Source organism: Eptatretus burgeri, chromosome 15, assembly GCF_056783735.1.
Source record: "Eptatretus burgeri isolate ZD-2024b chromosome 15, Ebu_testis_v1, whole genome shotgun sequence".
In the NCBI taxonomy this organism is placed as follows: Eukaryota; Metazoa; Chordata; class Myxini; order Myxiniformes; family Myxinidae; genus Eptatretus; species Eptatretus burgeri.
The window spans coordinates 15,026,134-15,170,312 of NC_140975.1; the positions used below are offsets into that span (position 1 = coordinate 15,026,134).

The 144,179-nt window shown below is 45.4% G+C and overlaps 6 protein-coding genes across 16 annotated transcripts in view; 5 read left to right on the forward strand and 1 right to left on the reverse strand.

Moving 5' to 3' along the window:
- Positions 1-14,930: 14,930 nt before the first annotated feature.
- RSL24D1 (ribosomal L24 domain containing 1) lies at positions 14,931-28,681 on the forward strand. The gene is made up of 6 exons (XM_085855944.1): positions 14,931-15,090; positions 26,357-26,470; positions 26,635-26,707; positions 26,955-27,018; positions 27,200-27,285; positions 28,179-28,681. The coding sequence occupies exons 1-6, from the start codon at positions 15,010-15,012 to the stop codon at positions 28,247-28,249; spliced, it is 489 nt and encodes a 162-aa protein (XP_085712070.1). The 5' UTR covers positions 14,931-15,009; the 3' UTR covers positions 28,250-28,681.
- A 4,189-nt stretch (positions 28,682-32,870) lies between these two features.
- On the forward strand, positions 32,871-49,319 carry POMP (proteasome maturation protein). The gene is made up of 5 exons (XM_085858579.1): positions 32,871-33,026; positions 36,418-36,515; positions 43,047-43,209; positions 43,421-43,514; positions 49,153-49,319. Exons 1-5 carry the CDS (start codon positions 33,024-33,026, stop codon positions 49,218-49,220), a joined length of 426 nt encoding a protein of 141 aa, XP_085714705.1. The 5' UTR covers positions 32,871-33,023; the 3' UTR covers positions 49,221-49,319.
- Positions 49,320-52,251: 2,932 nt separating this feature from the next.
- On the forward strand, positions 52,252-86,715 carry LOC147011601 (protocadherin-1-like). 3 transcript variants are annotated; one of them, XM_085858026.1, is made up of 8 exons: positions 52,252-52,491; positions 56,521-56,760; positions 56,889-57,028; positions 61,456-61,614; positions 62,730-63,067; positions 67,132-69,169; positions 83,053-83,194; positions 85,034-86,715. In XM_085858026.1, the coding sequence occupies exons 2-8, from the start codon at positions 56,556-56,558 to the stop codon at positions 85,594-85,596; spliced, it is 3,585 nt and encodes a 1,194-aa protein (XP_085714152.1). In that variant the 5' UTR covers positions 52,252-52,491; positions 56,521-56,555; the 3' UTR covers positions 85,597-86,715. The 3 variants fall into 3 exon arrangements, with proteins under 3 accessions (XP_085714152.1, XP_085714154.1, XP_085714153.1); XM_085858028.1 differs by having other exon boundaries at positions 83,053-83,092; XM_085858027.1 differs by lacking the exon at positions 52,252-52,491 and adding an exon at positions 53,301-53,490.
- Positions 86,716-105,782: 19,067 nt separating this feature from the next.
- On the forward strand, positions 105,783-118,070 carry TYW2 (tRNA wybutosine-synthesizing protein 2). The gene is made up of 7 exons (XM_085857297.1): positions 105,783-106,113; positions 106,310-106,454; positions 113,937-114,174; positions 114,722-114,872; positions 114,978-115,087; positions 116,200-116,357; positions 117,738-118,070. Exons 1-7 carry the CDS (start codon positions 105,935-105,937, stop codon positions 118,068-118,070), a joined length of 1,314 nt encoding a protein of 437 aa, XP_085713423.1. The 5' UTR covers positions 105,783-105,934.
- Positions 118,071-118,145: 75 nt separating this feature from the next.
- Positions 118,146-130,472, reverse strand: LOC147011603 (storkhead-box protein 2-like). Of its 4 annotated transcripts, XR_015051741.1 has the most exons (5): positions 129,720-130,229; positions 129,511-129,612; positions 121,811-121,936; positions 119,050-120,698; positions 118,146-118,297 (listed from the first exon to the last, which is right to left on the reverse strand). XR_015051741.1 is itself a non-coding variant. In XM_085857299.1 (4 exons), the coding sequence occupies exons 2-4, from the start codon at positions 129,551-129,553 to the stop codon at positions 119,773-119,775; spliced, it is 1,095 nt and encodes a 364-aa protein (XP_085713425.1). In that variant the 5' UTR covers positions 129,554-129,612; positions 130,254-130,472; the 3' UTR covers positions 118,146-119,772. The 4 variants fall into 4 exon arrangements, 3 of the variants coding, with proteins under 3 accessions (XP_085713425.1, XP_085713426.1, XP_085713424.1); XM_085857299.1 differs by lacking the exon at positions 129,720-130,229 and adding an exon at positions 130,254-130,472 and having other exon boundaries at positions 118,146-120,698; XM_085857300.1 differs by having other exon boundaries at positions 118,146-120,698; positions 129,789-130,229.
- Positions 130,473-130,925: 453 nt separating this feature from the next.
- SPTLC1 (serine palmitoyltransferase long chain base subunit 1) overlaps positions 130,926-144,179 on the forward strand; it is a 37,478-nt gene continuing 24,224 nt past the window's right edge. For 2 of the 6 annotated variants that reach the window (XM_085857291.1, XM_085857293.1), the window contains exons 1-3: positions 130,926-131,263; positions 132,889-132,999; positions 133,174-133,265. In XM_085857291.1, the coding sequence (XP_085713417.1) occupies positions 131,210-131,263; positions 132,889-132,999; positions 133,174-133,265 (257 nt within the window). In that variant the 5' untranslated portion in view covers positions 130,926-131,209. The remainder of the gene's footprint in view (positions 131,264-132,888; positions 133,000-133,173; positions 133,266-144,179) is intronic. The other 4 variants (XM_085857295.1, XM_085857292.1, XM_085857294.1 and 1 more) reach the window with 4 other exon arrangements.

The following is a 144,179-nucleotide window of genomic DNA, read 5'->3' on the forward strand; positions in this document are numbered from 1 at the left end:
AATGATAATTAAACATTCAACTTAGTTAGTTTTTACACATTTTGTTAAAATTTGAGATCATTTGAGCGAGAATTAGCTTTGTTATTAGACTACGAAATGATGTCATTATTTTAGGGACACCCTGTATATATATATATATGTATGTATATATATATATATATATATATATATATATATATATATATATATATATATATATATATATATATATATATATATATATAAATATTTTTCGGATTTTTTCAAAAATTTTAAAGTCCCGTTGTTAGGCAACGGTGGCGTCCATAGCAATGGCGCTCAAAATCATACAACTAGATCCTGGTATGAACCTACCAGTCAAGTTTCATCAAAATCGGTCGACTCCTCTGGTCTTCAGAGCTGTCCATTACATACATACAGACAGACGGAAAACCTGAGAACAACGGTAGTCTAGCAACCAACCAACATTTAAAAAAAAGTTGTTTTGAATGGTTGTAAATGGTTTTGTTTTTGTTTTTGTTTTTGTTTTTTGTTTTTGGGGGGGGGGGGGGTTTGCACTATTTATTTCTCGTTTCAAACCGAAAGTTTGTTCCATTTCATAACTTTGACAGTTGACAAATAAATGCAAATTTTTCACATTTTCTGGACAAGATTTGTATGCTATCACAAAATTTGTAGTCTTAAAAGAATGAGCAAACTCCAGCAAGAGGTCCATAATATGGAATAAAATCTCGATGTAACAAGTAACAAGTAACAAGTTACACTGTGAGTCAGTTTTGATATTTTATTGCCTTTATTTGCATAACACATAAACACAAATAAATTCCCAATTTTTTTGCCACTTTACAATACACTTTCAGTGCAGTACTCGGACTCAGAATGCCAAGGACTCGGACTCGGGACTGCTGGATTTGGACTCACACCTCAGGACTCGGAAGACTTGGACTCGACGACAACACTGCTCCCCCGGATATGCTTCCCAGACATCAACCATACTTGGGGTATTCTTCAGTGACATGCAAAATTTGGTTGGATTTGGTTCAGTAGTTTTTGAAGCATATATAAATACTGCATACAAATTCACTTTTATGGTATAGATTATGTCTGCAAGTTTCACACACCCCAGTCTCTGCTTGCAGTCTGCAAGCATGCCCCATGAGTATCTTTTATATCCTTCCATTGCTGACACACAATCTCGGCCACTGATGTGGGGAAGCACCCAGATCAATCAAACACGAGTGACTCCACCACCACCACCACCACCCTTTCAAAAATATCCTACCATTTCTCACGAGAGCTGATAGGAAGTATAATGAGAAACTTATCGGATCTCATGAGAATTTTTTCAGCCAGGCCAACTTTATGGCCAACATTATGTGATCGTCAGAAACTCTACTGTAGCTTAAGTAATTAAACCGGAAATCATCGAGACACGGATGGGATGGGCCAAACATGCCTGCATTGTCTTGTACCGACCACTTTTGTCTCTCACCTGAGGACTTCCACATAACTAGCATTCATGTTGGCAACTAGGAAAAAGAGGAGAGCAAACAGGCTTCAGCAATCTAAGGAATTTCCTTGAGGGAATGTTTGGATGAAAAAGGGTAGAAAGCAAGTTTCAGCAAAGTTTTTAAAAAATCCCTTCAGTTTCATGATGGATGATGGCCAGTGGTGGTGTAATGAATCATTTAAAAGTCAGTGAAAGAGGGAAGATATTGACAAAGGGCAGGAAAGGAATTTGATACATGGAGGAGAAAGAATGGGGAGTGGAGAGGAATGAAGCATGATAATCGAGAGAGAGCATGAGGGAAGAATTCCAATTACAAGTGCAGAACAAATGTGTATAACGAGCAGGTAATAAAGGTAACTAGGTTCACTTTTCCGATTTTGGGAGGTTTTTTTTCTAAGCTAGAAACATCTGCTCCGTAGCCAGTGGGGGTAGCAGAGTGGGGGGGGGACATGTTACTAACCCGCGTGCGAAGCAAAATCCTGGGATAAGAAATTGGTTCATTCTGTCTGTCTGTCAATCTATGATGAAGGAATTATTTAATTAAATTGAATTTTATATTTTGGACACCATAGAACATGAACCTGCAGTTTAGCAGTACTTTGGCTCTGAATTTGGCAAATTGTACGCAATTTCATCCTGAGTTTATATGCATAGCATATCAGGTAATTGTTTTAGCCTGCCTGGAAGTAAAACAGGCTCGAATGAGCTAAGACCCTCGTCTTCCTAATGATGACGTCATAAAAACGAATATGACGTCATTGTGATGTATCAGGTTTGCGATAAATTATCTGTGCTAATGCCCTGTTCGATTCCCACAAACAGAATTCAAAAAGCTTGCCTAGTTTTGGAGATAATTTTTTAGGCGATTTCCATTAGCGGAGATATTTTGACGTCAAAACTTTTTTTTCTCGGAGGAATTTTCAAAATCGGAGATGGTTACTCTCTGTGCAGAGTATTTTTACATATATATGCCAAGTTTCAGGAAGTTTCGATGAAAACTGTAGGTTGTGAAACAAAAAAGTCCACAAGAACAACAACGCGAGTAAGACTTAGAGATCCTCCACGAGGATCTAAAAAACATTGAAAAAACAATTCCAAACAGAGAAGTTTGTTTTTAGCGACATCATAAAGGACACATACTACAGGGATGAATAACTGATTGAACGTGTTCAATCAGGTGGTGTAAGATGGTGCATCGGCGGTGGTAAACTTCCGAATTTTTGTTTTTTCTACAGCCTTGAAAACCTTAATTTACTTATAGTGGGGCAACTTAGCATAACAATTGTGCATTTCGTGAGGAAAGCACCAAATTTGGCACACTAGTAGCCTATCATATTATGAACAGGTTTGGATATTGGGCCATCTCAAAATTTTTGATGGCAGTGGAAAATGGCTGCCACAGCCATCAGCGGCTGAATTTGAGATGGTCCAATATCCAAATCTGTTCATAATATGATCGGCTACTAGTGTGCCAAATTTGGTGCTTTCCTCCCAAAATGCACAATTGTTATGCTATATTTAGCTAAGTTGCCCCACGATTACCCACATCACTGAAAGTGAATGGAGGTTCTGTTTTCACCCCTGTTGGTCTGTCTGTTTGTTTGTCTGTGAAAAGGATATCTCAAAAAGTTGGTGACAGATTTGAACAAAATTTGGTGCGGAGGTTGGGTGTGTGACGAGTAAGAATTTGTTAAATTTTGGTGAATATCCGATTGTGGATCCGATAGTTTTTAAAGTGATTCTTCACCATGAAGTGATAAGACCAAACACGACATTGGTGCCACATGTATATATCATGATATTTCAAAACATGATGGATGAGTTATGACAAAACTATATGAATGAATTGGGTAGGTAACGAGAACAAGTTGATTTGATTTTGGTTCAAGTCCAGATCCAGATCTGGCCTTATCGTTGGGATACGAATTGTGAACTGTTCAGCCTGGCGGAGGTATGCGCTCTCCCGAGTGTCGTTCAAGTTCCCTCTGTCACCTAAGGTGGACAGAAATTATGTTTTCGCTCCTGTGTGTCTGTTTGTTTGGCTGTGAGCAGGTATCTCAAAAAGTTATTAATGGGTTCGTACAAAACCTGGTGGACAGGTTGGGTGCATTGTTGGTTGTTATTTCCTGTCCATATGCGGGTTTCAGAAAGTGGAATGGAGACCTCCCACGTCTCAAAGTATCCACCTCCGTGTGTGCGTGCATATATGTGTGTGTGTGCGTGTAAATTGCTGTTCTTGACATCTATATCCAAATGCAGGTGGGTTTCAGTCAGTGGAACGGAGACCTACCAGGTCTTTCAGTATTCACTTCCGCTGTATACCAGATATCGAAATATCCAAGTGTGTGTGTGTGTGTGTGTGTGTGTGTGTGTGTGTGTGTGTGTGTGTGTGTGTGTGTGTGTGTGTGTGTGTGTGTGTGTGAGACATATGATATGTATAATCACATATGTGTATAATCATGTGTGTGTTTGTGAGTGTGATAGTGGCAGTAGGTTAACAAGTCTCCACCATTGCTGGTTCCCAAACTGCAGAAGGGAAAGGAGTATGGTTAGGCTTTGGGCTGTTAACTCATTCCTGTAAAACCTAAAAGGACACTCATTGATGTTGCGACATTGCCAGATATACCTCCGCCCACATTATTACATCACGATACAAACTTGCACCAAGTTTGATTTAAATCCCTGAAACCAGATTCAAAACATTATATAATTCTGGCTGCCAGACCATGCGTCCGATCAGGTTGAAATTTAAAACATATATTCCAGATGTGTACTAGATCATAACTGTGATGTTTCTCATCGATTGTGGAAGAAGTTGAAGATAAAAAAAATTTTTTTTTAAAGATATTCATTCAACCCAACATGGCTGCCACACCACGTGACCTATGACATTATCATAATCACAAAAACATTCTTCATGAGTCATCACATCCATGGAGAAAAAAAAACCATGCCACCCCGCTTCAATCAGACACGTGACCCAAGACGTCCTCTTTATCAAATCAAATTCAGAATGGGGGGAGGGGGGGCGATCACGTCTTTTAGGGTTTCACGTTGACCGGAAAAGGTTTTTTGACCAACAGAAATGCGAGACCATGTGACCGATGATGTTGAAATTTTCAACCAATATTCCTCATGCTGAGTCGATCATATCTATCGAATCTATCGATCTATCTAATACCTTATAAAGAGGACATTGTTACTCTATTTCTGCATTGCGCTTGGTGATTGACCATTCCAACCCGTTGATTTCAGTACTTGGTATTGGAGACATTGCACAGTTTAAGTCGCTTGCTTTCAACTAGCTCTGATAGTAGGGTTGGGCATACAACCATACTTTTTTTGAAATGAGTGTTTTTTATGGCCAAATTTCACGCTGATCACGAATCCGTTGAACTTTTTGACATATGATGATGTCTTTGATTGGTAAAATGCAAAAATTCAAAATGGCCGCCAAATTTACCCACTTTTCAGGTAAAATTTGATAATTATGGCTTACTAGGGCATGTAATATTAGGGTTGGGCACACATCGACTTTTTCTCTGTTGTCCCATTGAAAGGAGTGTTTTTTATGGCCTTTTTCACGCTGATCACGTGTGCCCGCCTATCCGAGGTCATCCGCAGAAGGTAACATAACCCTTATCTTTTAACCTTATCTCCATGCAATGCAGCAATGATGCATGTAAAATTGTGGGTAAAAATGGCAATATGTTCATGCAATAATGATATTGCCATTTACATGTGACTATTCTCTACTATGGTTAGTGAAACCCATTCATTTCAGTACTTGATTCCATATCCGTCACGACATATATATATATATATATATATATATATATATATATATATATATATATATATATATATATATATATATATATATACATGAAACCACGAAACCTTTCGATGCGAGACTTTCCAGTGATGATCCAATACTGTTGCTGCAAATATTTTATTTAACAACTAACAAATACCACCCATCGCTTCACTGATGGGAATACTAAAGGAGGGAGGAAGAAAAAGAGGGGGGAAGAGGAAGAGAGGAGTGGGGCAGAGAGAGCAGGGAGCAAGGAGGGGTGGGGGAAGGGAAGACAGTGTGAGGTGAGAGGAAGGGAAGGCAGACGTACAGTGGAGCGTTAATTACCGCTCAGACATGTCCAGAGACAAACACCACCCGGACGCATCTGGAGCTAAGATGGCTAGAGACAAACACCTCCCGGACACGTCCGGAGAGAAACCCTGCTGGTTCGCATCCGGAAACAACCACTGTCCGGATATGTCCAGAGACAGAGACAGACAGAAAGAGAGAGAGCGAGAGAGAGAGGGGGTGGGAGAGAGAGGGTGGAGAGAGAGGGGGAGAGAGAGGGGGAAGGAGAGAGGGGGAGGGGAGAGGAGAGAGGGGAGGGGGAGAGAGAGCAAGAGAGTGAGAGAGATGCTTTATGAACAACACACAAAACACACACAACACGCACACACACACACACACACACGCACGCACACACACACACACACACACACACACACACACACACACACACACACACACACACACACGCACGCACGCACGCACACACACACACACACACACACACACACACACACACACACACACACACACACCCGATATCAGCAATTTTTCGGGAATTAGTCAGGTTCCTTGTGTAATTTCGTTGGAATTTTTTGGAGACTAGCAAACCTATAGATTTTTGAGAAGTTTAAAATCTATTTAAATAAAAAAATGATGCTTCACATTTTTTCAACTTTTGGAAACGTCGTTTTGGGGTGAAAAACGCTTTTTTTGAATTCCAATTTTAAAAAATCTGAAACAATACAAAATAACCAACTGATGATGGATTATTGTTAAATGGTTAACAATGGATTTTATAAGGTGATAAAATGTTGCATTTTGACTGTCGGTTGCCAAGGAAACAGCATTTTTGGAGTGGAATTGCTATTTTTTTAATATATATTTTTTTAAATTATATTTTCCATCAGATGGCCTAAATAATTGTTAAATACAGTGACCATGACTAACTTACACATAAGTATTATGATTTTCAAGTATTGGAACAGTTGGTTGCCATGGAAACAGCCATCTGTGCAATGAAACATTGGTGTGTCTGTTGTTCAATATCAGAAGGTTTCGGCACCTTGAGTAGTAAAACGTTTGATTTTAAGTTTTTGTAGTTTGATGTATTGTAAGTGTGATCTTGTAGGGAACATAGGTGACGCCACGTCGCGACGCCATGCCATCGCCTCAGGTTACTGTTGCTGGGCGTGGCATGACTGTCTGCTCTGATGCAACTGTCTGCTCCAAGTCATCATCAATGACAACTTGTTTGAGAGCCTGCAGGAATGGGAGGCCAGCCGCTCAAAGAATGCCATGTTCAAGGCCATGATGAACTATCTCCACAGAGTAGAGGTAATTCTGCATTTTGTTGCAGCATCTCGGAATGCTAACTTAAACCTTCATCTTCAAGCCGGTGAAGAACTCAGCAAGGTATTTTTTGCCATGGACAGAATCAAGTACAAGCGGCTCCGGCCAAGGTACATATCTGACATGTATGCATTTAAGACCAGCCACCCAGAGACCTGGAGGGAGCTCGAAGCAGGCAATATTTCGGTCACCAAGAATACTATCCCATTTGTATCGATCGGAGCAGACCACGCTGTTGAACATCTGAACAGGTTGCTGAAGGTTCACTCTGGTCTGATTGGCATATCAAATAATGCAAATGCCAGACAGCGATTCTTCTTGGCTGCACCTGAACGGTCACGCCTGTCTTGCGAGTTTAAGGGACAGTTTGGTCTGAAGGAAAGTGAGATCACTGAGCACCATGGCCTGTCTCCATGTGTCGTCAAGCGTGAACACAATGCAATTGACCGAATCAAGGCTGCCATACTTAGTCATGAAAATCCATTTGAAGTTGAGGGTAACCAGCTCTTTAATGTGGTCACCCACACTTATGTGCCAGAAGAATTTGTACCACAGACACTGAACATTGATGAAACGGGACAGAATCTCTATGAAGATTTTGTTGCTAAACGGATCAATGGTGATGTCAGCCTATGGGTGCCAGTGAAGAATGAGAAGAACAGAATGTACATGTCTGGCAATACAACACTATCAATCAAGATCAGGGACAAGACAGTAGATCTAAAAGAAACCAATGATTTGTATGGTAGACTGATGGTACTCTCCAGATCCAGCAGGGACGTTGACCAGAAGGATGCAATTGGCAACTTTGAATTCACTGTGACACCGAGGGCCCTGTTTGCACCAAACGGTAGCTTACTGTCATGCACCGACAAGTCGAAGCTAATCCGCAACTTGAAGAAGTTTGCCAACAAGGAACCGTCTTTACCAGAAGATGAGCTTGATGCCACACACATGGAACCAGCACCCGCTGATGCTGTAATTGATGGCAGTACCAGCATGAAGGTCACAGTCGTGGATGGAATGCTAGTTGTCCAGAAAATGACCAAGAAACCAGCAATGGTCGTGACGGTGAAGGACCTCAGTGAATGTTTCAATGATAGGGTGATGAGTCTGACCAGAGGCTTCGACCATGTTATTCTTGTTTTTGATACATACAAGTAAAATTCCCTCAAGAGCACAACCAGAAATAAACGACGTCAAGGAAAGGCACCAGTCCAATATCAGGTCAAGGATGATACCAGTATCAAACACATCACGATGAGTCCATATCTGTCCCATGATCAAACCAAGGCTGATCTGATGGAGTACTTGGCAGAGAAAACTCTAGAATACAACCGCGATTCAACAAAGGTGGTCGTCGTTTTGGCATCCGGGCGGACGTCAAGCAACATGGGTCTCCAATTTGAGGCGAATAACCATGAGGTTATTCGGAAGGCAATAACCTGATACGGATATTCAGGTTCTTGCCATAGCAAACTATCATCTCCTGCCAAGACACACGTCTATCTCAATGGCATCTAGCATTGTCAAAATCAAGCCAATCTGGAAGGCCCTAGGTGAGGAGAGAGCCCAGGCATTGCCAGCTTTCCACGCATTCACAGGTGCCGATAATACTGGGCGGTTCGCTCGACATGGTAAGGCAAAGTGGTTCCAGTGATACTTGAAGGCCGATGACCACGTGGTAGATGCCTTTGCTATGCTCTGTAAGGATGCTGAACTGTCAGAGGACCTACACACAACTTTAGCAAGATTTGTCTGTTCAGGTTATTGTCCAAGTGGTGTCAATATTTCCAGCATCCCTGAACTTCGGTGGCATCTCTTCTGTAAGAACATGGCTGAGAATGACAAGTTACCACCAACTGTCGGTGCTCTGAGGCAGCATATGATGTGGGTACATATCCAGGCATACGTTTGGGGTCAAGCAGCAATTTCTCAGCAAACATTTCTTGATCCATTAAAGAATGGCTTCCACAAGGACACGAGTGGTCAACTCAAACCGCCAACAACAGACATTCTCCCTGCACCAAAGACAATTATCGAGATGATAAGGTGCCAGTGCAAGACAGAATGTTCATCACAGACATGTTCCTGCAGGGCCAAGAACTTAACATGCACCGATCTTTGCATGTGCAGCACTTCGTGTGAGAATGACGAGGACTCAAACATTGAACGGCATGACCACGATAGTGATGATGACGATTGCAATGATGAGTGACATCAGAGACAGTGATGCCAATTGGCTACAAACTCATATTTGACATTAAGTACATTTCACTGATCACCATATTCATGCGTTACTTGTTTCAAGATTTGAAAGCAATACATTAAATAAACGGTAATTTGACAAAATGATCGCCGTTTTCATGGTAACCATTGCTCAAAATACAGATATATGTATTCTATATTAAGAAATGTCCTCTAGTTAACAATTATGCATTGATCATCAGTTGCTTGCTTGCGATTAATTTTAAATTTTCAGAGCTGAAATGAAAAAATCGGGTTTTTACCCCAAAACGACCTATTTGACCACATTATATTCATTGAAAAAAAATGTGAAACATGGATTTTCTGTTTTGGTATTGTTTAAGCTTTCCAAAAATGTTGGAGTTAGCTACTCTCCAAAAAATTCCAACGAACGTCAAATTATGGACACAAGGAACCTGAGTAAACCGGCAGGTTGGAATCAGTGTGATTACTGACGACAGTACGTGCTGTATAGAACCAAGGAACATTGAGTAGCTTTCACCGAAAAACAGCGTTACATTGATATAGACATTTCAGGGAGAAGTTCACAAACATTATCTATCTTCTATATATTACTAAAACTCTCACCTTGTATATATTTATGGATGTATGTATGTATGTTCCCGAAATACAGCCATAACGGTACAGGATAGTGCAAAAATTTTCGGCCCACCTTACTTACCATTCGCCTGCGGTGTGCAGTATCAAGTTTCGTTCTTATTGACGAAAAATATTATTTAAAATCAATTCCCGATTCAGTCAAGCACTCTTTGGGAGAATTTGATCAATGAAAACAACCTCAGCAGTATAGTTCGCTGGAGCTATCTTTTTTTCTTCTTCTTGAAATGATTGTTTTCATCAACTGCTGTCACAACGGGAACCCAATGGGTTCACGGGTCGTCTAGTTCTTAATAAACAGCTGCGTGTGATGGGTGGAAAAAACATTGGTTCGTTAATTTAGAAAATACGTTAATCCGGCAAACGGCTCAGAAATCGGGTGTTATCAAATGTATTTTGCTATGAAACTGACAAAGGGAAACTTTTAACCTTTGTAAAGAAAATGCGATAACCAAATGCTTTTGACACAGGTGCGAGGACAAAGAAAAACCTGAAAGAACCTCCATAAGATACAGGATGAAACTTTGCCACCATGGCACCCGTAACAGGCATGGCATGTCCACACACACCCACGGAGAGTCCGTACAGATCCTAATCTACCCACATGTACCACGTCCGTATGTGCTGTATACGTACCTCTACCTTTGAGTAACTCGACTGTACATCCCGATCAGGACACGAACTGCACTGTACGGCTCGGTAAGTGGCTTTAGCACTCAAGCACACCACCGGAAAGCCTGGCTTGGCAAGCGATTATCAATTGCCATCGATACAGCAATGCACCCAGAAATACCCGTGCAATGTCCAAATTGGACAAATCAACACTTTTTTGGAGAGCCAGAACTGCTGATACTTTCATATCTGGAGCTCCTCTCAGTTATTCATGTGCGCAAATAAAATAAAGCAGTCTCCAGGTGTTTATAAGCATTGCAATGTACCCAGCGATTCATGGCTCTGGTGAACACACATTCGATGATATTGTTGTGGGCCGGGGGTCGGTGGCGAGAACGACCACTAGGTGGGGAAAGCTTGCGTTGTCTCCCACCAAACTCCCTGGAATTGCAGGCCGTCGCTCGGATAACTCCGCGAGCCGGCGGGTCATTTAACCGACCGTGGTCGCCAATATTTCAACCGCGTAGCGTAGGGTCTATTTGTCTATAACCAATTTACATAATTAACTACGCGATTTCGACTACCGGGGAAACCACGCCCTCAGCACGTCTTGCTCGAAGCGGGTCACTCTACCGACTGCGGTGGAGTTACAACTACCAACTACCAACTCCGGTTTGAGTGCAGCCGAGCGGAAACTGCCAAAGCCGTGCCGGCTGGAATGAACGGATAATTATCGGGGATAAAACCCCGCCTAAACTCAGATCCGAACCATGCTGGACCAATTCAAGAAGGGACGGAAACGAACTGGGAACATTTCTAACAAGTTTTATTTACAGTAAATGACGACACAAAGCAAGACTTAACGCAAATATGCAAGAAGTATTTTCAATGATCCAAAAACACTTATTCAGTTCTACTTAAAGACGGACCCACACACAGACACACACACAAATGAAAATAAACCCAGAGTTTTTTATTGGACCCTCGCAGCCGAGGAGAGAGACAAGCTGGGGGTCAGAGTTCAGTCGGAGAAAGGGGGTACTCTGTGCTGCAGCACCCGACAATGGTCGCTGGTTTGGTCCCCAGTCGCACATGTGGGACTTGAGGTTCGTGGCAGAGCTCGGGTGGTGAGTAGCGTGGTCCACGGAGGGGGGGGGTCAGGGTCGCTCTTTCCTTCCTCGTAGAGGGCCAGCAGAGACACGTTCGCCGCCTTGACGAGCTTCGTAACAGCAAAAACCCCTTTTGTGACAGCAAAAACCCTCCAAAACTCGACAAAAAGACCCACCAAAAACTCTAAGACCCCAAAAAGACTCTCCAAGACCCCAAAAACCCCTGCCTCAGAGAGTGCTCAGGAATTTTATGGACCTCCCTCAGCAGGAAGGGGCCTTGGTGAACACAACTCGCTGTCCGCCTTTGATTGGACAAGGTCCCACGGCATACCTTTCCAGGGCGGGGCCTTGGCCCCTGCAGGTAAACCCCAGCCACTCTCCCACGCGGGTTCATACTTGACGAGTAACAGTATCAATGTTGCAAAGGTCGTCGTGAAAGAGTTACAACATTCGCGGTAGCCGAGAAACCGGAACCGCGAGATCTTGCCTTGGCACGTCAGGGTGAGAGAAGGCAGCTGGTTCTTGGTGGATCGTGATGGGCCGAGGGTCATGCAGATGGGGTGGTTGTTAGATGGCTAGTTGGAGGGTTTGTTGGATGTAAAGATTTAATAACCTAACTAAAAGAAATCGCAACGCACGCCTTTGATTCTCCCACTAGACAAAAGGAAAGGGATATGACGACACACATACTTAACGACATAACTGACTTTTGGGACATCTGTATGTTGAATGCAAATGGTTTCCAGATCCGTAACAATATGAAAGAGGAAAGTGAAAAAATATATATCGTTAAGAAATCATTGTGGCTTGTTCTCAGTCAAAGCATGGTTCAGCAGGCCAAAAGACATGGCGGCTTCAGGCCCAGCGAGGTTACCCAGGAAACGCCTTAGGACCCCAGACAGCGAGGTGGCCGAGGATTGCCTGATGAAGGATATAATTAAATAAGGATGTTAATGATCTTCAAAAAGGCGGATTTCAATATTAATCGAACTACGGTGGATTCAGGGAGCTCCCGGAAAAGTTTTTGATGAAAAAAAGTTCATTATTTAATTTTATTTTGTAGTTTATTTCATGGGTACGTACACGTGGTGAAACTACAAACGCCAACTTACAAGGATACAAGGAAAAGACACGCAGGCGGAGGCCATTCAGTCCATCATACCTGCGTGAACACCACACTAATTTATCAACAAGATCCAAGGAGAAAATGCAATTTTTAATAAAAATTTTTTTTGTAGTTTTTGTATTTTTCTTTTTCTTCTTCTTCCCCTCAAGGAAGGGGGCATGGGCTTGGTCAAAAACACAGAACATCAACCACACAACACCACTTGACGAGACCCCCACCAACAGCACTCTGTAGACAATCACCCATCAATGCTCAAACTACCTAAAAGTCCTGCCAACATCCCCATACCCCTCTATCTCCATAACTTCCAGGTACCTATCTAGTTCTAATTTAAACTTATCGACTGTTTCTGCTGCCACTACTTTTTCAGGGAGACCATTGCATGCATTAACCACTCTCTGAGTGAAAGTCCCCTACCTTACTACCATCTTCACCTCTCCTCATCTTTACTCTCAAGCTATGGCCTCTGGTCCTATCACTGTCTACTCTATTGAATAATTCATCTGCACTTATTTTATCTGCACCTTTAATCTTCTTAAACATCTCGATCATATCTCCTTGTAACGACCTCCTTTTTAGTGTATAAAGCCCTGTCTCCTTCAGCCACTCTTCATAGCTGAGTCTAGCTCGGCCCGGAATCAATCTCGTAGCCCTACGCTGAACCCTCTCTATGGCATCGATGTCCTTCTTGGGTTGTGGTGACCAAAACTGCACAAAATATTATAGATGTTGCCCCCACCAAATTCCTGTACAATGTTAACACCACCTCTTTTGATTTATAAATGATCCCCCTCCAAATACAACCAAAAACCCTATTTGCTTTACCCACAGCTGCCTGGCCTGTGCTGCCTGCTTACCTCCCATATCTATGACCACCCCCAGATCCTTCTCCTGTGTGACACGCTCCAAAATTACCCCTTGTATCCTGTAATCTCTATTTTCATTGTTCTTCCCCATCCCCAACACCTTACACTTTCTCAGGTTAAATTCCATCTGCCAATCTTTTGCCCAATCTATACAAGTATCAATACTTTTCTGAATCTGATCACCTCCCCCTCTCCTATCCATTTTACCTCCAAGCTTTGTATCATCTTCAAATGTGGAAACCTTACTCTTCACCCCACTGTCCAAATCGTTGATGTAAATAATGAATAGTAATGATCCGAGTACTGATCCCTGAGGTACCCCGCTACTTGCATCCTCCCAGAAAGACATCCTCCCTCTCACAGCCACTCTTTGCTTCCTATCACTAAGCCAGTTTACAATCCAATTAGCTTCCTGACCAGTCACTCCACAAGACCTCACTTTGGCTAACAACATCCGATGTGGTACCCTGTCAAATGCCTTCTTAAAGTCTAGATATACTATGTCCACTGCCTTTCCCTCATCCACCCAATCAGACACTGCTTCATCAAACTCTAAAAGATTTGTTAAACAGGAACTACCTTTGGTAAACCCATGCTGACTACCTTTAATTAGTTTGTATTTATTTAAATGGTTCCTCATCTGGTCCTTAATTAATATCTCCAACACCTTCCCCACAACTGAAGTCAAACTAACAGGTCTATAGTTTCCCAATTCTTCTCTGGATGGTTTGGCTGGATGGTTACAAGTCTCTGGATGAACTTATGACGCTGGTTATCCCCCATACTCGGAGCACACCTTCATTCATCCATGGACGTAAAGCTGGCTATCCCATCTGCATGTAGGCTTCAAAAGCATCACCAAGACGTGTGTGTGTGTGTGTGTGTGTGTGTGTGTGTGTGTGTGTGTGTGTGTGTGTGTGTGTGTGTGTGTGTGTGTGTGTGTGTGTGTGTGTGTGTGTGTGAGTGTGTGTAGGAGGCTCTGCATCTCGGAGCACACCTTCATTCATCCGCAGACGTAAAGCTGGCTATCCCATCTGCATGTAGGCTTCGGACGTTATAAAGATCGAATTGCGTCATTCGATTCGATGATTCGGTCATTGTATGTGCCGGTCGATTTTACTTTGGAGGCATTAATGACCAATTCCCCGTCATTCCGTGGAAAGAGTCGAAAACGAATGAATGAAGACAAGAATGGACACCTCGCCCTCTGGTGGATCCATTGGGTCATGACAACACTTAATGACCAGCACAAGCACGAATAATACAGGTGGTAATAATAGTATTACAATAATAGTAGTGCAAGCACGACGGTAATAAATCCACAAAGTATCAATAACACGTGCGACGTCACTTCCTGCAGGAAGCCACGTGCCGCCGGACGTGCGACGTCACTTCCTTCAAGAAGCCACGTGCCGCCGGACGTACGACGTCACTTCCTGCAGGAAGCCACGTGCCGCCGGACGAGCGACGTCACTTCCTGCAGGAAGTCACGTGCCGCCGTCGCCATGCGGATCGAGAAGTGTTACTTCTGTTCGGCCCCGGTCTATCCGGGCCATGGCATGCAGTTCGTGCGCAACGACTGCAAGGTTTGTGAAAATGAACGTGTGGGTGATGTTTGTGAGTGTGTCCGGTGAGAAAAAACAGCCTTTGATCTTTCAAACTGCGAGTCCATTTGAGAACGCCTTGCTCAGCTCGGATTATGAAGGCCGCAGATCGTAACGATTCGTCACTTCGAGACTAATTAGTCATTTTTTTTTTAATCTTGTATGAAGTTTCGTTTTTCCTTTTCCGTTCCGATATCCGATGTCGCTCGTGAAGCTTCTACATTTACCATGAGAAACTGAAAAGGGACGGTGAGGGTCGTAAGTGCCATTTAACATTTAAACCGAAAGGACATTGGTACAGTCGAGGAGATGAGAACATGATATATTAATAACAGCTCCCGTGGAGTCCCGTCACCAACGTCTATTTACTCGTACTCAATAAACGTATCCTGTACAGTGGACATACCCAAACCCCAGATCCTTCACTTCGGTGTGAATAACAACCGAATCCAGATAAACAGGCAGTCCATTCACTGGTGGAAATCCAGGGGGGAGGGGGGAGGGGGAACACATGTCTCTCCACGACACTTCCACCGACCCAACTGGTCGGGAGCTTGTAGAACGAGCGCTTCCCCATTCGGCGAGCTCATAAAGTCCTCCAAGTCTTTTGTTGTGTCTGTCTGTGTCTGTGTCCGCTGTTTCTCGACAACCGCTGGTCCGATCTAATTGAAACTTGCCAGGTATATTGCTGGGAACCTGAGGATGTGCCTTTTCAAGGTTGGATATTAATTGGACAAGTGGTTCCCAAGTTATGGCCATTTATTTACCAAACCAATGACCAGACACATTGCTGTGTTGGCGTGGCCGATGGGGAAGAGATCCTCAGCCGCGTTCCCCATTACGGGTAACAATGTACGGAATTCCAGATAGTGATGACTTCGTGTATTCTAATAATTTCTCGATTTCTTATGCGCATTTATAGATAAACACAATGCTCCAATGCAGTCGTCGTTTATGAGAGCGAAGGAACGGCCTGTGTGGTTGTTTGAAAGTTTTTTTTTTTTTTGCACGTACGGGCACGTGAGAGCGAAGGAATGGCCTGTGTGTTTGTTTCTGGCACACAGTTTGAAAGTTTTTTTTTTGTACGTACGGCCACACATGCACAGCCACGCATGTACGGGCACACGAGAACGAAGGAACGGCCTCTGTGATTGTTGTTTCTGGAACACTGTTTGAAATAAAATAAATAATTTTTGCATGTACGGCCACGCACATATGGGCACGCACTAGTATAATTAGAATGGACATGCTAGTCATTTCCTATAGTGGCACATGAAATTTGCAGTGGCCATCTTGGAGTGTGCAATCGCTGTGGCCATCTTGGAGTGTGTAATCTCTGTGGCCATCTTGGAGTGTGTAATCTCTGTGGCCATCTTGGAGTATGTAATCTCTGTGGCCATCTTGGAGTGTGTAATCTGCTGTGACATCATTTATCGAGCAAGTTTTGCACTGAAGATCCGAGCTGTTTTCCATTCGAAAACATGCAATTTTTTGGGATCATGGCATCAATATAAACCTTAACTGGCGTTGTCTACCACTCTTGATATTAGATGAGTAACCCATGGAGTGTTTTTCTCATTTCACTCACCATCGTTCATGAAATACTTCCATGTGAATACTCCACTCATGGCCCATCGGATATCAACAGAGTGCTCCACAATGCTTGTCACCTCTATATTTAGATGGGAAAGCCATCAAACTGTTTATTAAATAATTATAGATCGGAGCGGCTCTGTTGGTCAGTTTCAAAATAATCGGCCCAGTAATACGGGAGAGGCAAAAATGTTCATAGACCGACACTCATCGCCACCCATTTTGTAATCACTCTTTAACCTTACAATATATTGTTACGGATCCAAGGTCAGGGTTTATCATGAGGGAGTTCCTCGGAACTTTACCCAACCTCCGGTCCTGAGGCCGCTGGCCACAGATAATTCTGCAGTCTGATGGTTTGCGAAGCAACCGTGGCCTCCGATTAGAATCATTTGTATCTTTCGCAACTTTTAAAAACAACTTTCTTGTGAAGATCCTAAATTACAACAGCAACAAGCTCATAAACGAAGCAAAAGCACAGCAGCAGCCTCTTTATGTCACAGTGTAAGTTTTGAAAGTAAATAAATAAAGTATTAATAAATCTATTATATAAGTTGAAGTACCAGTCTGTCCGTTCATCAGCGGCTAATTTCGGTGCTGCTTTTGCTTTTCTAGCCTGGGTTTGAATCCCGACCCACCTATAAACTGTCATCCCAGTGTTTTACAGAGTGGGTGATTCATCGTTGCGTGTGTCGTCCCTCCGATGGACGTCAAACTGGGAGTCCTATTTGCCGGCATTAGTTGGTGGACATTAAAGATCCCACGGTGTCCTGTGGGAAGAGTTGGCAAGCTATGGCTTGCACTCTCAGCAAATTAGATATTACTGTCCTAACCTTCATCAAACATCGTGCCTGACCAGCTAATTCGTGAAGGACTTGAGCCAAACTTCCCCTAACCAGCCCCTCAAACAAAGCATCATATGATCTTTCACCAGCTATAACTCTTCAGTCATGTAAAGACAAGGAAGTGAGAATGAGCCAAAGAGGGATTTCGCTGTACTGTTTAAAAAAATTAATGGAGAAGCTCGGGCCCCTTCAAAGGACCCCAGGGCAGCGATCCCCCCCACCCCCCTTTAACATCTTTCCCCACTCTCATCGGCCCTGTTACCACCCACCATCAGTCCCAATCAATCAAATACAATCACAGTCACACTGGCTTCCATACAATCAGTAAAGTTGACAATAATAGTCGCTCAGCCCACCTAGTTCTAAACCACCAATGTAGCAAGGCTGATTAGCCTCGCTGAATAAATCATGCAACTGCAGCTCATAACGGCTGAATATGGATCATGGAAATTACTAATAATTACTATTCTCTTGTGGAAGCAGTTAATTGCAAAACATTCTACTCCACTGCTGCAACATGACTTCCTGGAAGGCGTCGTCGTCATACACACTGCAGGATGGCTGCCAGAAATTCTGTGCTGAACACCAGCATGTCCATTCTACACACACACACACACACACACACACACACACACACACACACACACACACACACACACACACACACACACACACACACACACACACACACACACACACACACACACACACACACACACACACACACACACACACACACACACGACGCACCTCCTGACTGTTATGGTGAGTATCGCCGTGGATGATGTCTCACGCGATTGCATAATCCACAAAGAACAACCATCTGTCTGCCATTTGATGTATAAACGACAAACGTGGTCATCATTGGTAATGCTAGGTTACCACTGTCATGCGATCCGTTACGAACGCCACGATTGGCCATTCTTAGCTGATCATGGAATTTCTCTGAAAGCTGTTCCCACTATCACGATGCGCGGCACGATTGAAATCGTGCTCTCGCACAGCGTGGTGTTTGTCTTGTCTAAGATCGATCCCGATCACCACGATTAGGAAGCACAATTAGATGCGATCTGTCGCGCTTTGTTACGATGCAATACGATCTGATACGATGATCCCGATTGACAATTGATCGTGTTGATCGTACAAAAATTTTGAACCGTTCAAAAATTTTCTACGATTAACACGATTGCCACGACTGACCTCAAGATCTGATAGGATCACCACAATTAGTCCACGATTAAGACCACAATTTCAATCGTGCCGCGCATCGTGATAGTGGGAACATAGCATTATATATATATATATATATATATATATATATATATATATATATATATATATATATATATATATATATATATATATATATATATATATATATATATATATCTCGGTAAGCCATCCTGATGGGGGCAAATAAGCCCGAAATCCGGATTGCTGGCTCCGTTTGATATTTGGCTGATGATAACGACCATATAATCTTTGTCTGTTTGACAGAGTCACCGGGCCGAGGCCTCTGTGTTGGAGGCCACACTTTGGTGTGGACTGTGTCCATTGGGGATCGACGGAGTGCGCATCACACTCCACATGTTTCAATATTTCCATGCTTCGTTTAATTTTGTTGGGCTGCGACATTTCAAACTTTTAGGCACAATTGAAACGGCAATAAAAATTCATGTGAACTTGTTGAGCGAACTGTGAGCATACAGACTGGACGTGTTCAGAACAAGTTTGGTCAGGAAGAACAGAAAATGGTGTCACGTGAGCCCCCACGTGGTGTCAGTTTGTGAACCTTTACATCACTTTCATTACTTTCTTTATCACATTCCTCATCTCTGTTACGTTTACCTGAATATTTATTTGTTAAAATAAATGAAACCATCCAAAGGCACACCTTCTTTTTCAGGGTTGATGTAGGAAGTAGTGTGTACTAGGTGCGGTGGGACGCAAGAAGCACGCGGGCCGCCATCTACTCCGCTTTATTGCGCGACCAGAAGCACAGTCTTACCACCCCTAGCGGGCGAGGCATGATATACGAAAACCCAATCACGTGACACAGCACACTCCTCCCCCCGTAAAATGACCCGTCACATAACGAACGGATAATCACAACATGACCATCGGAAACCCATCAACACTCATAATCCTCCAAGTACCGCGGCCGCACCCTGACCCGCCTCGGACGGGCAGCGCCACCAGACAGTCCAGGCTCAGATGCCTCCCGGCTCGGTCGAGGTGACACCCTCGCCGGACTCGCACTTTCCGCAACACCAGCTACCCCCGACTGCTCAGCCTGCTCGACGTCCCCGGGTAGGACGGCATCAGGCGAAGACCCCCTCGGCGCCGGCCCAGCCAGTCCCGGCGATACAACGTCAGGTGCCGGCGAGACTACCGGTGGGGGCCCCGCAACGTTCGGCTCGGGGAGGTGTGGGGGGGATGATGCTGAACAGCGATCATGCATCTGGTCCACGTGCCGCTTCCACACATCCCCACCATCAGTCCGCACCATGCAATTCGCCGGCCCTAGCACCACAGAGACCACCGCCGGCACCCATTTGGAACCGTGGAAATAATCGCGTACCATCACCCGCTGCCCCACCTCAAAGCTGCGCAGCCGCGTCGGACGCGACATTGCCCCACTCCCCGACCCTCCAGGTCGCAGCAAATCCAGCCTGGACCGCAAAGCCCGTCCATAGAGACGAATGGCAGGCGAATCACCCGTGACAGGATGAACTGCGTTCCTGTAATGGAGCAAAAAGACATCGACTACCGTCTGCACAGGTGCAACACCCCCCCTGCGTAAAGCCCGCTTCAACATCTTGACAAACGACTCAGCTTGGCCATTCGTCTCAGGATGATACGGTGCGGACCTTAGATGTTGAATACCATTCTGGCGCATAAACTCATCAAATACACCCGCGATGAACTGCGGACCATTATCAGAGACCAGGATCTCCGGCAACCCTTTATTAGCAAAGATCGTCCGCAGCTTCTCTACTGTAATGTTTGCTGAAGTATGCTGCATTACTACAACCTCCGGCCATTTAGAGAATGCATCAATCACAATCAAAAACATCTTGCCATTAACCGGTCCTGCAAAATCTACATGGACCCTCTGCCAAGCTCGGTCTGGCACAGGCCAGAGACCCGAAGCTCGACGCGGGTTATCAGCATCTGTCTGGCATGTGGCGCAATGCTTAACCAACTGCTCAATGTCTTTGTCCAACCACGGCCACCACAACAGGCTACGAGCAAGACTCTTGGTCTTCACGATGCCCAGGTGACTGACATGCAGTTCTTCCAAACACCGCTGCCTGAACCTCGGTGGAATCACGGTCCTCATTCCCCACATTATGCAGCGTTGGACCAACGACAGCTCCGCTGCGCGTGACATGAAAGGTTGAAATGCCGGTGTCGAAGGCAGATCGCTCCAATTCCCCGTAGAAATCGCCTGGACGACACGGGCAAGCACCGGATCACGAGCCGACTCCACCGCAACCTGCCTGGCCGTGACCGGCCCGCTTTGGACCTGGTCCAGCGCGAACACATCGACCCGGTCGCCCAACTCAGACGCAGCTGGACCCTCCGCACACGGCAAGCGTGAGAGCCCGTCGCAGTTAGCATGCTTCTCGGTGCTTCGGAACTGAAATCATAATCGTAAGCACCCAGAAACAGACACCACCGCTGTATTCGCGCGGCTGCTACCACCGGCACCCCGCGTTCGGGTCTCAGGATGAATTGAAGCAGTTTGTGATCCGTCTGTAAAGTGAAATGCCGCCCCAGCAAATATTGATGAAACCTCCGCACACCCCAGACGAGGCTGAGAGCCTCCCGCTCAATCTGGGCATATCCACGCTCTGCTGTGGACAGGGTTCGGGATGCAAAACAAACAGGCCGCTCGGAACCATCGTCCATCCTGTGGGAGAGCACTGCCCCGATGCCATATGCAGAGCTGTCGCATGCCAATAGGAGCGGACGCGCAGGCTCGTAGTGCACGAGGACCGTATCCTCTGTGAGCAGCCGCTTGACGCGGTCGAACGACGCCTGGTGTGCAGGCCCCCAAACCCAGCGCTCGTCCTTCTTGAGCAACCGCGTCAACGGCGCAAGTTGTGAGCTGAGCCCGCGCACGAACCTTTGGTAATACTGGGCCATGCCAATGAACGAGCGCAGCTGCGTCTTGTCGCGAGGCGGTGGCATGCGCTGAATCGCCTCCACCTTCCGAGGACCTTTCAACAGCCCCTCCGGCGTGATGATGTGCCCGAGGTATTCCAAGCGCTGCTTGAAGAACGCGCACTTGTCCCTGTTTAAGCGCAGGCCGCACGCTTCTAGCTTCGTCAGCACTCGGGCAATGTTCGCCAGATGCTCGTCCGCCGTTTTTCCCGCAATGAGTACATCGTCCAGGTAGGTCTGAGCGGGCAGGCCAATGCAAACCTGATCCATAGCTTTCTGCCACAAAGCTGGGGCCGAAGCAATCCCAAAACAGAGTCGGGTATATCGATAGAGTCCTTGACACGTGTTGATTGTTAAAAGCTCGCTACTCCCGGGATCCATCGGCAGGTGAAAATATGCATCACGCAGGTCTAGCTTCGTGAAGTATCGACTCCCCGCCAATCGCGCATATATTTCATCGATTGACGGCAGTGGATATTGCTCCACGCTGAGCCCCGGGTTAACTGTGGATTTGAAGTCCCCGCACAATCGGACGTCCCCATTCCGTTTCAGCACCGTGACAACCGGGGTGGCCCAATCGGAGCATGACACCCGTTCGATCACTCCACAGGCCTCTAGCCTATCCAGTTCACCCTTGACCTTGTCCCGCAGGTTATACGGCACCGGACGCGGTTTACAAAACCGAGGAACCACCCCCTCCTTCAAGAAGTTTCGCCTCCATGCCCTTGAGTTTTCCAAGGTCGTCTCTAAACAACCCTTGATGTCTTTGAAGAATCTCCTCCAACTGATCCTCCCACTGGCTCGGCACGGGTTGCACAAGGTGAACTGCGGACCAGTCTAGCCTGATGCGGGTCATCCAATCTCAGCCGAGAAGAGACGGCCCCCTCCCCCGTACGACGTACACCCGAAGCGTGGCAACCTGGCCTTGGTACCGCACAGACACGTCTGCCATCCCGACTGGCGTTATCTTCTCGCGGGTGTACGTGAACAGCGCGAGGTTTGACCTGATAAGCTTCAAGCCGTTGAGTCTACGCGCGGTCTGTTCGCTGATGAGCGACACCGCTGCCCCCGTATCGACCTGGAACGTGATCGGCGTTTCGTTCACTTCGACTTCCACCGTCATCGGGCGCGCCGTCGTCGGGCCAACTGAACACAGGCTCAACAACGGCCGCTGGTTCTGCCCCGAGTCGCGTCGCACATCGCCGTCCACGACTTTAACGGTGGCCGGCGCCCCACGGCACACACGCGCCAAATGACCCACCTTGTGACAATTCAAACACACGATGCCTTTATACGGGCACGCACGGCGCAGGTGTCGACCTCCACATCCCAAGCATGTCCGCGGGGTCACCCCGCCGTACGCGTGGCCGCGCGGCGACGTCGACCCGCATCGCAGGTCGTGCGCGCGTTCCGGGGTGCTCGCGACCTCGCGTGGCCGGTGGTGGCTCCAACATCCCCGCGAGTCTGCTCAACCGCCATGTGTGCTTTCATTTTCTCCACAATGTCCCAAAACGCCAGCCCGTCATCCCGGGGCCTGTTCGGTGCCACTAAATCACCCAGCAGCCGATAATGCTCCGGCGAAAGCGAAGCGAGCAAGATCGACTTCTGCTTGCTCTCGTCGACCACATCGTTCGCGTGGAAATAGCATTCCAATTGCTCCGAAAACAATTTGAAGTCGTCCCCGTCGAAAACGGGCATAAGTCCGTATGCATCCCATCCTCGTCGCCAACTAGTGTGTACTAGGTGCGGTGGGACGCAAGAAGCACGCGGGCCGCCATCTACTCCGCTTTATTGCGCGACCAGAAGCACAGTCTTACCACCCCTCGCGGGCGAGGCATGATATACGAAAACCCATTCACGTGACACAGCACAGGAAGTACTGTATGTGCAAATATCATCCATGTGCTAACATCAGGTTAAATGGAATACCTGGAGCGGAGGCAGAGCTAATGGAGTGGAAAGTAAATCCAGGTGAGCCGTCTTGCTGGGTTGTGAGTTGGATTTTCTGAAATAGGGATTCGCTCACACTTAATTTAATATTAAACTGTGATTATTTTTTTCCCCCTTTAAAAGTGAAATGCAATGTAATTTAAGCTCTGACAGACCATGAAGGAAGTGTCATGGACTGGAGTATGTCCGGACCGGTTGTTGTGAAACACCGTGATGGAACACATTGGTGTATGTCTGAAGAGGTTGTCATAATGTATAAGGAGTGTAAAATGGAAACAAGCGTGTTGAGAAACAGTGTATGTGTGTGTGTGTATATATATGTGTGTGTATATATATATTGTTGTGGTTACCAAATTCGCAAACCACCATTCAGGTCCCTTAGGTGAGGTATCTCGGCAAGTATATGTGTAGTTAGGCCCAAACCCGTTGTCTAGTGGGAATACATGTCATTTATGCGAGCTGCGACTCTTCAGGATAGCCGTTTTTCTTTTACTATCTTTATTTTGGACCAACCGCCATGATTACCACCACAACCACAACATCAACCACCAACCACAACGCCGCTTCACCACAACCGCCACGACCTTCACATCACACCTCGCAGCCGTCGCATCGCCACCGTTCTTGCCCCGCTGTGGGTACCGGTGTTGGACTCGTGCAGGGCGCGCGTCGAACAGCGTGTACAAAATCACGGATTTTGTGCTTCAAAAACGGATCAAAAACGACACACGCCCACTTTTTGCCGTCCAATCGGTGAGCGAGGGGCGATTTGGCCCCGCCTCCAGGACGATCGATATATGCAAATTTGTGGATCAAAAAGCCTTCACGCCCACTTTTTCTCGGGCCAATGGGGAGCGAGGTGAAAGGTCAAAGGGAGGGGGTCAAAGGCGAAGCTACGGGGGGATAAAAGGACCGTGTTCGTCAGTCAGGAGAGTCGGTCGGGAAGTCAAGAGTGGAGAGTCGGAGAGTGGAGGGTCGGAGAGGCGGAGAGTAGGAGAGTCCAAAGAAGAGTCCAACGGGAGAGTCCAAAGAAGAGTCCAACAGGAGAGTCCAAAGAAGAGTCCAACGGGAGAGTCCAAAGAAGAGTCCAGAGTCGGAGAGTCCAGAGGCGGAGAGGCGGCAGCGGCGAAGGCAGACGATGGGGTGCTCGCGTCGGTGCCGGGAGCTGCACGCCCGAGGGAGGCCGGCAGCGCGACCTGGCCGAGGTGGAGACGCACACCAGGGATAATAAAGATCCTCTATACCCCGAGCATCAGCAACCCCCTCCTGTTTCCCCCCGCGCTGAGATAGTGCGACCAAGGGGGCCCCTTTCCCACCCCCTGCCAGACACTGTCCGCGAGGTCCGCGGGGTTGGGGCGCCATCGCCGCTCCGCGTCTCATCACCAGACGGGTAGGCGCGACCCGGTCTCGGCCTCAGGCCCGCCTCATCCTTGAAGGTATTCTTTTCCTTGGTTTTGGGTATGTGTTGTCGGCGCCGTCTGTGAAGTAGAATTGTATAAGTGTTGCCGTGTGCTCGGTAGTCGGTATTAGCTCTGCATTGTGTTTTCGCTTTTACATTTGCTTTTTGTGTAAATTGCATTGTGTCTTTTCCGTGTGCATTTGGTGGAATTGTATATGTGTGCTTCCCGTGTGCCGCGAATAAATGTGCTTTTGTGTTGAACTGTTTCCCGCTTCGCTTCGTCATTTCTCCCATTGAATCCTCATCTTGCTTCACGTAAAGGGTTGGTAGTGGGCTGAATACGCCCGATAATTAATCGAACCGTCGAGGTCGACGATAACACCGCTCGGTTATTCTGATAGTACGGAACGGGTCGCTTAAGTGGCCCGTGTCCGAAGTCGACCTGCGGCGAGGTGCGATCGCCCGGTCTACCCTCCGCGTGGGTACTTAGGTAGGTCGAATTTGGCGAGCAACCCTATCCCACGCGGGGGCTGATTGGCTCGATCGCGGTGAGACCGAAAGGTCCACCCGTGACTGGTTCCCGGCGTTAGTCCGAGAGGGTCACGACTGGATTGTCCGTCCGGTGGGCGACGTGCCGCGATTCGAGTTACGTGGCTGTCAGCACGCCGGCGGGCGCGAATCCGCAACAATATATATATATATATATATATATATATATATATATATATATATATATATATATATATATATATATATATATATATATATATATAATGTGTGTGTATGTATACGTATAAGCACATCCCTTTCTCTCAAGAACTTTTCCAAGTATCTTTCAGAAGCATGCTGACCAGTGCAAGGAACAACCCTTTTCCCGAACACAAAATACATTTTATTTCACCCCGACCTCTTCAGCATCTTCGGGTTTCCGTGTATGCACACCAAGCGTTTTGGGGGGGTTATGCCATTTTGAAAGTGCCGTATTACCAACAATCCAGGTGATCAGCGATTCATCACAAATAAGATCAATTAATCAATTGAATACAAAAGATCAATTGGCTATTAAAAGCATTTCGCCATGTTTCAAGGGAGAGCACATGATCAACTGGCCAACATGATCCATGTGATCAACTGGCAAACATGATCCATGTGATCAACTGGGATTTGCAAGTGTGAGCCACATGCCTCTGTGGGAATCACATACCAGTCAGGTGTGCAGATGGGAATTTCAAGTGGATTATCCTATTAATAATACTAAATAACCTGTCTCCTCACCCCCATACCTATTTAGATTTTCCGCTTCTGCAGATCAAAATGCCACAAAAACTTCAAGAGGAAGAGGAATCCTCGCCGCTCCCGCTGGACGAAGGCTTTCCGCAAGGCACATGCCAAAGAACTCACCGTGGTTTGTTTACCATCCAAGATGTCTCCCCCCTCCCCCACCTATTATAAAGAGGTTGAGCCTTCTTAGAAATTTTATAAAGAGAAGTTGATTAACTTCACTAAATTTTCACCAATGTAGTCATTCCCTAAACCCCCTCCTACTCCCCTCTCCCCTCCAAACTTTAGGACACCTGTTTTGAGTTTGAGAAGCGGAGAAACATTCCCATCAAATATGACCGAGCACTTTGGAAGGACACAGGTAACTGTCAAATAATAAATCTGATCCCAGCCTCCCCACCACCCCCACCCCCTTTACACTCCACTCGCTAACCCCATGCCCATTTCTCCCATTCCCCACTTTCTCACCAAGTTTCCTCGTTTACCTTGCTCGGCATGCTGTGAACCTGGCATGTGCTTTTCCGCATCGTGGTTCCTTTCATTATCGGCTACTCATTCGTTTAGAATCCTCACCTCTTTTTCTATCCCACCCTCCCTGCCACCTGCAGTTAAGGCGATGAAGCGAGTACAGGAGATTAAAGAGAAACGCCAGACACAGTTCATCAAGAACAGGTATGTTCTACAACCATTGTGTTTTTGTATGCTTGTACCATGTTGCCATTAGCTATTCTCTGATGTGATTTGCACCATGCAGCCGTCAGAGATGCCCTAATATGATTTGCAACTCGTGGTTGCAAAGGGTCTGCGCCCAAATCGACTTTGTTTGTAATTCTATGCTTTGTTTGGTTGTCAGGTTGAAGCGGGGCCGAGAGATTGATGCCGTCTCCAATCTGAAGGAGATAAAGCAGAATATCCAGCTGCTGAGGGCACCACATGCTGGTAACAGTTCGCCATCTTATCTTCCTTTTCCTGATGGGACCAATGCTGTAATTGGTCTTTTGTTTGATTTTTGTATCCCAACACAAAACCACGCACATGCCCAGGTAATCAAAAGTGTCCTTTACATCAATTTCCAAAAATTCCGTAAATGATAACAACAACCAGCAGCAACAACAAATGTTTTACGACCATTTCCCCCTTTTTTCAGTTGGTTGGTCGAATTATGGTATTCCTCCATTCCTTAGTTTTGTGCAAACCCCACCATTCCATCTCTTCCTTGACAGTTTCAATACACATCTTTTTAGGACGTCTGCTCTGTTTTCTTCCTTCCACCACGAGCTTGATTGCTTTCTTTACAGCTTGATCTTCTCACCTTCGTTGCACACAACCATACCAACTGTCTTCTCTTCCTAAATTCTTCCTCCCTAGTATTGATTTATAATCTCTTCATGGTATCTGAGCTTTGTATTCTTTCTTTCAGAGACGATCCATTCATCATTCGTATCATTCTCATCTTGTTTCCTTCCATTCTTTTTATATCTTCGATCTGCAGTACCGACCTTAAATCCCATATCACATTGTATGTCATGATCAACACGAACCTCTCCATCACAACGACGACTTTCATTATGAATCTACAGTTTGGCCCAATCGTAAGCCTGAACAATATTTAAATGAAATAAAATATTTATAATAGAATATCCAGTGGAAAAAATATATTACTCAATTATTACAGGACTATATTTACTCGTGACTCGGCCGCACAACAGTGCAGGTTAACGCCCTCTGGGTCGGTGCTGCATTAAGAGAGAACGACGATGCAAGTCAGCGTCACCTTCAAGTGCATTCTGCACCAGTGTGATCTCTGACCCTTTGCACGTGTGTCCTTTCAGTGTCTGAGAAAAAGTTGGAAGAGAAGATGGTCATTGCTGTTCCCAAGCTGGAAGCAGAAGAGATGGAGTGAAAGTGGTGCAGTTGGGGTGGATGGTGGAGAGAAGAGCGATGAGGAGAGGGAGGGAAGAAAAGGATGGGAAGTGGGTTGAGGGCCTCGTGAGGTGTTGATAAATATATACCGTGTATCATTAAAACACTTTGTTTTGGGGGGAAATCCCTTTCTTGTGATGTAATCGTACCTTTAATTATATGTGCTCTTTTCAGTTTTGTTTTACCAATAAACCCATCGTATTCAGACAATCCGGCCCCCAACAACCAGGAGGACATTAATGGAAAGGTTCAGGTGTGACATGTCCATCACCAATTAGTCTTAACAGGAACGAATGAGCATCCACCTGAGCCTTGTTGTGAATTAGAGTTCCTGATTTCCTGGTTGTGCCTGTGTCCCTGCGACATTCTCTGAACATGTTTTTAAAATTGCACTTTTCTGACTCCATTAGATCCACCCGTTCCGAAAAAATATTTTCATAAGAATGAATAGTTTTTGAATGAATTGCTGAACATTTCCGTGGCTTGCAGTTTGCAAAAATTGACTTCCTCTTCCACTCTGGTCTTTTGTATTTATTTCTTTATTTTTCTTTGTACATTATGAAAGAGGAAGGTTTTATCTCTCTGAGTTTGGTCAAAAGCAAGAAGACGTCTCTTTTTTTTCCTGAATTTTTCCTTTGGGGGGGGGGGTCATTAATTTTTACATTAGTTATTCAATAGGGTGCTGTCACATATTACACTCCAAATATGGTTGGTCCCATCTAATCTACTCAACCTTTCCTTTTTTATCTTTTCAACCTCTCTACCCTCTGTATTCTCTTCCTTTTTCTCAAATTGACTTTGAGACTCCCACACCCCTCCTCCTCCCCCCAATTCCCCAAAGCATATTTTTTTTTGTATACTGGCTTCTTATTGCAGCACAATGCCAAACTAATCCATAAAGTTGGCTCAGAAACGATGTCATAAACAGCTGTGCTAAGAACATAATCATTGTTATTTGGCCTGAATTGCAAACACGATTGCCTCGTCTCATAAAACTTTTCCCAAAAGGAATGCCTCCATCCAGAATCCCCTGTTTATCAGTTCAATATCCAGCCAATAGAGGTGTCCCTTTAAATGTGTCCATTGTTCAGTGTTTCTCTTGACTGATTATATGGGTGGGTCCCATTGGTTGGCATCAAATCTAACTCTTGCCCGACCATCCATTTGCAAATGTTGGTGACTTCACATTATTACAAGCAAGCCCATGGGCTGAAGACCACTTTTTGTTGCATTGTTTGTAGCTGTAATTTTTATTTATTTATTTTAAGAATGGGAAAAGCATGCAATGAGAGTCTATCGACGTCACTTGCCAAGAGCCAATTGTTGTGCATCTAGTCTTACAAAGCCAATCAGCAGCGTCTCGCGACTTGCTGATGAACCACACGAAGTGGAGTCTGTGTTTGCTTTGGCCATTTATTGATGTTGATAATTAAAATGTTTTTGTCCAAGTCAATTTTTTTTGACCCTGCCACTGAGTTACTTGGCAATTAATTTGGTACCATTTTCTATTCTGTGTAACCAGTGGTTTGAGGAGATGCAAAAATGGTACACAGACATTGGATCTTATTGTAGAGATAAAACACCCTCATTATGTTGGTGCTTGCCCCACTGCTCTCATCCCCACTCCTCCATGTCCCATATCTACACCCAAGTTCATTTAACTTGATAAACTGTGAGAATATACTCCATTAATGTGCTGATATAGCATAGGGTTGTTGGGCTAAATTTCCTCCTGTGTCAAAGTTCATTACAATTCTATTTAATACAAAGGACTATGCTTAAACCCGGACAGAAAAATTATGCTTACAACGGTGATTCGTCAATGTGTGCCATCCCTCAGGTGGATGTTAAACCAGATGTCCCGTCTGCCGATATTAGTTAGTGGACATTAAAGATCCCACAGTCTCCTTTGTAAAGAGTAGTTGAGTTATCGCTGGCACCCTCAACAAATTGTAAATAAGACTTGAAATAATGTAATCTGCCCCCAGAATGCTTGGCACACATGCACACAAACCCTGAGAAATAGCTATCTTTGGAGCATGTGAACTTCGATCATGCGTGTGCTGTAAGGATTGTTACCTAAAATGGCTTGATAAGCTTCTAAAAGAAGCCGAAAATACTGTCTTGCAAAAGTACCTAAGATGAGCTGGGGTGTGCCTCTGCACAATGTTGAGAGTTGGAGGGAGACACCTCATCTTGTTTGGGTAGTTCTTAGCATTGATGGGAATGTCATATCTGTGGTTGTAAATGCACAGGGTAAGTTTAAAGTCAACTTTTAAAATGAAGATATTCACTATTAATCATGATACAGGATGGTGGGAGGTAGGCTGGGATGTCTGTTATAAATATATATTTTGTTCAGTTCTGGGGCCTCAAAAGAAATAGTATGAGATTTTTGCATCTATTGCTAAAAACAGAAGTGTGTGCACGTGCCGCCGTTCACTTGTATTAACAGGAAATGGTAGGAACTCGACACTTCCTATCCATGGATATCTTTTGAATTTCCTTTATTTTCTTGAGTCTGATTTGCATCCAGGAACACGACAATTGTGGTGAACCATCTTGAAATTTCCACTCTCGTTTAAATTCTGAAAATTATGTTTAAAAGACAATTTTAATATTAGATTTCCCGCTAATAACGGCAGGTTCAAAGTGCCCTGCAAGCACAACCGAGTCACTGAAAGTGCGCAGAGCACACGCGTGAAAGGCCGCGTTTGCATTCTTACGTCATTTCAAAAGTCCTGTATTTCTGCCATAAACTCAGTCGATTGCAGGCCTGGCCAGGCAGTTCATGAAAAATTTGTGCCAAACTTTCCCCTGGCTAATCCCACATGAGCGTGGGAAATGTGACTGTTGAAGAATAATGTGAATAATTAAAATATTTTTGTTGATATCAATTATAATACGCCCGATATATATATATATATATATATATATATATATATATATATATATATATATATATATATATATATATATATATATATATATATATGTATATATATATATATATATATATATATATATATATATATATATATATATATATATATATATATATATATATATATATATATCGGGGTGTATTATGTGATACCGGTCCTCCGTCCGTCCGTTCCTATCTGCACTCTAACTCCCAAATTTTTCAACTTTCACGTTTCATATTTGGTAATACGTACAGACTGGAGACGATGTGTGGCGACATACGTTCGTCATCTAAAGTGGTTGCCATGGCAACCAGGATGTTGTAGCACAATTCTGTATATACCTTCTTGTTCGGGCGTATATTGTGCTCACTTGAGCTCTTGTTTGTAATGGTACAATCCATAACTCGCCCTTTTTAGCTCGCCTGCTCGAAGAACAGAGAGCTATAGCAATACCTCCGGCATGAGCGTGAGCGTGAAAATGGTAAAGTTTTTGGTGCAAGTTATTTCCTTTCTCATGTTTTTATCTACCACACTATTTTTTTTACTGATTGCAAATACATATATTGCTTTAAAATTATTTGGATCAGACTTCACTGCAATGCTTTATTAAAAATATTATTAGACTAGTCTTTTAAAAATGATAAATGTATAAACAGGTGAGCATTGGGTGGCTTTGGCACCAACTCTCTGGTTTTGTAATGGTACAATCCATATTTTGAATCAGGTAACGGGTAGTAACTTCACACACGTGGAATTCCAACAACCAAACACTGTGGTCGAGGCGTATGTTCCATGACTAATGAGCTTACTTGAGCGCTCAAGCCACTTGGCGAGCGCTCTACAAGCTGCTTGGTAATAGTTCCAGAAGCATCAGGTATTTTTACAATGTCCTTCCGTCCAGATTCGTGAAGCCAGTCACCACCTCGAGGAACATCCAGCGGTTTAATGGTGGTTGCACGAGGCGGTCTAGTAGTAGTTCGAACACGTGATCGTGTAAATTTTCCTTTTAAAAGGCATTACACGGCACGGCGTCCTTCCTGTCTTCGGACCAGACCGTCGATTTGAAAGATCATGTCGTCGAGGACGAGTAAAACGACCTCGAGGACCTTTATTCCCGGGGATGGTGAAACATTGTACAACCCATTCCTGTCAGAAAACGGAATTTTCCATCCAATCATCGACATATATATATATATATAAATATAACTTTGTTATAACATTCTCCACGGGAAGGAGCTCCGATGTTCAAGGTTTCGTGGTGATCGCTCAAACGGTTGAGGAGAAATCGAATAAAGGGAGAAAAGTGAGGCTGAAGAAAAACAAAAACCTGAGGGCCCCGGTTGGAGTTGCATAACGTGGTCAAACAAGACTCGTGACGTCTATTACTAGTATAACCTTGTTTTTATCTCTTTATTTACCTGGTTGCTCATTGCAGTTCCGACTATAACTCCAACCGTGGGTGATACGAACTACGTTATCTTTTGAGAGGTGTATTGACAGCATTAAGTATCGTTGTTTCGCCGTCTGTTTCCCACTGCCGTACAATAATCAATCCTTTTGGTATAAAACAAATAACGAGTTCGAGTTTACAAAGAAAAGTTACCCATTGTTTTTTATTTTTAAATAAAAATGGATTCACAGTTCTAACAAAACCTGAATTTAATCCCCCCCCCCCTTTCCTCTAACTTCCGGTTTTACTGTCCTTTGCGAAGTCACGTGACCGGCGTTCACTTTGCGCTCACTCTCGCCTTTTGCTTTCTCACCCTCTCGATTTATTCACCTCATCAATCAATCGACTCCTGTTTCCCTCACCGATCTCCCGTCGTCATGGTAAGTTTAAATTACTCAGTGAACGCTTCGCGAACAGAGATATTAATCCTCGAGTACAGTCAGTCGACCCGAACCCATTTGTCACTCTATCGTTAGTGTTACGTACAGTACTTGGATTTGGTTATGCGAAACGTTTCGTTTTAGTCCACAAAGCAATGTATTTCAAACCAAGTTTAAAATACAGGTTACAGGTTCTAGAGACGTTACACACTCTTCTTCTTCACTCTGGTTCGGACAACGACACCAGGAACTTTGATCGGAGGACATTTGGCCCGTCATGCCTACGTCACATCAACACCTGAATTTAATGATCAGTTTATTGGGACGGACGAGTGGGGGCAGGGCCCAAACATCATCAGGGTGTTGTGTGCACAGCACATCGAATTCCAGTTTAAATCTACTTTCGATTTTCGCTGTTGGGGTTCTTGTTGGTGGAATCATCATCCATCCATCCATCCATTCATCATCATCCATCCATTCATCATCCATCCATTCATCTTCATCATCCATCCATCATCATCCATCCATTCATCTTCATCCATCCATCATCATCCATCCATCCATCCATCATCATCCTTATCCCATCCATCCATCCATCATCACTGATGTAAAGAGCTTGGTAGGATGGTCAGAAAAGTGGTAACTTCCATTCACCAAGGATGCATACACTTTGCACGTCGACCGTGGAAATGTGAAGGCGGTCTCCAACAAGCAAGAACTTTAACTGCAAAATGTATCCCCGTGGAAAAGGACTTGGGGTGGGTCATCAATCGGCGTTGAGAACTTGAATCGCATCCTGGGCATGTTTCATCAGCAGTTCACAAAGCCTACCAGCTACTTGGTATCACGAAAAAAAAAAACCGTCACTCGCTTCAGTCAGAACTCTGATAATGCTACACCTGGAAGATGGTAAAGTCTTGTCGGACCTCAGATTCAAGGTTGATGCTGAGATTGAACGGGTTGAGGTGAGGTCAGGTATGGGAGTATGCGCCAAAGCAGCGCGTCGCTGCGTCCACTTTCCGCCGGTACTCCAGGGGCCTCCGTCTGGCCATCCCTCAGGCGGATGCCTTACCCATCCCCATCTCCTTGAGATGCCGATCAACCTGCTGCAGCCATGAGGCACATGGTCGGCCCATTGGCCTCCTCCACTCACGAGGCTCCCTCTCTGAGAGAACCTTTTGCGTGGGATCAGCATCAGGAAAACAAGCCACATGTCTACAGAGCCGCAGCTGACGCTCACGGATTATACAGGTAACAAATCTCATCTGAGTCTCTCAGTAACTGCTCGTTGGACACAAAGTCCGGCCAGCGATAGCCAAGGATTCTCCAAAGAGACCTGGTACCGATGGAGTTAAGTCTCCATCTCAGATCCTTGGTCAGAGCCCAAGTCTCACATCCGTAGAGCAAGAGTGAAGCACCGACTTAAAGACTCAGACTTTCGTCCTCCTGCACAGGTACCGACAACACCACACCCTCTGATCCAGTGAATCCATGACTCCCCAAGCCCGACCCAGACGTCTATCGTCCCCTGGCTCACAACAAGCGGAGACATGACTATCACTGCCAAGGTAAGTGAATCTCTCCATAACCTCAATGTCCTCACCGCAAACAGGTACAACCAAGATAGCAGCATCAAAGATGTCATCGAACGGGTTAAGGAGAGTAACTAAACTAGTCCGAGAGTTTTCGGGGAAACCCCATAAGATGGACATGGATATTTAAACATGCGCTCACTGTATTACCATGCAGACGTGGGGGACATGATAACGGTTCACCAATTCCTTCATTGCGTACTCAAGAGAACAACCTGAACACTTCACCATGATTGAGTTCAGAGCAACAAGACATCATCTGCTCAAACTCTTCAATGAGCAAAACCGATTGGATATGAGAAGCAAATATTTTCATCAACGGATTACTGAAGATTGGGATGGACTCCCACAGACTGTGGTGAAGGCAGGTACTACACGGACATTGAAGGTCAAACTAGACCAGCATTAGTGGATGGAGCGATTCAATCTGCCCTGATTATATACCTGTGTCACCGAACTTGGTTCGGTGAAAAGAACAAGCCGATTAGACTTCGGTTAAGGTCTGGATTCAGATCCGGTCTATCGGTGGGATACCATATGTCAACTGTTCAGCCTGGCGGAGGTGTGCGCTCCACCGAGCGTCGTCCTAGTTCCTCATGTATGCATACACCAAGTATATAAATCGACTGTGAAGGAGTGATCGGGAATTACAGGACGTCACCTGCATCCCATGCTTGATGATGATGATTATTGTATCATGTATGATTATATTACCTCCACCACCGATGGGAAGGAGGTTATGTTTTCACCCCCTCTCTGTCTGTTTGTGTACAGGATATCTCAAAATGTTGTGGACAGGTTGGGTGTGAGACAAGGAGACAAACTGATTATATTTTGGTGAAGATCCAGATCCGGATCTGGATACGAGAATTATTTAATTTTTAAAGTGATTCTTCACCATTGAGAGATAGGGTCAAAAACGATATAGTGCTGTTTAGCATGGTATTTCAAAAATGTATTGGGCCAGATATGTTCTCGTGGATCAGGCATAACGTGGCACCGGTATGCGCTCTACCGGGTGCCCTTTGAGTGATGTCATGTTTGATGTGAAAGGTGCTTCCATGTTCAAAAAGAGTAGTGAAAATGAGTTTTCAGTTAAAATTTGCTCGATCCTCAGAATATTATTGCACAAGTCTCCTTCAATCTCGGAGAACACGATGAAGGTCCCAGCTTTCTGTTCAAAATGTTTTATCTCGGCCATTGATGACATCATCGGCCGCAATTGTATTTTACAGCAATTGTGTTCAGAACTTTTATTCACAATGAAGTGGATCAATCCAGTTGTAACTATGATCACATTACTTATTTAATCCACTACGACTGCCACGGTGATGGTTACCATAACTACGAACACTGCCCACTCCTTCCACTGCCGACGACTTTAATGACCCCAATTATTCCCACCTCGTGGAGTTAACCAGGGAATGTTTTTGCCCCGAGTCTTTCACGAACCAGCTGGCCAGACCTGTTGTTTGACTGGAGGTGAATTTAGCAGGAATTTGTATTTTGCTAGGGGGCCGGTGATGACTCGTCTACTCTTTGAGAGAGACTGATGGATGTGTATCATCCACCAGCTCATGCTTCCAGATGAGACGCCCGGCTTAATGTCCATCCGAGGGATGGGGTATTTTATGAGGCTGCACCCTGCCTGCAAAACACCATTCTGACAGTTTTAGAGTCGGGTCAGAAATCAAACCCTGGGATAGACTGCTCCAAGGTAATTTTGTGCTACCTTCCTCCTCACCATCCCACCGGATACATTGATTCTTTAATAATGCCACAAATACCCTTCTTTGCAGAGCCTGCTTGGACCTAGAACGGGAGGGGCGGAATTGGAGGGACGAGTTACCGTGCCTGGGAGTTCAGAGTACGGGGTTCATGACACGCTGAGATTTGGGTAAGTTGCCTCGACAACATGATACAAATGATTTTTATGGTTAGGACTAGTCGTTCATATATTTTTTGCTCTTAGGTAAATTAATGTTTATTTATTTTTAAAATTGATCGAAGGCTCGTGGGAGAAGTTCGTAGATATATCCTAAGCAGGTGTTACCGTCACGCCACCCAGCGGGTATGGGACGGAAATACCTCCACGTCCGCCGGGTTAATTTGGCATGAATCAGCGTCTCGGAACACTACCGCAGTGACTGTCAATAGGATGAGCCCAAGGAATGTTTGTCAGTGAACCCAATCTGCCCTTCCAATCGTTTAACAAGCCAATTTCACTAAACGCTATGGAGCCCGCTCTTGATGACTACACTGGGTTTTGAGCCCGCTCATGATGACCACACTATGTTTCATCAAAACAGGAATTTATGATGGGAAAAAAAGTGAAGGAAGAAGACCATGGCCACACCGTGGCGATCATAGACGGTAAACAATGAATACAATAATCACGCATGCCCTGACGCGACGTCGGCTTAACATTGAACCTCAACTCTTATTCTCAGGAAGGATGAGACTGACTGGAGATGACAAGACAAAAAGAAACCTGGGTGGCATGAGCCATGCTCATGCGTGGTGTCCCTTTTATTTTGGTGGGGGAACTCCAGGACCCATTCGGCAGTTAGGGCCCCATTCGACGTGCTGCAGTTTGGTGAGGGGCTTGTGCTCATAGCCTTCCCCTCTGGGACTTGCGAACTGTTCGCCCGAGGACCACACGAATCGCCAGCAACCCGCATTCCACGTTCTCCGCCTTGTTTCACCCAACAAACCAGGAACTTGAACGGTAATGTTTGGACTTGAACAGGGCCTCCGTCTCACCATCCCTCAGGCAGATTCCTGGCCCATCCCCATCTCCTTGAGATGCCGATCAACCTGCTGCAGCCATGAGGCACGTGGTCAGCCCATTGGCCTCCTCCAAACAAGTTTGGACTTGAACGCTAATCGTCCTGCACAATCTGTCCTTTATGGAACTTACAAGCCTGTGCGGCTTTGTGATCATCAGGTCAGGTCGGGTATGGGAGCATGTGCCAGAACAGCGCGTGATCATGGTGATTCAAAAAACTCAAACGAGACCCAATTCATTATTATGTGTATTCAAAGAAGATGGGAGGGTTGTCAGGGAACAAGCAACCATTTTGTTTTTTTATTGAATTTATTCACTGATGTCAAAATTTGTGCCCCAGATTTTGTATGGATTAAAGAGCCTTCAAGGTCCCCTGACATGCAAAATAAACTTGTTATCTCTATTATAATACCAAGCTTGCACACTAAAAACTCGGCTCGCCGTCACACGATCCCTATGAAATTGCTGTGGCACTAAGCGGACATGCCGACAACGTTTGGGAAGTCTTGGCGTTCCATAGTACCACTTGCATTTTGCACAATGCGTATTTTTGTCATTCCCCGTGTACGGTCTGCCGTCTGCTACCAACTATGTTGTACTGCTGTCCCGTGCATGTGCACGGGTATCGCTAGTATGTATATATTAACTTGACCTTCCTCGTGAAGAAATCACCCATGTTTTTTTTTTTTAATCAAAAATGGGATAATTAGAGCAATATTTCAATCATTTCTGGAGCTATTCACAACTTGCTCTGCCCCGCCCCTAAAAAAAAAGGACTTCAGCGAATCGCAGCATGACGTCACATACAGAAACTCGCACAGAGTGGATTGACTCGAGATCTCGAGTCTAAACCAGCGTTTCTCAACCTTTTTACCCTTGTGGAACCCTTGAAATAGTTTTCATGTCTCAGGGAACCCCAACATAAAAATTATTACATACCATTATTAATATCTAGCTCTTTTATATTTTTATCGTAGTTCATGTGGTAAATAAAATATTTTTTTTCGGATACCTGGTTTAAGGAAAAAATGACGCCCTTTTTGTCAAATTTATTGGCAATGAAAAAAAAAACATACTGCTCGTTTATGAGACCTAACACCGAGGTTTTAATTCACAAAAAAAAAACTTTTTTTATATTAAAAAAAAAAAAATACACACCTCATGTAACTTGATAAACAAAACTTAAACAAATTAAGCTGAAGCAATAAAGGTAAACAGAAGAACTAATCGAGACAGACAGAGACAGACAGAGACAGACAGAGACAGACAGAGACAGACAGAGACAGACAGAGACACACACACTTCGCGCTAGGAAGCACAGAGAAGATAGATGGACACCGTGCATGCGTCCCGTACTTGAGTCAGTCACTCAATGATACACGAATCCGCCGCATACAGGACGTCTACTAACCAGTGAGGGCAGTTTCACACTGGCGCCATATAGACATCGTTAAATACATTCCCTATGGTTGTTAAAATTGTAAATAAAAAAAAGGTTGAAGCCTCTATTATAATAACGAAGGAGTTTCCAACAATATGCCGTACGTGTATAGTAAAATTACGAATATTAAATCAATCAAAAACTACTCAAAAATACATTAGCCTATTTATTACTGTTTCTCGCGGAAAGCCTAGCGACCTCTTGCGGAACCCTAGGGTTCCAGGGAACCCCGGTTGAGAAACACTGGTCCAGACTAGTCTGATAAATCCGTCGTCCGTCCGACTAGGCCGATAAATCCGTCGTTCATCCGACTCGGCCGATAAATCTGACGTGCTGTAGCTTTTATTTATTATTCTTTTTTTATCTTGCCAAAACGAAGTTTTTGCAAGATATTGTGACGTCCACGGGACTTGAACAGTCCCGCCAACGAAGAATGAGCCGAAACGATGGAGGCGGTTTATTTTTTATAACCCAAAGATGGCAGTTTTAATCGCTCGACCGCAAACGGGACGAGGAAGGTGGCACGAGTCGCTTTTCACTGAGTTAATAATGTTTATTTCTCTGACCATAAATAATTAGACTCGGCAAGAGGAGGGATCCGGGGCGATTCGACGGGATGGTGGTGTGGGTTCGGGCGTGGGGAAAACACAAACAATTCCAATGGATATACAAATCTCAAACCCTCTAAGGCGCCAGGTACACAGACACACAGACACACAGACACACAGACACACACAGACACACACAGACACACACAGACACACACAGACACACACAGACACACACAGACACACACAGACACACACAGACACACACAGACACACAGACACACACAGACACACACAGACACACACAGACACACACAGACACACACAGACACACACAGACACACACAGACACACACAGACACACACACACACACACAACGTAGCTGGTCCTGGTGGTCAGGCTGGCCCGTGGTGTTGACGCCACAGTCCCTGGATTGGCGCCGGACGAGCTGGCGTTGCGCTCGTCTGGGGCAGGAGACACCGTGGTGTTGTCAACCTCCTGGTGTCGGCCCAAGTCCGCTCACAGCCGCCCGGGAGCCAGTTCTGGCGCCAAGTTGCGAGCAGGAGAGGGAGGCAGGTCCGCCCGCCGTTCGACCCTGTACTCCGAGCCAGCAGAACCCCAGAGCCAACCGAGGTGAGGCACGAGGCACAGCAAGGCCACGAGACACGATCAATCCAGGAACGAACCAGCGCAACAATCGAGCACGCTCCGAGCACAACAGCCTCCACCAAAACGGTTTCTCTTTATCGATCTTCTTCTTCCTCCCTTTTCCCTGAACAGAACATTTTTATCCTCGAGGCCTCGTCACTTCCAATCGAGCCGTTTTATTGGCCCTCTGCCGTCGCCTTCCGCCAATCGTGATCACGGGGCGGAGCCATCCGCAGCACTGTCCTGTTACGTCACGGCAAGCCTCCAGGGAATACTAGAAGGGTTTACGCAGACACACTTACCCTAACCCGTCTCCCTATCTAATTACATGACAATTATCATTTCCCCCTTGAAGAAATGGACATTTACGAGACAACTTATCACCACTGAATTGCTACTTATTACATCGAGATCCTGGTACACTCGAACAGCATGGCATACCTAATTAAACATCCTAATTACCATTTGAATGCGTACCCCCCCTCAGACGTAACAATATGTTAGTCAGCTTGTATGTTTTTTTTTTTGTTTTGTTTTTTTTTGTTTGTTTGTCTGTAATCACGTATAAAAAATTCTGCAGAGCACAGTTATCATTGGAAATTTTTGTAACTTCGCATATCAGAGGCCTATAGAGGTCCCTTTCAGCGCATAAAATTTTGAAGGTCAAGGTCACTTTGTCACAAATCAGGGGAGTCGACGAAACCCTTATTTTTTGAGTAATTTTGATCGGATCGTCTTCAAACTTCATGGGAATATAGTTCATGGTCTGGCGCTCAGCTGATTAATTTTTGGTGGCGATTGGCCTTGACCTTCATGGTTAGCGCCTCAGGTCAAACATATTTGACCACAAGGTCAAATTTTCAAGTTTTAGGAACCATATCGTGTCGTACCTCAAATTGAACACCTCGATGAGTGCTTTCTAGATATGTCAAGCTTGAGACATTATGACGTCATTTGGTGACGTTATGAGGCAAAAGCATATTTTTCATGGTTACTCTGTAGAACGATTCTCATCGGAATCTCTCTTAGGCAGATATTCCTCAAGGAGTCGCTCCTGGTGGATAGCAGCTCTGTTCACCTCAGTGTGACCTTAAAGAAGTCACACGTGGTCACCTTTTGGCAAGATACGGCTCACCCTGCGGGTGACATTGGTTTATTTTCATTGTTTTCTACTGGTGCTACATGACGACAGTAGGAATAAAATGAATAAAAATGCAACAGAACGTCAGATTTATCGGACTACTCGAGACAATTGTGTCGCAAGATGTGTTCTGCACACAAGTTTTCATCGTATCCGGACAGCGAGATTGCTTCGTTTTATGCGCGGAGAGATACGGCCGATGACATGTGCTGGCCTTGCTTGTGATTAATTCGCCGTGGAGCAACATGTCCGCTGCGCTGCGCTGTTCACGTCACCTCACTAAAATATTTCTGATATCGAGCAGTATGCAAGTCAAATTTACATTATTGAATTCCGAATAGGATTTAGTGTTACCAGTTGTTATTTCCGAGTCTTCCTTCGATGTCCTCCCGATCATCATGAACTCCGGGAATTTCATCGCCATTTTCCTCTGCTTGTCCTGCTTCGGGCTCGAACTGCTAAGGCCGTATTTCATTTCCAGCTGCCTGAATTTACCTCCCACGACTATGTTATCCCACAATTGTCAATGTGATTCAAACCAAAATCCTTCATTTCTCTCACACTCACTGTCGCTACCAGACAAATGAAAGTTCATGTCATCCATTATTCAAAACCAAATGTTCGATTTTTTTTTAAAGCAGAAATGAACGAAGCGATTGAGTCGACCAATCAAACGTGGCAACAGACTGGAAGCCAATAGAATCATGTAGACCACCAACCCGAGGAATTTACGTGCAGCCTTTGTCATCCTGTAGTTGACGTCAGGTGGGTTACGCCCCTTTCAGGAGAATTTTTAGGGGCGTTCCCGAAGAGGTTTGTTTTTTTTTATTTTACATTTTACAGAATGAGTTTTGTGAAAAAACATTGTCACATCTGAAATCACGATGAAAAACTCCTCGAGGACATCTATAAATGAAATTTATGTACTTTGGCATGTCAGGGGACCTTGAAGTAAACTATTTCTTAACAGGCTCTTAAACACACCACAGTAGATATACCAGGAGAAGGACAAGACAAATACCAGCTATGGCCTGCATGGGTGCTGTGATGCTCTATATAGAATGAATGGCTGCGTAGCCCGGTCGGGGAATGTGGGGGGGGGGGGGAAGGGGCAGTGCATGCCACACCGATGGAAGCCCCTTTGTGCATCACGCAGGTCCAGCTTGGCTCTCCATGCCACATGTACTGGACTAGACTCCCACCAGACCGCAGTGTGACCTCTGGACAACTGTACTGGGAGCCCCCACTGTGGGTGTGCTGGCATTATGTGGGCACCCAGGACTACCCACATTGTGAGGTCACCCTGCTTTGTCTGCCTCACACTGATTGGTGGTTCGGCAGAAAACCATTGGGAAATTCCTCCACTGAGCCTCTCGACTCTTTCTGAATGATTGAGGCTTGGGTTTTGGGGCCAAAACTAGCACCACTTCTGTGTTGCGATGCCGGACTCCTCTATAAAGCACATTTAAGATGGGTTCCAAGGGAGAGACGGTTTTAGATGCAAACATTAGGGAAAGAAGGCGACAGCTTTCTATACAAATATCGACACGTAATCCTTTATCACAAATAAATTTCCTCACTCTTATGCGAAGACATAAAAAGGGAATAACTATTTCTAAGCGATACAATCTTAACCCCAAGAAGCCATTTCCACAACAATATTATTTATTCATTTGCATGAATATTTGAGTAATGAAGTTTGCATTCGTCACAGAGTTGTGGCTTGTGGTCGATGTGATGGTTCAGTGCAGTTTGGTTTGTGAATATAAAGGTTGTTTGGTTGGTGCCTTTTTTTTTTAAATTGGGTTAAGGTGCCATTGGTGTCATTGATTTATTTATTCTTCCCACTGTCCTTGTACAGGTTTACAAGCACACTTTCCCAGATCAAAAATTCACACCCCCTAGAGGCCTCCGAACGGCTGTACTCAAATCCTGAGCTCATGGCAGGCCTAGCCGAGCTCCGTGTCACACAAGGCTTGCACGCACCGCTACGTCTGCTCAATGAACTAAAGATCACCCACAAGGTCTGTATTCTTTCCAATTTGCATTCTCAGCAGCACTTTTGAGGGATTGTTTGAAATACCTAATGCCATGCATCTTTTGATATACATGTTCACCTGAGTACTGCACCTGAGGGATTGTTGTTAATGTTTTGGAGAAAGATTTTTCCACTTCCAAGGTCAATCCCATGAAACGCTCTCTCCCACTCACCACCCTCCCTCATTCCTTTTCTAGGCTGGCAGGTTCCCTTGCCTCAACAGCTCTGGTATTGGAACAGCAACGGTCTTGGGTGCAGATGAGCGGATCGGATTTGAAGACTTTTTGAATGGTGTGCAAGGGCAGACAGCTTCTGCTCATTCTTCACTGGTTTTAGAACTTTTCTTTAACAACACTGTAGTTTACCTAATATTTGTGCGTAATTAATTTTCGTCATTTTATTTTTTATTTTCCACAAATTGTAAACTTATTTATTTGAAACAAAATATTTATCTGAGCAACAAGAGAACATTTTCTCAGCACGAGTACACCTAAAGTTGAGAGTTCAATACGATCGCAAATTTATTCAATTAAAAATCAGAAGTCTGCCAAAATTAAATGCCTGTTTACAAGACTTTCACAAAACCAGCCTTCAAAAGACCAGCCTTCACAAAACCAGCTTTGATGAGTTCCTGTCATTTGCCAATTTCCTCATGGCACTTGATCAGCCAGTGGGCATAGATGGGCTTCATAATTGTGGTCTTTGTGTCGATGTCAACCTGCTGATTTCCCTCGCCAGTCAAATCTCCCAACAGACATCACTTGACCAGCATACTGAGAATGGAAGCACCTGTCCAGTTCGGTCTTGTATTCCTTGTTCACGGACAGATGTGATGGCTGGAGACGGTTGCTGCCGCAGGCAGGAACAAACACTGTGAATATATTGTTTCTGCTCAGCTTGGCGAGCAAAGCATGGTGTTGGCTTAGTGGTTAGGGTGGCTGGCTTAGGATCTTAGGGTCCTGAGTTTGAGCCCCGGTGGCTGCGGAATTAACACCACGTGGGGTTGACTCAGCCTGTCTTCCTTCCGAGGTCGGCGTAATGAGTACCAGTGTTCTGGGAGAGGGGCACAGCATCAGCAGTGCAGCCGTGCTACCAAGAAATGATAGCTACCCCAGCAGCCAAGCTGCCATATGCAAGAACAGAACAGATGGGCGAGCAGATCTTCTCCCCGGTGTGCTTTAGAGAGGTCAAAGATGATCTCCTCTCTTACTTTTTCTCGGATTTCCGGGCATTAAAGTATGGACGGCAGCCTGTATGGTTTTGGCTTCTTCTTGCATCTCACAATGCTGGAAGTTTTGGCAAGCCAAAAGCATTCGGAGGATTTTGAGATTTTATCCATTTCCACGACGACGTCTTGTTCGGTGACGGTTCTGAAGATACTGTATGTACAATATTGGTTCACGAGTCAGGAAGTGACCACTATATTCGTTATGGGTGTGTGTCTGTCTGTCTGTCTGTCCCGAGCATAGCTCCGTGGGTTTTGATCCGATCCTGATAAAATTTTGGTGGGAGGTTTATATCATGATCTCGTTGTGTTTTCCTGAGAATGGGCGTGGTGCGCCCATTATTGGCGGAGCCACGCCCAAAAAACTTGTTTTTAGGGGGTAGCCGATTTCAAGTTACATCTTCTCCGAGGGGGTTTGTCGAATCTGGCAGGGGATTCAGTATTTGGTTAGCCCAATGGCACCTGCATAGCCCCACGGAGCTCGATTTTTCATTTTCGTCCCAAGGTCAAGGTCACAAGGTCACGAACTTAGAAAATTGTGAATTTTGACATAGAAAATCATAAAACCGCCCAAACTTTGAGAGCTAGGATGACAATATTTTTTATGCATAATCTTGAGGTCATTCCCCACCTAAAGTCTTGAAACCATTTTGCTGTATCTCGAACACCTTGCCCATGGTGCCCCCTTCAAGTTTGTTTTTACGCTGATTTCATCAAAGTATGGATAATCCGAGGAGTGCGAAATGCCATATAGCCTATATGACGTTATATTGTTCCTGGAATGTTCCAGAGGAAGTTTTGCACCAAAGGTCATAATCCTTGACCTTTGACCTTTATAGTTCACAAAGGTCAAATTTTCAAAGTTGTGGGAATCGAACCGGGTTTTCGACCTTCTTCGACGAACTAACTCCAATAAGCTAAAGCACGTCTCCTGTTTCCTTATTTGAATGTCCACAACATTGTTTTGTGACCTTTAAAGGTTATGCAAAGGTCAAATTTTCAAAGTTGTTGAACGAAACCGGGTTTTCGACATTTTGCAGCTAATAACCTGTCACCCATACCACATCATGTTGATCATTTTTATTACTTGGTCAAACATTATCACATTGTCTCATCCTTGACTTCTGAAGCAATCTACATCATCAAATACCGCTCGTGAACCATCGTCGTCTTCAGACTTGTTGATTTGACGTTTCAATGAGGATGATTTTTGTCTCAACTCGGTACCACTTTTACAGCTGAGCAACATTTACTCAGATTTTGACACTTTATTTCATGTTGCCGTTATGAATTATGCACATGTGTTGTTTTATCTACGTGGATTAGCATCAACAGTGGTCATGGTGGCACGGTGTCCGACTGTGGCGCCATCTTAATTTACATTTTCCGGGAATGAAAATATACACAGCTATACATTTTCCATGAATTATAATTCCCACAAAAATGGTTTGAAAGTCAAACCGTGAAATACAATTCCCACGTATATTAAGTAAACTGCAGTTATCATTGTTTATCTTATATGGAAGGCAATGGGCCAAGAGCACTCTGAACCCACAATAATTATTTTGATATATGTCCACAGTACTGTGCGACAGTCTCGGCCACCTTGGAAGTATTTTTATCGTCACATTGGCATATTTTGATAAATAAAAGGTGTTATAATGATCCTATGCCTGGTGTTGGCTTAATGGTTAGGGTGGTGGGATTGTGATCCTTGGATCCTGATTTCAAATCCCACGTGGTTGTTGAATTAATACCAAGTGGGTTGACTCTGCCTGGTATCCTGTGTCGGAGTGGCGAGCCGTCCACGATTGTGTCCAATAGCCAAGGAGACTGTTTAGGCAGTACCAACGCTCTGCACAGAGTATGGTCCTAATGGATGGATAATGATCCTGTTTTTTGTTTTTAAATAAAAACTAAAAACAACCAAAATTAAGAGATGAATTATGGGAAGTGTTGCAGAATGCATGGAACAACCTCCCAATGTAATTTCTCCATTAATTGCAGGAAAGCTGTTTTGTATGAAAAAGTGGTCACATCAAAGATTTTAAATTTCATGCATTAATATTGAAGAACATAATTCATTGCTATTTCTCGAATAAAATATAATCATTATTCTGACTGGTGTACCAATCCATACTCTGTTTCAGAGCGTCAGTGCCACTGAAGCAGTTATTTGGTAAGGATTGTGCTGGATGGTTTGCCATTGCCTTCCCAGCAGTAGTTTGGGCAGGGATTGGGAATTTGTTCATGGTGCTGGGGATAGCTCACCTACTCTTGGTGAAGGAACGTCCACTCACTAATACTGGCGGATGGGATGCCCATGTTTTTTTTTTTAGCGTACATCGAGAGACGCCACACACATTGATGAATTACCCTGCCTGTGACACACCAGGATGACTGTTTATGGCTGGGTCAGGATTCAAACCCAGGCTGGACAGCTTATGCATATTTATAGGCCATCCTGCCAGCCTTATGCTCATTATAACAACTTATTTTTTCAAAATACATTATGCCAATGTGACAATAAAAATGTTTATTTTCAATATAGCTGAAGACTTTTCACTGTAACACACACACACACACACACACACACACACACACACACACACACACACACACACACACACACACACACACACACACACACACACACACACACGTGCGTGTTTTCGATGATGCATATTTTTTCAGCTTCTGCGTCTCAAGGGGGTGTGTAGCTTATGTGCTAAGACAGTGAGAATTGAAGGGGAAGCATATGTGCTCTCGAGGATGACGCAGGATCATTATTCCATTCTAAAGTGAAGGGTAATAATATAATATAGTGCTATTCTATTCGAAATTAACAGCCATTAATTCGGTTGGTGCCATTAAACGGGTTTTTATCATTGTAATTTGCACACCGTACTGTATTTCAGACTGTACTACTTTGGACATCATAATCGAGTGATGGCAGGTAACTTTCGTTGTAAATAATTTTCGTAAAACATTCCCAAAAACCCCACGATATGAGTGGAGAAAACAAGCTGTATCTACTCCATCAAGCACTCCTGATAAGAGATCTCTCCACTTTTCTAAACCGCCACCGCAAAGCCCCCTCACCCACACATCTCCAGGCCTCGATGCACAACCTCTTCTCCCATTATTGGTGAGTACAGTGCAGTACTGTACTCATTTATTTTTCTTCTCTTTTAATGTATTTATGGTGGGTATTTTATTAATACATTTTGTGGTGTTCTATATTGATTTTCCGAGTTAGTACATCTTGCGTTTAGTTAGATTTGGTCCCGTCAGCCGTCCAAACATCAGCCCCCAACCCCAAGGACGCAGGACGCATCTTTGATTTGTAATATTATGTCCTTGGGGAGATCTTTTTCGCTCTCTGAATTTTCACTGTACGCTACATATTACTTTCATGGATGCGTCTATTCTGTATCGTGATGAGTGCCAGTATACATACATACATATATACAAATGTACATACATACATACATACATACATACTAATTTACTTACATACATACACGTACTCTTCATGTTGCTAATGTGTACTGTCAGTTTTTAGTGCTCGCTGGTAATGTGAACAATTTCCGAGAATGTATCAAGGCCACAGCGGTTGTTTAAATATTTAGTGAAGTGAAAGTCTATGTAAAATGGACGTTGGGCTTTATTGAATTACAAAGTGATCAAATAATCGCGTCAATCATGAAATCGAAATCAGGATTCGGGGGATATGGTGACCGGCGATGGCTGAGATTGTGCACAATTCCCTGAAAATTTCATCACAAAGTGTGGCTTTGCTCACTAATATCATAAGAGGAAAGTGTGGGGGAAGGGAGTGAGTATAGTAAAAATAGTTAGAGGGAGGGAGGGAGGCAGGGAAGGAGTGAAGGACGTCGTATCGGCTTCCTCCCGGTGTTTGGCACTTATGGCAATTGTAATCGGATCAAGTTGCAAATGTGCTATTTAGTTATTAATTGGATTTGTTTATTGAGTGTGCATCGCTCGACCAAATAAAAAGGACATCATTGATATCTCGTCACCAATATCATGAGAATCACAGAGAAGAAGACAATAGCACAACCAACTCGAGATTTCCCACCTCCCCCCTAAAGGTAAAAGGTGTGAAAGGTCCGTTTCAGCCACACCGAGGCCTCCGGTAAAGTCGAACGCTCTGCGAGCCTCTTTACCTTTTCTTGAGGTGGATTGGTGTTCCCATTTTCCGTTGCAGCTCTCACGGCGTCGGTGATCATAGCTTCTCTCCGTGCGGCAGTGATGGAATGGGCAGCAAGAGATAACGCAGCTCATTACCACAGGATGCGTTTGAATTTCATGGCATAACAGCTGTGTCCATTTTTCGTTTGCTTGATTCATTTGTATTTTTCACTGCCTGTTAGTTCGTTTTAATGAGATGTGGTGGAGAACTGCCAGGTAAAAGGCAAGTATGGTGGTTGTGGGGTTAGCAAACACAGGGGTACACTGCACAGATGTAAAACGAATGGCTAGACTGGGTTTGGAAAGTTGGACCAAAAGACCTTTTTCCACCCCAGCTTTCTCATTTGAAAGACGATAAAGAGAGTCCAAGCATCTTACATTCTCGTCGATGTCACAAACGGTCCCATCGGTGCATAAAACCCGATATGTTATCGTTGCTGTGTTTGCTCTCGCTCTTCTCTGACTGCGCCCTCACCCCCAAACCCTTAGATCCAGAGACCAGTGAGCTGATGGGTGAACCCCATGTTATGATAGAGCGAGCCTTCAAGCTGAACTAACAATCTCCGCTGCACACCTGTCAAAATCCCAGTTCATCTCACGATGTTTAACTCTTTATCTGAAGGTTCCATTGAGTAATAAAAAATTGTTCAAAGTCAGCGCTTGTCTCTGTTGTGATGTGTGTGGGTTGGAGAGGGCAGTTCAATAAATGTTGGTTTGACGCTGGAGGCTAAATGTTTACAACTGAAATACCCGGGTACTCGATGCCCCCTTGGTCCAGCTATCCGCTCATCTGTATACATGCAGGGAGCTTCGAGAGCTGTTAATATTAACTCGAGGCTAAAGTCTCTGTTGGTAGGATTGCCTGATAAGAGAGAGGATGTGGTGCAACAGGAAAGGGGCTGCCATTGTGGTGAAGAAGATGAAGAAGAAGACGACTGAAAAGGAAACCTCCATTGGAGTGCGGTTTTTGTTAGATGGCACACTCGGTACTTGGCAGGTGCATTAGCTCGAGCCGTGCTGTGATTATTAAAGCACCGATCGAGTAGGGAATGGTCCGGATGTTGATATCCCAACATCTTCCACGCGATCAAATCGATAATTGCATTAAGTGCACTGCAGGTCAATGTAAAGTTTATTATCACATACCTTCATAAAAGGTGGACTGCAGACGAGCAAGGCTACTGTATATGATTAACAAAGTAAATTTTCACCATGTGCAAGCATCGTCTCTCTTCTCTCTTCTCTCTTCTCTCTTCTCTCTTCTCTCTTCTCTCTTCTCTCTTCTCTCTTCTCTCTTCTCTCTTCTCTCTTCTCTCTTCTCTCTTCTCTCTTCTCTCTTCTCTCTTCTCTCTTCTCTCTTCTCTCTTCTCTCTTCTCTCTCTCTCTCTCTCTCTCTCTCTCTCTCTCTCTCTCCCCCTACCATCTCTCTCCCTACCATCTCTCTCTCGTCTGCAGATGCTGGGAGCCCTGGCTGGAAAACGCGTTGCGGACTCATCTTTAAAAAAAAACAAATTTATTATACGCATGCTCGAGGGTCGTGGAAGAGCTACTGTATGACAGGAAAAAAATCAGAACACAACGAAGGGGAAAAACAACAGCAGGCACAAAGTAGACGGAGGCGGACAAACAAGGGATGCAGGTAACGAGATGAAGGGTAAGGGAGAACGCAAGGGGTGGACATGATGGATAAATTAGCAAAATTTTGGGAGGGGTGTGGGGTGGTTTATCGGGTGGAGAAAAGATCATGGTTTTGGATGGGGGATAACTTGAGATGGCGGTGAACAGCTGGCTTGAAGACCTGGAGGGAAGAATGAGATTGAATAGAGTGCGGAAGATAGTTTCACAGGTGGGAAGACAGAGGAATAAATGAGTGGAAGTGAGCAGTGGTGCTGGATTTAATTCAAGTTCCAGTATTTTGAGGTAACACGAGTTATGTGTTACTGGGTAAGGTTTAGCCCGTTCTATAAACCTATAAACGATCGAATGTAAAAATTAGTGCTTTAATTAAATAATTCGAAATGCCCTTTGTAGATCCTGGAGTTGGAATATCATTTGAATGTAAAAGTTGTTTCACAAACAACTAATTTGGAACGCCAGTACCGAGAACGGGATTATTAAATTAAGATAAATACCCCCAAACAGCTTCGTACAAGACGTACAGACAGTGTAAGTACAAGTAAACGGATGTAATGAATAACAAACGGGAAAACGAATGGGGAACTGCAGTGCGGGTTTTAAATGGCAGGAATTCTCACCGAGTGGCAGGAATTCTCACGGAATGGTAGGAATTCTCACCGAATGGCAGGAATTCTCACTGAATGGCAGGAATTCTCACCAAATTGTAGGAATTCTCACCGAGTGGCAGAAATTCTCACCGAGTGGCAGGAATTCTCACCAAGTGGCAGGAATTCTCACCAAATGGTAGGAATTCTCACCGAGTGGCACAAATTCTCACCGAATTGCAGGAATTCTCACCGAGTGGCAGGAATTCTCACCGAATGGTAGGAATTCTCACCGAGTGGCAGGAATTCTCACTGAGTGGCAGGAATTCTCACCGAATGGTAGGAATTCTCACCGAATGGTAGGAATTCTCACCGACTGGCAGGAATTCTCACCGAATGGTAGGAATTCTCACCGAGTGGTACGAATTCTCACCGAATGGTAGCAATTCTCACCGAGTGGCAGGAATTCTCACCAAATGGTAGGAATTCTCACCGAGTGGCAGGAATTCTCACCAAGTGGCAGGAATTCTCACCGAGTGGTAGGAATTCTCACCCGAGTGGCAGCAATTCTCACCGAGTGGCAGGAATTCTCACCGAATGGCAGGAATTCTCACCGAGTGGCAGGAATTCTCACCGAGTGGCAGGAATTCTCACCGAATGGTAGGAATTCTCACCGAATGGTAGGAATTCTCACCGACTGGCAGGAATTCTCACCGAATGGTAGGAATTCTCACCGAGTGGTAGGAATTCTCACCGAATGGTAGCAATTCTCACCGAGTGGCAGGAATTCTCACCAAATGGTAGGAATTCTCACCGAGTGGCAGGAATTCTCACCGAGTGGCAGGAATTCTCACCGAGTGGTAGGAATTCTCACCCGAGTGGCAGCAATTCTCACCGAGTGGCAGGAATTCTCACCGAATGGCAGGAATTCTCACCGAGTGGCAGGAATTCTCACCGAGTGGCAGGAATTCTCACCGAATGGTAGGAATTCTCACCGAGTGGCAGGAATTCTCACCGAGTGTTGGGAATTCTCACCGAGTGGTAGGAATTCTCACCATATGGCAGGAATTCGCATTGAATGGTATGAATTCTCTCCAAATGGTAGGAATTTATTTTTTAATAAGGAAAGCACTTTACTCTGAAACAATGGACAACGATGTTCCTTTCAAACGAGTGTACTTTTCGTGCTGCATTCCCGTCCGTGCTTTCTATATGTCGTTCATATTCCGTAACGCCTCTGACACATAAGTGATGGATTGTCAGGACAACCGGGATAAAATAAGAAGAAAAAGAAGAAGAAGAAGTATTTGTGTGCAGCGGAAGCTGAGAGCGATCAGGTGCGCAGTGCGCAGCAGCGTCGACTCAGGTGCGTGACGTCACAGGGCGTTCCCCGACGCTCCCCGTGGGGTTTCCGGCGATGAGTGAACACACGAGCGAAATGTTTCTCTGATCGCCCATTATGGAGAGACTCCTTGTTTTTTGATCAAAACGGGGGTGGTGGGGGGAGAGAGATGGGAGTGATAATCCATTAACCTCCGAGTCGTCTCGTTCAACCGGTGGGGTCGTCGCGGGAACCACGAGCCACTCAAACCTGCTCAAAGTTTCGGTAAGTGGAGGTGATCGGATGGGAGGACTCGGTGAGTGTCGGCCGAGAGAGAGACAGAGAGACAGAGAGAGAGAGAGAGAGAGAGACAGAGACAGAGACAGAGAGACAGAGACAGAGGACCCTCTACCTGAAAATCGTGCCGTGTCCAGGTGGGATTACAAAACCCATTTATGGTGACGTTTCTGTAAACGAAAGCCCAAACGTACATTCGTTTGTACCTGTACCTGGGGGAAGGTGTGCTTTAACCAGGTGATTATAATCCTTTTTAATGACGCCGTTTGTTACATCCAACATGACTCGTTCTAAACGATGTTCATCATATCGTGTTTTAACGTGTGGACAAGTTATAAATAAGTGTTTGGTTTCATATCCGAGAGAGGAAAGTAACCTCAACAAAGGTGTTTAAAACCATATTTATTTATTTATTTTTTACGACAATTCAGTTCGATTGGGGGGGGGGGTGGGGTGTGACGTCGAGATGACGTCAAACGTTTGTATCCAGGTCGCTTCGAAAGGGCTCTGTGGATGTTGAGCGTTCGAAACAACGGTTGTTGTAATGTTTGAGATTAATGTGGTTGTGGTTGTTGTTATCGTTATCTATCTGCCCCATGCATACATGATGGGATGACCACGGGGGTCGGATCGTTGTGCCGTGGAATCGAACCCTGAACTGTTGTTGCTGTTGAACTGGTTTTCTGTGCCGGGGGGCGGGGCGGCTGGAATTCCATCATTGTCTCGACTCGTGAAGGGGAGGAAAGGGCTCGAGGGTGGTGTAATTACCTCTCGAGTAGGAGGAGTAGTAGTAGTAGTAGGTGGTGGTGGTGGTGTTATTACCTGCTCGTGCCTTTGGATCCCTAATGAAAGCAGTAGGTCTCCCTGGACCTCCTTATGCCGTTTCGCTGCAGCCACGAAGCCTACGACGTGTCAACCTGCGCACACCGTAACCTCACCGACTCACCTTGACGGCAACAGGTGTCTTGTGTGGTTTCACCTTGCTGGGTGAGCGAGATGTTTGTACGACGTCGCCAATTACATCGCTTCGGCCGAATTGGGCTGTGAGACCTGAAATTGGTTTCGTTATCCCGAACCACACCCTCCGGCTCCCGTGCCTTGGCCTCGTGTCTGTCTGTGCGTGCCTTGGCCTCGTGTCTGTCTGTGCGTGCCTTGGCCTCGTGTCTGTCTGTGCGTGCCTGCGTCCTGGCCGGAGTGGCTGTCACAACTTGTTTCGCATCGATCCCCGCGCTCTCGTCTCGACACGGTTCGTTCTTTTTCTACGTCTTGTAAGCACAGCTTGTTTGTTTTTAAATCCAAGTTACCTTTCGAGTTTAAAGCCACCTGCTGCTTCTTTTTACCGTGGATTGTACCTGTTCGACTGGCTCGATGGTCTCGACTTGAGGGGTAAGTACACTCGCCTGGGTTCGAATCCCGACCCAGCTGAAGCCGTCATCTCGGAAGGCTGTCGGTGTACTTGGACGTGGCGACCCGGGGGTACGTGGGGTCTGAACCCGTGTCCTGACATGTGCCGACCAAGAAACGGATGGAATGGAATCCAGATCCGAATTGCACAGAAAGCTCGGATGGAAATGCCAACCCAAGAAAGAGAGCGGGTATTTTTTTTTTTTTTCTGTCTGATGAAAGAGGAGCCCTCCATAAACGTCGTCCGATCGACCCTTTTTGGTGGTGGCTCATGATATGGCTGGCCGAAGGGTTTTGATTCCATGAAACCCGTTGATTCTGATCGTTTATCTGTGCCAAAACACCAGTGCAGGTGTATGCAGTCTTCCTTTGTTTATACAGAGGTTGAAGTTCATGGAAAAGCTGTTTTTTGGGTGGTGGTGGTGGTGGTGGTGGTCGTATGGCAGCTTAGCTGCTGGGGAAGCTATCATTTCTTGAAGCGCATCTGTGTCGCTGATGCAGTGCCCCTCTACCAGTACACATACTGGAACCGGTACTCATTTCGCCGACCCCGGAAGGATGACTGGCTGGCTGAGTCAACCCCCTGGTGTATTAATTCAGCGGCCGACGGGTCTTGAACTCATGACCCGAGGATCCCAAGCCGCTACCCGAACCACTGAGCCAACACCAGGCTACTGTTTTTCGGGTGATTTTTTTTTTCTTTTTTTTTTCTTTTTCAAAATATATTCGTATCTTTTGTTTTCTTGGGTAGGTTGACATGTTCTTTTGGTTTCATGAATGATGGATCGATCGCACTATTGTTTATAAAGCTCAGAGTATTTGAATGAAAAGGTGTCAAACCTGAGCGCGGGCACGTCTATCCCACCAAACACCCTCTGACAAACTCTAACAATTACCTGAAAACGCTGTTCGGTTGGGAAAGTCAAGTGTCTCACCCTCAGGCTCCCAAGAGCTCCCATCCCCTAATTATTCCGCTTTCCATGGAGTCTTTCATATGTGCAAGTAAATGCAGACCCCCCCCCCCCCTCTCGCTTTTGTCAACCTCCTAGTTATTTGGCTCTCTGTTCACATTTGTCTTTACTCCCATGATCATTTTTAATATCCATCACTGAATACGTTGGGAACAATGCCTTCTTGGAATTTCTCTCTCGGAGACCAACTTTGCGTTTGCCATTCACCGAAAGCGGCTCTTTTGCGCACTTTGTCTTTTAGCCGTCCACTGGGATTTTCTGACGCCACCCCACAGCAGCACGAGGGAGGCTGGTAAGCTAGGGAAGGAAGGTCATGGCCATTCCATGGGTGTCAGGTACTGATGACAGCGGCTGTCGTGTCAGTAGATCACACTGGCTGGTTTGCCGTTGCTACCAAGACACAGAGGAATTCTCGACGTCCATCAGCTCGTGCTGGCAGACTTGACACCCAGCTCGATGTCCGTCTGAGTTTCCGGTGCACTTTGTGATCCTGTTTGAACTCCAATCCATCGATCCATCTTATCTATCCATCCCATCCATGTTTGGTCACGCACACTACTTTTGCAAAATTTTCTCTTGTATCCGTCTTATGAGTTGAGTCGTGAACCATTTGGCTTTCTACTCTTGTGATGATCCTGCGATTTATTTATTTTGTTGCCTTCTTTAATTTCTTTGTTTGTTTGTTTGTTTTTTTTCGGATGCGAAGCGAGCTCGACGCCATTCATCCCTGATACATGGAACGCCCTGCAACTCGTGCCTGCAGAAAAACGCACATTTTCGAACATCGGCCGTATTTTCCATCCAATCATTGTGTGACTGTTTAAATTGAGTATCCATGGGTATTTGGGTAGGCACGCGTCTGCTCAAAGTTTCGTGTCAGTTCAAGGAACAACATAGACTGCATCTTTCTTCCTGTCCTCAAAAACCAAGTTGTCCTTCCACCCCCATGGTCTTTTTGTCTTTACTCCCATGATCCCATGATCCCATATTTATTTATTTTGTATTTATTTATTCCTTAAAATTTATTATTGTTATTGTATTTTTTAAATGGGATTATTACCTCTGCCACCGAAGGTGAAGGAGATTGTTTTCACCCCTCTTTGTTTGTCTGTCTGTCTGTCTCTACAGGATATCTCAAAAAAGTTGTGGACAGATTCGGACGAAACTTGATGGACATATTTGGTGTGTGACACAGACAAATTTATTCGATTTTGGTGAAGATCCGGATTTGGATACGATAATTATTTAATTTTTAAAGTGATTCTTCACCATTGAGAGATAGGGCCAAAAACGATATAGTCCTGTATAGCATGATATTTCAAAAATGTATTGGTCCCGATATGTTCTCGTGGATCCGGCATTATGTGGCGGAGGTATGCGCTCGACCGAGTACCCTTCTAGTTATTATTAATTAATTTATTTTTCCCCAGTCAGCGTTACCTTCTAACCAAAAGTGGTTTTCATTCCAGTGTGAGTTTGTCACACCCTCTTGACAGGCAGTTTATAATGCTGGCAGGTGTATGGTCCACGTATGGCCTAAGATGAAATTTTTTTGATGAAAACATTCAGTATAATGATTTCTCAAGCGTAGTGTTCACAATAGACCAATGACCATGTACCTAATTGATCCCTGCTTTCCCAGTTTTCTTTCGTTTTCGGGGAGCGAGAGTGAACAAGATGGCTCATGCAGGCTTTGTGTTCCTCCTGGTGCTCATTCTGACGTCAACATGGCACTATGGAGTAAACGCGTCAGAACTTCGATACAAGGTCAAGGAGGATCAGGAACCAGGGCTGTATATTGGTTCCTTGGCTTTGGATTTGAAACTCAACTCGAACAGCTTTGAACTCATTAAAAATTCTGAAGAGCAAGAACTTGTGAGAGGTATGTCTCGTGCTGTTGCTGTGGCTCCCCCCGACCCCTCCCCCCCTCACTCTCTATGCATATGGGTATTTTAGTGTCATGCTCAAATATCTATCCACTTATACAGTATGTCATACATTTTCCTGCAGTGGATATGAAGACTGGACAAATTTGGACCATCCAGAAACTGGATCGAGAGGAACTTTGTGCAGACATTGTTCCCTGTGAGATTAAGCGGGAGGTGATAATCAATCCATCCCCTGATTATATTTACGAATTTGTATTGGAGGTCAGTATTATTAATCTTTTTATCTTTCTTCCTGATACCATGGTGTGTTGGCTCTTGATGCTTGCCTTGTACCAATTTGAGCTTGTGATGCAAATATCTTCGTCACACCATTTATCTGCCAGGACCTCCATAATATTTTTGTGTTTTCCAAAGTGGTTTGAAAATCCACCCCCCCCCCCCCATTCACCAATTTTTTGACACATTTTCCTTTCTACGTCTTTGTTGCCCTCTTCATACCTCCAAGCCTCATCGTTGCCTCCACCACCGAAGGTGTGTGGAGGTTACGTCTTCACTCCTGTGTCTCTCTTTGTCTGTAAACAGACCATCTCAAAAAGTTTTGGATGGATTCGGAACAAAACTTGTTGGACAGGTTGGGTGTGTGACAAGGAAGAATTGATTCAATTTTGGTGAAGATCCGGATCCAAATTTTTATATTTTATTTTATTTTTTCAGCGATTCTTCACCATTGAGTAATGAAGCTAAAAACGATACTTAACATGATATCTCAAAAAGTTGCGGACTGATTCAAACAAAACTTTGTGGATGGGTTGGGTAGGTGACAAGAACAAGGTGATTCGATTTTGGTTAAGGTCCAGATGCAGATCCGGCCGATCGGTGAGAAACAAAATGTGAACTGTTTCGCCTGGTAGAGGTATGTGCTCTACCGTGTGCCGTTCTAGTCCCCCTAGCTTCTAACATGTAGATGAGGCCCCTTTACACATAGCCAGCAGTTTCAAAATGAAGCGTAATCCTTTTTTCTTTTCCAATATTCCAGTCATGCGACAATGGAACTTGTATAAATTCCTCTTATAACGAATGTTTTTGTGAAGGAAACGCTTATCTCGGTGAGGAGTTTTTGCCAATCGATACAAGTGTGGTACATGTACACGCACCAGTTGGATCTCAAAAAAAATATATAACCCCAAACTTTTATCCCAAGTTATCTTGATCTGAATACAAATGGTGAACGGAACGTGTCCTTCAATGAACAAAAAAGGATGGTGCAGTGCTAACGTTCTTTGAAATTGACGATTGGCGTTGTGGTTTCACCGCAGTGGTGTTGTCCAAAATAATCTTTCTGTCCAGATTTCTCAGAAAGTTTTTCAACTTTTTTTTTTAATTTTATGTGCTTTTGTCACATTGCAAGGTTTGCTTCACTCCTTTGTCAATGTTTCTCTCTGTCCGGCAGTAAGTTTTGCAAACTTTACACCTTTCATTTCGCTCATGGAAGTGTCGTCGCATGTTCCAGATTCTGGAACCGTGTCGTGACTGCTGTTTCAATGATGTCCTTACGCCTGGTGTTGGCTTAATGGTTCGGGTGGTGGGCTTTGGATCCTAGGGTCCTGAGTTCAAATCCCACTCCCCTGTTGAATTAATATCGGGTGGGGTTAACTCTGCCTGTCATTCTTCCGAGGTCGACAAAATGAGTGCCAGCTCACTGGTATCCTGTGTCGGAGTGGCGATCCAGGATTGTGCCCAATAGCCAAGGAGACTACTTAAGCAGCACCAACACTTTGCACAGAGCATGGTCCCAATCTCCTCCTCCTCCTCCTCCTCCTCCTTTCCATGGGGAACAAAAAAAAACATTTGGACATTGTTGTCTGGGTCAATCTGGGAACCACATGTTTTGTAGAAGATATCTTGCTGCCCTTTCCAAAGGGGAGAAGTTTGACCATGCTTTCTGTCAAGCTTGATCACTCTGCTGCTGCTGCTTCTCTCGTGTGCTTTAGATTAGTGAACAATTCTTGTAATTACTAATAGTAATTAGTGATTACTAATTAGATTAGTAATCGTCGTCTGAAAAGAACATCCTTGTCTCAGCATCTGCTGAAGGAGTCTATTGAGAGGTTGATCTCCTCTCAGGTTTTTCTGTCAATATTTTGTTCATTCAGGATGGTTTTAAGTTCATCCTTAAATCTTTGACCTCCACAGGTCCTTTGTCCTTGGCTCAGTTGAGAGAAAAGAGCTTGTTTCGAGAGACGTTTTTCAGATTCAGACACACACCTGCGCACCGCAGTTTACTTCTTATGATCTCAGCATGAACTTCACCTGATACCCATTTGATCATCTCAAACAAATCGTTTTTTGGTTAACCTCAAATATTTACGTTGTTACATTTTGCACATGATGCCCCCCCCTCCCACCCCCAATCATGTGGTTAGAATTTGTCTGTTAAAAAGTACAAGCCCTCAAGTGGTAAATGTTTGTGCAATTATTGCACTGGATGGAATCAACAAGATATTGATTGAAGTACATATGCTAACCGTCAAGTCGCCGACATTTCAGGCATTAAGCCTTCTTCGGAGGAGAAAATGCATAAACCCCCTTTTGCTCTGCTGAAGAGTTAACACGCAAAAAAGCTTCTCCTTCCCTCGGCGGTCAACATACCTTGATCAACGTCCTGTTGATTCCATCCATTGTTCTACCTGTCCGCCAACACGGGTAGCTACTGGGCTTCTTATGATTGAGATCTGGCCTTTCGGTGGGATCCAAAATGTAAACTGTTCAGCCTGGCATAGGTATGCGCTCTACCGAGTGCCGTTCCAGTTACCTCCGCCACCAAAGGTGGAAGTAGGTTATGTTTTCACCCCTGTCTGGCTGTTGTTTGTTTGTGTGCAGGATATTGAGAGATGGGGTCAAAAACGATATATATATATATATATATATATATATATATATATATATATATATATATATATTTTTTTTTTTATATATATATATATTGGGCCCAATATGTTCTTCTGGATCGGACATTGCGTGGTGGAGGTATGCGCGCTACCGAGTGGCCGTCCTAGTTTAATTAATTATGAGTTCACCTCATGGTAATTACCACAACCGGTGTCCCAGAGGTTGCAATTTCAAACCCAGCTGAAGGCAGCACTGTTAATAATTTCAATTCCCAGCTTGTCAAACCTGAGCTAGTCTCGGGAGTAGTGTGCGCGATTGGGTGCTTCATAATAGGGGGTAAAAAAAATAAAAGTATGAATATTCATGCTCCCTGGGTGTGCCTTTGTTCCGTTTGACAGTAGAAACATACACACCAAATATGAAGCAGATTGGAGGATGTTTAGGGGTTCCTCAAGTTGGCACAATATTGTTGAAATTTGCCAAACTGTAACTGATAACTTGCCGTCGAATATGCACAACGCAGTGCACTTCACAATTAATATGGTCGTTTGATATTTTCAAAAACCACAGCAGTCATAAAGGATGAAAGAATAGTTTTTTTCCAAAGAGACCTAGATGAGCTTTTTGACATTGCAGTGCAAAATGCCCTCTCCATAATGGACATAATTGTGCCAACTTGAGGAACCCCTAAATATCATGGAATTTTGTTCATTTTTGACCTATAAGTTCTTATGGGGTATTGGAACAAAGGCAAAATCAGGGAGCAGCAAAAATCAAACTTTAATTTTTTCGGAACACCCTCGTGTGCGCGCATCTGAAAATCGTACGAAGAAAAAATAAAAAGGCCTGCCCTGCTCTTCACCAAATTGTACATATATGTTTGTAGTACGCAGGGTAAAACCCCCCTCCTGCAAGGGAGAGGTGGTGGAGACACGATGTGCCAATGCTCCCAAAGTGTTTCTAGTTCTGAAAAAGAATGTTTTGGTTTCTCCTTCAAGTTGTGTTCATGCATTTTTTTTATCTAGGAAATCTAAAGATTTCGTAAGTATATTGATGCCTTCCGTTTCTGTTTGTTTGTTTTTGTTTGATTGAAGGCACGATAACTCGAGAACGGAAGAAGCTACCAATGCCAAATTACACCACGTGATTCAGGAGGGGGATGGCTAGTGCTGATTAGATTTTGGTCAAAATCGGTCAAAGGTCAAGGTCACAGCAAGGTCAAATATTCGATTTTTGATGGTTTGGTACAGATAACTCGAGAACGGAAGAAGCTACCAATGTCAAATTACACCACGTGTTTCAGGAGGGTGGTGGCGAGCGCTGATTAGGTTTTGGTCAAAATCGGTAAAAGGTCAAGGTCACAGTGAGGTCAAACATCCAAAACATTCGATTTTTGATGGTTTGGTACAGAATCATCGTAGAAACTTCTGGTTTGCATCGCTACCTTCTCTAGAGACAGCTTTTATTAGACAAGGTCAGTGGTCAAGTTGATGACTTCGTAAGTACCAGTCTATGACTGCTTGTTTGGTTGTTTGTTTGAGGGTGAAATTGCATTGAATATTGGATTTTGATTTGATTATTTTGTTTAAGAGGACATAACTTTTAAACTTGAAAGTCTATCTTGCAAATTTTTTTTTTATAGTACTCTCTTGAACTTTTTATTATTAACTTTAACTTTTTATAGTACTTCAATCAGTGTGAACGTCTAGTTAACTTGCTCGTTATCCATTTTCTTTATCTTGCCATTAAGACCCCACATTTCCTTCTACCCCTTTTTATTCCCTCATTTACGATACTAGGTCGAGGATGTGAATGATAATTCGCCGACTTTCGGCGACGTACCTCTGGAGCTCACAATACTAGAAGATGTAGATGTTGGGAGGTCTTTCCAATTGCCTTCTGCTACAGATGCAGACGCACCACCATTTGGAGTCATGACGTATCAGCTTTTCTCCCCGGTAAGTTTCGACTGTTGATTCTATCACTTATTCTGGAATTGTCCGTGTTCAACACACAAAATGGCAACACTTGAGTATTTGTGGTGGAACTCGAGAATGACGTGCAATTCAACTTGATCGTGTCTCACTTTATTCTTATGCTTAAGGTGCCGGAAGCATTATGTTTGCAGGTTGTCCGTGCGTCAATCCGTGTCTGTCTTTCTCAATTTTTGTTACCATGGTAACTTGTGAACCGCTGAACAGATTGTTACCAAGCTTGGTACAAAGATGTATTGTGATGCAAAGATGACCTGATTTAGATTTTAGGTTGAAAGGTCATGTGACCTTTAGCGGAAAGTAGATTTTAGTGGCTGCGGTAAATGGTGAAATGCTGAAGGGATGTTGACCAAACTTGGCATAACTGTGGACTGTAGTACAAGATGAACAGATTCAATTTGGGGTTCGAAGGGTCAAAGTTAATGTGCCCTTTGAAAATCATTTTGCAGACCATACCTCGAGTTCGAAACATCTGTTGTTGTTTATCTTTTACTCGTCAGCTCTCTGTCTCTCGTGGGACCTTTCATTTTTGTTATGTGGGACGGTCGCAGACACACAGATTGCTGGAATTATCGATAGATTGTTCCTCGATCGTCAATTGATGGGACGATCGGACAAGAACCAATTGCTTAACCCCGGTTTTTGCTCCGTGTGCGTGGGGTAAAAGCACGCATGAATGTCTAAACGTTGGTATTTCTTGGACTATTGTGAGTGTCATCCATCCAATGTGTCCCATGTACTGTATCGATGCTTATGTACGTCCCATGTATGGTATTTATTGTGTACGTGGCATTACTGTAATACCCTTTATTGGGAAAGGTAAGTTACAATAGGATATGATATTTACTCCTCTTTGGAGTGGAGCACCAACTGCTGATGTCATCTTTGTTGTCTGTTTAAAGCAGTAAGGACCTATTATGAGAGAGCCATGGTTATGGGCCTTGCAGATGAGTTTGAATTTGTGCAATTGTACAACAGATTTGCGCTGACCCCTTTAAAATTTAAAAATATATATATATTGTCTTTTTCCAAATTTTTGCTGCATTTTTATGGAACTCTGTCTGACATGCTTCCAACAGGATGGTGAACGTGGAAGTGTCGGCCCTTTCTCCTTGACCGTAATGCACAACCAGAATGGTGACGGTCCAATCCCCTACCTCAGAGTCGACAAAAAGCTAGACCGAGAACAGCAAGAAGTATTCGAGCTTTTGCTCTGGGCTACAGATGGTGGTAACCCATCTCCAAACGTGGCCAAGGCAGTCGTCCGCGTGATTGTAGCTGACGTCAATGATCATGCTCCGGTCTTCAACCGAGGGGCTGAAATTGATGTCCAGATAAAAGAGGGAGTGGCAATCGGGACAGAAGTCATTACACTGAATGCTACAGACAAGGATGCTGGAGAATATGGCCGAGTCAGGTAATTTGTTTGTCTCCATCCCTGTACACCTAAGTTGACCCAATGACGTGTGCAAGTAATTAGTTTTTCAGTATAAGGATATGACTTGCGCTACCACTCCACATGTGGTACATGCAGATTTGCTTTACAGTGAACAAGTACACTCGAGTTTGGAACTTCGTTTTTTTAATTCTGCGAATCCGCAATGGCCTGCTCGGTCCAACCTGACTTCACACGACAAAGGCCGGAAATCTTTCCTACCTGAATTGAAAAATGAAAGTGGTCAAAATGACTGGGGCTTTCTAAGGCCTTAGTTATTTTATAACTTTGTTTACAGATCCGCCGACGGTATATTTGCCGAAATGAAATATAAATATAAAACACATTTTTAGCCTTTTATATTTATAAATTTTCCGCCGAAGTTGCAAAAGTTTCAAAACCCGAAATGTAAACGTTGGCATTTATTTTCAAAATATAATTTCGCGCGCGCCAAAATGCCGAGTCACCTTTAACCAAACTGCACAGTGGAACTGCACAGTCGTCTTCGGTCATGGCGTCTGAGCAGTGGCCAGCGTGGTTCAGATTGACTGTGGTTTCTGGGGCGAAAGTGATTGTTAATAAGTATGTCAGCGGTATAAATTTGAGTGACTGTATTGGTGATTTAATCACGCAACATCTTGATGACGAATATTCTGGCCGAACTATTGCATCAATTCAGTGCAGCAGCAGGGATGATTCGCAGGCTACTCTCGATCGTGCCGATTTTGTTTCCATTGAAAGTTGTACACCGCTGTTCGTATTGAAAGATTTCGGTGCCAAGTATGTCAAAGTTTCCCTGCGAGATGCTGATATTCAGCCTTCAACAGACCAGAAATCAGCCTTTGATGTGCTCATGGGGATGGGGAGACGGACGGTATGATCAGATGCCCACTGAAAAGTAAGAGCTGGTTATGGCTCTGATTGACGGTTTTGAGCATATTGACGATATTGTAAAAACAAGTTTTAATCCTTCTTAAATTATTTTTCACATCAGATGATACAGTGAACATGGGCATCCTGCATTTGAATGGTCTTCCATCTTCAATGTTTTCTTAGATCCTCCTGGTCCAGGATTTATATTTACTTTCCCGCCACCTTCCCTTGTCTTTTCCATGGAACATCCGAAAACAAATTATAAAAATATAATTTCTAAAAATTGAAATTATATTTATATTTCGACCGACCGGCACTACATTTTAACTGAAGAACTGTGTAAACCAAATTAGAAAATAACTAAGGCCTTAGTAGTAAAATGTGCCCTGTATGCTCAAGAACCTGACAACGTATGTTTTTTTTTGTTTGTTTGTTTTTGCATTACAAAGGTTCACATAGTCGTTGTTTTATTAAGTATGGTACTGTATTTGAGGTACCAATAACAAATATCTATTTTGATATTTGAGATGTACATTCATTGTTGAGAACCTCCTGATGGGAGCGTAATGGTGGTTCACCCATTGAACGTATCGCATAACAAGCAGATTGGTGACACCTGGCTCGATTCACCCGTTTGAAGAACAGCCTCTTTCATTGTCGCATTCGTTGAAAATAAATGGTGTAATTGTCGTGGCGTTAAAACGACTTCAGTTGTGATCTCGGTAAATCATAGATCTCGGTAAATCATTGCAGAAATAGATGACCAAATATATATTTTGCAGCTTTTAATCATTTTTCCCCCATGGGAGGACCTGCAACCTCCTTGTACTGTGCACCAGTAGTAATAGTTGTTGGCACATTTCATGTGTATGTAAAAAAAAAAAGAACAAGAAAAACTTGTACATATTGTTCTTGTGTATGGCAGCTTTGCTGCCAGGTAGCTATCATTTTGTTGGGGCACAACTATGCCACTGATGCTGTGCCCCTATACCAGTACACTGGTACTCATTTCACTGACCTCGGAAGGATGATGGGTTGAGTCAACTTCACCTGGTGTTAATTCAGTGGCCAACGGGGCTCGAACTCAGGACCCTAAGATCGTAAGCTAGCCGCCCTGACCACGAAGCCAGCACCAGGCTTGTAGCACACGTTGATAATCCAGAAGAAAGTAATTATATATTTTTGCCATGTTCTGAGGGATTGGAAGGACAGCCGAGAGGTATTTACACACACCTTTGAGCTGTCTGAGCTTGCTGTAAACTAACTCTGGTGGTTAGCATGGAGGGTGATGCAATATCGTGTGCCTTCTCTCATATAAACAGACATGAAGCCAAATGACCCGTCTCGTGGCATTGGTCATTGGTACATGTTAAAGATCCCTTGCTGTCTTTCATGAAGAGTGAGCGAGCTATTGGCATGAATCTGAACGAATTATAAATCCCTTCCACCCTCATCAGTACAAGTTCAGGCCTGGCCAACAGATTTTTGAAAGCCTGAGGCCAAACACATTCCCCGGCCCAACCTGCAAGAGGGTCGGAATAATTGAGGCCATTAGTAGTAGTAGTAGTAGTAGTAGTAGTAGTAGTAGTAGCAGTAGTAGCAGTAGTAGCAGTAGTAGCAGTAGTAGCAGTAGTAGCAGTAGTAGCAGTAGTAGTAGTAGTAGTAGTAGTAGTAGTAGTAGTAGTAGTAGTAGTAGTAGTAGTAGTAGTAGTAGTAGTAGTAGTAGTAGTAGTAGTAGTAGTAGTAGTAGTAGTAGTAGTAGTAGTAGTAGTAGTAGTAGTAGTAGTAGTAGTAGTAGTAGTAATAGTAGTAGTAGTAGTAGTAGTAGTAGTAGTAGTAGTAGTAGTAGTAGTAGTAGTAGTAGTAGTAGTAGTAGTAGTAGTAGTAGTAGTAGTAGTAGTAGTAGTAGTAGTAGTAGTAGTAGTAGTAGTAGTAGTAGTAGTAGTAGTAGTAGTAGTAGTAGTAGTAGTAGTAGTAGTAGCAGTAGCAGTAGCAGTAGCAGTAGCAGTAGCAGTAGCAGTAGCAGTAGCAGTAGCAGTAGCAGTAGCAGTAGCAGTAGCAGTAGCAGTAGCAGTAGCAGTAGCAGTAGCAGTAGCAGTAGCAGTAGCAGTAGCAGCAGTAGTAGCAGCAGCAGCAGCATGGCCTCGAGGTATGCACACATATCTAATCTGCCTCGCCTGGGTTCAAATATCGGCCCAGCGATAAACTGTCATGCTGATGATTCACCGACGGGGTGATTCGTCAGTCGGTGTGCCGTCCTTGGATGGACGATAAACTGGGCATCAGTTGGTGGATGTTAAAGATGCCACGATGTTCTTCACGAAGAGTAAGCAAACTATCTCCGGCACCCTGAACAAATTCCAAATTCCTGCCATAACTATTGCTGGGAAGGCAATGGCAAACCATCGAGTATAACCTTTGGCAACACTGATGCTCTGTAACAGAGTATTGCAAATCGGAATCTGAAGTAGTAGTGTCGGTGGTGTTATCGTGCGTCTTCTGATGGAAATTGGTTATTGTTCATATCTGATGCAGAAGCCGTCTTTATTATCCCCATGCTTTAAAAAGAGGGGGGGTGGATATTGCAATTGTCTCTGGCTGTCCATCCGTCGTGCTTTCTCCCCCTCGACGGTTGTGCATAAATTCACCAAACTTGATAGTTATGATCACCACATGTCACGAAGGTGCAAGAGCAGTCACATTTTGGCCCCACCCCTAGGGTGGGGGTAAAAAGGTCCAAATTATGGGCACATTTTCAAACTTTTCTTTTTTATTTAATGAAACTATATGCAATCAACATTTGGGGATGCATGAAACATGTAATGATTTTTTGAGGGAGATTTCACCCTGGTTCATGCCTCAGCGGGTGGGGACTTCGGGGCACGAGGCTCAAAATGGAAGTTTTTTTTTTCATAACTCAAAATTTGAATTTGGGTCATTCCTGGTGGAACTTTTTGCAATAACAAGCATCTATCTGTGTGAGGAAGAACAAATATTGCAGAAAATGTATTCCCTTTGCATTTCAGGAATAACCTCAATGAATACACTTTGTCATTGTCCACATTTGATATTTGTGAATCATTTCATAACCAAGTTTATAATGCAGTGCATACGAGGAATGCTCATTGGTACAAATGGGGAGTAAATGACACGAGTCCATCTTCTTGCTGCAGTTACAAGTTCGACGCTCGTCTGTCATCGCCAAGATCTGCACCCCTCTTTGCGATTGACTCTGAAACCGGAGTGGTGACTGTGGAAAAGGACCTCGACCGAGAGAGCACGGCGGTTCACCATCTCATCGTCGTGGCGTCGGATGCAGCCAACCCACCACTTTCCAGCACCACAACATTGTCGGTGACCTTGCTCGACATCAACGACAACACGCCCAAAATCAGAATCCATATCATGGGTACTTCTTCAATGTCAACTGGAAATTTAGAGGTGGAGGAAAACAAGCCCAATGTTTCTTTGGCCGTGGTTCGCATTATTGATGGTGACGAAGGAGAAGCTGGACGGGTAGAGTGTAAATTGAACCCCCTATGGGGAGACGCTCCAGCTCCTATGATGATGAAAGAAATTGGCAAAGGTCAATGCATGCTGCAAACTGTTCGGCTGCTCGATCGAGAGACCAAGGCAGAATATCGAGCCAACATAATTGCCACGGACCATGGTGACCCACCTTTGACCTCTCAACTGGAACTAACATTGCATGTGCTTGATCAAAATGACAATGACCCGGTTTTTAGCTTGTCGACATATAGTGCCAGCGTTTTAGAGAACCTTCCAGTGGGATCAACCATCATTACAGTCTCTGCCTCTGATAACGATCAAGGTGCTAATGCAGAAGTTAGGTACAGGTTTAATGACTCAAACGACCATCAAGGCTTGGATATCGACACAAACTCTGGAGTTGTAACGGTTGTCAAGCCAGGACTGGACCGAGAGATTCATGATGTCCTAAACCTGTCTGTCCTGGCTTTCGATCAGGGTGAACCAAGTCGAGTCGCAAGTGCTAATATCGTGCTGACCATTCTGGATGTCAACGACAATTCACCGTCGATTCTTGGAAACCCCTTGAGGTTTGAGGTTTCCGAGAACCAGCTACCGGGTACTGAAGTCGGTAATGTTTTTGTCCGTGATCCTGACCAAGGGAACAATGGGTTGGTCTCACTCAAGCTATTACAGGGATCAGAAATGTTTCAACTTGTTAAGACTCCTGAGTTTTCCCAAGCATCTGGATCCAAGAGTGTGACCCAATGTTGGAGACTTTCGACCTTGCGTTCTTTAGATCGTGAGGTTGTCAACATGTTCAATCTGCCAATATTTGCTGAAGATCACGGAATACCATCTCAAAACAGTTCCGCAAGTATCAAAGTGATTGTCACAGATGAGAATGATCATGACCCAGTTATAGTGAAGCCGAGTGACAACATGAGTGAAATATTTGTAGCGATGGATTCAAGAGCAGGCAAATCCCTCTTGAAAATAGAGGCAGATGATGTAGACATTGGACCAAATGCCGAGCTCCGTTATCTGTTTATTAGCGGGAATCCAGAAGAAATATTTGACCTCGATATAAAAACGGGAGAGCTCAAGTTGAAAAAGGCTGCAAAAAATGCTGGAGAAGGATTATACCGACTTGTGGTTGAAGTTCACGATGGTGGAACACCAAACGGGGTCAGTTTGCCTGGAATCGTTCATGTATTGATCAACCAGACGAACGGCAATAGGTCGTTGATCGAAGATATGAAAGCCAGGAGTATGAGCCACCCCATTCATGAGGATGTTGTTCTCGGACGCAACACGAAACATAGCCTGCCGCTGTGGGTTTACCTCGCTTGTGGAATTGGACTGTTGGTCGTACTGCTTGTTGTTGGATTGTGCATTGTGCTTTTGTGTTGCAAGAAGGATAAAAAAGGAGCCAATAAGCAAAAAGCATCCCAAGGGAAGCGAAAGCAGAGGACAAACCGGGGAGTGGCTCGTGGTTCGATCAGCGAAGAGCCACTCTCACTACCATTGCAAGGTCGTGGTGGTTTTGGGTCCGACAATTCCCCCATCCCGCTGAGCCCTGATCAGGCTAACTTACATTTTCTTTCGAGATTTGGGAGTAGCAGAAAGAGTGATCGGACTGGTGATCATGTGGTTTCGCCTGCAGCTTCTCACGGGGTTATCCAGAAGCTCCCGTTGGAAAACACTTTTGTCGAAGGAAAGGTAATTATCAGTCTCCACTTGTGACTTTTTATTTTGGTTGCACTTTTAGTTTAATTTAGTTTCCAATTATTGACTAGAATAGGTTACACTTTACCATGAGTCGCCTCAAAATGGATTCCACTGCATTTTTATATACCCATTTGATTGTGTGCGACAAGGCTCTCCAACGTCGCGTTTGGTGATTTTATTTTGTACAAAAGCAAGTGTAAGGATTTTCCATCACCTGAAAGTTTTCTAATCGACAATGAAAAGAAACAAAAACCAAGACTGAAATACAGAATGAATTGGTGACGGTTGAGATCGATATTTATCTCCGACAGTCCGATGTAGAGCATGATCTTTCAAAAAGTTGTGGACGAGTTGGATAGGTGACAATAAGCCAATTCGATTTTGGTTCAGATCCGTCCTCTCGGTGGGATACATAACAAACCATTCAACCTAGCGGAGGTGTGTGCTCTAACGAGTGCCATTGTAATGCTACATGGGTTTGAAAATCTCATTTCCCGAATCGCCGAACGTCATTCTCGTGACTTGCTCAACTAATGCTACAACGGTCAAAGTGGGCTGGCAAGTTAGCCGAGAGGTACGCACACTCACCTCTGAACTATCTATCCTGGGTTCTAATCTCGGCACAGCTGTACACTCTCACCCTTTGTGTTTCGCAGCCAGGTGAGCAACAATGTTTGTGCCGTCCCTCGAATGAACATTAAAGCGGGTGTCTCATCTGCCGGCATTAGTTGGCGGATGTTAAACATCCCACAGTTTCTTTTGCGAAGAGTAGGTGAGTTATCTCCGGCACCATGAACAAATTCCAAATTCGTCATCTAACACACAGAGGGCACTCCAGCAGCTGTACCCCCCCCCCTCCCCACCCCCAGCAAGCAATGTTTCCAGAAGCCATGTGTTGCATATGAAAGAAGAGTAGATTGGAAGTCCATAGCCTGAGTTCTATGGCGCTAATTTTATTTTGAAACCTTTTAACTTCTGTGAAAATCTACGAGATACATTTACAAGACGTCATTGTACAGTACAAAGAGATTTAAGTTATGTTTGTCTGTTTGTCCGCACAGAATGTGAGTGTTTATTCATTACTTTAGACCCTTCAGAACCTTACCACGAAGACGCCTCAAGACCCCCAAACCCTTTGGGACCTTTAAGACCCTATAAACGACCCTGATACACCCTTTATGTCCTCTTCGACCCTTTGGAACCCCCAAATACCCTTCAGTCCTTTTAATACCCTGAAGACCCCTTTGACCTTTCGACCCTTTTTAGACATTTTAAGACCCTTTTAGTTTCTAGACAATTCCGACCCATTTGGACCTCACATTACACCCTTTCGACCCCTTTGGCCTTTTTAGATGCTTGAGACCTTTTTTTTCAGACCTTCAGACCATTGGGCCTTGACACATTTACAACTAGACCTTTTTGGACCTTTCATTTCGTACATTGTTCCATTTTTTTGATGGTAGTTAAAGGATTTGTCGTTATTTATTTATTTATTTATTTTTTTTTAATGCTGAAAGTGGTGTCCTCGCCACTCCACATGTGGTACATGCAGATTTGATGAACCTGCGCCTTATGTCTACAATGAGGCCGTGTCAAAAGCAAGAATGAAACCTTTAACTTCTTGATTTTGTTTATTTATTTATTTAAATTGTGTATGAAAAGTCATTGTTTTTTTTGTTGTTTTTTTTTCTGCATTCATTTGAAAAAAAAGGTTTCCGTAGATTGAGGTGAGTGTTTTCATGATGGTCAAAGCATTCCCAAAGATTATTTTAGTTTCCAACTTGTTTTTGTTCAATGCATGTGCTCAGGATATTACAAAATAAATAAATAAATAAATGTGAATGAAACAAATTCTAACCCTGGGCCTAATCCCTGTGAATGCATGAATAACTCGAACGGCACTCGGTGGAGCGCATACGTCCACCAGGATGAACAGTTTACGTTTTGCATCCCACTGATGGGCCGGATCTGGATCCGGACCTGAACCAAAATCTCGTCTGCTTGTTATTGTCACCGAACCAAGTCATCCATCAAGTTTTGTCTGAACTCGTCCACAACATTTTGAAATGTCATGCTATAATTGTATACCGTTTTTGGCCCCATCTCTCAATGCTGAAGCATCTCTTGTAAAATTATAAACTTCTTGAATCCGGATCAGGATCTTCATCAAAATTGAATGGATTTATCCTTGTCACACACCCAACCAGTCTAAGTCTACCAAGTTTTGTCCGAATCTGTCCACAACTTTTTGAGATATCCTGCTCACAAGCAAACAAATAGACATCGCTGAAAACATAACCTCCATCCACCTTCGGTGGCAGAGGTAATTAGGACTCCCCAGACTCCTCCGTCTGTCTGGATGGATGTTGAACTTAAGACCTGTCTGCTAGCATTGACTGCTAGTGGACCTTAAACATCCGACTGTATCGCCACAATAAAGAGGAGAGTTATCGGTGGCATCCTGAACAAATTCCAAACTCGTCTTGACCAGCTCCAGTAGAACGTCAGGCTTGGCCAGCTAATTAATGAAAGCCTTGGCCAGCTAATTAATGAAAGACTTGGCCAGCTAATTAATGAAAGACTTGGCCAGCTAATTAATGAAAGACTTGGCCAGCTAATTAATGAAAGACTTGGCCAGCTAATTAATGAAAGACTTGGCCAGCTAATTAATGAAAGACTTGGCCAGCTAATTAATGAAAGACTTGGCCAGCTAATTAATGAAAGACTTGGCCAGCTAATTAATGAAAGACTTGGCCCAATCTTGCACATCCCAGTCGGCCTTTAATCCTACACTTTTGTGACTGAGTGTACCATGATGATTGATGTACTGTAACTGAGGCCGAAGATAAATTTCTGAGTTGTCTTTATTCAGATGCATGTAGTTTTACTAAAGCAAATGGCCAAACTCTGTTCAGACACAATTCTCTCAACGTTCTTATTTAAAAGAAATAGGCAGTTGTTTGGAAGTGCAGTTTACAGTGCAGTGTTTGTTTTTCAATTATCGTTACCGCCTCTGCCACCGGAGGTGAAGGAGGTTGTTTTCACTTCTTTTCTTCTTCTTCTTTCGGCTTGCTCCCGCTAGGGGTCGCCACAGCGGATCAACCGTCTCCATTTCGCTCTATCCTCCACATCTTCCATTGACACTCCAACCACCCGCATGTCCGCCCTCAGCGTATCCATGAACCTCTTCTTTGGCCTTCTTCTTCGCCTCCTGTCTGGCAGCTCCATCTTCAACATCTTTCTCCCGATATACTCCACTTCCCTCCTGTGCACATGTCCAAACCATCTAAATCTCGCCTCTCTCACTTTGTCTCCAAACCGTCCTACCTGCGCTGTCCCTCTAATATACTCAATTCTTATCCTATCCATCCTCGTCACTCCCAACGAGAATCGCAGCATCTTTAACTCTGCCACCTCCAGCTCCGCTTCCTGTCTTTTTGTTAGTGCCACCGCCTCCAAACCATACAACATAGCTGGTCTCACTACCGTCTTATATACTTTCCGCTTCTGTCACAAATCACTCCTGTAACTCTTCTCCACCCACTCCATCCTGCCTGCACTCTCTTTTTTCACTTCTCTCCCACACTCTCCGTTACTTTGGACAGTTGATCCCAAGTATTTAAACCCATCCACCTTCCCCACCTCAACTCCTTGCAACCGCACCATACCACCACCCTCCCTCTCATTTACGCACATATCCTCCGTCTTCCTCCGACTGACTATCATTTCCCTTCTCTCCAGTGCGTACCTCCACCTCTCGAGGCTTGCCTCAGCCTGCTCCCTACTCTCCCTACAGATCATGATATCATCCGCGAACATCATAGTCCATGGAGACTCCAGTCTGATCTCGTCCGTCAACCTGTCCATCACCATTGCAAACAGGAAAGGGCTCAGAGTCGATCCTTGGTGCAATCCCACTTTAACCTTAAACCGGTCCGTCATTCCTACCGCACACCTCACCGCTGTCACACTGTCCTCGTACATATCCTGCACGATCCTCACATACTTCTCCACTACTCCCGACTTCCTCATACAATGCCAGAACTCCTCTCTTGGCACCCTATCATAAGCTTTCTCTAAATCCACAAACACACAATGTAACTCCTTCTGGCCTTCCCTATACTTCCCCATCAACATTCTCAAAGCAAACATCGCATCAGTGGTGCTCTTTCCTGGCATAAACCCATATTTCTGCTCACAGATCGTCACCTCTCCTCTCAACCGAGCTTCCACTACTCTTTCCCACAACTTCATGGTGTGGCTTAACAACTTTATCCCTCTGTAATTTCCACAGCTCTACACATCACCCTTATTCTTGAAAATCGGAACCAGTACACTTGATCTCCACTCCTCCGGCATCCTCTCACTTTCCAAGACTTTATGAAAGAATCTGGTTAACAACCCCACTGCCATCCCTCCTAAGCACTTCCATGCCTCCACTGGTATACCATCTGGGCCAACCGCCTTTCCACTTTTCATCTTCTCATAGCAGTCCTCACTTCATCCTTACTGATCCACCCCACTTCCAGATTCACTATCTCCACTTCTTCCAACCTTCTCTCTCTCTCATTTTCTTCATTCATCAGCTCCTCAAAGTACTCCATCCACCTTCTCAACACACTCTCCTCGCTCGTCAGCACATTCCCATTTGCGTCCTTTATCACCCTAACCTGCAGCACATCCTTCCCAGCTCGGTCCCTCTGTCTTGCCAATCGGTATAAATCCTTTTCCCCTTCTTTTGTATCCAACTTCTCATACAGCTCGTCATATGCCTTTTCCTTGGCCTTTGCCACCTCTCTTTTTGCTTTCGCCGCCACTCCTTGTACTCCTGCCAACTTTCTTCATCTTTCTGATGATCCCACTTCTTTTTCGCCAACCCCTTCTTCCTTATACTTTCCTGTACTTCCTCATTCCACCACCAAGTCTCCTTATCTTCCTTCCTCTGTCCAGATGTCACACCAAGTACCTTCCTAGCTATCTCCCTCACCACTTCTGCTGTAGTTGCCCAATCATCCCACCCATTTTTACCACCATCCAACACCTGTTTCACCTCCTCCCTAAATTTCACGCAACAGTCTTCCACCATCTGGTCCTTGGTTCAGCCCTCACTCTCTTCCTCAACCTCACCTCTAAAGTCATCCTACAGACCACCAATCGATGCTGTCGAGCTACACTCTCCCCTGCCACCACCTTACAGTCACAAATCTTTCAGGTTGCATCTCCTGCTTAAGATGTAATCCACCTGTGTGCACTTTCCTCCACTCTTGTATGTCACCCTGTGTTCCTCCTTCTTTTTGAAATACGTATTTACCACTGCCATTTCCATTCTTTTTGCAAACTCTACCACCATTTGCCCTTCCACATTTCTCTTGTTGAGACCGTACCTCCCCATCACCTCCTCATTCTCTTTATTCCCTTCCCCAACATGCCCATTGAAATCTGCTCCAATTACCACTCTTTCATCCTTGGATACACTCTCCACCACTTCATCTAACTCACTCCAGAAATCTTCTTTATACTCCATCTCACACCCCATATGTGGGGCATATGCACTGATGACATTCATCATCACCCCTTCAATTTCCAACTTCACATTCATCACTCGGTCAGACACTCTCCTCACCTCCAATACCCTCTTGACATAATCTTCCTTCAGGATTACCCCGACACCATTTCTCCTCCCATCCACACCATGGTAGAACAGTTTGAAACCACCTCCAATGCTCCTTGCCTTACTCCCAGCAGTAGCACAATTTCCACTGGTACCCTGCTGACCACCGCTACCGGTGGCGGTCGTTGGTAACCCAGGCCTCGACCGATCCGGTATGGAAATTCGTTTTGTTGTCCGCATAATGATTTGGCATAGGTTTTTACACCGGATGCCCTTCCTGACGCAACCCTGGTCGCCTCTTACGACACACAGGGATATGGTACACCTATTCTAACCGGGGCATACACTGGGCCCAATACAACTGGTACTCATTTCGCCGACCTCGGAAGGATGGCAGGCTGAGTCGACCTCCTGGTGTTTTCGACTTGGTATGTATGTATATATATATATATATATATATATATATATATATATATATATATATATATATATATATATATATATATATATATATATATATATTGTTGCGGACGGCCACGTAACTCCGATCGCGGCACGTCGCCCACTGGACGGACAATTCAGTCGTGACCCTCCGGGAACTATCGCCTCGAGCCAGTCACGGGTGGGCCTTTCGACCTCACCACAATCGTGCCAATCGGCCACCCACGTAGGATAGGGTTGTTCGCCAAACTCGACCTACCTAAGTACCCACGCGGATGGTAAACCGGGCGATCGTACCTCGCCGCAGGTCGACTCCGGACACGAGCCGCTTGGGCGGCCCATTCCGTACTATCGGGATAACTGAGAGGTGTTATCGTCGACCTCGACGGTTCAGATTATTTACCGGGCATTTTGCACCCACTACGAACCCTTTACGTGAAGCAGGATGGAGAGTCAATTAAAAGGAAGGAGATGAAGCGAGATGGGCACAGTTCACACAATGCACATTTATTTCCCGGCACACGGAAAGCACGTATATACAGCCATACAGTCAAAATGCATATAAAGCAACAAAAACAATAAAAGCAACAACGACACAGTTAATACCGACTACGCGCACACACGGCAACACTTATACAGTTTTGCATCACAGACGGCACCAACACACATTTACACAAAAGCAAAGGAAAGAAGCCACCCTCATAGACAAAGAGGCAGACAGGCCTGTAGGCCAAATGTGCGCGGGACCGAGAGGAGCGACCAGGTCCGCGAGACTGGGAGGGTCCTACCCGCGTCCTCGTGACTCGGCGGACGAGCCGTAAATGTGGCCGTGCGGCTGTGCCCTGACTCTGCTCCTTGGCGGGTTTCGTTGGCACCACGTGTGGGGCGGGGGGTGGGAACGGGGCCCCCTTTTGCACTATCTCAGCGCAGGGGAAAGGGAGATTGTTGATGCCCTGGGGGAGAGGAGTGGTTGGCTGGCTTGGGTCCCGCGACGAGACGAGCGATCCCACCCGCAACCTCGCCGCCGACCGCCGTCCTTCTTGCCTCGGACCCGAGCTTCTTTGCCTGCAGTTCCACCGCGCGCACTCGCCTCAACTTCACCAACGCGTCCCCAACAGCCACTTCTCGACGACCCTCTCCAGGCAACTCTAGAACTCAACTCTTCTCAGTTCCGCACTCTCCTCACCTGACCGACCCGACTCTGCCACTCTTTTTAATTCGCCTTGCGCTCGCCTTTCTATAGGCGGGCAGGAGCAGCCAATATGCAAATTTTAGGATCATAACGCGATTGGAGGCGGGGCCACGCCGCCCCCCCCCGGTCAGCCATTGGTCAGGCAAAAATGGGCGTGAACCTCTCCTGATCCTAAAATTTGCATATACGGACTTCACATACACACGCTTGGAGGCGGGGCCAAGCCGCCCCGTGCTCGCTAATTGGACGGATGAGAAGTGGGCGTGTAGCGTTTTTGATCCGAATGTTCCCCTCGGAAAGGCCGCCTTTGCGCTCGCGGCTGGCGCGATCGGCACCAAACGCCGAATGGGCCCGAGACAGCCCATTCGTGTTGGGCAGCCCTTAGCCCGAGACAGCCCTTAGCAACATTCAGTGTTCACAGGTGGTGCGGGAATGGCCGTAGAAGGAGAGGTGAAGGTGGTGGAGGGTTTTCGGTGGTGGAGGGTTTTCGGTGGTGGTTTGATGGTTATGGTGCAGTTTGGGAATGGCGGTGATGCGATGATGTGGGAGCGTAGATGGTGGCGGTGGCGTGGTTGTTGTGTGATGGCGGTTGAGACGTGGTTGGTTCAAAATAACGATAGAACAGAAAAAATGGCTAACTCAAAGCGTCGCAGCCCGGATGAATCACATAAATTCCCTCTATACAACGGGTTTGGGCTAACTGCACATGTACCTATGAAGATATCTCACCTGAGGGTCCTGAATGGTGGTTTGCGAATTTCCACAGCCGTAACAATATATACTGTATATATTAATTCAGTGTCCCAACGGGGATTGAACTCAGGACGTTTTGGGTCCCAAGCCACTGCCCGAACCACTGTTCCAACACCAGGCTTGTTGTTTTTCACCTCTCTCCGTTTGTTTATTATTTGCAAAATCAAATATTTTTCAGTATATTGGTTAGTCGATTTTGTTATTGGCTGCTCTTAGAGCACCCTTATTCTGGACATTTCCATCTGTCTGTCTGTCCGCGAAACTTTGGTCAAGCCTAGGAGCTAAACCACTCAACCGATTCCAATGAAATTTGGTAGGTAGGACCAATATTTCTGGGAATCGTGTGATTTTGAATATGGGATCCCAGGCCTTAGCAACGGCATAGCAACGGCCCGTTAAAGTGGTCAAAAAAAATAAAAAAAAATGTAAAAATCGAAGCTTACAGTTCTGTGCACAATCTATCTCGCACCCTTCATGCCAATTTGCAGCCCGAACTTGAGGAGATAGGTTTTGGGCGAGTACATGTCGAACATTTCAGAAACGGTTAATTGTGAATATCTCTAAGAGAGAGTCATATTTTGATGAAACTTGGGTGAAATGTGTACAATGTGGCTTGCATGTACACAGAAATGAATGGTTGCTATGCACATCTCCGTTGCTTAGCAACAGCTAAAATACTTTATCGTACACTTATTAACCTCCGCCATCTTCGAAGATTGATGGAGGTTACTGTTTTCACCCCTTTCTGTTTGTTTGTTTGTTTGTTTGTGAACAGTATTACTGAAAAAAACTCCTTGACGGATTTCGACGAAACTTGGTGGGGGGATTAGGTATGGTCCAAGGATCATGCTATCAGATTTTGGACATAGTCCAAAATCCAATATGGCCGCTATGGCGGCCATTTTGAAAAAAAATTGAATTTTTTTTTTATTTTTTTTTTTGCATTTCTACATGTTATAAGTGATTTCCAACAAAAAAAAACATGCCAAAATTATAATTGCGGCTGATTTTGGAACTTCAGGTGGATATACCCACGTAAAATCAATTTCTGTCTCAAGGAATCTAGTTTTGACGAATGAATTGAGTCAGGTCAGGTCAGGTATGGGAGCATGTGCCAGAACAGCGCGTCGCTGCGTCCACTTTCTGCCGGTACTCCAGGGGCCTCCGTCTGGCCATCCCCCAGGCAGATGCCAGGCCCATCCCCATCTCCTTGAGATGATGGTCAACCTGCTGCAACCATGAGGCACGTGGTCGGCCCACTGGCCTCCTCCACTCATGAGACTCCCTCGCTGAGAGAATCTGGTGAGCAGGATCAGCGTCAGGAAAACGAGCCACATGTCCATACAGCCGCAGCTGACGCTCACGGACTATGCAGGTAACAAATCTCATCCGAGTCTCTCTCAGCAACCGCTCGTTGGACACAAAATCCGACCAGCGATAGCCAAGGATTCTCCGAAGAGACCTGGTACCAAAGGAATTAAGTCTCCGTCTCAGATCCTTGGTCAAAGTCCAAGTCTCGCACCCATAGAGCAAGACTGGAAGTACTAAGGACCTGAAGACTCGGACTTTCGTCCTCCCGCACAGGTACTGGCAGCGCCACACCCCATGATCCAGTGAATCCATGACTCCCCAGGCCCGACCCAGACGTCTATTGACCTCCGGCTCACAACCTGCGGAGACATGAATATCACTGCCAAGGTAAGTGAATCTATCCACGACCTCAACATCCTCACCACAAACAGACACAGACAGGACAGCAGCATCCAAGATGTCACCGAAAGCCTGGATCTTTGTTTTGACCCAAGAAATCCGTACTCCCAACGGCTCCGACTCCTCATTCAGCACCTCGAGGGCCCCCAAGAGGATGTCTAAAGTCTCCGCAAAGATGACTGCATCATCTGCAAAATCAAGGTCCGAGATCTTGACATTGCCAAACGATGCACCGCAACTTGATCTCTCCGACATCCTCCCAAAATCCAGTCCATACAAGTGCTGAAAAGTGTGGGGGGCAAGTACACACCCCTGACGAACTCCAGTAACAACTGGAAATAAGTCAGAGATGGTACCACCACACTTCACAGCACTCTCAGTACCAGAGTAGAGTTCAGACATCAGATCGATCAGTTTTGGTGGCACCCCACGAAGACCAAGAATCCTCCAGAGGACATCCCGATTCACTGAATCGAACGCTTTACAGAGATCAACATAGGCTGCAAGCAGCCCCTGCCGAAACTCTCGTCTGCGTTCGGTGAGGACACGAAGTGCAAGGATACGGTCAATCGTTGACCTCTTTGGTGTAAAGCCTGACTGCTCTGGACGCTGGTGCTCAAGCAGATGGTGGCGAACCCTATCAAGAATTATCCGAGCAAAGACCTTACCCGGCACTGAGAGCAGCGTCACCCCCTCGGTAGTTGTTGCAGTCTTGGCGATCACCCTTCCTTTCCAGAGAGGGACAACAAGGCCCCTCTTCCAGTCAGTTGGGATGATGCCCGTTTTCCAGACAGAGCACAAAACTGCATGCAACGGCGCGAGTACAGCATTTCCACCAGCCTTGGAGAAGTTCGGCATGGATGCCACAGATCCCTGGAGCTTTGCCCCGCTTCAACTGGTTCACCGCAGCCCGTGTTTCCACAAGCGATGGTGGACCACAGTTGATTCGAGGGTCAGCAACAGGGATTGTAACACCCTTGACGTCCAACTCGACAGCTGGGGGATCAGCCTGGTACAACCGCCAAAGTAACCGGCCCAGCGGGCCTTCACTTCAGACTCCTCTGTCAAGAGCCTACCACTCTCTGCTCGAACTGCAGTGCTCCGAGGGATGGGCTTGATGAACGTAATGCGCGAACCCCTGTAAGCGGGACGAGAATCACCTGTCCACAGGTGATGCTCTACCCCTCACAGATTCCTCGCACATAGGCCTCCTTGTCCACCCTCAGTGCACGTACAGTTTTACGCCTCAGCTCCCTGAACAGCTCAGCTCTGCCATTCAGCCTGGCCCTGCGACTCTGGTCAATGGTATCCAGTGTCCCTTGAGAGACAAAATTCTTCTTTGCCCTGCGGTGAACTCCAAGGCATCCACCGGCAACATCAAGGACGGTGGTCTTGAAGGTGCTCCACAACTCTTCAGGACCCCCCAAAGCACCCAGACCCCCAAGTGTCCACTCAGCCTGTTCGCAAACTCCTCAGCTACTCTCTCATCCCTGAGCTTTGGCAACATCCAGCCTAGGCTGGGATGGTACCATTCTCCAGGATTTAAGGTGCAGCTTTAGAGTTGCTACAACAAGCCTGTGGTCAGTATTGAGGAACTGAGCACTCCGGTAGACCCTGCAGTTCTGGATCATCCTCCAACGACCGCCAATGAGGACATGGTCAATCTCCTTTGCCACACCGCCAGCGTTGGAATACCAAGTCCAGCGATGAGCTTGCGGGCGCTGCAACCATGAACCAGCCACCCTAAGTCCATGACTTCTGCAAAGTCAAGGAACTTAGTGCTATTCTGGTTCATAGTTCCTGACCCATGGGGACCAACACACACCTCATAACCATCCCTATCAGTTCCAGTCGATGCATTGAAATCCCCCAAGACTAGAAGTGTATCTCGTCTGGGGCACTGATCAACCACAGACTCGAGTGTGGCGTAGAATGTGTCCTTCACGGTAAGATCACTCGCCTCAGTCGGAGCATAAATAGAGACCAGGGAAATGACACCTAAGGAGTGACGAATCCTTAATCTCATAATACGCTCGTTGACCGGTGTTACCTCAATTATCATTGGGGTCAGCTTATTGGACACAGCTACAGCAACTCCTTGGGTATGGTAACCATCAGAGCGACCAGACCAATAGTAGGTGTAACCACCCACCATTATCTCGCCGCAATCCGGTCTCCGAACCTCAGAGAGAGCTGCAATCCCGATGTCCAAACGCTTGAGCTCAGATGATAACAGAGACAGGTGATCATCCTCTCTTAGGGATAGGACATTCCAGGCACCCACCCGAAGGGACCGCCTCAGGTTAACCCAAGGAGACCGCCGTCTGGTGGACGACACCTCAGCACCACTCCGACACACTCTCCCGCAATCTGACCCAGGATGTTACCCCGTGGTTTCCTCCTATCAAAGATTGGGGGTCCCGAAGGCTTTGCCCCAATCCCATCATCCGGTGAGCTGCCCTGCGAAGGGAAGCTGCACAGGAGGTACTCCCACGGAGTGGGTTTTCAGATTTTTTTGCGTTTTTGCGTTTTGCGGAATGAAGCGTTTTACGGTGGCTGGAGTGCAAATCCTGCCACCAACCTCCTAATAAGAAGTAACCCAACTGCAGGAGGACGTCCGCAGACACAGTTGGGCACTAGATATGGATGGCCGTTGGCTCACAAGGAGCTCCTCCGCCCTTTGACAGGTTTTGTTTTTAATCCTGCTGGGTGTCCATATCCAAACACCCTCCTCACCAGAAAACCTGGTGGGGGAGACGGTTTAGTCGCCGACAACCCGACCATGGAACAGGTTAGTACAGGTTTACATGGTACCTGTAGCAGGTCACAGATCGAACCTGACCTGACAAAATGACCTGATCGAACCTGAATGAATTGAGTATGAAAGGGAAAGTTGCAAACTATAACTCTGTGATCACTGTTGACGTCAAATTGAATGAATAGGATATCAGGTTCACTTGAGTGACCTAGCAGTATTGGCGGTGGAGGTTTTACACTCTACCGAGTGCTCCCCCTCTCGTTGTGGACTGTACAAAAAAATCAATACCTCTGAAAATGGACCTCCGAGGGACCTGTTTTTTGTGCCCAAGGAGAATGTCTTGCAGCATCATAAAAAAATAAAATCTTTAGCGAATAGATAAATGGAATTACCAGGGCTGCCATTTGTTAGTCTTTCGAAACATGCCTGAAATTTCACAAGGAGGGTTTCTGGGCACAAACTAAGAGGGCTGTGATAATCATATTTATTGTGCTAAATTGATTGACAGCATGTATATGAATATTGGCAGCTTTCCATCTAGAGCGAGCAGCCATGTCGCCTACTGGCTTGTCTCTGTCTGTCTGTCTGTCTGTCTCTCTGTCTGTCTGTCTCTCTGTCACCTGCAGGTCAAAATTTTAAACCAATCTTCAGGAAACTTAACTTCATGGTTGAGTTTGTCATGAGGAAGAAGCCTATTGTTTTTGAGGTCAGAAGGTCAACATAGGCCCAAGGTCAACAACTAAGGAGGTATTTCTAAAATCTCAATTTTCATCTGGTTGACTTGAAATTTGAAGAGGATTTTCATCTCAGGTCACTGAGTTAAACCAGCCTATTATTTTTGAGATCAACATAGGCCAAAGGTCAACATAGGCCGGATTTCTAAAATTGTCAATTTTCATCAGATTGATTTGAAATTTGAAGAGGATTTACATATTTGGTCATTGAACTCAACCACCAATTATTTTTGAGGTGAAACTTGTTTTATGGATTTTGCAACTGTCGTGCTCTGCACCACGACTTCTTCTTTGTTTGACTGTGTGCATGATGTTTCAAAAAGTTGTGTATGGATCCAGATGAAATTTGGTGGGCTGGTTGGGTGTACGACAAGGACGAACTGATTAGATTTTGGTGAAGATCCGGATCCGCCTCTGACGACTGAAATTTTTTAAGTGATTCTTCACCATTGAGAGATGGCCAAAAACGATACATAGCATGATATCTCAAAAATGTATTGGGCCCAATATGTTCTCGTGGATCAGGCATTACCTGCCAGAGGTATGTGCTCTACCGAGTGCCCTAGTAGTTTATAATATATTTTGATTTGCACCAAGTATCATGTACCTTTGATTTGTCTCGCATTCGCTGACCCACCCTCCCCCCTCTCTCCTGCCATCTCTACTTATCTACAGCCGATTCTTCGCTCACATGGTCCTGTCACAGTGGATCAAGGTAACAGCCTTCCTCTCAATGCTGCTCTGTCACAGTTGTATTTTCGAAGCTCTCCTGAGGGAAGCCTGGGGGATGGTCGGCCAAGAGAATACAGTCAAGCTGGTGGGTAGGGGTTTGTGTATTCATAGATTGCTGGTTATCTAACAAGGTGATGAGTTGGAACAAGGTATTTTTTTCTTTGCTGGGGGTGGATAAGCAACAAAGCTGAAGGTGGTGGGGTTGGGATAACACTGGATTAAACAAATGTGTAAGCATTGATAATGGAGAATAATCCAAAGATAAAGATCCCCAAGTAGGTGTCGCTAGATGAAGATGATCCAATCGACTCCAGAAGAGGTTGTGAGTACAATTAAAGGAATTAAACAAGCATACTGCCAGGATAGAAGATATCCCCTCAAGGGTTTTCACGAGTCCTAGACCAGCAATTCATCCTGGCTGTAGCAAGTATTTCAAGTTGTGTGACACACTTTGAGATGGCAAGAATTTCGAAGTGAATGGGGTAAGGCAATAAGTCCCCACCTCAGTCTTCAAGAAGGGTAGTCGACTGAAATATAAAAGCCATCATGATATCACCCTGTTGAGCTATATCTGCAAGGTAAGTGAAAGAATCCTTGAGAGATGACGACATAGTCTTGGCGAAGGGAAACTGGATCTGTGCCAGCGTTTATATTAGCCCAGGCGGTCGAATGTTCTTGAGAATGGAATAAAGTTTTTGACGTGGAAGAAGCGTATGACGTAAACCTGTGCAAGGTTGTGGGAAGTGCAGGAGGAGCTGGCTTGCAGAACTCCGGGGAAATTATTTAGAGTAATCAAAAGGGTGTACTTTGTAAAAGCACGGTGTAGTCACGTGTGGAAATGCCAAGTCGGAGCCGGTGTTCTTGTCGAAGAAGTGACTAGTCTCCAGTTTTTTTTTTTGGGGGGTTTTTTTTCTTGATGGCGATAATCATGTAGGTTTGAGATTCCTCCATCTTAAGCAGATGAGGTGATTGTGGTGAAATCAATGGAAGATCTTCAAGGAGAAGTTGAGAAATGGCATGCATATTTTAAAGGATGTGTCGTTGAACTGAGTGCATTTCGATCTGAGGTGCTGGTCGTAGCAAGAGATCAAAACCATTGATTGCTCCGTCACGGTGAACGGGAATGAAAGAGGTCAATCATTTTAAAGGCATTATCACTTTGAGAGCAAATTGCAATTTAGATCAAAACACAGTGATAAATGTCTCATTACTCTAACCATTACTGTAGGACCAAAATACACCTGAACAAGCAAAAACCCTGATCTATACGATTACTATGAACAGTCCTGGATCATAACGGCACAGACCCCAAGCCAAAAGTTGAGCAGCAGATGCGAGTTTGAGAAAAATTAAGAAATGTATGCGGTGGAGCACGTTCGGGGGTTGCATCCATTCAGCATGACGTTGCAATGGTTTGGTTGAGATGGTTTTGGACATGCAAAGAGAATGAATGGATCCAGATTGACAAAGGGCTGCAAGATATATATATATATATATATATATATATATATATATATATATATATATATATATATATATATATATATATATATATATATATATATATATATATATATATATATACATATACATACACCTATACCTGGAGACATACGGAAAAAAATATAGACTAAAAGGCTGATCGAAGAAATGGTGTTTGGATAAGGTTGAATATGGAATAAAACAAAGGAAGTAAGTAAAATGTAAGACACCATTCTATGGAGAGACTTTATCCAGCTGCAGAGATAAACCGACCAGCTCGATAATGATAAACTTGTCTTGGCAACCTGTATAGCATTTGGGTTCAAGTCCATTTTAGTTTGTTTTGTTTTTTTTAATTGTTATTCTCCTCAATTGTAGAGCCCTCTGGTTTGGTATTTTAACCTGATAACCTTTCCACTCCCCCTCTAATTTTTTCTTCTAGCACCTCTCAAGGTGGACATGAGAGACTACTCGGATCCCCACAATGCTTTGGATGTAAATGGCAAATTGCCAGCTTTCTATGGACCTAATCGCCACTCTTTTCATAAGTACCAGAACGATGACCCTGCTCACTACCAAAATTATGACCCTGCTCACTACCACGATTATGACCCTGCTCACTACCACGATTATGACCCTGCTCACTACCACGATTATGACCCTGCTCACTACCACGATTATGACCCTGCTCACTACCACGATTATGACCCTGCTAACTACGATTATGAACCTGGTCGTTACGACGATTATGAACCTGGTCACCACGACGATTATGAACCTGGTCACCACCAGGATTTTGACCATGGTGGCACGCAAGAACATGCTGACGTGTTACGTTATGACCAACTGCTGCCCAACGCCTTGATGGACAAACAGCCTCTGTACAATCTTCCTCTCGACTCTGCTCCATTCTCTACCTTTGGCAGTCATACCTCGCCTGATACAACCTACACGTGTCTGCCCACGGCAAGTCTGAGTCACAATGTACCCATGACCGACCTGTGACCTTTAAGCTAAGGTCACATGAAACCCAAATTAAACTGGAAAGTGATTGTGTTTTGGTGTCTTGGCCACCACAAGACCTGCCTCGGAATTCTATATTGGCAAAAAAATGGCCGACTGAAATAATTTTGCCATGCAGACATTGATATCATTTTGTTTTTAAATTCCAAACCCCTCCCCATACCATTTCAATCCCCTCTTGCTCCCCATTGTGAATTGAGTGAAAGCATTTCTTTGGTTGGTCAGCCCCAGTTTCGGACTTTATTTGGTGGCTGGGGGTGGGGTTCAAGGGTGAAGCACAGGCCCTGAAACGCGACAGAGGAAATGCAGCGGCCCGTTCACGTCGTGATTTGGACCCGTTTTTACCCTCAGATGAAATGGTGTTTGGTAATTGGAATTAACAAATTGTCTTTTTTTTAACTAACCTTTTCTAGAAATGCAGGTAACATCAAAGATACAACTTTATTTTATTTTTGTTTTTCTTGCTTGCCTGTAAATGTTTGCTGCCTTCGAGTACCATGCCAAACATGGTGCATGTCTGAGGGGTTTGTACATTGCTCGCAGATAAAATCGTCTTTTATTATTATTTTTTTTCTGGCAGAGCAGGCTCCTTTTTCCATTGTAATTAATGGGATTTTGCTGTACATAGACATTGTGCTCGAGTTGGGGCATCTCATCATCTGCTTTGTTGCAAGGCTCGTGCTCTGTATCACTTCTGCCCTGATAAACCAAGCTCGACATGAACTCGATTGATACGTTTTGTTACGTCGTATGCACACTGACTCGAGACTGTATCAAGGTTGCAAAAAAACCCCGAATGGCAGTTTAAAAAGGGTTATGATTGGAATGAACACATTGATTGTGCAATGTTTTGTCTCTCTTGTAAAATAACCCAGCAGTTATTTTGGTTTGTAAACACCACCCTACCTCCCCGTCCCCCTCCCCCTCCCCCTCCCCCTCCCTGTCCCTGTTTATTTTTTCCACCTGGTGCATGCTCTTGATTGGTGTTTAAAAAGCAACAAATGCCATTTCCCCTGCCCTTTTTATTTTATTTTTAAGACCTTTATCATTTTTGCTTTGAATTGATTAATTTTTATATAATAAATTTCTGCATGATTTTTCCACTTTGTTCCTTTTATATATATATATATTTTTTTTTTAACTTTTTTTGCGGGGGGAGGGAGTTATGTTTGTGTTTGCACAAACTAACCAACCACGTTGTCCTTCTGTCACAATGGCGAGACTGCAGCAATATCACATGCCATTTACACAAACCAGGATACACGCAAGGAATTTTGGGACAGGAGGAGGACATTTGGCCTGTTATTCCTCCACTACACAAACCATAGAAACATCACCTGTCCACATGCAAGCTCCTTACAAGTCCTGCCAATATCCCTGCACCCCTTTATCTCCAATGCATCTATGTAATGATCTAATTCCAATTTAAATCTATCTAGCCCTTCTGCAACGAGACTCAGTAGCGGAATGGTTCGAGCGTTTGCCATGAGGCTGGGAGGTCAGTTCAAGTCCTGGCCGAGTCATACCAAAGACTTTTTATTTTAAAAGAAAATTGTGCATGCTGCTTCCTTCCTTGATTGATGCTCAACATGTAAGTGGATCGAGCATGGATAAAGCAATGCTGAGAAGACTGGCAAACCACACAGTATAAACCCTTGCCAAGAAACTGCTTCAGCAGCAGCAATGCTCTTCTGTAAAGAGAGTACAGTATGGTTCAGTACTCCCTCTGTTGCCACTACCTTTCTGGAGAAACCATTCCATGCATTAATTGCTCTGACTGAAAGACCTCCTGCTGTATTACTGCACAAACACTCTCTCTACTCTCAGGTTGCTGAAATCATAAACATCTTAATCAAATCCCCTTGTGATCATCTCCTTTTGAACATATAAAGTTCTTTCTGGTGAATCAGTTACCTTGCAATATGACTGACTGACGGGAGCGTCCCGCGGCTGTTAAACTGGGTTGTTCATCTCGAAGAGCTCTTACTTGTGACCATATGTCTATTTGAGGAAGGTGAGAGCATTGTGGACTGTAGGTGGAGGTACCATGCTGGGATGACCTGTGCTGTTGCATTGTCCGGCTAACCGCCAGTGGCTGAACTCTCCACCAAACATTGCTTTCAGCATCTCACTTTTAGCTTGTGATGCCCTCTCTGTCAGACATTGTTCAAATAAATACATAATGGAATAGTGACTGAACTTGTTCTACATTGGTATGTTCTTGCTGGTATTTGGTACTGATAGGTTTTGAAATGCCACTGGTGCACTTTGGCTTGGTGTTGAATGCCATTGTACTTTTGTTTCCTTTGAGTTCAGGTTGCTGAGGAAAAGCACCAAATGCAGGTGTTTTATTATGAATATCTAGGTTCTTGGGCCCAGGACTTGGGATAATAAAATTTTAAGGTTCATTACATACAAAGCAATGCATTCTGGATTCAAATTTGCGGACATGGCGTTTGCCACTGCCGTCGTACTTTGTCTGTTTATAGCTGCTTCCTTTTGCACAAACCTTTCCTTTTAACCTTGTGTGACTACATAATGAGATCACCTGACATTATTTTATGCTGTCACGGTGACAATAAAGCTTCTTGAAGAACGAACAATGTTGGAATGTGCCTCGATTCCCTCCCCAATGGTTGCTCAAAACCATTGATTTTTTTGCGACCCGTCCCAATTCCATATATGATCTTGGTTCTGTGAATTGGCTAAGTTGTGCCTGGTTGTGAAAATAATTTGTATGTTCATCCCTGTACTGTATAGTAGATGGAAATCCTTTGTGCTGTATCGGGTGTCCCTTAAGTGTACCCAGTTTTAAATGCTTATTCTTTATTTTTATAAGAGAGGGTAACATCTTAGATCTTGTTGGTTTGGCAAAATGGTACTTTGTCCCACATGAGCTGTGCCGTCGTGGAATGGTTGGACACAAAGTTTCACTGATATCTGATATCCTTATAAGCAGGATTTGTTGAATCTCACATGAGCACCTGATTTGTCTCCCATTGGCCACAAATCAAGAGTTCCACAAAAAAAAGACTTTGAAGGAATAAGTTGTTTGAAATGTCTTGCCACAAACCTTCCAGGATTGCAGAGTAAACTTTGGACTGCAAGAATGTACATGCATCGAATCGGGCAAGGGTAGGGGGTGAGGGGGGGGGCACCCACTGAACACATGCTTAAAAAAAACGTTTTGACTTGCTTTCTCTCTCGAACCATTCCAGTCTTACAATCGTAGGATTAAGAGTTGAGGTGTTTAAAACTAACTTGTAGGACATCCTGTATATGAGGCCCCATGAGGAGGAGTGATTTAATCGTCATTTTTTAAAAACGTCACAAATCCAAGTCAAAGTTTGCGCAACTTCAAACGCTGTAATTTCGTTATCGTTATAGATAGAAACATCATTTAACCAGAGTTGGTGTCAAAGCCACCCAATGCTCGCCTGTTTATACATTTATTAGCTCGCCTGTTCGAAGAACAGAGAGCAATAGCGATACCCCCGGCGTGAGCGTGAGCGTGAAAATGTTAAAGTTTTTGGTGAAAGTTATTTTTTTCCTTTCTAATGTTTTTATCTACCACACTTTTTATATGCCCGATATATATATATATATATATATATATATATATATATATATATATATATATATATATATATATATATATATATATATATATATATATATATATATATATATATATATATATATATATATATATATATATATATATATATATATATATCGGGGCGTATTATGTGATACCCGTCCGTCCATTCCTGTCCGCACTCTAACTCCCAAAGTTTTCAACTTTCACATTTCATATTTGGTACATAGGTACAGACTGTGGAGACAGTGTCGTGACATAAGTTCGTCATCTAAAGTGGTTGCCACGGCAACCAGGATGCTGTTTTCCATCCGTTCCTGTCTGCACTCTAACTCCCAAAGTTTTCAACTTTCACGTTTCATATTTGGTAATAGGTACAGACTGGAGACGGTGTGTCGCGACATACGTTCGTCATCTAAAGTGGTTGCCATGGCAACCAGGATGCTGTTTTCCATGTAGTAGCACAATTCTGTATATACCTTCTTGTTCGGGCGTATATTGTGCTCACTTGCACTCTTGTTACTGATTACAATATACAAATACATATATTGCTTTAAAATTATTTGGATCAGACTTCACTGCAATGCTTTATAAAAAATATTAATTATTAGACGAGTCTTTTTTAAAACGATAAATGTATAAACAGGCGAGCATCGGGTGGCTTTGACACCAACTCTGGTCGTTTTTAAAAGACTCATCTAATAATATTTTTTATGAAACATTGCAGTCAAGTCTGATCCAAATAATTTTAAAGCAATATATGTATTTGTATATTGTAATCAGTAAAAAATAGTGTGGAAGATAAAAACGTTAGAAAGGAAATAACTTGCACCAAAAACTTTAACATTTTCACACTGACGCTCATGCCGGGGGTATCGCTATAGCTCTCTGTTCTTCGCACAGGCGAGCTAAAAACCGATAATTAGTGGTCATGGAAGGGTAACTGTGTGTTATGATTGTCATTAATACGAGAATAATGGTAATCATGATAAAAATGGAGTAACATTTTTTTTTTTTTAACTGTTCCACTGTTGTGTTTTTAATCCTAAGCACTATTGTTGCATTATTGTAGTGAAGTACAATACCAAAAACCTATTATTACTGGTCATGGAAGGGTAACTGTGTGTTATGGTAGTGCCAAAACTAGTTATAGTTACGAGAAGAATGGTAATAATGGTGACAACACAGTAAAACATAAAACACAATAGCATAACAATAATGGAAGCAATGATCAGAGTAAACAAGGTTATTAATAAGACAAAAACATTATCAAACTCACGTCGTCAGGGGGCAGTGCGTTGACTAACAGCTGTAGCAATTATTAATAATCCGTCATCCTTGTCATGTAGGGGTCGTCAAAAGTAAGCAGGCCTAGGAGGGTGGGTGTTGGTACGTCGTTATGGGAGAGGGGCAGGGCCTCCCATGGCGACATAATCGAGGTTGATGTTGTCTGGGTCATCAACCTCTGATTCTGCATCAGACAACTGGTTGTCACAGGAATGCATCTCACGTTGTACCAACGCCTCCCACCACAAACGGTTACATGTAGGGCTGATGAAGTCTGTGAGGGCCTCCAAATCATCCACCTTCTCTTTCTGCAACAACCGTTCAGAGGCATACTTCAGTGGGAGGTCCTCCCTGGCGAGGTTGAACTCTGCAGCTGAGAATCTCCTCCTGTCTTGCATGATGCGGACTTTGGTAGCTGCTGCATCCGTGGTGTCATAATCCGGCTTCAGCAGATATCCCTCCTTGTACTCAGCTGCAACAACAATCTAGGCAGCTGAGGAGAAGAGTGTGCCAGCAACCTTCCTCTTGGTGATACGGCCGAGGAAGAAGTTGACGTCCAGGAAGTTCTCACGAACCATGTGGACGACAGCGTAGGGAGGAGTAACTCAGGTAGCGATGATGTTGCGGTACTCCTCAGGTGTCATGACTATATTGCGGCGCTGGACCTCCAACTCGATGTGGCCAAACACAGCATCACAGGGCAGGTAGGAATGGCCAGACACTAGAAACGAGAACTCCACCGTGCCAGACGAAGACTGTGCAGCTCTCGTAACCCCATAAGTACCATCTGGAGGTTTTTGTTTTGCCCAGCACAGTTGTCAGCAATGATGCTTAGTGTAACCCTACCATCCACACACTGACGCCCCAAGGTCATGTCGAGCCACCTGAGGATACAACTCGCTACCTCAGACGATCCTCTCCGTGCTGTTGACTCATCCCACACAAACAATGTTGTTTTGTTGTCCTTCAGGTTTGTGACGGCAAAGTTATAGACCCACAGTTTTCTTTTGTAGTAGGCCTGGCCTACTGTAAGGTGGGGGCAAGACAGGGTCTGCTGCAGGTCGATAACTATGGCCATCCTGAAGGGGTCTGGGTCGGTCTTGGCTGTTTGAAGTTCCTGTCAGGCCCTGCGGTACCGGGTTTGGTGCAACTGTAGCTCCTGTTGCACCGCAGTGGCGTCCAACCCCTCTTCATTTTTCCTGCTGATGAGTGTCTCCAGCCTTCCACAGGTGGTGCAAACATCCTTTTTGGGAGGTTCAAACCCGATGTTACACTCCTCAGAGAACACCATTCTGTAGAACCTGAGGTTGACTGGTTCTTGCCCAGGCTTTGCTTGGTGCAGCCACTCTTTGTACTTGCTGTACAACTGAGGAATGCTGCCCTCTGACCCCAGGTACTTCTGGTTTGGACTGTTGGCCCTGGTCCTGGTGTAATGGCTACAACTCACCAGCAACATGTTGATGTGCTCATGCACATGCGCTCAGCGGTCCCCAGCGATTTTGTTTTGCGGTGTTTGACGACCGCGTTTGTCTGGCTCTGCTGTCCCAGTCTCCGTTTTCTTCGTGGAAAAGGCATATTCCACCTTTCTTTTGCTGATGCCATGCATGGCAGCAAAACCCTCTTTACAGATAGGGTAATCAGTGCCTTGGTAGTGGATGCTATACTGGTTGGTGGTGCTACGGCGGCTCACAACATTGGCAGTCCGCTTCCTTTTTATTGCCTTCGGTTTGACACGGCCAATAATATAGTTAGTTTGAGCCTCAAAATTTCCAAGGGCCCAAAAACCAGCAAAAATAGCCTTCACCTGGTCCTTCCCAACCTTGGCAAAACACCCGTCACAACAAGGGGTGCCAAGCATGTGCGCCCTTACGTCGTCTCCTGTGTAAGGGCTGTGGTACGCCTGGCCAAGGTTATGCTTGGCCTTGGCCACCTCGCGCACCCACGTTTCCGGCTTCCTTACACATGGTGTAAGAACCATGGTGTATTTTCCAGGGATTGCAAACGAAACGCCAACAAAGATGGATACCACTGACAAACATTCAAAAAAGCAATGCTAATAATTCAAGTGAAACATACAAAAATAATAGTAACAATAATCGCATTATAACAATAAAAACAATAAAGTTTTCTCCTGGATAAACATTGCCTTACGCTCGGTTGAGCTGGCAACTGTGGTGGGAGGCATGGGGGTGCGGCACGCTGCACCATGCCGCCTCCCACCAAGGAAGATTTCTGCGGGCGCTTACACCATTCCTCCTCAGACTAGCATCCAGCAAGACGCGGCTGGCGAGACAGCGCTTGTGAAAGTTTTTTTCGCGAGACTTTCAGCCCTATTTCGGGTGGAGTTTTGGTGTAAGGGACGTGCTTGGATGATAGGGGAAGGGTTAAAATAGTGCTATATGGCATTAACTCCAAAATGGCCGATGTGTCGCTTACATCACTCCTCCTCACGGTGCCTCATATCTGCTTTTCTTACATGTACAGGTGCTACTGTGGGACAGGTGACCTACCCACATGCCATCACTTAATCCTCATTCTCACTTGCTACTTTCCCCCTCCCTCAACTACATTTGTTGGTTAATAAATATGTATTATAAAAGGAGCTGTGTTTCTGTCTGTCTGTATGTCATGTTATAACTTGAGAACGGATTAACAGATTTCAATGAAACAAACGACGGTGGATTCAGGAAACACTCAGGAAGGTCTCAGGAAGGTGTGCGGGTACATTGGCACATGTGTTGAAACTGTGAACACCAACTTGTGGTACTGGTTATCCCTGCACGGAGGGCAGGAACTCCTAGGAATCATTTTTTGTACTTGTCCCACAGATTAGCCATTGCGTCAAAGATTGGTATTCTCATCAGCGAAGCAACGGGTCTTGAATACTCGTCAGTATAAAAAGTCCTGTGGGATAATTGCTCTAATGACAGATATCGTGTACATCCAGCAGTTGGAACTCGTACAAACTTTTGTTAAACTTTCCCGATGAGACGGTGATTCTTTTTCTTTTTTTTTTTTTCTTTTAAGTTGATTAAGACATGGAAATCTCTCCAACTTGCCCTAATTCTAACCCTAACCTCAATCTTCACAGAATGGGCTCTTCAAAAGGATTATACAAGCGATGTAACAAATCTGAAGATATGGAGCACTTCTGGTATACGCATGACAGGTCTTGAATGCTCGTCAGTATAAAAAGTCCTGTCAGATAATTGCGAGGCAACAAGAGCATTTTTTTTTTTGGTTCAATCGACAGAAATGGAATAGGTTAGCACCAAGGTTCCTGTAGGATCTGCTCAGCAGGTGACCAAAGACTTTGGGACCTGCTGAAGAAATACTCATGACTGTAAAGTCATAAAATTTTGTGAAAGAAACTGGCAAGAATATGTGGTTTCAGGGGCCTCAGATCATGTCATCTGTGTGTTTTATTTTGAGGCTTAGTGTATAATAGAGCCTTACTGTTCTGAAGATACCATTAAATTCGGGAAGAATAAGGTTTCAATTCGTGGGCCATGGCTTTGAGTGTAAAACATGGTCGGTGGTCTGAATCTGCTACATCTCCACTGCTCTATTCAAGTGATCATGTTATTCCTCCAAGAAAAATAGTTTTTCAGTGACTTGAAAACTTTTGTGCAAAGAGAGCGCTGTATTGAGTTCCACTGTTGCTCTGTGTGTCCGCCCTGCTGTAAGTATGTATCTGGTTTATTGAGGTGTGGATCGCGTGTGAGCTGGTTTCACGGTGTTTGTCAGCTTAAAGCAGCTGCAGGATGGCCTAGAGGTATGCACACACACCTTTGAGCTGTCGAGCCTGGGTTGGAATTTTTAGGCTCAGCTATAAACTGTCATCGTATTTGTTTCGCAGGTAATGTGAGTCGTCGATGTGTGTGCCGTCCCTCAGATGGATGTTAAACTGGGCAACCCATTACTTGGTGGATGATGAAGATCCCTCGGTGTTCTTTGTGAAGAGGATGCAAATTAGCACCAGCACCATGAACAAATTCCAAATTGCTGCCCCAATCTATTGGGGGCACTGTTCTCCAAACAAAACAAAATTGATGGTAACCAGCAGTGACACTGCATTTGAACTGAGATTTACCAGAAATGGACGTGCCATTTCTGGCTTCCAAGCTGTCAAGCTTGGGTTTGAATCTTGGTCCAGCGAGAAACAGTCATCTGCCTCCAGAATACTTGAAGTACTCGAGAGAAAGGGATGTGCATCTGCACAATGATGGAGTGGGAGAATTTCAGCTCGCCGTATGGTACGAGATCTCGCAGGTGCCCATTACATACTGCAAAAACCCCTGACGATGTGGACCGTTGCAAGGCCCAAATAGCTGTGGATGGATGCGTGCTACCCAAACCCTTGACATCGCTGCCAATAAGTGGACTTTGAACTTTGCAGGAGTACCTCCGATGAACAGGGCAGGCTGGCTGATATATTTAATGGCTGTCTGGAATTGGAAAGATGATGCCATGTGTCATTACTAACAAAGTAAAGGTGACAAACTCTTCGATAAAAGACATCTTTCCATGATGTAAAAATGCATAATGCTTGTACCAGTTATATTTATGTGTGCAAGATGTTCCAGGCTGTCGTCCATGTGGAAGACAATGTATCTGGTTTGGGAACTTCTTAACAGTGCTGGGAAGGTTATATCTGGGACTTGTGCATGCACAGTCAGGTCAGGTATGGGAGCATGTGCCAGAGCAGCGTGTTGCTGCGTCCACTTTCCGCCGGTAGTCCAGGGGCCTCCGTCTGGCCATCCCCCAGGCAGATGCCAGGCCCATCCCCATCTCCTTGAGATGCCGATCAACCTGCTGCAACCACGAGGCATGTGGTCGGCCCATTGGCCTCCTCCGCTCACGAGACTCCCTCGCTGAGAGAATCTGGTGAGCAGAATTAGCGTCAGGAAAATGAGCCACATGTCCATAGAGCCGCAACTGATGCTCACGGACTATGCAGGTAACAAATCTCATTTGAGTCTCTCTCAGCAACCGCTCGTTGGACACAAAGTCCGACCAGCGATAGCCAAGGATTCTCCAAAGAGACCTCGTACCAAAGGAATTAAGTCTCCGTCTCAGATCCTTGGTCAGAGTCAAAGTCTCGCATCCATAGAGCAAGACAGGAAGCACCAAGAACCTGAAAACTCGGACTTTCGTCCTCCCGCACAGGTACCGGCAGTGCCACACCCCATTATCCAATGAATCCATGACTCCCCAGGCCCGACCCAGACGTCTATTGACCTCTGACTCACAGCCAGCAGAGACATGAATATCACTGCCAAGGTAAGTGAATCTCCACGACTTCAACATCCTCACCACAAACAGGCACAGACAGGACAACTGCATCCAAGATGTCATTGAAAGTCGAGATCATAGTTTTGACCCAGGAAACTCGTAATCCCAGCGGCTCCCACTCCTCATTCAGCATCTCGGGGGCCCCCAAAAGGATATCTAAAGTCTCCGCAAAGATGACTGCATCATCTGTGAAATCAAGGTCCGAGATCTTGACATTCCCAAACGATGCACCGCAGCTTGATCTCTCCGACATTCTCCGTAAAATCCAGTCCATACAAGTGCTGAAAAGTGTGGGGGCCAGGACACACCCCTGAGGAACTCCAGTAACAACTGGAAATAAGTCAGAGATGCTAGCACCACATCTCACAGCACTCTCAGTACCAGAGTAGAGTTCAGACATCAGATCGATCAGTTTTGGTGGCACCCCACAAAGACCAAGAATCCTCCAGAGGGCATCCCGATTCACTGAATCGAACGCTTTGCAGAGAACAACATAGGCTGCAAGCAGCCCCTGCTGAAACTCTTGTCTGCATTAGATGAGGACCCGAAGAGCAAGGATACGGTCAATCGTTGATCTCTTTGGTGTAAAGCCTGACGGCTCTGGACGCTGGTGCTCAATCAGATGGTGGCGAACCCTATCAAGGATTATCTGAGCAAAGACCTTGCCCAACACTGAGAGCAGCGTCACCCATCCGTAGTTGTTGCAGTCTTGGCGATCACCCTTCCCTTTCCAGAAAGGGACTACAAAGGCCCCTCTTCCAGTCAGTTGGGATGATGCCTGTGGTGTTCCAGGCAGAACACAGAACTGCATGCAACGACACAAGTGCAGCATTTCCACCAGCCTTGAGAAGTTCAGCATGGATGCCACAGATCCCTGGAGCTTTACTCCATTTCAACCAGTTTACTGCAGCCTGTGTTTCCACAAGCGAAGGTGGACCATAGTTGATTGGAGGGTCAGCAACAGGGATTGTAACACCCCTGACGTCCAACTCGACAGCTGATGGATCAGCCTGGTACAACCTCTCAAGTAACCGGCCCAGCAGGCCTTCACTTCGGACTCCTCTGTCAAGGGCCAACCACCCTCTGCTCTAACTGCAGTACACCGAGGGATGGGCTTGGATGAATGCAATGCGCGAATTCCCCTGTAAGCGGGACGAGAATCACGACCACAGGTGATGCTCTACCCCCTCACAGATTCCTCGCACATCGGCCTCCTTGTGCACCCTTAGCGCACGTACAGTTTTATGCCTCAGCTGCCTGAACAGCTCAGCTCTGCCATTCAGTCTAGCCCTGTGACTCTGGTCAATGGTATCCAGTGTCCCTTGCGACACAAAATTCTTATTTGCCCTACGGTGAGTTCCAAGACATCCACTGGTAACATCAAGGATGGTCGTCTTGAAGGCACTCCACAACTCTTCAGGACCCCCCAAAGTACCCAGATCCCCCAAATCTCCACTCAGCTTGTTCGCAAACTCCTCAGTTGCCCTCTCATCCTTGAGCTTGCCAACATCCAGCTGAGGCTGGGATGGAACCATTCTCCTGGATTTAAGGTGCAACTTCAGAGTTGTTACAACAAGCCAGTGGTCAATATTGAAGAACTGAGCACTCCGGTGGACCCTGCAGTTGTGGATCATCCTCCAGCGACCATCAACGAGGACATGGTCAATCTCCTTTGCCACACCACCAGCGTTGGAATACCAAGTCCAGCGCTGAGCTTGTGGGCGCTGAAACATTGAACCGGCCATCCTAAGTCCATGACTTCTTGCAAAGTCAAGGAACTTAGTGCTCTTCTGGTTCATAGTTCCTGACCCATGGGGACCAACACACCTCTCATAACCGTCCCTATCAGTTCCAGTCGATGCATTGAAATCCCCCAAGACTGGAAGTGTATCTCGTCTGGGGCACTGATCAACCACAGACTCGAGCGTGGCATAGAATGCATCCTTCACGGTGAGATCACTCGCCTCAGTCAGAGCATAAACAGAGACCAGGGAAATGACACCTAAGGAGTGATGAATCCTTCGTCTCATAATACGCTCGTTGACCGGTGTTACCTCAATTATCATTGGGGTCAGCTTATTGGACACAGCTACAGCAACTCCTTGGGCATGGTAACCATCAGAGCGACCAGACCAATAGTAGGTGTAACCAGCCACCATGATCTTGCCGCAATCCGGTCTCCAAACCTCAGAGAGTGCAGCAATACCGATGTCCAAACGCTTGAGCTCAGATGATAACAGAGACAGGTGATTATCCTCTCTTAGGGATAGGACATTCCAGGCACCCACCCGAAGGGACCGCCTCAGGTTAACCCAACGAGACTGCCGTCTGGTGGACGACACCTCAGCGCCACTCCGACACACTCTCCCGCAATCTGACCCGGGAATGTTACCCCGTGGTTTCCCTCCTACCATTAAAGATTGGGGGTCCTGAAGGCTTTGCCCCAATCCCGTCATCTGTTGAGCTGCCCTGCGAAGGAAATCTGCACAGGAGGTACTCTCTCGGAGTGGGTTTTCAGATTTCTTTGCGTTTTAGTGTTTTGCAGAATGAAGTGTTTTACGGTGGCCGGAGTGCAAATCCTGCCACCAACCTCCTAATAAGAAGTAACCCAACTGCAGGAGGACGTCCGCAGACACAGTTGGGCACTAGATATGGATGGCCGTTGGCTCACAAGGAGCTCCTCCGCCCTTTGCCAGGCTTTGTTTTTAATCCTGCTGGGTGTCCATAACCAAACACCTTCCTCACCAACAAACATGGTTGGGGAGACGGTTTAGTCGCCGACAACCCGACCATGGAACAGGATAGTACAGGTTTACATGATACCTGTAGCAAGTCACAGATCTAATCTGGCCTGACCTGACTCATGCACAGTCTAAGGTTAAAATTGACTTTTAAAATTATATTACTATTAATCATGTGTGGGGGTGAGATGAAATAGGAGCTGTGAGGGTTGTTTTCGATATCTGTTTAACTAGAAGGGCACTCGGTACAGAGCACACCTCTGCCAAGCTGATTAGTTTACGTTTTGTATCCCACTGATAGGTGGGATCTGGATTCGGACCTGAACTAAAATTTAATTGGCTTGTTCTTGTCACCTAACCAACTCATCCATTCATAACTTTTTGAGATATCATGTTGTATTTCGTTTGTAGCCCCATCACTCAATAGTTAAGATCACTTGAAAAATTCTCAGATCCAGATTTGGATCTTCACCAAAATCAATTCGATTCTTCCTTGTCACATATCTACCTTGTCCACCAAGTTTTGTCTGAGTCCGTCCACAACTTTTTGAGATATTTTGTTCACAAAAAAATAAACAGACAGACCAACGGGGGAAAACATAACCTCCCTCCACTTTCCGTGGCAGAGGTAACTGGAATGGCGCTCTTCGATGTCATCGACAGACATGCCTCCACCCACATGATTATAATTGAAGGCTTTTATGTAAAAAAAAATGGCTGCCGAACCATGTGAACAATGACATCAAGTTATTTCCCCCCCCCCCCATACAACAGTCATAGATGACCCTCAAAAATTTTCATACTGATTGAATAAAGCGTTCAATGTATGCAGTTATGATGTCATAATGAATCCACCTATGATGTCAAAAAAAATAATCACACATATTTCCCATGGGGGGGGGGGGGGTACTTGCCATGTGCCAAGCTTCAATTTTTTTTCCATGGAGCAGTTTCAGACAGAGGTCCATAGTTTTTCCTTTTTCCAACATGGCTACCACACCATGTGATACATGACATCATAATTATCCTTTGTAAACATTCTGCAGGAGTAGTTGATCCTATGGTGAAAATTCCGTGTTACAATCGGATAAGCAGTTGCAGAGAAAATTAGCATGGACTGACGAATGGACAGATGGATAGAATGACTGACAGACAACCCGAAAATATAATGCCTCTGGCGACTTCATCAGTGGAGGCATAAAACGACTATTTAACTTAGTTTTTGCCCGAGCAAGTTAAAAGTGTCCCGATTAGCGGAGGTGTCATTCAAAACATAACACAGACCTCGTTAGCATTCTTACGTCATTTCCAAAGCCTCCTATTCCATATCAGCAGAAAGTGACGCAGCCATCTTTCTGTCAGTGACATGGGGTGTTGTAAAACAATATGGAGCCACCTGCAAAAGGAAAGAGAGGGTTTACCAGAACAATGAAGTACAGTGGTTGTTTTATGTAAAGGATGAACAAGATCAAAAAATAAAGACCAATTACTGCACTGTAGTCCTAAGAAGGAAGACACACACACACACACACACACACACACACACACACACACACACACACACACACACACACACACACACACACACTACTTGTAAGTAATTACAAAAGTTATTTTATTTGAATTTATAACCTTAACTTTCAGCAATTTATTGATTTCCCAACTGCCCAGATCATCAGCTGGGCACCGTGTTTCATCGAGGTTTCGATCCTTTCAGCCCAGAACCTCTCCAAACGGCGGATCCACAACCCCGGTCACTGGTCCATATCAGTATATTACTCAACATCAATGGACCCACAATCTCAAAGCTGTGTCCAGACAATCAGTCAACACTGCAATGCAATATCCTTATTCAAACTTGTTTAATTATTACTTTTATTTAAAATATTACTGCATATGACTAACGTTAATCATACACCACTTTATATGATAATATATGAAGCGATAAACACTTTACCTTGTAGACATGTCCCTGAGACAGCACCTCCATCTAACCATCGACTCAAACTGTCATTCATAACCGATTTTAACATGCTGCAGTGCGTATCCTCTGATTTAACACCATCTTTAAAAAAAAAAAATATATATATATATATATATATATATATATATATATATATATATATATATATATATATATATATATATATATAAATCAATAGTATTAATTAAAGAATTTACCTCACTAAAATAATTAATTATTATATCAAACGCAATAGGAACTTGTTTACATGAAAACCAACCAAACTTAAATAAAAGGTGACGATGGAGTCAAGAGAGATTCTCACATGACCTGATCAAACAATCAGCCAAATATCCTTTGTTTCACATAATGGAAAAAAACCTTCTCAGCACGTTCCACAAAATCATTATTTACTGAACAAATTCTTGCAAATCTAAGTAGCTGAGATGAAAAGACATTGTAACCCATTTTAATTGGTACATTGCTTCCTGGAAAGGTGTGCAAGACTACAGAGAAACTGAAATCATCAACTTAATGATATACACTTGTACTAAAACCATTTTGTCTAATTCAAACCAATACATCCAGATCTGCAGCAACTGTACAATCATTACCACTCCTGTCTACAATCAGGTTATCTGGATAAATCTTGTGAAGCTGCCTATCAAAAAAATTATAGTTAACCACACAATATCATTTATATAACGACATGTATGAGATAATTGTTAAGCTAATCCTAAATTTTTTCCTCCTTCATCAGTTTCTGCATAAATGAAAATTCACAGAAAGTAAGAAAATTCACAGAAAGTAAGAAAATGTCTGCTCGTAGGAGGCTGCAATTCCCACCCATGGGAATACCCTGAACCTGTTGAAACATTATCCCACAAAATGATACAAAAATATAAAATAAAATTAACAGCATCCTCAAACTTCTGCTTTTCAAAACAATGAAAACTTGAATATTTATTTTGAGAAAAGAATATTCTATCAAACCTGACAAATAAAAACTTATTAAAAGAGGTAAAAACCTTGTCAGTCGCTTTGAAGAGTGAATCCCTCACTAGTACTAATTCCAAATTTGTTTATAAATTTGAAAAATCAAAAACTTCAACTGACCTGATATTGAGGCATCGAATCCTATCTAAGAACTCTAAAGAAGAATTAATGCTCCAGAAAGTGTTAATACCAGAATTCTTCTCAATTGCTAAACAATATTTCTTGAACTGTTCCCTAACAACTTGTAAACCTAAGTTAACGATAACGGATAACTGTTTGGTGGAACACTGCCTGGCACCTGCTATAAACCTATTCTTGTACGGGTTCTTTTGAAGTTGAGGTATCCAGAAAAGCTGAGGATTACAGAGATTTGCCTCTACATTTAATACCGAAATTATTAACTAAAACTTCCTGATTCTCAGAGATAATATCTTGGAGTGACTTATGACAAGGGACATATGTGCTATTTCCTATACAATTTCACTGTATCAATGCCTAACTCTCTTAATAAAACCTCTACATAAAACCTTTTACAAACCACAACAAAGTTATTAGCAGCCTTATCCGCTGGAGCTATTATGTAGCTATCATGGAGGTCCCTCGTGTCTTTACGAACACTTGGTTTGTTCAACACTGGTTTCGACCGATCCAGTGAAATTAAGTCTCGACGACTAAAAAAGTTAATCTTATTATCCTGGACATCCACAGCTTTATTAAACCACACATTAAAACTGCTTACAGATAACTTTAACTTGGTGCACATTTTGTTAACAAAACTGGAGACAGAATCCACAATCAAAGACCTAATGCAGCTCCAAGGTTGAGTTACTGGTTCCCTATATTTGGCTCCCATTTTCATCAGATCCCTAATTTCACAATTACTAACGATATTCAAATCCATAGAAACTACATGTCCACAAGGACCATATAAAAAAAGGGGAAGAGGAACATGCAGAGTCATTTTCCAAAATGTCCTTCACTTTATCTATACGAAGAGTTTTAAGAAATTTACCATAATCGAATAAGGATTGTCCTTTAGTCTTGGTGAAAGTGAAATAAACCTTCAATGGGATTCGCTCCCGAACTTTATCTGGAGATAAAAACTCTCCACAAGTATTCTGAAAAATAGAATGAAGCCGAAGCCCATCTATCTGCTTGCTGGAAAAATCACAAACTAAGAACTCACGGATTCTATCAACTTGGGGAGTAGACTTCTTTATCAGAACCCTGCTACAAAAATCTTCGATTAAAAACGAGCACGTCATATGAACCTACTAAACTCCAGAGAATATTGGCAAGGACTTGTTTGGAACATGACCTCAAAAGAACATATAAATCATGAAAAACCTTTCCTTCATAAAAAAAAACTTTAAAGTTTATCAATTATCTCGGAAATTTCCATTTTTGGAGCTGTACGACACCGGCTCCGACCCTCCATGACCTCCGGCTCTCCTTCTGATTGGATGAGCAAAATAGTTGTTAACAAAAACCTGACCTTGAGAAACTGACCCAGTATGTTGTACCCTGTCAATGAGGCCCAAAGGATAGCTCGCACATTGTGTCCCAGGGGCAAATCCAGGAATTGGGTGGTGGGGGGGGGGGTTCCAAATAACAGAAAATCTAAGTCATATGATCCCGATTCCTGTGTGCTAATTAAAGATCTGACAGCCAGCTCCTTTGTTTAAAGACATGCCTGGGCTGTCTTTAACATGCATTGCTTAACAGACTGAGCATAAACTGAAAACTTGTTTTTTGTTACTGTGAGCTGTTCGTGGTTTATTGTTTATTAACCTTCTCCATCGAAGATCGGAGGTTACTGTTTTCACCCCTTTCTGTTTGTTTGTTTGTTTGTTTGTTTGTGAACAGTATTATGGAAAAACTCCTCGACGGATTTCGACGAAACATGGTGGGCGGGTTAGGTATGGTCCAAGGATCATGCCATTAGATTTTGGACTTTGTCCCCCCCCCCCAAAAAAAAATTTAGAGAATGTTTTTTTTTTGCATTTCTACATGTTTTAAGTGATTTCCAACCCCCCTCAAAAAATAGTCAGAGAAAAAAAAAAATTGCAACTTTTTTTCAACAAAATTTCGATTTTTTTTTTTGCATTTCTACATGTTTTAAGTGATTTCCAACCCCCCCCCCCAAAAAAAAATGTTGGAGAAAAGAACTATAACTCTGTCAGCACTGTTGACTTCATATTTAATGAATAAGATATAAGGTTCACTTGAGTGACCCAGCAGTATTGGCGGCGGAGGTTTTGCACTCTCCCGAGTGCTCCCCCTCTAGTTAGGTACTGTATTGATACAGTTTTTCTGAGGCTTCTGGCCTTTTTGTGGCACACTTTTGTGGGAGGAGTTCTGGGTGACCAGGGAACCCCTGGGTTTGCCACTGTAATGGTAAATATTTTTTTGTTGGGAGGGGGGGTTCCGGGCAACCAGGAAACCCCACTGGATTTGCCACTGTGTCCTGATCCAAAATCCTCTCTGCGCCCTAGCTCAACATTACACTCCTTTTTATTATCAAAATCATGAACATAAACTGAGTCTATAATTTGAAAAGAACAACCACTAAAAGCATGCCCAACTTCATTGAAATGATTATATAAATAAGTCTTAATACCAGACGATACAGCAGACCGATGTCCATTCAAACGTTGATGTAAACATTGAGAAGTTTTACCAACATATTGCAATCCACAATCTCAACAAGTGAGAAGATAAAGCATGTTCAGTACTTTGATTTACATCCCAACAAACGTTCACAATCAACAACAAATGTCTTACCCGTCACATGACATACAAAAGTTTCACAAAGTCGAAAAACTTTACAACACAAACAACTGGAGGAATGACACTTTTTAAAAAAAAAAAACACCCTTACAAGTACTTGATAAAACATACTGATTCATTGTGACACTGCATGCTTTTCTTTTTTCGTAAGCCTGACATTATTGTCACTCTTTTGGGTGTTTCACCCAGTCTGATTGGCTCAGACAAGACAGAAATGACAGGATGATCAGGATACCAATTGGCGAGGGGCTGCTTGGCTTGAGGCGGGCGATACCTGGTAGTGAGCTGAAAGTTCTCCCACCTACACAGACAATGCCAAGCGATGAGGGTGTGACAGCCATTACCCCAACCTTTAAAATGGATCAAAGACCGAGCCCAAACCTGCCTGGGGCACTCCTGCCTCAAATGGGAGAGATCAGAAAGGATTGCATTGTCATCAACGGGGTTGACTGTGCGAGTGGTGGAAGTCACAAAGCTTGTTGTGTGTTCACTTACCAATCGGCTCGTTAAGTGGCTTAAGCACTCAAGCAAGCACTCCATTCGAAACCGTTCATAAGGAACGACTGGCTTGGCGAGTGCTATAGCTCGTTTCTATGGTAACTGAACACATCACCCCAGGTATGAATGTCGTGTTCTCTGCCACGATCAATGAGCTTGGCAGCAGATTGGTTCTAAGAATATTTAATCCAAGTGTTCGCAGAAAGTGGCTTAATTTACTTGCTATTCCATTCACTCTTATACAAGACCACGATGTTGCTTCGAATGATTTTGTGGGATACCCTTGAGTTGCCGAAGAAGGGGTCTCGAAGATCACATTCCCGCCCGATTTGTGGACGAAACGAGAGATCTTGACTCCTGGCGATTAACCGGCTGCGGATGAGACATCGTGTCGTCTTAACTCCCTGACCTTCACCTTTTCTCGCATTGTGGTTTTGTGGTTGCGCAGATTGTTGTGGTGTCCCAGAAAAGATTTTCTCTTGCGTTGGAAACGAAATGATGATGATGTTCGGGTGGAACGAAGAGATGTGGTGTCAGCGCTCAATATGCCTCAGACATTACAAAAGACGACTATCGGGTGGATCTCTCTTCGAAGTAGTCCGGAGATTCCTCACGGTCTTGTCGACACTCGAGACGCTTCATTTGATCTGATCTGCGGCCCTTTATCCGTTTCATTATCTCCTATACATTAATGTGTTCCTATTTTGTATGTCGTCCTCCAGAATGGTCGGGCTGTGTATTCCTCGAGGATGGTGAGGTAAAAAAAAAAAAAAAATTAATTAATTAATTAATTAATTAATTAATTAATTAATTAAATAAATAAATACAAAAAAAGAACAACAAAACAACAACAACAACAACAAAAACACGACGACGGTTTAAACTTTCAATGTTCTGTCGTTGCGTCTCCGTTTTCTTCATTCCCTTAACACATCTGAGGTGTTTAATATCCCACTTGTAAAAAGCTCGAGATCATTCTTCGCAGACAGCTATCGAACGACATAACCGGAAGTACTGTATATCTCTTTAATAATTGTGTGAAATGAAAAACGCCTTTTCAGTTTTATGTGCCTGCGAGAATTTGCACTCGTTTGTTTATAACTCATTTTCCAATCTTAATTTTGTTTATCCGTCTTTTTGCGACGTCATCCGATGGATGGAAGAATTTTGGCAAAATCTTTGAATTTTATGATCACAAAAACAACAACAACAACAACAACAACGGCGACGACGATAGCCCACGAGCACGTGACACGTACGGTCGTCGTTTTCCACATGGCAGGGAAATGTTTGGCGCTTGTCGTGCCAGCGAGCCTCGCTCAACGTGTGAGGTAAATGTTTAAAATGAGGAATCATTTTCCTCAGTACGGTGCATAACTTCTCACGGAGGGTTAAACGATCTATGTTCGGTCATTTATTTGTTTTTAGTCTCAAAGGTTGTGATTTGAATGACTTGATTCTCCTCGCGGATTTTTAACGCCCTTCCTCATGGTGTACCAAATCGTGTTTGTGATCGTTTTCTGACAGAACGATGCTTCAACAACGCGGGTGGTTCAATCCGAGGTTCCGTGTGGTTCGCAATGAAGATGGCTCCGCCTCCATCCCCGTCATTTCCTGTGATGTGTCGGATTGGTTCGCACTGCTCAAGGAGGCGGGGCTTGAAACCAACAAGGTATGTAAGTGGCCAGGGACCCTTTTGACGTCACGATGTATACTGCAAGGAATTGTGGGATATAGTTGGAGTCAGTTTATTTAAATATGGTGGATGTTGGGAGGTCGCGAGACAACCGTTATTCTCAGGTTTTCCGTCCGTCTGTCTGTATGTATGTAATGGACAGCTCTGGAGGCCAGAGGAGTCAACCGATTTGATGAAACTTCACTGGTAGGTTCATACCAGGATCTAGTTACATGCTTTTGAGCACCGTTGCCTAGCAACGGGACTTTGAAATTTTTTTTAATCCGAAAAAATTTTTCCCGCTTCCGCGCTTTTATGCGCACTATAATGAACCTCTTTGTCAAAAATTTTCAGCCCGATCCGTCAAAAACTGTATTACGAGTATGTAATTATATAGCGACCACCCATGTCGCCTACCAGCTTGTTATACTTGTTACGCTGCATGCACGAAGTGAAAAGTGGAGTTAACCAAGACACTACTTTCTAAATGACGTAATCCGACGTCGAAAACCCAGTTCAGGTCAACATAAACTGTATCACGTGCTTACGATGAGGATTGTTTCCTGAAACGGCTCACAAAACTTCTAAAAGAAGCTGAAAATACTGTATTTTGAAAAGCAGCTGAGAGAAAGGGTTGTGCCTCTGCACAACAAAAGACTTGCAGAGCTTTCTTAGCTCACCGAAAGGGAAGCTGCTCGTTCTGCGATCTCCCGACCGTGTGGGTGTCATAATCGGTGCAAGACTCGAGTGGATGGGCATGTGCTACACAAACACCCCGATGGATCGCTACCATTGAACGCCGAATGATGTGAACTGAACCCATACTGCACAAACTCCTCCAGACTTTATCATGTTCCTTTAATTCCAAGAGTCTAATTTGAATCCAAGGACAGAACGATGATGGTTAACCATTTTGAAATTGCCACTCTTTTGTTTAAATGCTGAAAATTATGTTTTAAAAGATTACCTTCCTTACACATTTCTCCCTAGCAACGGCAGGTTTAAAAGTACTTGGATGGGGACGAGCAGAAATAGGTCACTGAAAATTCATACACAGAGAATACACCAAAGGCTTCATTAATATTCATATGTCATTTCAAAAGTCTTGGATCTGTTCACTTTGTCTGTCTGTCTGTGATCGAAGATCGACTTTATTTTAATTGACTTTTACATTTTGACCACTGGAGAACACAAATCGGAACACGAACTTGCAGTTTAGATACAGCCTTGTTTTTTTCTATAGCTTTTAAAACTTTTATTTGATCTCAATTGAATAATTATATACTTGAACACTGGAGAACACAAATCACTTTCTTCGCAGATTCAAAACCCTTCCGTTTAGCAGGACTTGGACAAAATATTACGGCATTTTACGTCGTCATGACCAATCAAATTTGCCACTCGCAGACCCCGCCCACGTTTATCAAGACTGTACCTCGCAGACCCCGCCCACGTTTCTCAAGACTGTACCTCGCAGACACCGCCCACGTTTCTCAAGACTGTACCTCGCAGACCCCGCCCACGTTTCTCAAAACTATACCTCGCAGACCCCACCCATGTTTCTCAAGACTGCTTCGCAGACCCCGCCCATGTTTCTCAAGACTGTGCCTCGAAGACCCCGCCCATGTTTCTCAAGACTGTGCCTCGAAGACCCCGCCCATGTTTCTCAAGACTGTGTATCGCAGGCCCCGCCCATGTTTCTCAAGACTGTGCTTCATAGACCCCACCCATGTTTCTCAAGACTGTTCCTCGCAGACCCCGCCCATGTTTCTCAAGACTGTTCCTCGCAAACCCCGCCCATGTTTCTCAAGACTGTTCCTCGAAGACCCCGCCCATGTTTCTCAAGACTGTGCATCGCAGACCCCGCTCATGTTTCTCAAGACTGTGCATTGCAGACCCGGCCCATATTTCTCAAGACTGCCTCGAAGACCCCGCCCATGTTTCTCAAGACTGTGCATTGCAGACCCGGCCCATGTCCTTGTTTTTCAGGACTGTGTGGGATAAGGTGTCCCATGAACTCTCTCTAGTTTTGTTTGAATCAAGCTCACCCAGAATCTCTTCAGATCAGTGGGTAACAGAAAAAATGCAATGAACAGTTCTCTTGTTTGTAACACTGGTTGGTACACATCAGTTTACCTTAAGTATGATTTCAAAGAGTAAATATCTATGTGGCCTGGTCAGCTATCTTGCAAATGGCATAGCATGCAGCAAGTACATGATTTGCTTCAGGAAAGGCTCTGATGTGTTAGATATTTTGGACCAAGACGATTCCTGTATGATTAAAGATCCGTTGAAATTTGCATCCCTTGTAAACAAGTGCTCCATATTACATTTACGTCTTAAAATGTGCTTAAGACTTGAGTATGCTGAGTCAGAACCGTGAAATGAAAACAAACAAGAAGCGAATACTTCGATATCGTGCGGCTGGGGGCAGTAAAAGTCAAGGTTAAGAATGATGAAACAATTTTGCAGTTATAAAATTTAAATGTAGACACGGTGAATTGGCATGCATGATGGGAAGAGTTGTGACGTTGGACAAATTTCTATTTATAGCCCTCAGATCAAAGGGACGTACGCGGCCATAAGTGTGACAGAAGACACAGGACAGAATAGCCAATTATATAACAGCGCGATGTCGCCGCGCTGTAATAACCACCTCTGTCACCAAAAAAAGAGGAAGAAATCACCTCCACAAGACGTTTTAAAAACACTTCTGGTGAAAAACAATGAAGAACGAGAGTTACAACGCTGCGCGTCAACAACTAACGGAACAGGAAGATTATCACTTCCTGCTCAGAAAATCAACTTCCGGCGTCACAGAAAACTATTCAGCACAAAAAACGTTGCTCTTCCGCATTAACCCCGCCCACAATTCACCCGGCAATCTCCGCCCACAATCCACCCGGCAATCTCCGCCCACAATCCACCCGGCAATCTCCGCCCACAATCCACCCGGCAATCTCCGCCCACAATCCACCCGGCAATCTCCGCCCACAATCCACCCGGCAATCTCCGCCCACAATCCACCCGGCAATCTCCGCCCACAATCCACCCGGCAATCTCCGCCCACAATCCACCCGGCAATCTCCGCCCACAATCCACCCGGCAATCTCCGCCCACAATCCACCCGGCAATCTCCGCCCACAATCCACCCGGCAATCTCCGCCCACAATCCACCCGGCAATCTCCGCCCACAATCCACCCGGCAATCTCCGCCCACAATCCACCCGGCAATCTCCGCCCACAATCCACCCGGCAATCTCCGCCCACAATCTACCCGGCAATCTCCGCCCACAATCCACCCGGCAATCTCCACCCACATCACACCCAACAATAAGTGTGACAGAAGACACAGGACAGAATAGCCAATTGTATAACAGTACGATGTCGCCACGCTGTAAATATGCACTGTCGTTTTTCCTGACACTGTTTTACTTTGAAGGGACGATAAGTGGATGCTCCATGTAATCTGGGTGTTTTTTTTTTTTTTTGTATACCTTGGTCGAGGCTCGTATGAGAGCTAACACACAACTCACAGCAAGGAGGCATGAGACAAGAGGGGCGGGAGTGGAAGGGACAGATCATTGGGGAACAGACACAGGTGAACTGTGGAAGGGAGAGGGATGGGGATGGGACGGGGAACATGGCGAGGAGAAGATGGACATTACAGGGACTTTCAGGAAGGAAAGCAGGAGAATTGAAGGAAGTGGGCTTGGGTGGATTATCGGGGGTAGAAAAGATCGAGGATTTGGATGGGGGAAGATAAGAGGTGGTGGTGAACAGCTGTTTTGAAAGCCTGGAGGGAAGAATGGGAAAGAATAGAGTGAGGAAGTTTATTCCAAAGGCGGGAAAAAAGAGGAATGAAAGAGTGAAGATGAGCAGTGATTCGTGATTTTGGTAGTTTTACCAGAAGGGGGTTGTTGGCGGACCTTGAGCGCCCTGTGGAAATGTGGTTGGGACAAATCGCAGAGAGAGCAGGGGGGGCAAGGCTGGAGAGGAGTCGGTAGAAGACAGAAAGACCACCGACCAACCTGCGGTGATTGAGTGAGAGGCCCAAAGACTCAGCTTCATTGCGGGAGATGCCAATGATCTTAAAAGCCCTGGTTGATCATCACCTAACAAAGCTGTGACAAAGAAAGAAAAGCCTGGTTACAGGCCATCAATATATTCCATATGCACAGGGGGTGAAAATCAAGAAAAAGAAGAGAAGGAAGGATGATGGGAGTGCTGAAGTGGGTAGAGAAGGGAAGGGATATTGAAAGGATGTATGGAACCCACCGCAATCTTTCCTCCTTCCAAATTTTCAGTTTTCCCTCCTGAGAGTTTCCTTTTGTATCCACCTTGTCCACCCCATGCATCCTGTCCTGCTCCCCATTCCTCCCCACACCCATTGTTCGTCTGCCTCCCTCTGCTTTGGCCTTCGGTTCTGCTGTTGGTGTACCCCCCCCCCTCTCTCTGCTGTTCCTTTTGTCCTGTTGTGTTCTGATCCATTCAGTGTACTAGTAATTGCTCTTCCATGAGTTTAGACTATGTATATACAAAAACGAAAGACTGGTGTGTGTATGGTTGTTCGGGAATAGGGGTGAAAACTTGTTTATTTGACTATCTCATAAAGAGACGGCCCTTTCGATCCTCACCTCCTCCAGACCTCATATCCACCCTCATATCTCATCTCTCTCTCTCTCTCTCTCTCTCTCTCTCTCTCTCTCTCTCTCTCTCTCTCTCTCTCTCTCTCTCTCTCTCTCTCTCTCTTTGAAGGGTACCATACTCTTCACAGAGCTGCATTGGTGCCACCGAAGCAGCTTCCTGGTTTTCTGGGTAATTTGCCATTGCCTTCCCAGCATTACTTAGCACATGAATTTGTAGTTTGTTTCGGGTGCCGGCGATAGCTCGCCTACTCTTTTTGTGAAGGACACCGTGGAATCTTTAATATCCACCAACAAATGCCGGCAGAGGGATGGCACACGCATTGATCAATCGCACTGCCCTGGGAAACACGGGATGACAGTTTATAGCTGGTTGGGATTCAAACTGAAGCTGGACACCTTAGAGGTGATTGTGCATACCTCTTGGCCGTCCTGCCAGTGTCTTATCACTCTACCTTCACTATTTTTGCACAGCCCAACACCCTTGGGAATTAAATACCCCCATTAACCCTCCAAGCCCACCTCTTTACAAATTTCCAGTTTTCCCTCCTGAAGGTTTCCTTCTGCATCCATCTTGGCCACCCCATGCATCTTGTCTTGCACCCCCATTCCACCGCACACCCATTGTTTGTACGCCTCCCTCTGTCTTGGCTTTCGGTTCTGCTGTTGGTGTTTCCCCCCTCTCTCTGCTGTTTCTTTTGTCCTGTTGCGTCCTGATCTGTTCAGTGTATTTGTGCTAGCTTTTCCATGAACCTCGACTTTGTATACAAAAAAAAGACAGGTGTACATGGTTCTTAGGGAGTAGGGGTGAAAACTTCTTTATTCAACTATCCAAGAAAGAGACTCTTTTATATCCTCACCTCCTCCATTCCTCTCCTCTCCTCTCCTCTCCTCTTCTCTCTCTCTCCTCTCTCTCTCTCTCTCTCTCTCTCTCTCTCTCTCTCTCTCTCTCTCTCTCTCTCTCTCTCTCTCTCTCTCTCTCTCTCTCTCTCTCTCTCTCTCTCTCTCTCTCCACTCTCTCTCTCTCTCTCTCTCTCTCTCTCTCTCTCTCTCTCTCTCTCTCTCTCTCTCTCTCTCCACCCTCACTCGCTCTCTCTCTCTCTCTCTCTCTCTCTCTCTCTCTCTCTCTCTCTCTCCACCCTCTCTCACTCTCTCTCTCTCTCCACCCTCTCTCACTCTCTCTCTCTCTCTCTCTCTCTCTCTCTCTCTCTCTCCACCCTCTCTCTCTCTCTCTCTCTCCACCCTCTCTCTCTCTCTCTCTCTCCACCCTCTCTCTCTCCACCCTCTCTCTCTCCACCCTCTCTCTCTCTCTCTCTCTCTCTCCACCCTCTCTCTCTTCTCTCTCTCTCTCTCTCTCTCTCTCTCTCTCTCTCTCTCTCGCCGTCTCTCTCTCTCTCTCTCTCGCCGTCTCTCTCTCTCTCTCTCTCTCTCTCTCTCTCTCTCTCTCTCTCTCTCTCTCTCTCTCTCTCTCTCTCTCTCTCTCTCTCTCTCTCTCTCTCTCTCTCTCTCTCTCTCTCTCTCTCTCTCTCTCTCTCTCTCTCTCTCTCTCTCTCTCTCTCTCTCTCTCTCTCTCTCTCTCTCTCTCTCTCTCTCTCTCTCTCTCTCTCTCTCTCTCTCTCTCTCTCTCTCTCTCTCTCTCTCTCTCTCTCTCTCTCTCTCTCTCTCTCTCTCTCTCTCTCTCTCTCTCTCTCTCTCTCTCTCTCTCTCTCTCTCTCTCTCTCTCTCTCTCTCTCTCTCTCTCTCTCTCTCTCTCTCTCTCTCTCTCTCTCTCTCTCTCTCTCTCTCTCTCTCTCTCTCTCTCTCTCTCTCTCTCTCTCTCTCTCTCTCTCTCTCTCTCTCTCTCTCTCTCTCTCTCTCTCTCTCTCTCTCTCTCTCTCTCTCTCTCTCTCTCTCTCTCTCTCTCTCTCTCTCTCTCTCTCTCTCTCTCTCTCTCTCTCTCTCTCTCTCTCTCTCTCTCTCTCTCTCTCTCTCTCTCTCTCTCTCTCTCTCTCTCTCTCTCTCTCTCTCTCTCTCTCCACCCTCACTCACTCACTCTCTGATGTACCATACTCTTCACAGAGCGTCGATTCTGCCGAAGCAGCTTCCTGTCCAAGGGTTATATTGGGTGATTTGCCATTGTCTTCTCGGCAGTTGTTCGTACAGGAATTTGTAATTTGTTCAGGGTGTCGACGATAGCTTGCCTACTATTTGTGAAGAACACCATGGGGTCTTTAACGTCCACCAACTAAATGCCGGCAGAGATACGCCTGTTTAACATCCATCTGAAGGACGGCACACACATTGATGAATCACCCTGCCTGTGAAACACCTGGATGACAGTTTATAGCTGGGTCGGGATTCAAACCGAGGATAGACACTTTGGAGGTAATTTGTGCATACCTCGGGTATATCCTGCTAGCCCCTTATCACTCTACCTTCACTATTTGGGCACAGCCCAACACCCTTAGGAATTAAACACCCCTGTTAACCCTCCAAGCCCACCTCTTTCTGAATTTCCAGTTTTTCCTTCTTGAGAATTTGCTTCTGTCTCTACATTATCCACCCCGTGCATCCTCCCTTATCCTTTCATTCTTCCCCACCTCCCTTATTAGTCGAAGTTACCCTCCATTTTATCCCTCATCCCTGCTGTTGGTGTCCACCCCCCTCTTTGTCCGCTATTGCTTTTGTTCTTTTACACCCTGATCAGTTCTGTTCTAGCTCCTCCTTCAGCCTTGACTTTGTATACAAAAAAGCCATTACGAGACTGACATTTGTGGAACCTGGAGGATTTTGTACAGCTTTGTATGCATTGAACGTGGTCAGGGCTTATTGAGTTGTTTCCTGCGGTGAGCAGACGCTAGGTACGCTCACCTGGCGGCTGGCAGAAGACATTGAGTTCCCACTGTCCCGACATACACCTTCTCCGCATGAGCTCTTGGTAAAGGCCATTTCTTCCATCCTGGAACTGCACAAGGACAGTCCAGAGCGACCTCCCGATTGGCGCGACCAGCTCCCTCGACGATGGGAAAGACATGGCGACCTCGCTATCATTGACCAACAGGCCTTTGCGTCACCCTTTTGGGATTCTTTCGGTGAGAAAAGAGGTGGAAATCCATTGCTGTGATCCGAACCAATATAATTTTATGGATTATATTTTCTGAGCAGATCGTTCTTTTCCGAGACTGACGTTGATTTTTCTGAAACTATCAGAGTACCCGCACTGCAGGCAATGCAACATGTTCTTCTGACACATACCTTTATTTGGGCAGTGGATAGGGCAACTGAGAGTTTCCTCAATCACTCCCGAAAATAAAAATAAATAAACCTGGGTTATATGCATGAAGGAAAAAGATACCTCCTGCTTATAATTCAAAACACCTCACTGCACTGAAAAATGTGGGGACAGGAATACTGCACTGTAAATGGTAGAGACTTGTAATACCCTCCCCCACCTTGTGGTGGTGCTACACAACACACATCCACAGAGAGAATTTGTGTCTCACGCCCCCCCCCCACCCCCATGACTGCCGGCAAAGATAAAAACCCTGATACACTAATCGGGATAATGCTGATCCTATGTCGCAAGCATGGATGTAATTGGCCCAGAATTATCATGAGGATGTCTTCGTGCTTTTCCAGGTCCCGAGCTATGGACAGCTGTCACGAAAGCCCTCGGAGTACGACGGCTTGCAAAGCAGGGACGGGTCCAGCCCGATGGATACCGGACTCCAGCTGTGACCCTGCTTCTTGGATCTGATGGCGTGGTGGAGCGAAGGGAGAATGGAATAAGGTTTGCTGCACCAATCATATTTCAATCCCATGGAAGTCTTTGGAATAACTGGATTATTTATTGCGTGATACTGTGTCACCACGTGCTGCTGATACAATCCCACAGCTACACATGGGATGTCCGCACATGCATGTTTTCTGCTGGAAACGCCCATGAGAAGCAACGTGCTGCAATGTGGGACTGCACTGGTGAGACCGTGTGTGACATGTACGCAGGTATGAGGGGTGCGAAGATGTGAAACATGATATTGAGAATAAATATACTGCCGATAAAAATAAATGGACAGTAGATTATTCTTTGTATTTTATGCAAGGGTCTAAGCTCGGAGAGTTGCTGAATGACGAAGGGAAGCAGATTCAGAAAAAGTACCAAAGGTTATTTTGGTAAGGGTTTCATGGACATGCATGAGTAGAATAGGAACGAGCCGGTAGGCGACATAGGTGATCGCTATATAATTGCATACTAGTCATACAGTTTTTGACGGATCGGGCTGAAAATTTTTGACAAAGAGGTTGATTATAGGTGCGCATAAAAGCACGGAAGCCGAAAAAAAAAAAATTCGGATTTTTTTCAAAAATTTCAAAGCCCCGTTGCTAGGCAACGGTGGTGTCCATAGCAACGGTGCTCAAAAGCATACAACTAGATCCTGGTATGAACCTACCAGTCAAGTTTCATCAAAATCAGTTGACTACTCTGGCCTCCAGAGCTGTCCATTACATACAAACAAACAGACAGACATACAGACAGACGGAAAAACCTGAGAATAACGGTAGTCTAGCGACCACCCAATAACCTGAGAATAACGGTAGTCTAGCGACCACCCAATAAAACAAAAACGAGTTAACAATGGCCCGGAGAGGAAAGAATCCGCATATGTGCAAGAGATTGTGGATGGACATGGGTAGTGATTGCGCTTGAGGTACTGATGGGCAGTACATTTAAATGACTGAAGTGAGGAAGGTGAGATATCGGACACACGGAGACATTTGCATGATCAGGAGAATAATGGGACGAACGAATGCAGGTGGGAAATTGGCCAGAGGGGGAGAAGGCAAGGGTTTCTTAAGGAATGCGTGCAATCTGGCGTGGCTTAGGTAGGGCAGAGGTTGGAGAGGGCAGGAGCAAGGCCAGGTGTAAGCTTGTATAAAAGAGGCCACCAGGGAGAATTGCAGTCCTTGGGATGCTTTTTTTTCAATCTTCTATCAATATGTTGCATCACACTGTGTGTACTGCATGCCTCCATGTATACTGCCACACCATCAGATCATCAGAGAAGTTTTTGAATTTCTTGAACAGCAGATTTTGCCGGATTTGTTTTTTTTTGTAGGAATTGGCTACTTTACCCTCCCTGTGCTCGTGCACAGCCGGGCCAAGCTCGTCCTGGCTTGCGAGTGGAATCCCAATGCCCTACACTGGCTCTCTGTGAACCTCCAACAGAACGGCGTTTCAAACCGCTGCAGGATCTTGCCCGGAGACAACCGTAAGGTGTGTGCAACACGTGGTATCACGTTCACTGTGATGTGGTGCCATTGTTCGTCTCAGTACATGTGTGGCAAGCTGTTGGTAGCTGCTCAAGTTTTTCGGGATGAGGTTCTGGTGTGTTGCTGACAGATTAATTTTTATATAACATGGAGGAAGTCTTCCAAAAGGGATATGAAGGTGGCTGTCCAAGCTATGACCAAAAGTTAAAAGACTCGGGCCTTTAGGCCTGCACAGTGACTCCATACAGTTTAATTATGATAGAATAGTTGCATTACATTTCTCAGGAATTCTGAAGAAATGATTGATTCATTTTTAGCTCACCTGGACATTAGTCTGGTGAGCTTATGCGATTGAGCAGTGTCCATAGGTGAATGAGTGAGTGAGTGAGTGAGTCCGTAAACACTTCAGTCATTATCGCTTGAACCAAACATGCTATTTGATTATACTTGGCTACAAGCTTCATATCTGATGCCTAATGAAGGTTTATTGAACGCATCAAAATCTTCGCTCATTAAGGGGCTCTACTGTGGGGGAATTTGACCCCCCCCTCCAAAAAATAGGTATTTGCTGCATCTCAGAAACTACACGCACAATTTTGATGAAACCTGACGACAACCTTCATCACTCGTGATGGACCAAAGTTTGCTCATGCAATTACAAAACAAAAATCAGGATCTGAAGGGATCTTCGGGGGGATTTAAGTGACTGTTGCTCCTGATCCACATGAACTTCAGGACACGAGGACCTATTTTTACTTTTTTACCTCCGCCACCGAAGGTGAAGGAGGTTATGTTTTCATCCCTGTCTGTTTGTGAACAGGATATCTCAAAAAGTTTGGACGAAATTTGGCGGACGTGTGACAATGAAGAATTGATTACATTTTGGTGAAGATCCAGATCTGGATACTAGAATTTTAACTGATTCTTCACCATTGAGAGATGGGGCCAAAAACAATATATAGCACGATATCTCAAAAGTTATGGATTGATTGGAACAAAACTTGGTGGGCATGTTCGATGTGTGACAAGGACGAATCGATTCGATTTTGGTGAAGCTCTGAATCCGAATACGAGAAGGCGACAAGAACAAGCTTATTTGATTTTGGTGAACATCCGGATCCTGATACGAGCATTTTTAAGTGATTCTTTACCATTAAGAGATGGAGCCAAAAGAAAGATGTAGCATGATATTTCAAAAAGTTGTGGATGATTTATGACAACTTGGTGGATGAGTTGCGTCGGTGACATGAACAAGCTGATTCCATTTTGGTTCAGGTCCAGATCCGGCCTATCAATGGGATACAAAATGTGAACTGTTTATCCTGGTGGAGGTATGCGCTTTACCGAGTGCCGTTCTAGTTCTCATTGCACTTGATTCTCACAGCTCTCACTGAACGAGGAGGTGGACCGCATTGTGATGGGCATCTTGCCCCAAGACCCTGCCGCTTTGCCCGTGGCCTGCAACCTCCTTCGCCAAGACCATGGAGGGCGGATACATCTCCATCTCACCGTGACATCTTTCTCTGAAGCGACTCGTACTGACAAACGCGCCGATTGGCTGGCAGCAGCGCAGAGTGAGGCTCGGCAAGTCGAGACCCTGCTCAACGAGTCTCGTGCTGGTAAATGGAAGGCTGTGGTCGAAGATGTCTTTCGGGTCAAAAACTACGCACCCCACATGACACATGTGGTGGCCGACATCTTGTGCCGGCCACTTTAAAGTCAGCATTGCTATGACACACCAGCCTTCATGTGAACGTGATCATGAAGACCATCAAAACAAGACGAGAGCCGATTGGTCTTTCATGCTACCTTTTATTGTTTGAATACAACATGTTTTAACTCACACAGCACACTTGGTAAGTAGGCATAGCAAAATGTCCTGCCATCTTCAGCAAGGCAGACCTACATATGCATGAATGGGTGGGGGAGGGGAGAGGGTGGTCACTGAATAGAAAAAGAATTTAAAAAAACACAGGAAAGGTTGGGTGGAAGCAGAGGGTGTAGGGGAGTGGGAGGGAAGGAAATAGACTGGATGAAACATTTGAAGAGAAAGTGGTTGAGTTAAAATTAAAAAAAAAATCCACATTTACATGCATAAAACAAATTGCCCCAAATATAGCATTAACAACCAATTAAAATAAATACCAAGGTGTTGGGGAGGGGGTTGTAGGTAGTAGTAGTATTCAAGCTTCATGGTTTCTGTGCATCATTACCTGTGGAACACGGCTGTTTCGTGAAACATCTACAGGGCAGTTGTACAAGTACGAATGTGTCAAGTTTGGCATCAAGTCAGTATTTTAAAATTGCTTTTGTGTATTGTGCTTCCCGTTTACCCGAGTTTGATTTCCGAGTTAAGACGAATGTCATGGTGCATGTGTTAGGGTGGCGCTAAAACGGTCACGCACGTTCGATAGCAGGTGTCCTCTCGCTATTGCATCAGGTGATTTTAAAAAAAAATTGAATTGCATTCATCGACTTGCATCCTGAATCGTATCAAACCTGACAAATTTCCATGATGCTAATGTAACGTCTCATGAAGGAGCTTTATGTCATTCAAATCTTTATAGTAAATGAGCACAGAGCTCGAGCACACCATACGACTTTGGACGAGTTGAGTAACAATCAGGAAGGATTCCATCATCCTTCTCCATGTTCTGCCCCTTACTCATTTGTTGACAACATTGTACCAGGGATACCTTTCATCGTCGAGCTTCGCTCTCGTTTGCAGAAGAAAACTTTCTGGCGAGACATAATGAGTCAAGTTTCCTCTCCCTGTCGATGTTGATGCTGCATAAGAACGGAGCTCAAATTTGGCCTGAAAGGCATGACTAGCATAGATTATTGGCAGAAATCAAATAGATTATCACAGACATTGTCCTGTTCGTATATTTTTTTTAAAAATCCAGAGGTGATAAAGGGTTAAACGTTTGTCCAATACTTTTATTGCAAACTTTCTGGGGGGGGGGGGGTGGGGGGATAATTTAATTAAAGGAACACGATGACAGTGCTGTTCAGCCCTTCGCACCACATTTTTATAACATTGCATTACAAATCGATGGCAGTGGTTGTTAAGGCAAGTCATGTGTATTTATTACTCTAAAGTATTCTGCATAGAAGTACCTGTGTATTAAAGAATTTCCACAAACATGGTCATCTAATCTCATGCAGAGCAAACTATATGGTGATGAGTCTGTGGTCGCTTGGTGCAACTGTGTGGTATGGCTGACACTGATTGCTCTGGCGTCACTTTGTGATGATCGGCTTTTGTTTAAGGCATATCTCTGACGTAGACAAAGTTCACATCTCTGATGTAGAATAAAATGAGGAGATATTGCTCTTTCGTAGATCCACTGGATGCGCACTCCAGTAAAAGGGAAAATGATCCCCATCAGCATATTGTGGTGAAACACGTCACCACATTAACAAGCCTTTGTACTCGTCCAAGCGGCTCTTACCAATTTCGGTAGCCACCTCCTCTGTAAACTTCTGCTCTTCTTCTCCCCGTGTGACGTGGCCTGACACTCAGAGTACAGACTTCTGTCCGTGTAGGAGCATGCGCTTGGCTTGTCGTGACTGAGCGTGCGTTTACTCCTGTGGTTTTTAACACGCAGGCTTCTTGTCTTCTCCTCATCTTGTTCACAAAGTACATTTGCCGAGCACTGTATGGACTGCCATTCTGCAACGCCTTGCTGTGAATCGGTTCCTTCTGGCAAGGCCGATGAGGTGCAGGTCCTGCACAGCCTTGGTTTTCTCCTCTCTGCACCGAAACTTCCGATGTTCTTCACATGAAACGGCCTGTCGGAAGCGGCTCCTCCTTCACGGTACAACGTCTCTGCCAGTCTTGCATGACGCTGGACATTTTCGTAGGTTAGCTTGGGGTTGATACGCCTGATGATCTCCCTCTCCATCGCCCAAGGTACCGTCACGGAACCTACCTCCTGCTTTGCGATATCGATCATAGGCCATGATTCCGGTGGGAACTGTGCCGAGAAGGTGGCTTTCTGCTTCGCTCGCCCCCGGGGCCTCCAGCTCTCGCGTATGAAGCCAAAACCGAAGCCAAGTGCTAGGTGTATGGCCTTGTGCTTCTCATACGTCGGGCCTTGGTTGGTGGTCAGAACGTCATTGGATGAAGAAACCGCACATGGCAGTTGAGGGGACAAGCATCGAGAGGAAGCGTTGATGCGACTGCTTCTGTGGGTTCTTGTAAATTTAATGCAGCTGCTGCCCCTCGTGAGCCGGTATCGACCGTTGGATGTGCGCTTCAATGCACCCTCTTCCACCAACAGGCCTAGCGCCTCGCTAAGAACGCTGCTGCACGGGACCGCCATATTCTTCAACCAAGCACCTAAGGGACATTGCAAACCACTTGGCATCAAACCATCACCATTTTAAAGTTGCACTATATTGGCTTCAGTTCATGTCCTGAGACATTCTTATTGGTGTAGACAAGCCACTCTTTGCGAGATGTATTTTACACCAGGTGGTCTCATCCTTGGGTTGATATTGTACACAAAATTGCATCTCGCGCAAACACAGTCCAAATTGTGTGCTTATGGCATGCATTCGACTGTTAAAATGTTATTCTCACCTGAGTGAATAATTTTGACTGGTTCATGTGTACATTTCATCATAAATTATGTGTACACCTGCGATGAGGCTGAGTCTTCGGGTCTCTCACCACAGGCAGGTCTGTGGTCTCTCTGTCTTCTACCTTCTCCTCTTTGGCCTCGCTCCCCCTGCTCTGTCTGAGATATGTCCCCCCCCCCATATTTCTGCAGGGCACTCAAGGGGTGCCATCAGCCCCCTTCTGGTAAAACTACCAAAATCAAGAATCACTGCTCACCTACACTCTTTTCTTCCTCTCACCCCCCCCAACCTTTGGAACAAACTCCCATGCTCTCTTCAATCACACTCTTCCCTCCAGGTCTTCAAAACAGCTGTTCACCACCACCTCATATCTTTCCCCATCCAAAACCACAATCTTTTCTACCCTGCTCTCCCTTTTTTCCTTCCCATGCCTGGTGTTGGCTTATAAGGGTTTGGGTGGTGGGCTTTGGATCCAAGGGTCCTGAGTTCAAATCCCGCTCAGCTATTGAATTAATACAAGGTGGGGTTAACTCGACCTGTCATCCTTCCGAGGTCGGCAAAATGAGTGCCATCATGCTGGTATGCTGTGTTGGAGTGGCGACCCATCCATGATTGTGCCCAATAGCCAAGGAGACTGCTTGAGCAGCACCAACGCTCTGCACAGAGTATGGTCCCAATCTCCTCTCCTCCTCTCCCACCCCTCTTGTCTCCTGCTCCCCTTGTTGTACGTTCTGTTGTGTTAACTCTCATACGAGCCTCGACATTGAATACAAAAAAAATTATAACTGGTTGACAAATTCTGTTGATTTTCATATTTTTATAAGCTGCATTCCTTTATAATACAGTACTGATTGTCATTTAGTCACCCACCTGGGAAGTGTTCCTCAAGATATTGCTGAATCTCTTGACTTGTTACCGATGAACGCGAAGAGCTTAGACCACTGACCGCAGAACAGAGCACGGAACGCAGGGTCGGAGTAGGGCCAGCCTGGGGTGCTGTAGGAGCAGAACATTAACGATTTATTTTATTTTTATAATTAGAAACATTTTTCTAATAATAAAAACAATTTTATTATTTATTTAAAAATTTTTTTCTTGTTAAACGTTTTAAATATTTTTAGTATTAAAAATTTATCTAATAATAAAAATGTATTATTAGAACATTGACGATAATAATATATAATTATTATTTGGAGTAGACTTTGGGTGGTGCAGATAGTAGAGAAGGTGGTCAAATATATTTTGTGTCATGGCTAATAATCCTGCATCCCCTCCCCCACCCCCCCCCCCAATCTGCAGCAGAGGTCGGTAACCCACTTACACTGTGACACATGTACGGGTGAAACTCATAAGTAGTCTCCTTGCTCCCCGCCCACTCGCATTTCTTTTTATGCCCATGTCCTGACCCTGGGTACCACCAACATGCAATGTATTTTCTTATGCTCTAACAAACAACATGGATAAGTGGTTTCTTTATTATGTCATAAAACGTGCCGTTTGTTTCTCGACATAGATACACTTGCCCCATTATATACAGTCGAGCAGAGCACCTGTCCTATGGGTGATCTTGTTCCAAGCATTCAACATGTTCTTCTGACATACCTTTATTTAGGCAGTGGGGCATATATAGGCAACTGAGAGCTGCCTCAATCGCTCCCCCCCCAAACCCCCCCTTCTTTCGGGGTATGTGAATGAAGCAGAAACGTGCCTCCTGCCTGCTTATAATTCAAAAAAAACCTCACTCCACTGGAAAACGTGGGGACAGGAATACTGTACTGTAAAGGGTGGGGACTTGTCATCCCTTCTCCCACCGGGCAGCGGCAGCGCTACACGATATACATTTCCATGGAGAATTTGCATCCCTCCCCCTCTCCTCCCCGCCCCAACCCACCACCCCCCAGGTCCACAGGCAAAGATGAAAACACCCCTATGCACTAATTGGGGTCATGCTGATCCTATGTAGTAAGTCTCGATGCAATTGGCCCAGAACTGCAGGAGTAGCGTGACAAACAAATGAAAAAGTTTTTGTCCCGAGCTATCATTTTTAGAAAGTAGACCTGTGTTGACCTTGTGTGTATAATAGCGAATGAAGTGAGCTTAATACTTAACGCGTGCATGAGAGAGTAGGAAACAACAACACAATACCCCTGGCTATTTGGAATCCGTGTCGTTAGCTATGACCTTTTGCTTCCGGTTGTTTTTAAACTCTGTGCGGTGTATAAACACGATTGGGTTTTATTTCTATCTTGTGAATATTACTTAACGCGTGCACATGAGAGAAAAGGAAACAACAAAACAACACAATACCCTGGCAATTGTGAATCCGTGTCGTTGCCTATGACCCTTTTGCTTCCGTTTTTGTTTTGTTTCTGTTTTTTTTGTTTCCGTTTTTTGTCATGGGGAATGACGCGTACTGGGAGATCATGACCGGACGTGTTTATTTATTTATTTATTTATGCAATTATTTTTTTCCCCAAAGTGAATTTTATACTTCCGAAAGTGATTTTTTTTTTCATGACAGGAAGTGTTTATTTTGTATTAACATTACCAGGAGTGATTTTGAAACTCTTTCCGGAACTTATATTTTCTTTTATTCTTGACCAGAAGTGATTGTTTATTTATTTATTTATTCAATTATTTTTTCCCCAAAGTTAATTTTAATAAAGATATCTCCCACATCATCAAAAATTAATTTTTAATCGTGATTTACATTATTTGATCACTGATCCCGAATCCAGGCCGAAGTAACCGGAAATTGCGTCAAAATCATCAGCTGTGCAGCGCTTACATGTACCATGGTACAGTTGGCAAGTATACAGTTGTGAACACGTTATAGGTAAAGTCAGAAGCGAATGTAAGAAGAATTATACGTTCGCTTCTAGGCTTTGCCTATTCCATATAATATATATATATATATATATATATATATATATATATATATATATATATATATATATATATATATATATATATATATATATACACACACACGTGTGTAATATATTGTTACATTTGAGGGGGGGGTATGCATTCAAAGGGTAATTAGGATGTTTAATTAGGTATGCCATGCTGTTCGAGTTTACCAGGATCTCGATGTAATAAGTAGTAATTCAGTGGTGATAAGTTGTCTAGTAAATGTTCATTTCTTCAAGGGGGGAGATGATAATTGTCACGTAATTAGATAGGGACACGGGATAGGATAAGTGTGTCTGCGTAAACCCCTTTTGGTATTTTCTGAAGACTGGCCGTGACGTCACAGGACAGTTCAGCGGATGGCTCCGCCCCGTGATCACGATTGGCGGAAGGCGATAGCAGTGGGCCAATAAACGGCTCGATTGGAGGTGACGAGGGCAGAAGGATAAAAAGGTTCTGTTTGGGGTCGAAAAGGAAGAAGAAGAAGATTACAACCAGAATGCTCGTGTTTTTTTGGTGTGGAACCTGTGGCGGCAGAGAGCGTCCTGGTGGCTGTGCTGAGTCGACCGTGCTCTTGATCGTGCTCTTGATCGTGCCTGGGAGCCTTGCCGAGCCTCGTGCCTCGCTTTGGTTGGCTCTGGGGTTCTGCTGACTCGGAATACGGGGTCGGGCGGCGGGTGGACCTGCCTCCCTCTCCTGCTCGCGGCTTGGCGCGGGAGCTGGTTCCCTGGCAGCTGTGGGCGGACTTGGGCCAGGACCAGGAGGTCGACAGCACCGCGGTTTCTCCTGCCCCCCACCTAGCGAGAGCAAGGCCGGCTCGTCCGGCACCGATCCAGGGACAGTTGCGTCCACACCACGGTCCAGCCTGCCCACCAGAGATAGCTACGTTGTGTGTGTGTGTGTGTGTGTGTGTGTGTGTGTGTGTGTGTGTGTGTGTGTGTGTGTGTGTGTGTGTGTGTGTGTGTGTGTGTGTGTGTGTGTGTGTGTGTGTGTGTGTGTGTGTGTGTGTGTGTGTGTGTGTGTGTGTCTGCTTGGTGCCTTAGAGGGATTGAGAACTGTATATTCATTGGAATTGTCTGTGTTTTTCCCCACGCCCGATCCCACACCATCCCGTCGAATCGCCCCGGATCCCTCTTCTTGCCGAGTCTTGTTATTTCTGGTAATTATAAAAAAGGAATAAACATCATCAACTCGGTGAAAAGTGACTCGTGCCACCTTCCTCGTCCCGTTTGCAGCAGAGCGATTAGAACCGCCATGTTTGGGTTATAAATAAATAAATCGCCTCCATCGTTTCGGCTCATTCTACGTTGGCGGGACTGTTTAAGTCCCGTGGACGTCACTATATATATATATATATATATATATATATATATATATATATATATATATATATATATATATATATGTATATATATGTATAAATATATATATATATATATATATATATGTATATATATATATATATATATATATATATATATATATATATATATATATATATATATATATGATACATATACATATACATATATATACATACATACATACATACAGTAGGGAGGACAAGTATTTGATACACTGCCGATTTTGCAGGTTTTCCCACTTACAAAGCACGTAGAGGTCTGTAATTTTTATCATAGGTACACTTCAACTGTGAAAGACGGAATCCAAAACAAAAATCCTGAAAATCACATTGTTTGATTTTTAAACAATTAATTTGCATTTTATTGCATGAAATAAGTAGTTGATACATCAGAAAAAACAGAACTTAATATTTGGTACAGAAACCTTTGCAATTACAGAGATCAGATGTTTCCTGGAGTTCTTAACCAGGTTTGCACAGACTGCAGCAGGGATTTTGGCCCACTCCTCCATACAGATCTTCTCCAGATCCTTCAGGTTTCGGGGCTCTCGCTGGGAAACAGACTTTCAGCTCCCTCCAAAGATTTTCTATTGGGTTCAGGTCTGGAGACTGGCAAGGCCACTCCAGGACCTTGAGATGCTTCTTACGGAGCCACTCCTTAGTTGCCCTGGCTGTGTGTTTTGGGTCGTTGTCATGCTGGAAGACCCAGCCACGCCCCATCTTCAATGCTCTTGTTGAGGGAAGGAGGTTGTTGGCCAAGATCTCGCGATACATGGCCCCATCCATCCACGCTTCAATACGGTGCAGTCATCCTGTCCCCTTTTCAGAAAAGCATCCCCAAAGAATGATGTTTCCACCTCCATGCTTCACGGTTGGGATGGTGTTCTTGGGGTTGTACTCATCCTTCTTCTTCCTCCAAACATGGCGAGTGGAGTTTAAACCAAAAAGCTCTATTTTGGTCTCATCAGACTACATGACCTTCTCCCATTCCTCCTCTGGATCATCCAGATGGTCATTGGCAAACTTCAGACGGGCCTGGACATGCGCTGGCTTGAGCAGGACCTTGCGTGCGCTGCAGGATTTTAATCCATGACAGCGTAGTGTATTACTTATGGTTTTCTTTGATACTGTGGTATCAGTGGTATCTTCTGATACTGTGGTATCTTCAGGTCATTGACCAGGTCCTGCCGTGTAGTTCTGGGCTGATCTCTCACCTTTCTCATGATCATTGAGGTTCCATGAGGTGAGATCTTGCATGGAGCCCCAGACCGAGGAAGATTGACTGTTATCTTGAACTTCTTCCATTTTCTAATAATTGCGCCAACAGTTGTTGCCTTCTCACCAAGCTGCTTGCCTATTGTCCTGTAGCCCATCCCAGCCTTGTGCAAGTCTACAATTTTGTACCTGATGTCCTTAGACAGCTCTCTGGTCTTGCACATTGTGGAGAGGTTGGAGTCTAATTGATTGAGTGTGGACAGCTGTCTTTTATGCAGATAACGAGTTCAAACAGGTGCAGTTAATACAGGTAATGAGTGGAGAATGGGAGGGCTTCTTAAAGACAAAACTAACAGGTCTGTGAGAGCTGGAATTCTTACTGGTTGGTAGGTAATCAAATACTTATTTCATGCAATTAAATGCAAATTAATCATTTAAAAATCATACAATGTGATTTTCAGGATTTTTGTTTTAGATTCTGTCTTTCACAGTTGAAGTGTACCTATGATAAAAATTACAGACCTCAACGTGCTTTGTAAGTGGGAAAACCTGCAAAATCGGCAGTGTCTCAAATACTTGTTCTCCCCACTGTATATATACAGTGTAATATATATATTAGAATCCAGTCTGATGAATGCATCCACACAGCCAGGTCCTCAGACAGTTATTTCCTTAAATGCATGTTCCGATTAGCCCCATCCCAATGTCTAATGGGATCTTAAATGTGATGCGTTGAGAAGGGTAAAGGATAGATCCCCTCTCTTATGGGAAGCTTTTTTCTTTACGACAGCCACGTTCACACACATTTCTTTCACGAGCTCTGAAGCCTGCCCTCATTTGTCCTCAGCAACATTCTTTCACGAGCTCTGAAGCCCGCCCTCATTTTTCCTCAGCAACATTCTTTCGCGAGCTCCAACGCCCGCCTTTTTTGAGAGCGCACGGGTCGTCATGGTAACCATACCCCAGTGGGGCGGATGGCACCCCGCAGAGATGGCCCGGGGATATAAAAACGAGCGAGGGGTACGTTCAAGGGAGAAAAAGTGTGGAGAGATAAAGTCCGAAGAAAAAAAGTGTGAGGAGAGCGAGGAGGGGAAAAAAGCGTTCTGAAGAGAAAAGCGCGAGGAGAGGAAAAGCGAAAAGAGAGAGAAAAAAAGCAAAGGGTGAGAGAAGCGACCAAGAAGCAGGTGTCTGACCAGCACTGAAGAGACAATTCGCCCTTCCAGTGCTTTGGCAAACGAGCGTGTGGTGCGCGTGTGGGTGTGAGCAGTGCCGCCAACAAGTGAGGCACGGGTCGATCACCAACAACACCAGGGTCTAAACCCACGACGGACGATCTCGGTGCCCTCCAGACGTCGACTGGCGTGCATGGCAAATCTGGGTGCTGGCGACGGACGTGACACGCACGCACGCATGCATTTTCAGGACGTTTTCGCTTCCCGGACGATTTTCTGGTGAGCGAGACGATTCTCCCCCTCCCCTCCCCTGAATGATCTGCTGGGTACCCTTGGCTGCTTTTAGCTGCAAGTCAACCCCTGAAAGCATCTGCTCTTTGTCTCTTTCCTGGCATTTTGATTGATTTTGCTTTGAAATCCATTCTTTATTTACCTCAGAAAATAAAAGGTTCTTTTTATTTATTTATTATCTTGCCAAAACGAAGTTTTTGCAAGATATGTTAGTCAGCCTGTATGTTTTTTTTTTGTTTGTTTTTTGTTTTTTGTCTGTTATCACGTATAAAAAATTCTGCAGAGCACAGTTATCATTGGAAATTTTTGTAACTTCGCATATCAGAGGCCTATAGAGGTCCCTTTCAGTGCACAAAATTTTGAAGGTCAAAGGTCAAGGTCACTCGCAAATCAGGGGAGTCGACGAAACCCTTATTTTTTGAGTAATTTTGATCGGATCGTCTTCAAACTTCATGGAAATATAGTTCATGGTCTGGCGCTCAGCTGATTAATTTTTGGTGGCGATTGGCCTTGACCTTCATGGGTAGCGCCTCAGGTCAAACATATTTGACCCCAAGGTCAAATTTTCAAGTTTTAGGAACCATATCGTGTAGTACCTCAAATTGAACACCTCGATGAGTGCTTTCTAGATATGTCAAGCTTGAGACATTATGACGTCATTTGGTGACGTTATGAGGAAAAAGCATATTTTTCATGGTTACTCTGTAGAACGATTCTCATCGGAATCTCTCGTAGGCAGATATTCCTCAAGGAGTTGCTCCTGGTGGATAGCAGCTCTGTTCACCTCAGTGTGACCTTAAAGAAGTCACACGTGGTCACCTTTTGGCAAGATACGGGTCACCCTGCGGGTGACATTGGTTTATTTTATTATTAATAAATTATTTGTCGATTTCCAACCTTTTCGTGTTTGTCCTTTCCTTCCATTGGTCTAGCATTGTCCGAACGGAGATAGACTGGGAGGTAATTACCACAGATTTGACCAAAAAATCATCAGCACGCACCAGCGCTCGGCCACCCTAATTAAAATCTAATCAGATAACATTGGTGCTTTGCCGAGGGCACGCTCCCCGCTTAGGTAACGGCGTGCACTGTGAGTAGGGGAGAGGGAGAGAGGAGGTAGGGAGGGGAAGGATAGAGGGGGGAGCAAAGAGGGATGAGGGGTTGAGGAGTGTGGAGGGTTAAAGAAGAAGTGTGGGGGGGGCGTATTGATGCTTCACCAAACGTAGCTGTACTCTCTGGGAGGGAAGAGGTTGAGCGAGGAGGCGGGGGGGGGGGAGTTGGGAGGAGGTACGTGGGAAGAGAAGGCAGTGTAATTTCAAGGGAAGGGGAATGCAGCATGAGGGCTTTGACAACGTCACAAAGCTGGGGTGTGTTTTTACCAAGCAGCTAGAAATCGCTTGTCAAGCCAGCTGTTCCTTATCAACGGTTTTTAACGGAGTGCTTCAGCCACCTGGCGAGCACTCCACAAGAAACTTGGTAACTGAACTCACCTCTGGCATGTGGGGTGTACCTGTGTGCAGGTTATATACATGCCTGAAATTTCCCTGGAGCACCTTTTTCCCCAGGTGAGGGGTATACCATGAGGTGGGTTATTTGCTCTCCAATGGAGATCTTACCTGATGACGGTGCACTGGCACACTTTTGCATGTCACTCGTCATGGCAACATTGGTGAAAAGCTTCTTCCAACATGAGGCATCTCTCTCTGTGACAGAAAGCCCTGACACGGATACACACACCGACCATCACTTGGTTTTGGTTCAAAACAGCTCGGGAATGTGAAGTGTAACCCAAAACAAAATCCATTCAACGAGAAATTTATTTTACATCTCATCATCAAATTTTCACTTTGCATCCTTATCCGTGCAGATTTATCGCAGAGCAGCAGCAGCTCACATCTTCGACGCAGTCAGCAGAGACATGACGTCACATATTGGGCTCTGAAACACGACGTCACGTGCACGTCCACGATTGGCTGTGAAACGACGTCACACCGAATTGGCCGAATGAATGGGCTTGCTCGTCACATTATCGACAAAGATTTGCTTTATCGCTCAACATTAGGATCGATGACCCGACAAGGGAATAGCGATCAAGTCGAGCTCGTAAACCGCCTCGAGGCAGATCGCCGGTTGCCATGGAGACCAGAGCATTAACATGTACAAGCTCCGGGATGGACATTCAGGAATTCCCAATTGCAGTCGTCACACCGTTTCTCGAATGTTCCATGTTCGACGGTTTAAATAGCAAGGGCTACACCTTCCAATGAAACGTCGAAACGTTTAGCCAGACCCGTGGTCAGACTAACGGTGGTCCACATCCACGTATGAAATAAAAAGCATCGACACGCGTTCCAGTTACCGAGTCCGCCGTGAGAGGAAGCGCAGACGCGGGTCTTGGGGCGTCCGCTATCGTAATGGCCGCCGTTACGGGGACAGGGCTCTCGGTCATTGACATGCAAATCGATTCAGGGATTGCTCAACGGCGGACGCAGCTGTCTCGCACAGAGATTCGAGGAGTGTGTGGTGGAAAATATTTCATTTACGCTTTAAAGATTACAATATTGCACATTAATACATTATATTTCGCTAATCGTGTGCGCATTAAGCGTTCATGATCGGTAGGAAAAAAATTAAATTCAAGAGCTATATAGCTGAGCGGTGTATTGGACGGGGTACACCGTTTGCTATCCACAGCGTTTCAGGGAAAAACGTTTCGCTTTCGTTGCATACGTAATAAATAGATGTCCTTTAATTACGACCAGGGTGCGAAGCTTCACAGGGTAATTAAAGAGGTGCGACGTATTGCAACATTCCCATCAGTCTTGGTCGATGCGATCGATGTTTATTCATTCACTTGACAATCTTGCCGACAGAAATTTGGAGCGGTGTATAAGTACGCTTCAATTGTTGTAATTATTTCCATTACAATTCACGTGAATCACAAGCAAATAGTGAGCGATCTATTTATTATAAATGGAAATGTTTTTTTTTTTTTAAACTAGAGAACTTTAATTACTAATTTAAAGACCAAACGTCAGAATTGGATTTGGGTTCGTTGTGGCGGAAGTTGTCTTGAATCGCTGTAACATTTGAAATTGAACACGTATTTATGGCATCTCGGCTGTTTACTCATTTCTTTTTTTAAGTTATCTGTGTGCCTCATTTTTAAAAAAGATTTAAAAGAATAAAATTTCATCTGCTGAGGTATTTATCCCGCTTGGGTGTGGTACCGAAACATGCTTCCGGAATTTTAACACAGGACAAGGATAATAGAGTAGTAAAAGTTGGACGAAAGAAAGCGCATAACCGAGCGTGATGGCGGGGAGTGAACAGTGGGTGCTCGTTGAGATGGCACAGGCCGTGTACGAGGTAGGGAAAGGGAATGTTTGAGTGTTAAGGGTGTGGTGGTAATTTGAGGTGTGTGAAAGGGCCAGGGGGTTTGGGAGCACGTGTGTGATGGGGCTGTGAGGGATGTGTGATGGGGCTGTGAGGGATGTGTGATGGGGCTGTGAGGGATGTGTGATGGGGCTGTGAGGGATGTGTGATGGGGCTGTGAGGTATGTGTGATGGGGCTGTGAGGAGTGAGGTATGTGTGATGGGTGTGTGAGATGGGGCTGTGAGGAGTGTGTGATGGGGCTCTGAGGGATGTGTGATGGGGCTGTGAGAAGTATGTGATGGGTTTCAGTTGTGAGGGATGTGTGATGGGGTTGTGAGTGGTGTGTGATGGGGCTGTAAGGGATGTGTGATGGGTGTGTGAAATGGGGCTGTGAGGGATGTGTGATGGGGCTGTGAGGAGTGAGGTATGTGTGAAGGGTGTGTGAGATGGGGCTGTGAGGGATGTGTGATGGGGCTGTGAGGGATGTGTGATGAGGCTGTGAGGAGTGAGGTATGTGTGATGGGTGTGTGAGATGGAGCTGTGAGGGATGTGTGATGGAGCTGTGAGGGATGTGTGATGGGGCTCTGAGGGATGTGTGATGGGGCTCTGAGGGATGTGTGATGGGGCTGTGAGGGATGTGTGATGGGGCTCTGAGGGATGTGTGATGGGGCTCTGAGGGATGTGATGGGGCTCTGAGGGATGTGTGGGGCTGTGAGGGATGTGTGGGGCTGTGAGAAGTATGTGATGGGGTTCAGTTGTGAGGGATGTGTGATGGAGCTGTGAGGGATCTGTGGTGGGGCTGTGAGGATGTGTGATGGGGTTGTGAGTGATGTGTGATAGGGCTGTGAGGGATGTGTGATAGGGCTGAGGGATGTGTGATGGGGCTGTGAGGAGTGAGGTATGTGTGATGGGTGTGTGAGATGGGGCTGTGAGGAGTGTGTGATGGGGCTCTGAGGGATGTGTGATGGGGGTGTGAGAGGTATGTGGTGGGGTTCAGTTGTGAGTGGTGTGTGATGGGGCCGTGAGGGATGTGTGATGGGTGTGTGAAATGGGGCTGTGAGGGATGTGTGATGAGGCTGTGAGGAGTGAGGTATGTGTGATGGGTGTGTGTGAGATGGGGCTGTGAGGGATGTGTGATGGGGCTGTGAGGGATGTGTGTGCAGCAGACAAGAGAAAAGATCAGGGAGGTGCGAGAACGTGTGTGATGGGGGTCAAGGAGTGTGCATGATTAGGTGTGTGACGGGACCTGGTCATGGGCACCTACTTGGTGTGTGTGTGTGTGTGTGTGTGTGTGTGTGTGTGTGTGTGTGTGTGTGTGTGTGTGTGTGTGTGTGTGTGTGTGTGTGTGTGTGTGTGTGTGTGTGTGTGTGTGTGTGTGTGTGTGTGTGTGTGTGTGTCTCTGTCTCTGTCTCTGTCTCTGTCTCTGTCTCTGTCTCTGTCTCTGTCTCTGTCTCTGTCTCTGTCTCTGTCTCTGTCTCTGTCTCTGTCTCTGTCTCTGTCTCTGTCTCTGTCTCTGTCTCTGTCTCTGTCTCTGTCTCTGTCTCTGTCAGTGTCAGATCTGACAGTTCAATTCCAAACACTCAGCTTCCCAATTACCGAATTATTTCCCTTCCTCCAGGCTCCTGCATACCATTTACTATTGGAAGCTTTCCTCATTATCTGCATCATCAGACTCCTGTTTTTCTCCAAGTCCTATCGACCACTTGACCGCACCCAGCTCACACAGGCGGTACCTCCTTATCTCTTTCTGTCCAACTCATTACCAAAGTGAAGTCGATAAATGTTTGTTTTAACCTTGGCATGTTTCTTTGTGTTCCTAATACCCCTGAGCTACCTGACACTTTGAATTATTTTGACCTTGTTGGAAACAAAAAGGCTTCCATGACGAATCTGTTGATTGCAGGAGGAGGAAGAGCTGATTCGTGAATGGCAGCCAGAACCCCTCGTGCCTGCACATCCCTCACCACCATACCTCAATTACCGTGTTGTCTCTGGGTGGGTTTGCTACAACAGTGGGGGCTTGAGAGGCTGGAAATTTTTTTTATGTTTCGTGACAGCATGCAAAACTAGAACAGCACGCGGTAGAGCGCGTGCCTGTGCTTGGCTGAACAGGTTACGATTTTTTTTTTTTAGCCCACTGACAGGCCAGATCTGGATCCGGATCTGAACCAAAATCTAATCTGCTTGTTCTTGTCACTTACCAGACTCATCCACCAGGTTTTGTCATAATTCATCCGCAATATTTTGAAATATCGTGCTTTATATCGTTTTTGACCCTAACATTCGTGGGGGATATGTTCCTGAAAAATATCTGGACATTATTTTTAATTTTTGTCATGTCATAGAGTCAGAGTGCTTCTTTGGTTGGATTTAATATTCCTGACTGCAAACCTCTTGACAGCAGGGCAGAGACAATGTGCTCACGTGGCAGGCGACACTTGTTGCAGGCAAGTCAGTGCAGCAAGTGCTGTGATGGGACTTGATCTGTGCCATGCTGCGTCGGCAAGTTAGGGGGTTCCATTCAGTTATATTCATGAGCTTTATATGGTCACAAATAAACAATCAGCAGTATGTTGGCTTGCTGAGCCTACAACAAGGGCAAAATCTAGATCAACATCTCTGTTTTCATCAATTTGTGACCATAGGCTTTAATCTCAGTCTGCAAAGGCTTGAGAACCATACTGATGCCTCCTAGATTGGAGGTGATATGTTGGTATAATTTATGTACATGATGTCAATGTTGTGTCACAGAGTCAGTGTGCTTCTTTGGTTGGATATATATATATATATATATATATATATATATATATATATATATATATATATATATATATATATATATATATATATATATATATATATATATATATATATATCTGTTCTTGCCTATGGCAGCTTGGCTCCCAGGTAGCTATCATTTCTTGGAAGTGCGGTTGTGCTACTGATGCTGGTGCCCCTCTACGAGTACACTAGTACCCATTTCACCGACCTTGGAAGGATGACAGGCTGAGTCAACCCCACCTGGTGTTAATTCAGCAGTCAACGGGGCTCAAACTCAAGACCCTACGATCCTAAGCCAACTGGCATAGCCACAAAGCCAACACCAGGCTATGTATATATATATATATATATATATATATATATATATATATATATATATATATATATATATATATATATACATATATACATATATATATATATATACATATATATATATATATATACACACACACATACACACATACACACATACACACATACACACACACACACACAGTCAACCCCCGCTTTATCGCGGTTCACCTATCGCGCCCCCGGTTCATCGTGGGTTTTCCCTTGGAACGTAACTAATTTTTTCTGCGGATTCCCCCGGTACATCGCGGTAATAATATTGTTGCGGATTCGCGCCCGCCGGCGTGCTGACGGCCACGTAACTCGAATCGCGGCACGTCGCCCACCGGACGGACAATCCAGTCGTGACCCTCTCGGACTAACGCCGGGAACCAGTCACGGGTGGACCTTTCGGTCTCACCGCGATCGAGCCAATCGGCCCCCGCGTGGGATAGGGTTGCTCGCCAAATTCGACCTACCTAAGTACCCACGCGGAGGGTAGACCGGGCGATCGCACCTCGCCGCAGGTTGACTTCGGACACGGGCCACTTAAGCGACCCGTTCCGTACTATCGGGATAACCGAGCGGTGTTATCGTCGACCTCGACGGTTCGATTAATGATCGGGCGTATTCAGCCCACTACCAACCCTTTACGTGAAGCAAGATGAGGATTCAATGAGAGAAATGACGAAGCGAAGCGGGAAACAGTTCAACACAAAGCACATTTATTCGCGATGAACGGAAAGCGCACATATTCAATTCCACCAAAAGCACACAGAAAAGAAAAACACAATTCAATTTACACAAAAAGCAAATGCGACAATGCAGATCTAATACCGATTACACGAGCACACGGCAACACTTATACAATTTTACTTCACAGACGGCGCCGACAACACATACCCAAAACCAAGGAAAGAATACCCTCAAAGGATGAGGCGAGCCTGAGGCCGAGACCGGGTCGGGCCTACCCGTCTGGTGATGAGACGCGGAGCGGCGATGGTGCCTCAACTCCGCGGGCCTCGCGGGCAGTGTCTGGTAGGGGGTGGGAAAGGGGCCCCCTTGGTCGCACTATCTCAGCGCGGGGGGAAACAGGAGGGGGTTGCTGATGCTCGGGGTATAGAGGATTTTTATTGCCCCGCGACGAGCGTCTCCACCTCGGCCAGGTCGCGCTGTCGGCCTCCCTGGGGTGCAGCTCCCTGCACGACGCGAGCACCCCCTCGTCTGCCCTCGCCGCCTCTCCACAGCTCCGTCCCCTCCGCTCCGACTCCAACGCACACGACGACCAGCTCCTTCTTGCCAACTCCACCGCCCGCGAAGTCTTAACTCTCTGTTCCCTCTCGACTCTACTACACACTGGACTGACGAACACGGTCGCTTTTTATCAGCCCCGTAGCTTCGCCCTCTCATCTTTGACCCCCTCCCTTTGACCTTTCACCTCGCTCCCCATTGGCCCGAGAAAAAGTGGGCGTGAATGCTTTTTGATCCATAAATTTGCATATATCGATTGCCCTCCAACGCCCTGGGGGCGGGGCCAATTCGCCCCTCGCTCACCGATTGGACGGCAAAAAGTGGGCGTGTGTCGTTTTTGATCCGTTTTTGAAGCACAAAATCCGTGATTTTGTACACGCTGTTCGGCGCGCGCCCTGCACGAGTCCAACACCGGTACCCACAAGCGGCGCAAGAACGGTGGCGATGCGACAGTTGCGAGGTGTGACGTGAAGGTCGTGGCGGTTGTGGTGAAGCGGCGTTGTGGTTGGTGGTTGATGTTGTGACTGGTGGTGGTAACAATGGCGGTTGGTCCAAAATAAAGATAGTAAAAGAAAAACGGCTATCCTGAAGAGTCGCAGCACGCATAAATGACATGTATTCCCACTAGACAACGGGTTTGGGCCTAACTACACATGCACTTACCGAGATACCTCACCTAAGGGACCTGAATGGTGGTTTGCAAATTTGGTAACCACAACACTACCCCCTCCCCTTTTTACAGACTCGTCCCGAGTCGTCAAATTTTCGTGTGCCATCATGTGTAGTTTTCCCCTAGTACATTTTACCTACGGATCCCTGAGTGCGACATTCATGGTATTCGTGTCCCCAAAATAAATAATCTGAGGGCTGCGTAACTATCTAAACAAACTCACTCACACGGACGACTTAAATAAAATTGCCGGCGCTAAGACAAACATGCCGGGGGCGCACTCATATTTACAGTACATCTTAACCTTAACTTACAAATTTTACACTAAACCATGGCCCAGGATCACTGAACTCTGCAAAAGAAAAGAGTTTTCAGGGAGCCAGGCTGCTCGCATGCAGTCTCTGGCTCAAACAATGCAGGTGACAGGGAACGTGGCTGGCTGCTCACACGCAGTCCAAGGCCTTCCCTTTTGAACTGAACGCAGTGAACCACAACGGTGCATGGGCTGCACAAACGCAGTCTCCGTGCCAGCTCAAGTGGCACACGCAATGAACACAACGAATGGATGGATGGACACAAACACGGTGCACGGGCCGCCACTGCAGGCCCGTGTTGTTGCTGCCAACAGGGCAGTTCTTGCAGCTTGCAAACTGTTGCCTTGATCCTGGCGCACATGGCAATGAACAGGGGGGTGGGGCAAAGCAAAAATTGAACGGGGCTGGTGAACATGGGCAGTGGGCATGGCATGGCAAAGGCAGCAGGCAAACACAGCCCGCAGAAGAAGGCCGCTGCAGGCAAACACAGCCCGCAGATGAACTGGCCGGCACAGGCCTTGAAGAAAACAGCCAGCAGATGAACTGGCCGGTACAGGCCTTGCAGCACAACAACAGCTGCCGATGAAGTTAGCCGGCCTCTGCCTTGCAGCAAAACACGGCCAGCCGATGAAGTTGGCCAGCCTTTGCCGTTCAGTGGAGGTTGGTGGAGGGAGTGCGTTGGTGCTGGCCACTTGGAAGGCGGGCTCGGACCTACCTACCTGTCTCCCTCCCAACCTATCGCCTTTGTCTGTCACTGTACATACCCACTCCCTTAATTTGTCAAACCCCAATTTAGCCCCAACTTATTTTTTTATTTTACTTCCCCACTATAAATCGTCCCCTAACCCCCTTTATCGTCCTTGTTCGGCTACCCTATCCTGTCACCTAGCCTACTCCCAACCCCTACGTTCCCTTCCCGGAGGGGAATAAGGGAGAGCTAACGTCCTGTGTCGAGGCCCAACGAAGCCTCAGAATGGCCTCCCCAGAGTTCGGCGATCTTAACACCAAGTGGGTCCAGCGGCCCACAACGACAGCGAGGGGATGGATGGTGCGGAGGGGTACATCTCCTAATCTACCCTAACCATTTAACTGTCAAACTACCAAGGGGCTTTCAACAAGCGCCTCTCGCTTAAACTATTGGTTCTAACAACCCAGATTCCCGTCGCCTGTGTTGGTGTCCTCACAATTTCGGGCCTCGCCCCCCAATTTTCTCTCCGTGCCCTCACACGGTCTCCTGGCTGGGACACGTGGCTCCCTTTGGCAGGCACGACCCTCTGCCGAATCTCCCGCTATGGCACCCCCGGGCACCACACTGCCTCCGAGCCTACCAGCTCCCTAACACCGGGGAGTGCCCCCCATGGCACCTCCCCTGAAACGCACACGTGGCAGGCCGGCCTCCCGGGCCCCTTTCCGAGGGTCACCCGTGCCCACAACACTGCCCACGCGGCTAATGGCGCCCCGGACCCCCGCACCAAGCAGGCGCACCCGTGCCCACTACGCTATCCCGGCCCCCCGTGGGCCCTTGGCCTACCACGGCCGACTAGCCTGGTGCCCGGGGTACCCACTCAGCGATACTCACCTTTCGCAGCCACGCTCCCAACCCGTCAACAGGGCTCCTGCACCCCTCCAAACGGGTTTCGAGCCTACATTCACACCAACAACAAAACGACCTCCATTTTTCAATCGACTAACCCAGCTAACTCACTCTACACTGACCCCGGGGTCCCTTGGGTGGGAGTCACTCCTCCCCCCAATCACTCATCGCACCATGCATTCCCCATTCACTCCACACACACAGACCCGCTGGCCTCACTCACTCATGTCTCCACCTCACGACTCACCAAGCACATGCTTCCACTTCACTCACCAACTCTTCAACACACACACCGCTGAACTCTGCCATCCTTCTATCTGCATCCCCTAACTAACTCGTGCTCCCACGTCGTCCCTTACACTATAGCACGTTCCTTTTAACCTACGTAGCTAAGCTACGTCCCCTCGACACATTCACAAGTCTGTCCATGTCCTCAAAATAAATCATTTTATTTCCCAACCTAAATCTGGCTACAATCCCTCTAATTAATCCATTCCACGGACTCCATGAGGACTTACCCCTGCCCCATGAAGTCGGTCTAGCTAAGCTAACCCTTCCCCCTAACTAGTTTCCATCCTGTGCCCAGGTAAGGGGGTCTTTCACCCCTTGCCCAGGAATCCTGTGTACCCGAAAGTGAGGCTTGCTTTTTTTATTTTTATTTTTTCCATGCGCAGCACCTGCGCGGCAACTCAGAGCTCGCGCACTTTGCACCTGCCCGTGACGTCATGCAGCTGCACGTGTTCCTCGTCCCTCCTTGGACGGTACCATCCGGCAGAGATACCCCTCCTGCCGGATTCCAACCACACGTGCAGCCATGACGTCACCGTGCGCATAAAAAAAAAACAGAAGCCCCACGTCTCGAGGGGTTCCCCACGCGAACACATGTGCTTTGCCCGTTGGAGCTTAACACACACGATCGCGTGGAGAACCCGTCCGGTCCAAATCCGTTTACCTGCCTAAACTTTGTCCGTCCGCGGGATCGGCAAATCCACCGCGTGCGTTTCCGGACCGGGACTTCACTCTCGCAAGCGAGCACGTGGTGGCCTCATGCGTTGCACAGCACGGACCGCGTGCTCACTGCTGGGTGAACCCGGCACGGTCCCCGAAACAACTACAGCCGCTACTCGGCTTTCTCTCCTCTGTCGCCGTCTCCGTCTCCATTCCACACACGCATACATGCGTGTTACGACGCACACAGTCCACTCCATCACATTCACACCGGGAGACGCGGCTGCGTGCTCCCGCATGCCAACCGACATCTCCCTTACATACCGCTCTCTCACACACACGGTCTCCCTTGCATAACCCATACCACTCACACGTGGTGCTCCATTCACTCGTGCCTCACTCACACACGCGGGGGCACTCAACCGCGGTGCCTCATCCACACACCGTTCCTCACTCACACACGCGGGGGCACTCAACCGCGGTGCCTCATCCACACACCGTGCCTCACTCACCCGCGGTTCCTCACTCACACACCGTGCCTCACTCACACACGCGAGGGCACTCACCCGCGGTGCCTCATTCACACACCGTTCCTCACTCACACACGCGGGGGCACTCAACCGCGGTGCCTCATCCACACACCGTGCCTCACTCACCCGCGGTTCCTCACTCACACACCGTGCCTCACTCACACACGCGGGGGCACTCAACCGCGGTGCCTCATCCACACACCGTTCCTCACTCACACACGCGGGGGCACTCAACCGCGGTGCCTCATCCACACACCGTGCCTCACTCACCCGCGGTTCCTCACTCACACACCGTGCCTCACTCACACACGCGAGGGCACTCACCCGCGGTGCCTCATTCACACACACGGCGACACTCACACACGGTGCCTCATCCACACACGGCGTGCTGGGAAGCACGTACTCCGGCACCATCGCCACCACACCACTCACACACGGGGTCGCTTCCACACACGGGGACGCACTCACGCCTTGCACCACACACACAGGGACAACCACACTGGGGATTTGTGTCCCCACAAGGGTCTCCGGGGCCTCTACACCCCCCAAGCTCTCCGTGCACCTGTTCACAGCACCCGTCCTCTCAACCTCGCAAAGCACGACCGAACTCACCTGGTCGTGACTCGCCTCAAGGGGGCATACTCCCTCCCCTCGTTCCTGGAGGAGGCCATCCAGGTGCTCGCACTGGGTCCCTACACGCTCCGCGAGCTCACCCCCATTGTCCTCCACTACCTCCGTGTGTGTGTGTGCGTCACTTACCCCGTCCTCACCGTGCAGTCTCTCCTCTATCGTTCCCTTCCCGGCTACCGTCACTGCCAACTCTTCACCCTTTACCTCCCTTGTCTCCACTATTATTTCCGTTGTCACGGCCTTCATGCCCGCCTGCAGGCATCGGCCCATGTTCTGCGTCTCACCCCGCAGCTTTTTCATTTCTTCCCTCATGTTTGTTTCCATTCCGTTCATTTGTTGTGTATTCGCATCCATCGTCGTTTTCACTTCATTCATTTGCTTGTTCATGTCTTTCATTTCGTTTTTCATTTCATTTGTGTTTGTATCCATCTTTTCGATCATTTCCGCATTCATCTTTTCGTTCATGCCTTTCATTTCGTTTGTATTTGCATCCATCCTTGCTGTCATTGCCGCCAGCATGGCGCATAGCTGGGCCATGTCGGATGCACTCAGCTGAGCCGTTTCGGCAAGGGTTGGGGAAAGGTTTTGGTGGAGAGGGGGGGGGGGGGAGGTGTCATACACTGCGGCCGCTGCCGCACCCATTTCGGGCTCTGGGTTCAGTTGGGCGAGTCCGTGTTCCTGCACAATCAACATTTCCTGCTCGGGGATTCCATCCTGGACCATGGATCCTACACATTCTACATCCATTTCTAATACCCCCGGCTCCCGCTCGCCTTGAGACGCCATCTTGCTTCTCGTAAAGGGTTAATTTCGCTCGCTCGTAATTTGGAGGGAATCGGGGGTCGCTTCTCTCACCCCTGGACCGATTCCCGTGAATTTAGCTGGAGACAGGAGAGCCCGTTTTCCTGTTCTCCGATACCAGTGCCGCGAGGAGGGCGATGAATTTGTATCGCACGACCTGACACCAGTGTTGCGGATTCGCGCCCGCCGGCGTGCTGACGGCCACGTAACTCGAATCGCGGCACGTCGCCCACCGGACGGACAATCCAGTCGTGACCCTCTCGGACTAACGCCGGGAACCAGTCACGGGTGGACCTTTCGGTCTCACCGCGATCGAGCCAATCAGCCCCCGCGTGGGATAGGGTTGCTCGCCAAATTCGACCTACCCAAGTACCCACGCGGAGGGTAGACCGGGCGATCGCACCTCGCCGCAGGTTGACTTCGGACACGGGCCACTTAAGCGACCCGTTCCGTACTATCGGGATAACCGAGCGGTGTTATCGTCGACCTCGACGGTTCGATTAATTATCGGGCGTATTCAGCCCACTACCAACCCTTTACGTGAAGCAAGATGAGGATTCAATGAGAGAAATGACGAAGCGAAGCGGGAAACAGTTCAACACAAAGCACATTTATTCGCGATGAACGGAAAGCGCACATATTCAATTCCACCAAAAGCACACAGAAAAGAAAAACACAATTCAATTTACACAAAAAGCAAATGCGACAATGCAGATCTAATACCGATTACATGAGCACACGGCAACACTTATACAATTTTACTTCACAGACGGCGCCGACAACACATACCCAAAACCAAGGAAAGAATACCCTCAAAGGATGAGGCGAGCCTGAGGCCGAGACCGGGTCGGGCCTACCCGTCTGGTGATGAGACGCGGAGCGGCGATGGTGCCTCAACTCCGCGGGCCTCGCGGGCAGTGTCTGGTAGGGGGTGGGAAAGGGGCCCCCTTGGTCGCACTATCTCAGCGCGGGGGGAAACAGGAGGGGGTTGCTGATGCTCAGGGTATAGAGGATTTTTATTGCCCCGCGACGAGCGTCTCCACCTCGGCCAGGTCGCGCTGTCGGCCTCCCTGGGGTGCAGCTCCCTGCACGACGCGAGCACCCCCTCGTCTGCCCTCGCCGCCTCTCCACAGCTCCGTCCCCTCCGCTCCGACTCCAACGCACACGACGACCAGCTCCTTCTTGCCAACTCCACCGCCCGCGAAGTCTTAACTCTCTGTTCCCTCTCGACTCTACTACACACTGGACTGACGAACACGGTCGCTTTTTATCAGCCCCGTAGCTTCGCCCTCTCATCTTTGACCCCCTCCCTTCGACCTTTCACCTCGCTCCCCATTGGCCCGAGAAAAAGTGGGCGTGAATGCTTTTTGATCCATAAATTTGCATATATCGATTGCCCTCCAACGCCCTGGGGGGGGGGCCAAGTCGCCCCTCGCTCACCGATTGGACGGCAAAAAGTGGGCGTGTGTCGTTTTTGATCCGTTTTTGAAGCACAAAATCCGTGATTTTGTACACGCTGTTCGGCGCGCGCCCTGCACGAGTCCAACACCGGTACCCACAAGCGGCGCAAGAACGGTGGCGATGCGACAGTTGCGAGGTGTGACGTGAAGGTCGTGGCGGTTGTGGTGAAGCGGCGTTGTGGTTGGTGGTTGATGTTGTGACTGGTGGTGGTAACAATGGCGGTTGGTCCAAAATAAAGATAGTAAAAGAAAAACGGCTATCCTGAAGAGTCGCAGCACGCATAAATGACATGTATTCCCACTAGACAACGGGTTTGGGCCTAACTACACATGTACTTACCGAGATACCTCACCTAAGGGACCTGAATGGTGGTTTGCGAATTTGGTAACCACAACAATATATAAATTATTTAAGCAATAAATTATAACGTGTGGTGCTCGACCAGTCACACAACGCACGAGACAAAGTTCTGTTTGTGAACTTAGAATATTTTCTACGTTTTTTTTCTCCAAGCCCCACGATGCCGCCCAAACGCCCTGCACCTTGTAAGGCTTCTGGCAAGGAACCAAAGCGCCAGAGGAAGGTCCTGACGCTCCAGGAGATGGTGAGGGTGCTCGATATGCTTCAGGAAGGAAAAAGGTTTGCCGCCGTTGGACGAGCACTGCTCGTACCCAGCACCTCAAAACCGAACAGACCAGACGAGTCGATCTCCGGCACCTCAAACCCAATCACTGCCAAACCGACCAGACGAGTCGATCTCCGGCACCTCAAACCCAATCAATGCCAAACCGACCAGACCAGACGAGTTAATTTTTTGGGGAGGCGTCCATTCATCGCGGATTTTCACTTACGCAGGGAGGTTTGGAATGTAACCTCCGTGAGAAACTGGGGATTACTATATATATATATAATATATATATATATATATATATATATATATATATATATATATATATATATATATATATATATATATACACACATACAGTGGAAAATCGATGTAACGCGAAGCATGATAGCGCTTGTACTGATATAATGCTCATACACCTTGGACCCCAAAAAATACTACTATTTCATGTTTAAAGGCAAAAAAGTGAGAAAATAGAGACAAAGTTAGTCCAAAATAGCGCGAAGTGGTGAAAAAAATTCAAGCTGTCATCGCCCTGTGTTGAGTTGACATGTGGTGTGAAAATACTCACGAGCTGTCATCTTCTCGTACCTTTCCCATATAAATGGCGAAGCTGAGATGAACAAAATCGATTCAATTCAAATCATCATAGCATCCATATCTCCTGTAACTCACGTTCATGTTCCCTTCTAACACCATACAACACAGTACACAACGTAAGTACAGTACTGTACTGTACAAGATTAACTAATGTTCGCGTGCTCTACCGCCCACATCCTTTCGGAAGAGTTGTCAACAACTTGAATCTAAGCTCCCGTTACATCTCCTGTACCAGTTCTTCGACATCTTCATCACCTACCAGCCGAGAAATCTTCAAATTTGTTAGTTTTGTTTGCTCTGTTCAGTTCAGCGCCGCCATGCCGAAGCGGAAGTGTTATTCCATAGAGGAGAAGCTACACATAATTAAA

Excerpts from the sequence above, each read along its gene's own strand:
- LOC147011601 (XM_085858026.1), top strand. The coding sequence starts at position 56,556 with ATGGCTCATGCAGGCTTTGTGTTCCTCCTGGTGCTCATTCTGACGTCA. Across the intron at positions 63,068-67,131 it reads GGAGAATATGGCCGAGTCAG|TTACAAGTTCGACGCTCGTC; the intron begins GTAATTTGTTTG and ends TTCTTGCTGCAG. Across the intron at positions 69,170-83,052 it reads ACACTTTTGTCGAAGGAAAG|CCGATTCTTCGCTCACATGG; the intron begins GTAATTATCAGT and ends ACTTATCTACAG.
- RSL24D1 (XM_085855944.1), top strand. The coding sequence starts at position 15,010 with ATGCGGATCGAGAAGTGTTACTTCTGTTCGGCCCCGGTCTATCCGGGC. Across the intron at positions 26,708-26,954 it reads AGCACTTTGGAAGGACACAG|TTAAGGCGATGAAGCGAGTA; the intron begins GTAACTGTCAAA and ends TGCCACCTGCAG. Across the intron at positions 27,019-27,199 it reads ACACAGTTCATCAAGAACAG|GTTGAAGCGGGGCCGAGAGA; the intron begins GTATGTTCTACA and ends TTTGGTTGTCAG.
- LOC147011603 (XM_085857298.1), bottom strand. The coding sequence starts at position 129,747 with ATGCAAAGTGAAAATTTGATGATGAGAT. Across the intron at positions 129,613-129,719 it reads TGAAAATTTGATGATGAGAT|GGCTTTCTGTCACAGAGAGA; the intron begins GTAAAATAAATT and ends TATCCGTGTCAG. Across the intron at positions 121,937-129,510 it reads TGCCAGTGCACCGTCATCAG|CACCCCAGGCTGGCCCTACT; the intron begins GTAAGATCTCCA and ends CTGCTCCTACAG.
- TYW2 (XM_085857297.1), top strand. The coding sequence starts at position 105,935 with ATGGATGGAAGAATTTTGGCAAAATCTTTGAATTTTATGATCACAAAA. Across the intron at positions 114,175-114,721 it reads ACCCTTTTGGGATTCTTTCG|GTCCCGAGCTATGGACAGCT; the intron begins GTGAGAAAAGAG and ends GTGCTTTTCCAG. Across the intron at positions 115,088-116,199 it reads CGTGTGTGACATGTACGCAG|GAATTGGCTACTTTACCCTC; the intron begins GTATGAGGGGTG and ends TTTTTTTTGTAG.
- POMP (XM_085858579.1), top strand. Across the intron at positions 36,516-43,046 it reads CATGACACGCTGAGATTTGG|GTTTACAAGCACACTTTCCC; the intron begins GTAAGTTGCCTC and ends GTCCTTGTACAG. Across the intron at positions 43,515-49,152 it reads ATTTGAAGACTTTTTGAATG|ATCCAGAGACCAGTGAGCTG; the intron begins GTGTGCAAGGGC and ends CCAAACCCTTAG.